This window comes from Ahaetulla prasina, chromosome 1 (assembly GCF_028640845.1).
Source record: "Ahaetulla prasina isolate Xishuangbanna chromosome 1, ASM2864084v1, whole genome shotgun sequence".
Taxonomy (NCBI): domain Eukaryota; kingdom Metazoa; phylum Chordata; class Lepidosauria; order Squamata; family Colubridae; genus Ahaetulla; species Ahaetulla prasina.
In genome coordinates this window covers 73,372,056-73,476,073 of record NC_080539.1, presented here as the reverse complement: position 1 = coordinate 73,476,073, position 104,018 = coordinate 73,372,056, and the positions used below count along the sequence as shown (strand labels likewise).

Here is a 104,018-nt window from a genome sequence, read left to right as displayed (position 1 = left end):
GGAAAAGAATAATCAAGCAGAAGACTGGCCCCAGAATACAAAAAGATAAAAAAAATACCCCAAACTAATGCCTAACACAATCAGAATCACCAGATTTTTAATGATTTGTTAAAAATTAAGATGGAAGTGGTATGGATCTCTGAGGAACTCTCCTTTTAGATAACTGGAGCCACTGTTTCTGAATCTCACAAGATGACATTGCTTAATAGATAGGGTTATGAATCTATCCAAACATATTTACTCATTCAATTTCTAATAATTTTATCAAGCTTCTTTGTCACTGCCAGAGGAAAGGCCTCATTCTTCTTGTGCTAAACTAGCATTGTTACTTTGAAGGAAATAGATTTTTGACATTTTCTACTCTATTCCTTTTAAAACTTTGCTGTTGTTCTTGTCAACCAGAGATCAAAGGCCAATAAGATTGTTTTTTTCTATAGTATCTTGCCATTTGTGCAGATTTCCAAACCTCTGCCATTATGAGATTGACCACATTAACTTTTGGCTACCTACATACCTGATTTTTCCTAATTTCAACAAAAAGCAAAAAATATTGAGGAATCAAGGATCACGCTGAGAATATTTGAATGCCAATGGACGACAGAAAACATGATTACCTCACGAACCCTCACACATGCAACTGATATAAGAATTGCCACATTAAGCTAAATAGAATAATGAATTTCCCATTAGTAGCTCTTTAAGTGGTCTGCATTCATGCACACAAAATAATTAAGTCAAAGAATTGCTTCAGATGTTTGATTTCCTTGCCTAAAGCAACATTCTCCAAATACATTACAAAATCCATATTTTGAATCCATACCTATATTTTCTAGTTATGGTACTATAGTCATATTGATTGGATGTTACAGTCCCCAAACATTTGAAAGCTGCCAAGTTGGATGAGTGCATTTTACTTCTGAAGTCTCAGCTCTTATCCTGGCAATCTGCTTCTAGTGAAGTCCTAGATCTTTGTGTAACTCTTGCTCCATTTCCAGATTTTCTCGCAGGCAGGATCTTAGACATTTAGAATTATGTGGTTTAATATAACCTTTCACCGATTGGTTAAAAATCTGAAAAATGAAGCAAGCAGGGTTCACCCACCTTTAGCTGTGCAAAAAGGGTTTCTTACTTCAAAGATAAACCGTTCTTTCCCAACAAAATTCCAGATGTTAAACTGGTATAACTGCTTTTGGCAGAAGAGTAAAAGGAGCCATTAATTGTTTCCACATTTTGAAAACCGTTATTCTGGTGTTTGCAAATACAAGTTGCTGCAGAACACCCAGGTCAAGCAGAAATGACTGTTGAATTTTTCCTGGACTGTTTTGAAAGGTAAATGAATCACTTGTATTATGCTGGTAAATACCTAACACCCACCACCTTCTTAAAATAAAGTTTGTTGTCATCAGTGCACTTCCTATGCAATATTAAAGTAGGTATGCTGTGGTTTTATAATTACATTTATACAGGTGTGTTCTACCACATGATTTCAGGGTAGGCGAACACAATTGTTCAATGGAAAACTGTTTGAAAGGAATTACTATCTTAACTACTTAATTGGATGGACACATTCTGCCCCCCTAATTCCGCTGCAGTATCACATGAGGTTTATATTTGCATGACATGCTATGTTAAAAAGTTAACAAACATGAGCTTCCATTTCGTCTTCTGTTGTTTGCTGCATTTTAACCAAGGTTTGAGACTTGCTGAACTGTAGAGTTTTCCTTTTAGAACAATGTTTCTCAACTTTGGCAATTTTAAGAAGTGTGGACTTCAACTCCCAGGGGCATTTGGGGTGATGTTGGCTGGCAGCCGAAACCCACCCATCTTAAAATTGCTGAGTTGGGAAATGCTGGTCTAGAAGGCATGTCTTTTCATGCTGCACCAGATTTCAAATAAAATGACAAATAGGGTCATTTATTCAACTACCCAATATATATGAGCTGGTATACCAAATAATTTACAAGGTCCTGCTTTCTTAGGGATTGTGGGAATTAAAGTTCAAGTCACATCTTAAAAGTTCCCAGTTAGGGAAAAGTAATCTCACTATGTCAATACATGAGCCAAATTTTAGCAAAAGCAATATGCACCAATCTTTATTGATTGAAGCATTTATAACAAATTTCTTGGGTTCCTTTTGGCCAGAAAAAAAAAGCAAATATTTTCTCAGCTCAGAAGGAGGTAAAAAGTACTAATGTTCTGCCTCGGGGAAAATGCAGCATAGTCTGTTTCTGGTAACATATTACAGTTTCAGCCTGATGGCTCAGAAATAAAAGGGAAGTAAAGATGCAAGTTAAAGCACTTCAGTTTCCGAACAGGGTGACTTAAAAGCAGATACTCCACTGGCACTCTTTAAAATCAAAACAGATGGGTGATCCTTCTTTTATTAACAGCAGCCTCTGGGCCAAAAGCAAAACAAAATCCTGTAGAGAGCAGGCATTAAAAAAGAATATTAGCAAAAATTATTTCTCAACACAATATAAAACACAACAGGGGAGCCTATTACTTCATCTATAATGTATTTCCCAAGAGACACAAACTCTGTGTTCTGCTGTAGCTTAACAAGGATATAAATCCATTAGTTGCTCAAAAATTTTTTTAGACTTTAACGCTCTTGTGTGTTCTGCATTATAAGCTAATTGACAGGATTGCTCATGTAACCTGAATTAAATGTATATGTCTCCAACCCCCTAACTTGCGTTACATTTGGTGATATTTGTTTGATTAAAGAAACTAGAAGATAAATTGATGATAGTGGTGGTTTAGGGTATATGTAGTGACAATGCAACATTCAGATCTCTGCTTAACCTTAGAAGTTTCAGGAATTATTGGTAAGATGCTTATTCTCAATCAAGCCTACTTTTGCAGGTTTTTATGTTTATCTCTACTTCATAGCAAGAACAAACAAAAGTACTCAAACTAGAGTGGGAATGTAAATTGAGTTTTTTTTCTGTTTCAAATAGATGTTGGCTACTGTAAATGGTGGAACGGACAATAATTTTAAAGAAGGTAAAGAGCTGAAAGAGATAGTAACCTAAGAAGAGCTTAATTTTTAGCTGCTCTAATTACCTAGTGGTCGCATGTCTTAGCGATGTTTTCCCTAGATGTTTGACTCCTACAGGGTTTTCTTTCATCCAAAAATTATATCCAGGCTTGGCTAAGTAACATAGAATTTTAAGGGTATGAGGTAGATGGTTATAGCCACTAATATGAATAGGACAATCAGTGCTATTCATGGAAAGGCAGATTAAAAAACTGGAACAATATGCAGAAAATACAAGGTTTTCGGGGCAAAACATTTTTTGAAAGTATTTGTTACAAGAGAAAAAATTCAGCATAAAAACAACATACAGTATCTTAGAGGTAAACGTATGAATATTTGGTAAAAAAAAATTGCCTCTGTGTGTATGTGTGTGTCCTGTTATAGGTATCAACATTCGACTAATGCAACTAATGCGTGCCCCTATTCCAGGGGTGAAATGTAAAATTTGTTACTACCGGTTCTGTTGGCATGGCTTGCTGGGGGGATAATGTGACTGGGTGGGCATGACCAACTTTTTTTTTTAACTTTTAAAAGCATTTAAAAGCCTCTGATGATCAGGCAACTCAGCTAGGATTGCCAGAGGAGCCTTTTAAAAGCATTTTTTTACAACCTCTTTCGGTCGAAGAGGTTGTAGATAAAATGCTTTTAAAAGGTTCTGACGATCCCAGCTGAGCCGCATGATCATCAGAGGCTTTTTAAAAAACTTTTAAAAGCATTTTTTTGGCCGAAGAAAAAATGCTTTTAAAAGTAAAAAAAAAAACCTCTGATGATTGCGTGGCTCAGCTGGGCATGGGGTGGGGGGCAGGGATTTTTGCTACCGGTTCTCCGAACCCCCCGCCGCCATTGCTACCGGATCAGGCGATCCGGTCTGAACCGGGAGCATTTCACCCCTGCACTATTCCCTCAAACTGTAGTAGCAATTTTTTTAAAAAAATTTCATGCCTAACCACTGTCAACAAGTGTGTTTGTATGAAATACTAAGCATCTCAGATTGACTGAAAGAAGCATATATGCTAATACACAATAAGGAGGATTTATTACTTACCATAATTTTTTTTCTTTTTTCTTTTTCTTTTATGTACACTGAGAGCATATGTACCAAAACAAATTCCTTGTGTGTCCAGTCACACTTGTCCAATAAAATTCTATTCTATTCTATTCTATTCTATTCTATTCTATTCTATTCTATTCTATTCTATTCTATTCTATTCTATTCTATTCTATTCTATTCTATTCTTTCTATTCTATTCTATAATCTTGCACCATCCATAGTTCCGTTTCCAGTTAAAACTACTGGAATAATATAAAATATTAATACAATGCAATACAATACAATAGTACTTTAAGTCTTTAAGGATACAAATATAAAATGTAACCTTAAGACTTTGCTTAAAAGACCATATGGTAGGCTAACTGATCTTGTTAACTTTATAAATGGCTATCTTCCACCTAGATAGATCAAGCAAAGTGAGCAAAATATGCTGCTAACCTTGGATTCAGCTGTGTAGTACTTTTAACGCTGACTGGAATGGCTGTCAAGATTCTTCTTCTTAGGTATGCCCACGGTCATCCAAACGTCATCTTGGGTCATTCCTAGTTGCTCCCATTTGAATCTGGGGAGTGTGCCACCAAAGAAACAGCTTTGGTGGCAAAATCAGCTGTTTGTGGGCAGGAGAAAAAGATCAATGTGCCATTCAGCACCTCATTTTCGGAGGACTCCTCCCATTGTTTTGATTAGTAGCAGAGAAATATTGCATTTACAGGCATTCCAAATACCATCTTCCAAATCACTTAGAAGTATGCCTGTCCTATATTTAATACTTTATAAATCATGGGCAGCATTATGTAAGTATTGGTTGGTGTGAAGCAACCAGTATTTTGTGAAGCCTTCTTAGCCAAAAATTTAAGCTTCCCAAATACATCCTGTTAGTGATTCTGTTTTGTATTCATGGAAATGAATATAAGTTCCGGAAATAGTTCTAGGAATAATATTGCTCACACTAAACATTTAAATTTTTTATTCCACCTTTATTGCTTTATAAGTAATTTAAGGTGGTGAAATGCTATGCATTTTAAATGCATAGCATCATTGTTATGTTTCCTTTACTTCTAAATATGCCAGTAGATAATGAAAAGACAAAATATAAGGTTTCAGCCACGTGTTTCCAACAGCCTTGTGTACAGATGTCAGAGTCCCTCCCAAATATACCTCTAATTTATAATTCTTATTGAGATTAAAGGGAAGAATCCAATAAATGAAATCAAATATTGTTTGTGTCCTTATTCTGCCTTTCTTGTATGAGTTCCTGAAAGGCACAACTATTAAGTCTGCCAAATTCATATTCATGTCAAACTGCCCTGATATGGTAACAACAGACTAATTTGTCACATTTGGTGGCACATTTAGAAACCTCCACAAACCTTCATGCAACATAAATGGCCATAAAATAATATGTCGAATAAATTTAACTTTTGTTTTTGACAGCTAAAACATAATGTATGGGAATCTATAAGGCTTCAATATTATGTCCGGAAAAATAAACTTTTATAACTGCAACTGTACCGTTTAAATGGAAGGAGAATTGCATAGTTCACCAACAAAGACACAAGTCTTGCTACCTAGTAATTATGCTATAGTCATCATCTGGCAAGTTTATTCCAATATCACAATCCCACCACCTACTTGTATTTATAACATTGTAGTCAAGGTCCTCCAACTGTTGCCTTTTAGCTAGGTTTTATTAACCTTTTCAATGATTTATGATCACTGCCTAGACTTATTTGTAAAATAATAAAGGTAGGATACAAATACTTTTTCTACAGCATATCAACTTACTAGCATTTCTGGAGAGCACTGTGGGAATTAAATTGGTAGCATAATTGTTTAGTGGAAAGCAACTTATGTAAGAACAAATTTGTTCAAGTTCTCCCAAGTTTGGAGATTCAAAGTTATGTAATATAGAAAAAGATTCTTATTTAGGTTGCATTTCTATTTTTAGGAGGAAATAGCAAGGGCTTTCTTCCTTGCAGGGCCTCTCCCTTGGCCAATAAAATCTGGTTATGCATGCACATTTCCCCATAAGTGTGCCTGTGTCCAGAGTTTCTTCATATGGGTTATTCGGGAAGCAGATTTCAAATTGTGCGTGACACTCCATTGGAAAGATGACATTTTTACGTTTTCCCAAAAACAATTCAAACCAGGCAAACATCATGATTTTCATCCCTTTTAAAACCGCTATAATAAGGTAAAATGAATTAAGAGCCCCAAGCTTTCTGGAACTGGAGGAAGGAAAAAGTTGCATCAATTCCTATAGCAAACTATACCAGGGGTCTCCAACCTTGGTCCCTTTAAGACTTGTGGACTTCAACTCCCAGAGTCCCTCAGCCAGCAAAGCTGGCTGAGGAACTCTGGGAGTTGAAGTCCACAAGTCTTAAAGGGACCAAGGTTGGAGACCCCTGAACTATACGCACGAAGCCTCCTCTTGGCGGGGAATTCAAAGACCCGCCGAATAGGGCAAGAAAAAGGCTCGAACCCATCCCAGAACGCGGGCAGGAATTTTTGGAAGGGCTCAGATCTCGCGATAATCGGGAGAAACGCGGCACCCGGGAGACCGTTGCTCGGCAACGAGACGCTCGTCACCGCGGCTTGTCAATAGTCTCAGGCCCGGCAGCTATGGATGCTGAGACGCTTCCTTACGCGCTGGATCTCGTGGCCAGCAGCGGGATCTGCCTGAGCCCGGAAAAGCGAGCCGCCTTGAGGAACTCCCTGCTGCTGGTGCGCAGGGACTACCGTTTCGAGCAGGTCCGCCTCTGGGGCCGCATCCAAGGCGTCCGAGGAGCCTACTATATCGCCGAGGGCTTGGGACCAGACAGGGCTGGGCTCAGAAGCCGCCTCTACAGGTGGGCGGGCGCGGCTGGGAGACCCCTATGCACGTCCATCTCGAGGGTGATCCTACAGCAGGGGATCTGGTGGAGATCTAGTGGGTTGGCCCCAGACCAGTGGTGAAATCCAATTTTTTTAAACTACCGGTTCTGTAGGCGTAGCAGGGGAAGGATACTGCAAAATCCCCATTCTCATCTCACACCTGGGAAAAGGATATTGCAAAATCTCCATTCCCACCCCAGACCTTGGGGAAGGATATTGCAAAATCCCCATTCCCTCCCCACTCCTGGGGGAAGGATATTGCAAAATCTCCATTCCCACCCCAGACCTTGGGGAAGGATATTGCAAAATCTCCATTCCCTCCCCACTCCTGGGAGAAGGATATTGCAAAATCTCCATTCCCTCCCCACTCCTGGAGGAAGGATACTGCAAAATCCCCATTCCCTCCCCACTCCTGGGGGAAGGATATTGCAAAATCTCCATTCCCACCCCAGACCTTGGGGAAGGATATTGCAAAATCTCCATTCCCTCCCCACTCCTGGGAGAAGGATATTGCAAAATCTCCATTCTCTCCCCACTCCTGGAGGAAGGATACTGCAAAATCCCCATTCCCTCCCCACTCCTGGGGGAAGGATATTGCAAAATCTCCATTCTCTCCCCACTCCTGGAGGAAGGATACTGCAAAATCTCCATTCCCTCCCCACTCCTGGGGGAAGGATATTGCAAAATCTCCATTCCCATCCCACTCTGGGGCCAGTCAGAGGTGGTATTTGCCAGTTTTCCAAACTGCTCAAAATTTCTGCTACCGGTTCTCCAGAACCTGTCAGAACCTGCTGGATTTCACCCCTGCCCTAATTGCCTGTGCCTGAACACTATACGGGTAATCCTCGACTTACAACTCCAATTCAGTGTTCTTCTTTGAGCGTGCTTGTTTTTTTGTAGACATTTCATTACCCTAACTTGGTAACATCATCAGTGCTAGTAAGGAGTTGAGGAATGAAGTTTGATTCTTGATTAAGGTAGTCAAATTGACTTGGTATTGCTTACTCGATTGTTGGTGTGAAGTTAACCAATAATCAAGTTAGCAATACCCTAATCAGGAACTGTCAAAAAGCCATCAGTAAACAGTCTACCCAAAAAATCACTTAAGACTGCCCCCACCCACACTGACAGGCAAGATGCCAGAATATAAACTGACAGCGAACAGCACTCCTTACTAGCACTGATGATGTTACCCAGTTAGGGTAATGAAACGTCTGCACGAAAACAAGCAAGTTCAGAGAACACCAAGGACCCCTCATTGCAACCATGAGCTGCAAATATTCTCCTTTATTAGGACCACAATTGAGTCCAAAATGTAAGTTGCTGAGTGAAACATTTGTTAAGTGGGGTTTGCCCCATTTTATGACCTTTCTTGCCACATGTATTAAGTGAACCACTGCAGTTGTTAAATTAGTAACTGGCAGGGCGCCAGGCCCGGGGGAGGCTGGAGCCACAACACTAACACTATTGTTAAGTGAATCTGGCATCCGCGTTGTCTTTGCCTGGCAGAAATATAATATACAAATGGATAATATACAAATGGATGAAGACTATTGCTTAACATAGTGTAAGCCGCCCTGAGTCTTCGGAAAAGGGCGGGATATAAATGCAAAAAAAAAAAAAAAAGAAAGTTGCAGAAGGTGATCACATGGCTCCGAGACACTGCAACCGTCATAAATGTAAATCAGTTGTCAAGCATCCAAATGTAAATCATGTGGCTGTAGGAATGCTGCAACAGTCATAAGTGTGAAAAATGGTCATAAGTCACTTTTTCCAGTGCTGTTGTAACTTTGAACAGTCACTAAATGAAGTCTAGGACTACTTGTACTGGGATTCCAAGAGGCTGATTCCTTGATAGGAGAAGCAGAACCTGTTGAATTTCTTACGTTCTGGTTATCCAACAGGCAGAGGAGCCTTGTCAGGTAGAGAGAATATTGCCAAGTACAGGTAATCCTTGGCTTACAACAGTTCACTTAGTGACTGTTCGAAGTTACAACAGCACTGAAAAAAGTGACATGTGACCATTTTTCACACTCATGACTGTTGCAGCGTTCCCATGGTCATGTGATCAAAATTCAGATGCTTGGCAACTGAGTCATATTTATGACAGTGCAGTGTCCCAGGGTCATGTGAGCACCTTTTGCGGCCTTCTGGCAAGGAAAATCAGCGGGGAAACCAGATTTGCTTAACAAGTGTGTCATTAACCTAACAACTGAAGTGATTCACCTAACAACTGTGGCAAGAAAGTTTGTAAAATGGGACAAATTTCACTTAAAAATAGTCTCACTTAGCAACAGAAATTTTGGGTTCAATTGTGGTCATAAGTCAAGGACTACCTTTAGCTGAGGGGAACAATAGCAATCAGTGTGCTTCTGGAGCTCCTGCTCTCCTAAAGAGCTGAAACCAGTGGACAAAAAAATAAAACAAAATTAAATAAAAAATGATTTAAAAAAGGAACTATTTAGCTTTAATAATGTAGCTTTTAAAACTTTCATAACTTAGCTGTAAAAATTTAGCTTTTACAGTTGCAATGTATGGCTGTGAAAGTTGGACCATAAGAAAGGCTGAGCGCCAAAGAATTGAGGCCTTTGAATTCTGGTGCTGGAGAAGACTCCTGACAGTCCCTTGGACTGCAAGGTGATCAAATGGGTCAGTCCTAGAGGAGATCAACCCTGACTGCTCTTTAGAAGGCCAGATCCTGAAGATGAAACTCAAATACTTTGGCTACCTAATGAGAAAGAAGGACTCACTGGAGAAGAGCCTAATGCTGGAAAAGATTGAGGGCAAAAGAAGAATGGGACGATAGAGAATGAGGCGGCTGGATTGAGTCACTGAAGCCCTAGGCATGAGCTTGAATGGACTCCAGGGGATGGTAGAGGACAGGAAGGCCTGGAGGAACGTTGTCCATAGGGTCGCGATGAGTCAGACATGACTTTGCAACTAACAACAACAAACTTAGCTCTCTTTCTTTCTTTCTTTCTTTCTTTCTTTCTTTCTTTCTTTCTTTCTTTCTTTCTTTCTTTCTTTCTTTCTTTCTTTCTTTCTTGTTTCAATTTCTATACCGCCCTTCTCCCAAAGGACTCAGGGCGGTTTACAGCCACAGTAAAGACAGTTAGTACAATTTTTAGGACCAGTTTAAAAGGGAAATTTAGAGTTGGTTGAAGAGCTTAAAACCAATAAAACCCCTTATTAAAACCCCACTAGGCCAGTCTTGCACGGTGAAACAAAAATGTTTTCAGCTCGCGTCGAAAGGTCCGAAGATCAGGATGATGCCTATATGCAAAACTCATCTTCTCCTCAGGGACAGAATTTTCATTTGCAGTTTTTATTGATCCTGGAAGAATCAGGACCATTTTACAAATAATCAAACTATTTAAAAGTCTGTTAATGTGGGCTCAGCAGAGCAATAACAATTCACTCTGCAATGTGAAATGACAATACAGGTTTCTCAGCCCAGGAATTGGATTCTGCCAATTTCTTATTAAAAAAAATATAAAATCCATGATCAGGAATGATTTATTTATTAAGACCAGCCAAATATGAACAAAATTGTGGCAGTCGTAATTTATCAACACTTCATCTTTTAAGCAGGCAAAATATAAGCGTTCTGCAAATCCGCCCAGAATGGGGTTTTGCGATGGATAGGAATGCATACAAAGAAGCACTCTGTATCTTTCTTCCAGGGTTAAATGGATGCTTTGTAAGTTACCACGTGTTCATGCTTGCATAATAATTTCATTTTACTTTTTTCTTTCAAATAATTTAGTCACGTCTAAAAGGTACTATAAAAAAGAAAGTTTTTTTAAAGCGGCAGAAGATGGGGAGAGAGAGGCTTACATAATGTTGCAGTCTTAAGGTCTGCACAATATTGGAACAGAAGAAAAGCTATTGAACTAACCAAATTAACAGGAAATGACTGATTTTTTGTGATTTCCCCATATTTAAACATTCACTACTGTATTCCTGTGGAAGAACCTTTGTGGATTATAAAAAGAGAACAAGAATAATTAGCAATGTTGGTTTTAGTAAAATAAGATTGATTTTGTTAATGTGTTATATAAATAAAGGCAAATAAAAGCTTCATTGAATTGGTAGAGATATAGAACTAAATACTTGAATGTTTAACTTAAAATTAATGTTTCAATACAAAGCTCTAATGTTCTTTTCAGTGTTACGGTTTTGATCTTATTTGATTTTATGTGATTATTGAATATGATTGAGACATACATAAATCATGTTAATAAAATAAATATTTATACAGGACATACCATATTTTTCGGAGTATAACACGCACTGGAGTATAAGACACACCTTAGTTTTTGGGGAGGAAAATAAGAAAAAAAGTTGATTGGCAGGTGGATCCTGGAATACCGCCAATCAGCTGTTCCCAGAGGTGAATTTTAGCAACAGGTTGCTTGGTTGAGCTCTGTGCCTTGCTTTTTTTTGGCTTTTTTTTCTGCCTCTGAAACTTCTAAAACTCCATTTCAGAAAAAAAAAATTGTGTCTCTGAAAGCCTCTGAAACAGCTTCAGAAAAAAAGCCTCTGAAACAGCTTCAGAAAAAAAGCCTCTGAAGCTCTGTTTGAGGGCTTTTTTTCTGAAGCTCTGTTTGGGGGCTTTTTTTCTGAAGCTTCGTTTCTGATGCTTTTTTCAGGCTCTGAAACCTCAGTTTAAGCTGGGTGGGGCTACATTCGGAGTATAAAACGCACCCAGATTTTCACCCTCTTTTTTGGGGGAAAAAGGTGTGTCTTATATTCTGAAAAGTATGGTAACTTATTCTAAGAAGTTGTAATCATTACCACTACCATATGGTCTAATACAGTATTAGCATAATGTACTCCTTATGGCAAATGATGAAGAGTGGGGCATGTAAGAATGTGTATCTACTTGGTTCATGGCAGAATTGCAGTTGAAATTGGGATTGCTGGCTTAAAATTCAATCTATTCATGCTATTCCAAGTCTTTTCTGATGTCCTATTCCGTACTGCAATTCTGCTTATCAGTTGTTCCTTTGACAATTTTAATCGGATTTTTGATAGACCCCATAAATTTCTATAAAGAAAAGGTTCTGATTTTTAAAAAAAACTTGTTTAGTAACACTAAACCTACTTGATTTTTTTTGGTGGGTTGGATAGTTTGAACGGTGTGGATTGGAGTCTTCTGCCACCCGCCTCAGAGGAAATTATTGCAATGACTACAGGATTAAAGGGACGTTTTCAAGGGGACCCGTCTTATGAGTATGAATCCCCTGAGAAAAAAGAAGAAGGTGAAAGACCATATGAAGAAGAAATTGGAGTAAGTCAATGAATGATGGTTTGACCTTTGTACATAAGGATTTATGAATATTCTTTATCATTTGTTTGTATGTTTTCTTAAAAAATATTTGTTATGATTTTTTTTTCACCATGATTATTTACCTTTGGTGGATTTCTAACTCATCCTTTTGTCTAACCTGGTTAGAGAATGTGGATTCCCATTGACTTTTCAGATATTTGTCACTCTTTGCTGCAATGAACTACAGTACTTAAGTCTATGTTTTACATTTATTTTGTTATAGATTAAATGTTATTTTTGAATTTGGTTTCAGTGAACTGGAGACAGGAATCAACATCCTGTAAATTAGCCGACAAATTTAATTTTTCACCCATTCTTTTCTCTCACAGTGACTTTAAGGGAGGGGTGCAGAGAGGTCCAAGGGCCACCTTAAAGCTTGAGGTGACCCCAGAGTTTCTTTTTAAAAAATGGGAGGAGAAAAAGTAAAAAAAAATATATAGAAGAGCATAGGGAAATCGGGATAAACTATATATAGCCTTAATAATCTTTTGCCTATCTTCCTTACCATTTCCAATGTTTAAATTTTTGTTTAATTTAAAAAATAGACATTCTTTATGATTCTTTCTTCAAATCCCAAAGGAAGAAAACTATCTTTAAATTATAAGTTCTGTCTGCTAGCCTTTTGCTTCCTTCCCTCCAATCTCAAAAACCAATACATGTACAAAGAAAATTTAAAAACTGCAAATGCATTAATCGGGAGTGGGAATTTCAAGATACATCTTCCATAGTTGAATGCTTGGGTGCTGCTGGCTTTAAAAGAGCTGATTAGAATGAAAACCTACCTGAGTTTTATTTTTTATTTTTATTTATTTATTTTTGTCACAACATCATATAAAAAGGATTATATAGTATATAAACATATATATGAGTAAATATTAGGAGGTATAAGCGTCAATATATATATATATAGGAAGAAGAAAAGAAAAACAACAACAACAACAACAAAAACAACAACAACAATAGGACAGGAACGGTAGGCACGTTTGTGCGCTTATGCATGCCCTTTATGGTCCTCTTAGGAATGGGGTGAGGTCAATAGTAGAAAGTTTTTGGTTGAAGCTTTTAGGATTATGGGAAGAGACCACAGAGTCAGGTAAAGTATTCCAAGCACTGATGATTCTGTTACAGAAGTCATATTTTCTGCAATCTAGATTAAAGCGGTTAACATTAAGTTTAAATCTGTTGGTTGCTCTTGTATTGTTGCAATTAAAGCTGAAGTAGTCTTTAACAGGAAGGACATTACAATAGATGATTCTATGAGTTAGACTTAGGTCTTGTCGAAGGCGACGGAGTTCCAAGTTTTCTAAGCCTAGGATTTCGAGTCTGGTGGGATAAGGTATTTTGTTGTTTTCAGAGGAATTGAGAACTCTTCTTGTAAAATATTTCTGGACTCGCTCAATTGTATTGATGTCAGAGATGTGGTGAGGGTTCCAAACAGGCGAGCTGTATTCTAGAATTGGTCTAGCAAATGTTTTATATGCTCTGGTTAGTAATGTAGTGTTTTTGGAAAAGAAGCTACGCAGGATTAGGTTTACAACTCTTAGGGCCTTTTTTGCTATGTAGTTACAGTGGGCTTTGACACTTAGATCATTTGACATGAAAACTCCAAGGTCTTTAACGGGATGGGGGTCATCTGTAAGGTAATTTCCATCAAATATGTACTTAGTGTTTGGGTTCTTTTTTCCAATACGTAAGACTGAGCATTTGCTAGTTGAGATCTGGAGTTCCAAGTGTTAGACCAAGTGGTTAGATGATCAAGGTCTTTTTGGATGATAGATGCATTGTCTGTGGTGTTAAATAGTTTGACATCGTCAGCAAAGAGAACACAATTACTTGTTATATGGTCACAAAGATCATTAATGTATAGTATAAAGAGTGTTGGTCCAAGGACGCTGCCTTGAGGAACGCCACTCTTGACAGGAACAGGATTTGATAGAGCATTGCCAATTTTGACCACTTGTTGTCTGTTGGACAGAAATGCAGATATCCATTTGTGAAGGGGTCCTGAAATGCCATAGGATTTTAGTTTTAGAAGAAGTTTATCGTGTACATACTGAGTCAAAAGCTTTGCAGAAGTCTATGTAGATTGCATCTATTGTTTTGCCTTGATCGAGATTTGTAGTCCATATGTTTTTACAGTGAAGAAGTTGTAAGTTGCATGATAATTTTTTCCTGAAACCAAATTGTTTATTGGAGAGTAGTTCTGTCTGCTGTTTTCTCTTTATTTTTCTCAGCTGATGATTTACCCAGTTACAGATGGAAGACATTAAGAGCAGGCATTGGTAGACACTCAGAATTTGGGTATTTTAGACTCCCACCCACACATTTGCCAGAAGTAATTTTGCAGAATAATATAACAACCAACCAACCAACCAACCAACCAACCAACCAACCAACCAACCAACCGTGTTTTAAATGATGTGTTGTTTTTGGAGGAAGAAAAAGATTATAGGCAGAACATGACCCCCCTTTTCCCAAAATGAGAAAAAATCCTTTATTTGTATGATTTCTAAATTGCTAAAGATTTATTATAATAATAGTTGGTTTACTAGCATAGTTGGCATATAGTCAATCAGATGTTTAGACTGGATTTTCTTTTTGTCTTACCGACAATCGTTAAATCTGAGGTTGTTTTTAATACAGTATTCTTCAGATGGTTCATATGTATTGTGAATTTCATAGTGATGAAACCACAAATAGCAGTCTGCTTTTTTGGCTAATTATTTAGGATAAAATTGCACAAAAAGACGATTAATAAAATAATGGGAAGTATATTTGTTCTTGTTTTTTTCCATTGTTAGCAATTTCATGTTGATGTTTACTCCAGAATGACTAATACTAGGCACAAATGGGTGTTGTCCACAAGACTTGAGAATTAAGTTTCTGACTGGATGAATAGCTATTCTTTACAAATAGAAGGGATGGAGTTCAAAATATGCAATTATTTTGTTCTGGACTGGGGAATCTCTGCCCATGTTATGTTTTCCACATGGAAATTCTACAATTCACTACTGTAGATTCTTTTTTTCTCGAGGTACAGGTTTTTCACCTCAGATCAGCAGCAGAGACAATATTTTCTTCAAAGTGCTCAGAAAGAGAGGGACCTTTTGAGTGCTGAGCAGGGAAAATGAGACTTGTATTTTTGCAGCAGTAATGAAAGAATAATTCCTTATTGATTTTCTTTGCATAGGGAAAGGAGTCCTGAATACGGTTGTTTTAAGAGATGGGAGACTACAAAAGGTTTTAAACTCCAGCCATCACATCATTTGGCAGGGTAGAATTTCTTCCCCACCCTGAGTTACTCTTAATAGCCACTAAGATACTAATCAGATATGGGAAAACATGTTGAAAGGAGTGAATGTGAATGGAAACTAGATACTTTCAATACAAATACATGTTCAAGCTGACTTTAGCTCATAGATTTTTTCCCCCTAAGGCTTAAAACTTACTGATGAATACTGGATAACTAAGTAAAAATCCTAAAATTCTTGTTCACTGAATTTACAGTTTGCATAATATGGATAGACAAGCATTGAAGAAAAATACAGACTATGAGGTATATAATGTACTACCTTTAGTCTGAATATTAATTTCTTAGTACTTTCCTAGGATTGTCATAAACACAACACATTACAGTTACCCATGCTATAATTAAGATACACATCATTCAGGCCAAATCAACATTATATTTAATTGGGATAATGGAAAAAAGTATTTTAATGGCTGTGTCTTGGCTCTGGAATTCCCCTTAAAATAAAGCTCCTTTCATCCTCCCCTAAAGTACTCAGAAATGAGTAAAGTTAGGAAAAAATTTAACCTGCAATCTTAATTTGATTTGTCTTTCTTTAAAATATTTAAAATATTTTGATTAGTATTGTATTCTACATTTGTATTTGATATAAAAGGAAAATAATTTTTAAATGTAAAATGATTGAAATTTTATATTTGCTTTAGAACTCCTTAATGCAAAATCTAAATGCAGGGTATATATATTTTTTACATCAATCAGTATCAGAAATTCCTGTGACCCTGTGTATATTAATTTATTTACTTCATTTTTTGTCTATTTTTCTATTAAAATAGTACAACCGTGTTTCCTCGAAAATAAGACCCTGTCTTATATTTTTTTGAACCCTGAAATAAGCGCTTGGCCTTATTGCCATGCACTCAAAAGCCTGATTGGGCTTATTATCAGGCGATGTCTTATTTTGGGGGAAACAGGGTAACAATAACTCAACACAAACTAAATTTTTAGAAGTAGATAATCATAATTAATATAAAATCAAGTATAAACAAAGTATATTGAGAAATGAGTCACATTCATCAGATTAAACCAAGACCAACAGAGTTAACCAGGCCTTTGAATCTCCTATTCCTGCGACGTTTGCTTCTGTTGTTCCCTATTTTTTCTATATTTTAAAAAACCTAGTCAGGCTCCTATAGGAAATTGATCTTTATAGCTGATGCTAAGCCTCCAGGACTTTATAGGTAGTCCTCGATTTATGATCACAATTGAGCCCCAAATTACTGTTGCTAAGTGAAACAGTTGTTAAGTTAATTTTGTCTCATTTTACAACCTTTCTTGCCATATCTGTTAAGTGAATCAGTGCAGTTGTTAAGGTGTTAAGTGAATCTGGCTTCTCTATGGACTTTGCTAATAGTAAGCACTGTTTGTAATCTCATAGAATACTTTTCTCCATAATTCTCCATAATTGTATTTTCCTTTCTATTTTTATTAGAACCAAGATATTTAAGTAGGAACAAAACTATTTCCTCTCCATTCATTGTTTTTGCAATGAAAACATACAGTGAATATATCTGAAAATATTTACTTCTAAGTCAGGGGTGTGTTCTAATTTTTTTACTACTGGTTCTGTGGGCGTGGCTTATTTTGTGGGCGTGGCTTGATGGTCATGTGGCAGTGGGTGTGGCTTGATGGTCATATGACTGGGTAGGCGTGGCCAACTCAATGTCTCTCATATCAAGGGCTACCTTGCCTGGCCCCTCCCCTCCCAGCCATTCCTTGTCACACCCAGCCTCCACGTATCTATAGTTCTGCAAAAATGTTGTTCACCTTTTTTCAACTTTATTATCTACATACTATAGATCAGGGGTCTCCAAACTTGGCCACTTTAAGACTTGTGGACCAACTCCCAGAATTCCTCAGCCAGCTTTGCTGTCTTAAAGTCTTAAAGTGGCCAAGGTCAGAGACCTCTGCTATAGATGCACTTTCATGGACCACTGAAAGGAGAAAATGGCTCACATGCTTTACCCAAGAGTGTGATAGGCAACAATCTTTTAAGGGGCTGCTAGAAAGAAGGGGGGGAAAATATCTTCCAAAGCACCAGAAGGCAAAACAAGAAGCAATGGGTGAAAACTCAACAAAGAGAGAAGCAACCTAAAACTAAGGACAAACTTCCTGACAGTGTGAACCTATATAGGTTTCAGTCATAATTTCACATAAAAATAGCCATTCATGTAATACAACCTGCATATTGTTCAAAACAATCATTAGCATTATGGCATAATCCCCATTCCCTCCCCACTCCAGGGGAAGGTTACTTCAAAATTCCTATTCCCTCCCCACCCCACTAATCTGTTCTGGGAAGGAATCAAACTTCCCCCTCTTCATTTCCCAAATAAAATATCCCAGATAATTAAGAAATAATTAAGCTGTTAGGAAGGAACCTGCCTGGAATTCCACATTCCTGCCAGCTGCATAAAGGAAACTTTGTAAGCAGAAAACAGCTACCGGTGCTTAGAGATCATAGAAAGTGGAAGCCGGAAGTTCGGCTCTATTTACAAGCAAGCAGAAAACTCATTCAAGACAGGATACTTCACAATGGAAATCGCCCAAACCTTTTTAGAAACACAAAGCCCATGTTGCACAAACCCCAAAACTTCAAAACATTTAACCATATAAGAATTCCTCCTCTTATCCAATTTGTTGTTCAGCTGACCCAGAAAGGAGCTTCTAGCCGCTCTGTCAATTTAAAGCGACAGCGTTTGTTTTTCCCCTCCCTTCTTCTTTGCCAAGCGATCTCCTGGCTGAGAAGCGAGCCGATCAGTTGGGAGGCTTCTTGGCTTCTCAATTTAAAGAGATGGTGTCTTGTTTTTTTTTCCTCTTCTTCGACAAGTGAATCTTGATTTTTTCCTTCTAGCTGATCAGCTGGGAGTTGGGAGGCAGCAATAGATTGGGGGCGGGGCCAGGCAGAATTTTTACAACCGGTTGTCCGAACTACTCAAAATGTTTACTACCGGTTCTTGCGAACTGGGGAGAACCAGTAGCAACCCACTACTGTTCTAAGTTCATCAGGAGGGAAATATAGTAATTTTATAAAGGAATTGATATGATTATTCTAATTAATTTTTTTCATTAATAATGTAGGAATAGAATAGAACAGAACAGAACAGAGCAGAGTAGAATAGAATTTTTATTGGCCAAATGTGATTGGACACAGAAGGAATTTGTCTTTGGTGCATATGCTCTCTGTGTACATAAAAAGACAAGATGCATTCGTCAAGAATTGTAAGGTACAATGATAGTCATAGGGTACAAATAAGCAATCAGGAAAAATCAATATCAATATAAATCGTAAGGATACAAACAACAAAGTTACAGTCATGCAGTCATAAGTGGGAGTAGATGGGTGATAGGAATGATGAGAAGATTAATAGTAATAGTAATGGAGTCTTAGTGAATAGTTTGACAGTGTTGAGGGAATTAGTTGTTTAGCAGAGTGATGGCATTCGGGAAAAAACTGTTCATCTAATTGTCTTGGTGTGCATTGCTCTATAGCATCGTTTTGAGGGTAGGAGTTGAAACAGTTTATGTCCAGGATATGAGGGGTCTGTAAATATTTTCAAAGTCCTCTTTTTGATTTGTGCAGTATACAGGTCCTCAATGGAAGGTAGGCTTGTAGCAATTGTTTTTTCTGCAGTTCTAATTATCCTCTGAAGTCTGTGTCTATCTTTTTGGGTTGCAGAACCAAACCAGACAGTTAAAGAGGTGCAGATTACAGACTCAATAATTGTTTGAGCTTCCTGAGTTGGCGCAGAAAGAACATTCTTTGTTATGCTTTTTTGATGTTAGGTGTCCATTTTAGGTCTTCAGATATGCTGTTGTTAGTTGCGAAGTCATATCCGACCCATCGTGACCCCATGGACAACATTCCTCCAGGCCTTCCTGTCCTCTACCATCTTGTAGAGTCCATTTAAGCTCACACTGACTGCTTCAGTGATTCCATCCAGCCACCTTGTTCTCTGTCGTCCCCTTTTTCTTTTGGCTTCAATCTTTCCCAGCATTAGGCTCTTCTCCATTGAGTCCAGTGAGATATGATAGAACCTAGAAATTTGAAGGTCTCTACTGTTGATACTGTGTTGTCTAGTATTGTAAGAGGTGATAGTATGGGAGGATTTCTCCTAAAATCTACCACCATTTCTATGATTTTGAGTGTGTTCAGTTCCAGATTGTTCCGGTCGCACCACGAGGCTAGTTGTTCAACTTCCCATCTGTATGCGGATTCATTATTGCCTTGAATGAGACCAATCACTGTTGTATCATCTGCAAACTTAAGTAGTTTGACAGATGGATTGTTTGAGATGCAGTCATTGGTATATATAGAGAAAAGAAGTGGAGAGAGCACACAGCTCTGGGTGGTTCCTGTGCTAATTGTACAGGTATTTGATGTGATTTTGCCTAGCTTCACCTGCTGCTTCCTGTCTGTTAGGATGCTCGTGATCCACTTACAAGTGTGTTCAGGTACTGCTAGCTGATTTAGTTTAGTTAGAATAATGTCCGGTATGATGGTATTGAATGCTGAACTAAAGTCTACAAAGAGGACCCTTGCATAGGTCTTGGAGATTCAAGATGTTATAGGATGTAGTGCAGAGCCATATTAACAGCATCATCTGTTGATCTGTTTGCTCGGTGTGCAAATTGTAGGGGGTCTAACAGCGGATCCGTGATGGTTTTCAGGAGGGACATTACTACCTTTCAAAGGTTTTCATAACTACAGATGTTAGAGCAACTGGTCTGTAGTCATTCAGTTCCTTGATGGTGGGCTTCTTCAGCACTGGGATGATGGTAGAGCATTTGAAGCAAGAAGGAACATGGCATATCTCTAGTGATTTATTGAAGATTTGGGTGAAGATAAATATTATATTAATTTTAATAATTAAATACATATTAACAATTTATTACATTTTTATGCTACCTGACTTCCAGTGACTCTAGGCAGTTTTCATACTTACTGTATTAGATTGAAGGAATAATATTCTCTCCCAAGTCTTATTCATAGGAAATGAATTTTAATGCTTGCTTTTTCTTACAGCCCTTGGTTAAAGAGGAGATCCGTCTGGTAGCCACAATACATCAGATAGATCAAGAAGTGGGTATTGTTCCACGGGGCGCATATGTAAAATCTCCACTTGGACCTGTGCATGTGAACAGGAGCTTTGAAGGTAAATTTGTGTGAGGACAGTTCTGTTGTCTTTGAACTCTAAAATAACCATTGGTTTGCAATATTGTTCAACAGTCAATCACAACTCATATATGAAAGACATACCTGTGCACATGGCAGATACACAAGTTATGTGTTGTGCATATAAGGAAGCAGGATGTGTGTAAAGCACACATAAACATTTCAGAATAGGAGAGAGTAAGTTATTGCTTCTGCTCAATTTTTTGCTGTACGTGCTACAACTGACCCCATTTCATTGGGTTCACAACCCCTAGTGATCACAGAAAAGGAAGTGCAGGACCTATTTCACAGACAAAAGCCAGGAAAAGCTCCAGGCCCAGACAAGATAACTCCTTCTTGCTTAAAAGTCTGTGCTGACCAATTGGCCCCCATCTTCACCCATATTTTCAATAAATCACTAGAGATGTGCTATGTTCCTTCTTGCTTCAAACGCTCTACCATCATCCCAGTGCCGAAGAAGCCCACCATCAAGGAACTGAATGACTACAGACCAGTTGCTCTAACATCTGTAGTCATGAAAACCTTTGAAAGGCTAGTGCTTTCCTACCTGAAAACCATCACGAATCCGCTCTTAGACCCCTTGCAATTTGCATACCGAGCAAATAGATCAACAGATGATGCTGTTAATATGGCTCTGCACTACATCCTACAACATCTTGAGTCTCCAAAGACCTATGCAAGGGTCCTTTTGTAGACTTTAGTTCAGCATTCAATACCATCATTCCAAACATTCTTCTAACTAAGCTAAACCAGCTACAGGTACCAGAACAGACTTGTAAGTGGATCACAAGCTTCCTAACAAACAGGAAGCAGCAGGTGAAGCTAAGCAAGATCGCATCAAATACCTGTACAATTAGCACAGGTTTCAGCCAAGGCTGTATGCTCTCCCAACTTCTCTTCTCTCTGTAAACCAATGACTGCATCTCCAATGATCCATCTGTTAAGCTACTGAAGTTCGCAGATGACACAACAGTGATTGGTCTCATTCGAGACAATGACGAATCCGCATATAGACGAGAGGTCGAACGACTAGCCTTGTGGTGCAACCAAAACAATCTGGAACTGAACACACTCAAAACCGTAGAAATGGTGGTAGACTTTAGGAAAAACCCTTCCATACTTCCACCTCTCACAATACTTGACAACACAGTATCAACAGTAGAAACCTTCAAATTTCTGGGTTCTATCATATCGCAAGATCTCAAATGGACAGCTAACATCAAAAACATCATTAAAAAGGACAACAAAGAATGTTCTTTCTGCGCCAACTCAGTAAGCTCAAACTGCCCAAGGAGCTGCTGATCCAATTCTACAGAGGAATTATTGAGTCTGTCATTTGCACCTCTATAACTGTCTGGTTCGGTTCTGCAACCCAACAAGAAAAACACAGACTTCAGAGGATAATTAGAACTGCAGAAAAAATAATTGCTACCAACTTGCCTTCCATTGAGGACCTGTATACTGCACGAATCAAGAAGAGGGCCGTGAAAATATTTGCAGATCCCTCGCATCCTGGACATAAACTGTTTCAACTCCTACCCTCAAAACGACGCTATAGAGCACTGCACACCAGAACAACTAGACACAAGAACAGTTTTTTCCCAAAGGCCATCACTCTGCTAAACAAATAATTCCCTCAACACTGTCAGACTATTTACTGAATCTGCACTACTATTAATCGTTTCATAGTTCCCATCACCAATCTCTTTCCACTTATGACTGTATGACTATAACTTGTTGCTGGCAATCCTTATGATTTATATTGATATATTGATCATCAATTGTGTTGTAAATGTTGTACCTTGATGAACGTATCTTTTCTTTTATGTACACTGAGAGCATATGCACCAAGACAAATTCCTTGTGTGTCCAATCACACTTGGCCAATAAAAATTCTATTCTATTCTATAAAAAAAAATAAAAATCTATTCTATTCTATGATGGAAATAGAAATATTAGCTTTTAGAGTTGCTCCACATAGTTCTTCACTTTTAGTGCACCAGAGCAAAGTGGAAAGATGTGAATATCAAGCCATGCAGTTAGTTTCCAACTTCAGCTTCATGATTTATAAGTTCATGTCTAGCATGTTTATTGGTTCGAAATCTTGGTGGCTGTTGTTGTATGAACCCTCATAGGGAAAGGGCACTTTCTTTTTTAAGCGACATTGACCCTTCTCATTGAACAGTTTGAAGGCATGCAGTACTCTTTTTCTTTGTTCTTGCAAAATGCACACGCACGCAGACACGCGCACACACACACACACACACACACACACAGGCTTTTTCACCATCTCAGTTGCAGAGTCTGTGTATTGTGCAAATAAACAAAAAAAAATTAAAAAATAAAAAATGAAGAGATCTAGATGGAAGCTCCTCTTTCACCCCAGTGTTGTAAGTGCTGCTGTGAGGAAAAGAGTGGAGGAAAAAAAGGACATGCTGTTTGAACTCCTAGTTTATTATCTGGCAACAGTAATCATAAAATAAGGGGGAAAAGGCACCCTTCTCCAAGTTCACATTTTTGCTCAAGACATTCTAGCTATTCTAAGAAGGGCTGTTACCATGCTGACTAGGTTACAATAGTGCGCAGGGAAACTCTGAATTCTCTTGTATACAAGAGTGTAAAGCAGGGGTATGTAAGCAGCGCTTTTAGATATTTTGTGCTATATCGCTCCAGCTGATGAGAAGAACCATGGAATTTGTCCCAAACATCTGGAGGGCAGTAAGCTCCCTCTCTTTGCAGAATATAGTCTTATGTGTCATAAGTTATCCTATGCTGATGAGTACTCTTTTCCATCTAGCAACATATGGGCTTAGCTGGATGTTCACATTTGCTGTACTGACATAAACTTAGCACAGGAACATGTGTCTTCTCCCCTCAGCTCTTTTATGACATGGGTTAGCAGGGCCTCTTCTTAATTTTTACGAATGGGGATTAGGGATGCAGAGTAATATCATTAGTAGGTCTTTTTAGCAGAAGAGTTTGGGAATTTCTTTATTTTTACTGATTATATTCTTATTTTACAGTTAATATAGTTTTCATATTTTGCCATGTCAAAATGGTGGGAAACTGTCCATGTTGAGTTTTTACAGCCAGAGAGATCTCTGAGGCTTAGAAATGTCCTCTGAGTTTAGGTATTGCAACACTTTGTGTTAATATGCGTCAGAATTCTATTGGACTTTTCCACTGAAATATCTTTTTTGATCAACTCCTGGTTTCAAATTGTTAGTGTGAATAAAATTACTTAATTACTTAATTATTTAATTACTTAAAATTGCTTAACTCTCTACACTGAGAGCATATGCATCAAGACAAATTCCTTGGGTGTCCAATCACACTTGGCCAATAAAAAATTCTATTCTATTCTATTCTATTCTATTCTATTCTATTCTATTCTATTCTATTCTACTCCTTCTCACTATCCATTTCTAATGTATTTGTCCATTTACCTACCTAGTATCATCAGTGCCTCGGAGTATTGTGGAAAAAATAAGAGGTAGAAGCCTTATGTATACTTCCTTCAGTTGTACAAGTAAAAGTGGGATATCAATCAATCAATTAATCAGTCAAATAAAATGCCTAAATATTGCATAGGTCAATTAAGAAAGTGAACTATCATTAATTGAAGAATGGCAATATACTAAGCAGTGCTGATTTCCTTTTTTCACTTTCATCAACAGGTTTGTCCCTGACAGAAGCAAAAAAGTTAAGCTCCTATTTCCATTTTACTGAGCCTGTAAAATTGAAGAATAAAACTCTGCTGGAAAAAGCTGACTTGGATCCAGCCTTAGACTTTTTGGATTCTCTTGAACATGATATCCCTAAAGGTAGGAAAAAGTACTATCCCTCATGCAAAAAGAAAAAGGCAGTGGGTGGCACTTGGGGCCTAGTAAAAAGGAGGTATTTGCCTTTTGTTGTGTAAAAGAAACAATTATTAATTTCATATGTTTCACTCAGCATGTTTTAGCCATTCAGCTTTTGGATTAACCTTCATTTCTCTTATCCTTAAACTGAAATTGGGGAGGAACACATAAGATAATACAGGTGCATATAAATAAATTAATTCTTTGACTCAGGCTGAATTGAGTGAAAATTTGTATATAATGTTCCCATTTTTAAAATTTATTCCTTCTCTGAATATATGAATTTACTTCGAAGAGGCATAACTCTCTTTCATTACAGCAATTCTCAAAATAGAAAACAAAATCCAATAATATATTTTACGCTGTACAAAACCTTGTAGAAGAGCCTGCATGCTCTGTGAAAGACTCTCTTTGAATTGTTAAAGCAGCTTGAGAAGATTCACTAGTTGTCTTAATATTCATCTGTATGCACAGGCAACACTTTTATACTGGCAAAGTTTCTGAAATAGCTGAGCTTTTCACAGGATGTGTCTGTTTTAAGCACTTTGAGGAAAGGTGCTATATAGTGCTAGTATGTTTGTGAAATACCCCTTTCAAATGCTTTCTGCAGTCCTAAGATAAATGCATGCGGCCATTCGGCTCTGGCATACATTTTTACCAAATAAAACAACTAAGCAATAACTAGTAAATCAGATGCCACAGACAAAAGCATGTAACACATGCAAAGCTAAAACGCTGCACCAGTGTTCATTTAAGGATATAAAAAAACCATCACATTTTTTTAAAAATGAAAAGAAATGATTTGAGGAAATGAAAACCATCAGGACATGGATGGGCTTATACAGGTAGTCCTTGATTTAACAGTTCGCTTGTGACCATTCGAAGTTACAACAGCAGTGAAAAAAGTTACTTATAGCCATTTTTCACACTTATGACTGTTGCAGCCTCCCCATGGTGACATGATTTACATTCAGATGTTTGACAACTGATTCACATTTATGACGGTTGCAGTAGCCTGCAGTCATGTGATCATCTTCTGCAACTTTCTGACAAGCAAAATCAATGGGGAAGCCAGATTCACTTAACAACCATGTTACCAATTTAACAACTGCAGTGATTCACTTAACCAATGTGGCAAGAAAAGTCATAAAATGGGGCAAGACTCACTTAACACATTTCTCATTTTGCAACATAAATTTTGGGATCAATTGTGGCCGTAGGTCAAGGACCTAGGTCAAGGAATTATTTCAAAATTATTTTGGAAATAATTTGTAACTTGAAAGCTGGGTCCAAAAAGTACAGGTAGCCCTCACAATTGTATCACAATGGAGCTCAAAATTTATGTTGCTAAGTGAGATGTTTGTTAAGTGAGCTTTGTTCCATTTTACGACCTTTTTTGCTGCAGTTGTTAAATGAATCACTGCAGTTGTTAAATTAATAATACAGTTAAGTGAATCTGGCTTCCCCATTGACTTTGCTTGTCAGAAGATCGCAAAAGAGGATCTCATGATCCCAGAACGTCAGAGGGTCATAAGTATGAATTAGTTGCCGAGCGTCTGAATTTTGATTATGTGTCCATGGGGGTGCTTCAATGGTTGTAAGTTTGAAAAACCGTCACAGTTCCCTTTTTTCAGTGCTGTTGTAAGTTTGAACCCATGGTGAAATCCAAATTTTTTTACTACGGGTTCAGTGTGGGTGGCTTGGTGGGCGTGGCTTGGTGGGCATGGCAGGGGAAGGATATTGCAAAATCTCCATTCCCACCCCACTGTGGGGCCAGCCAGAGGTGGTATTTGCCAGTTCTCCGAACTACTCAAAATTTCCGCTACCGGTTCTCCAGAACCTGTCAGAACCTGCTGGATTTCATCCCAGGTTTGAACAGTCACTAAATGTACTGTTGTAAGTCAAGGACTGCCTGTGTACGTTATGGGTAGTAGCGTGCAAAACTATGCATGTTGAAAAATCATATATAATCTTAGGACAATTAGCTACCGTACCAATTTTATAGAAAACTGGAGAGAATCTACTTAAGAATCGAATTTAAATGGAACTGCCACATTCCTTTTTTATATAATAACAAAATAAATTTTCGGTGCTGTGCGTTTTTATACAAGAGCATACAAAGCCTGTCACATCTTTTCAGTGGGCAGTTTTGTCTGCTTTACGTGTCAGCACCCTGAGCTGTTTAAACTCTTCTGTTTCCTCCTAATTAGGAAGGGTTTGTAGCAGCCGGTGTCCTGCTGTGAGAGATAAGACTCCCAGTGATAGAAAAGCTTTTATGAGCATTTTACATGCCTCTTCCATCCAGTATTGCTTTGTCTTATCTAAATGTGGCCTTGTTAACTCTAACCTTCTATCTTGGGGAGGTTTGGTTCAATCTTTTCTTTGATGAACTATTGCACTTAAGCTACATAGTTGGTAATCTGCAGCAGTCTGAGCAGTGGAGAACTGTGACCATACACTTGCTATGTTATGCAAAAATTGTTGCTCCTAAGGCAATGAAAATTCATGGTTATTTAACCAGTGCCATTCCTTCTGCTTCCTTGACTTGTATTTAATAAGATGTTAAAGCAAGATGCTCACAGAGTGGAATTATGAAAGCTAGGTTTAAGGTAGGAACTGATTTGTAGCAAAGATTTTGCCTTGTATCTGAATTTTTGTTTCATTCTTTTTACTTGGCAACCTCATTAGATTTAGCACACGTATGCCATCTCAAAGTATGTTGGAAACCCTTGTTTTTATTTCAGGTTGTTTGTTTATGAGTTGAAATGGATAAATTGGAATTAGGGACAATTTTAAATTTTAAAATGTAGTAAGGGATAGATTTTTTCATTTAGATATTATGCAAAAAAGCAGAAAGAGAAATAAAAGTTACTATTTTAATGAATCATTTCTCTTTTAAAATATTTAGACCGTCCCCTACCTTTCTTGATCATTGTGATTTTTCACCCCACCATTCTTTTTTTAATCACAGACTTGTCTGCCTCATGAAGAGGGATTAGTATAATGAATGATATAATGTAATGCAATATACTATGCTGCAAAATATGATATGATATAGGATAGACAGTACTACCAGCAGATGGATTTGCAGTTGGGTGACCAACCGCAGCATATGATCCTCAATGGAACTGCATCTACACAGAAGGAATCATGTAGTGGAATATCTCACTGGATCTTGGATCCAATGCTCTTCAACATCTTCATAAAGGACCTAGATGAGGGGATTGAAGGGGCATTCCTAAAATTTGCAGATGACACCAAGCTAGGGGGAATTGCTAAAACCCTTTGGAAAACAGACTCAAGATTCAGAAGGATCTTGACAGACTTGAGCGTTGGGCCTTATCCAATAAGAAGTAGTTCATTGATGAGGGAAAAAAATGTTACTTTTCTCACCATTGAACTGCACCTTTGGAAGACAGGCTTAAGATTCGGAATGATTTTGACAGACTTGAGCATTGGACTGTATCCAACAAGTTGCAGTTCAGTGGTGAAAAAATCAGTTTGTGCACTTCGGCAGAAAAAACCAAATGCTCAGAATAGGCAGCACTGGCCCAACAATAATAACTGTAAGAGGGATGTAGGTATCCTAGTGCGCCACCACTTAAGTATGAGCCAGCAGTGTGCTGCAGCTGCCAGAAAACTCAATGCAGTCCTAGGCTGCATCAGAGAGAGAGAGAGAGCAGGACCATGAGAATAGAACCACTCTATACTGCATTAGTAAGGCCACACTTGGAATACTGCATCCAGTTCTGGTCACCATAATACAAAGATGCTGAGACCCCAGAAAGAGTGCAGAGAAGAGCAACAAAGATGATTAGGGGACTGGAGGCTAAAACATGAAGAACGGTTGCAGGAACTCGGTATGTCTAGTTTAATGAAAAGAAGGACTAGAGGAGACATGATAGCTGTGTTCCAATATCTCAGGGGTTGCCACAAAGAAGAGGGAGTCGTGCTGTTCTCCAAAGCACCTGAGGGTAGAACAAGAAGCAATGGGTGGAAACTGATCAAAGAAAGAAGCAACTTAGAACTAAGGAGAAATTTCCTGACAGTTAGAATAAATAATCAGTGGAACAACTTGCCTGCAGAAGTTGTAAATGCTCCTACACTGGAAATTTTAAAGAAAATGTTGGATAACCATTTGTCTGAAATGGTATAGGGTTTCCTGCCTGGGCAGGGGATTGGAGTAGAAGACCTCCAAGGTCCCTTCCAACTCTGTTACTACTACTACTACTACTACTACTACTAGAATAGAATAGAATAGAATAGAATAGAATAGAATAGAATAGAATAGAATAGAATTTTATTGGCCAAGTGTGATTGGACACACAAGGAATTTGTTTTGGTGCATATGCTCTCAGTGTACATAAAAGAAAAGATACGTTCATCAAGGTACAACATTTACAACACAATTGATGATCAATATATCAATATAAATCATAAGGATTGCCAGCAACAAGTTATAGTCATACAGTCATAAGTGGAAAGAGATTGGTGATGGGAACTATGAAACGATTAATAGTAGTGCAGATTCAGTAAATAGTCTGACAGTGTTGAGGGAATTATTTGTTTAGCAGAGTGATGGCCTTCGGGAAAAAACTGTTCTTGTGGTGTGCAGTGCTCTATAGCGTCGTTTTGAGGGAACTTATCTGGGAACTAACTTCCTGACAGTGAGAACAATTAGTTAATGGAACAGCGTAACTTCTGGAGTTGTGGATGCTCCATCACCTGTGGTTTCAAGAAAAGGTTGGATAACAATTTGACTGGGATAGAATAAAGATTCCTACCTTAGGGCAGGGGGCTGAACTAGAAGACCTCTGAAGTACCTGCCAGTCCTATGAATCTACAAAAAACTAATCCAATCCAATTCAATTCAATCTATTCCAATCCAATATAATCCAAGGCTTCTGTCCAGTATAAAGCTCATTATGTTACACCATAACATAGTTTATTTGCTTGTGCATATCTTATTACATAACAGAGGAATTGTGTTTTACATGACCCAGTCATTATTTAGTTGATGATGAACTATACGGAGTTTGGAAGCAAAATGCTGGAATGAGAAAGGAAAATATTTCCACAGCAATATATATGGCTTGAAGCAAGGCTTCCATCATTCATACTGCTCTGTATAAATGATGTTATTAAATAGCCTGGGGTTTGTAAAATTATATAAGGTAAATCACGGTCAACATTCATTCATGTTATCATAAATACATAACCAAAGATATATTCAGATTGATGGGGAAAGAACCATATATATATATATATTTAAAAAATGGCAAATTGTGTGAAAGCAAATTTTTCTTCTCTTTATTTTCCTCAAAGAAAGCCTTTGCAGGAAGATACAGGAAAAAAATTGCACAGGAATGATCATGGAATGATGACTCCTGTGTCTGGGAGAATGTAAACATGTCTCACTACAGAGCTGTGAAATCTGAAATATGAGAAGCAGATTCAGCAAATGTAGGCTTCCTATGGATGTTTTGTTTTTCAAATGTAGCAGATTTGAGAATTGCTTCTCGATGCTAAACATATGGTGTAATTTTGTATTGTACAAATTGCTGACCTGGGTTTTGTCTACGGTTATTGACAATCGTTTAGAGTTAGTCTCAGGATATGGATCTTCCTAACATACATGTGGCAGAAGTTCAATACAGTACTATATTTTAATAATAGTCGTTTTGAACTATATGTGACTTGTGCATATATATTTTTTAAATTTACATTTATATCCCGCCCTTCTCCGAAGACTCAGGGCGGCTTACAGTGTGTAAAGCAATAGTCTCATTCTATTTGTATATTTACAAAGTCAACTTATTGCCCTCCCAACAATCTGGGTCCTCATTTTACCTACCTTATAAAGGATGGAAGGCTGAGTCAACCTTGGGCCTGGTGGGATTCGAACCTGCAGTAATTGCAGGCTGCAGTGTTTTAATAACAGGCTATCTTACAGCCTGAGCCACCATGGCCCTTGTGCCAGCTTTTCCCAAACTAGAGAAATATGATGGACATACTCATTACTAGAACTGAATTCTGGCTTTAGATTGGCATTAATCTTTTTTTCCAGACCTCTGAGAATTTGCTGAATTGTATAATATTGAACTACGGACAGGAGGGGCCAAGTGTTATCTGGTAGGGGCTCAGGAAGAGGGTCTTTCTGCCATAGTGCCTGCCCTTTGGAACATCATTTCCCCCCAGAAATTAGAATGGCCCTGACCCCATTGGCTTTTAGTAAGGCCTGTAAAGGCATGGTTTCATCACTGGGCCTGAGGATCTGAATGTGTGGCAAAGCCTGTGCAGTGGCTGTGTTGGTTTATCATTAGTAATTTTGGTTTTTTACCTGTAATTTTTTTGGCTGCTGATTACATGTCTGTTCTTGTTTTTATTATTTAACTTTTTTTTTTCATGCTGATAGCTACCCAAAATAATAAATTTGAGGTAGGTGGCTATAGAAATTGAGATAATAATAAACAAATAAAAAGATAAATTAATTTACATTCATGTATCTAGCAATGTTGGTGGAATTTCTCCAAATATTTGCAAAGTCTTTGTGATTCTGTTTTTCCGGATCTTGCAAAAGCCACAAATACTGAGAGGACTGAGGCTGAGAAACATGAACCTGCTTTATCTCTAAGCATTAGCACAGCTAATTAATTCCCCTTCAAAGCCCCCCTCCTAAAGTGATTAATCCCCTATCAAGCTCTGTCTCCAGCCATTCAAGAGGCCTAAGTCTGCCAAGGTATTTACGGCCCCCTAGCCAGCAAGCAGACGGCAAGGCAGCTTGTTATCGGGATAGGATGGAAGTGGTTCCAAGACAAATGGCCGCCTATCTCCCAAGTGGCCTTGCAAAACCCAACAAAGTGCTGTGCCGTGCTGGCCACCTACTTTCCTCGTCCTCCTCTCTCTCCTAACGTTTCACAGATGTGACCCGAGCCTTCCCCCTTCATAGTTTAACACTAAGCAGCACCTCCACAGTCCTGTGAAAGATGGGAGCCAAAGCACTTCACTTTTGAGCCTGCCAAAAGCCACACGGGGACAAGACCCTTTCAAGCTGTTTTATGAAACTAAAAGGCCTGTTAATAGATGAGGGTGAAATAATGGTGTTGGGGAAATAATAGGACCGGGAAGGGGATGAATCTGGAAAGATGGAGTGGAACAGGATCAGAGGAAAAGTGAGTCTGGTGCATTTGTCAATTGAGAAGGGCATCATTCAGAATCTGTACTTCCAAAACTTGGAAATGGTACAACACTCAACAAAAAAGAAAAATCCATGAAGCAAAGCCAGGATCCACGAATATGAGTTGCTGAAGTAGCAAACTCATTTGACGGTTTAGAAAATAAATTATTCCCCAGACTGGAGGAATATAATAATCTGGCTGCTAGCCAAGATAGCAGGTAAATGGACTTTGTCTTTCCTTTTTCCTCTGCCTTCAAACTGTTTAAACTTTGGGCTGCTATGCCAACCAACTCCGGTAGGGGGCACTGTGGTGCCAGGCTTAATAGCACTGCCTAACAAACCCTAATGAAGTAATATGAGAAAGTTTTGGACTCTTTTAGTGAGGTGAAGACAGAGGAACCAGACTGTGTGTGGTATATATTGACCTCTTGAACTATGGATATGGAGAGGAGACTGTCAGCTCCGCTGGAGCTCACACAATTTTCAAAAAGGCATATTGGCCTTTTCAGTAGATTTCTTTAGTACCAACATTTTACATGTTCAGATCAGGATCTCCCATGATTTTTCTTATCAAAGGCCGCACACTCAGCCTCTTCATGCCAAGAATTTTATCTGTACTGACATATTCCTACACTGATCATTAGGGTGTTCCCTGGAAGTATTTTTTTTTCCTGGAATCAATCCTTATGGAACATAGTAATATGAACAGAACCAGTCAGAATTACTGCTTTTCATTTTTTTAACCACCCATATTTTTCCTGCACTACTGAATATTTGAGGACACAGACAGTATTATTTTAACATTTCAAGAATATAGCTGAAGATTATTTTTCATATTTTAACTAAAGGGATTTAACCAACCCTCTGTGGGTTATATACTATGATTTCTGAGTCACCTTTTCTTTTAGTGATGTTATACAATTGAAGTATCTCTTCAAAGATTAAATAAATCTAACATTTGCCGTTGTTTCTGATTCAGATTGATGTTGTAAGCAGATGTGCTGAAAAATGACTCCATCATCATTCAACATTGGTTTGCTATTTGGAGATGATGGACAAAACAGTTCAGTAACATTTGGAGGACACAGGTTGATTACCTCTGTATAAAGGAATGTAGTGTGATGTTAGCTTGATTATTTAAAATATATATCAGTTATGTTTGTTAGCTGATTTCTGTGTGATCTTTTAATTTTTTTTAAAGTAGTTTATAATTTATTATTATACCATCTAATAGAGATGATAATTAACATTGAAAAACAGAGATGGAGATGTAATACAAAGGAAAGATAATATGATTCAGTGGATTATTTTTATATGGAAGGCATTCCAAGACCAATTTCATCCATATGTTTTGTAGAGCATGACAAACAAAAATAGGATTCACTCATTGTTCTAAATCAGAATTTTTAAAACCACATCACGACTTAATTCAATGAATGGTCGTAGTTATTGAATGGTCTTGCTTTTAGTCTTGGCAGTATATTCACAAAATTTCAAGAATAGCCATAACAGGATTGCTGTGAAAATAAATCTTATGGGAGTAAGTCATATCTGAAACTCATTTTTATAATTTATTACATATTCTGATATGATGTAATAGAAATGAAAGAATTAATATTTTATCGGCTCAGATTTAGAAATTCTTTAAAAGAGAAATGCTACCACAATGTTTGGTGTAATAAAAGAGATTAAGATCAAGTTTATATACATGATACAGTGGCTCAGGGGCTCGGGCTAGGACGTTGAGCTTGTCGATTGAAAGGTCGGCAGCTCAGCGGTTCGAATCCCTAGTGCTGCCGTGAGCTCCCATTACTTGTCCCAGCTTCTGCCAACCTAGCAGTTTCGAAAGCACGTAAAAATGCAAGTAGAAAAAATAGGGATCACCTTTGATGGGAAGGTAACAGCGTTTCGTGCACCTTTAGTGTTGAGTCATGCCGGACACATGACCCCGGAGACGTCTTCGGACAGCGCTGGCTCTTCGGCTTTGAAACGGAGATGAACACCGCCCCTTAGAGTCGGCAACGACTAGCACGTATGTGCGAGGGGAACCTTTACCTTTACCTATATACATGATATAGAGAGGTATAATGAAATTCCCATTAAATATCCAAACAACAGGCTGTCATAAAATGGACACTGTCTAAACTGATAATTTGCAGATTTTTTCCTTAGGAGTACATCATTTAATCCTAGTATTTCTGGGAATCTATACCTAATTTAAGTAGATTAATTCTTTTTTTTTAGATGACATAAGGAGCTGTGATTTATTTAAAATAGGAAGGAAAAAAATCCATTATTTTATGGCTGAAAGTAATATAGCAAAGCCTATTTATTACTGTATATTCATGTTTTGAGAAAAAAGCAGATAAGGGATGAAAAGAATAAGAATTTCAGAAGCTTTACATCAGGGGTCAGCAACCTATGGCCCAAAGGCTGGATCTGTATTGCTACCCTAAATCAGGGGTGTCAAACTTACATCTTCACTTGGCTATCGGAACTTCCCCCCCCCCTTCGCTAAACTGGTCATGGGCGTGGCCAGTGCCTGAGGCATCTGGCCCGTGGGCTGGGAGTTTGACAGCCCTGCTCTAAATCAACTGGCTCATAGTTCCAAAAAGAAATAGCATATCTACCTGATCTGTAATGTATTACTGTAAGTTTTGGCGGGAGTTTTAGGCGGGAAATATCTCGTTTCTGATTGGATGCAGCCTCAGGCTGAAGTGTATATAAGGAGAGGTTTTTCTCCAGAGTTTTGCTGGGTCACACTATATTAAAGAGCTGTTGTCACTAACCTGGTCTCCTGCCTCGTCAATACCCAAACTTAACATTGGCGACGAAGGTGGGATATTGAGGCAGAGCACCAGAACAGAGCTGAACTCACTACGAGAATCAAACCCAGCAAGGTGACGGCGAATGCAGCGATGACCGGCTACACGCCACCCACTCCGTTTGACCCTGCCCAGGAGACATGGGGAATATATATGACCCGTTCCGAAAGTTTCCTGGAGGCAAACGAGTTACAGGGAGTCTCCGACAACCGCAAACGGGCTTACTTCATAAGCCACTGTGGGTCAGCAGTCATCGCCGTCGCAGAAGCCCTAGCGGAGCCAACACCGCTACACTCCGTATCGTGGCAGACCCTTCAGACCCTCCTGAAGAATCACTACGCACCAGCCCGTCCAAATACGCTCGACGGTACGAGTTTGGGGGCGCAGGCAACAAGAAGGCGAGTCTATCAGCGACTACATGGCAGCCCTGAGACAAGCCTCCAAGCATTGCAGTACCGCGATCTGGACGAAGAGCTGCTGGAACAACTTATACGGGGTCAGAGACATCCGTTTGAGGAGGCGGTTGCTAGCCAAGAGCAACCTGACATTGGCAAACGCCTGGACGAAGCCAGAGCCCATGAGATGTCCAACCATGCAGCAGACACCTTACAAAGCGACTCACGCCGATGGCGGGCGCAAAGCCGAGCACAGTCCACCACGAAGAAACCTATCGTGAGTCAACCAGCGAAGAGGAGGAAGAAGTCCACTACACCGGAAAATCGACAAGGAAGACCCGGAGGAATGCGGAAGTTGCGGGCGACATCAGCGCCAAAGATGTAAGTTCAGGGCGCCATTTGCGGCGGTGTGAAAGGAAGGGCACCTGGCTCAAGTCTGCCGAGCACCCCAACCTTCCCGAAAATTCAAATCGGCCAATCAGAGCGGCTCTGAGTCAGAGATGCAAACCCCACATTCCGAAATTTCAAACCAGCCAATCAGAGCGCGAGATCGGCGAGGCGACCCGATTGGCCAGGAAAGAAAGAGCGCGAAGTCAAACCGAATGACTGTTACCATAGACCACGCAGCTACCCGCATCGAAGAAAAGATCTTCACAAACCCGACAATTGAAGGCGTACCGTGCCGACTGGAAGTAGACACAGGATCAGCTATCACAATCATGTCCTGGGACACTTTTGTGAAAGCCTTGCCGCACATCGCAAAGCGCAAGCTACAGAAACAACGGCTCCGGGTGCAGGATTACCAGGGCAACCGCATCCCTGTTCGAGGACAACGACCGTCGAGGTCAAGTACGGGACATACGAAAGACCCTGCCCATCACGTTAGTCGAGGAACCTTGCCAAGCTTGCTGGGGCTAGACTGGTTCAGGCGTTGGGAATGGGGTGACTGGCGTCCACGGAGCGGATGCAACCTGCAAAACGCCCTAATGGAGGAATTCGCAGACGATTCGAGGACCGTTTAGGCAAGTACAAGGGACCCCTATCTCCTTCAATTTAGACCCCAAATAGCTCCCATTAGGTTAAAGGCAAGGAGGGTTCCTTTTGCACTCAAACCTAAAATCGACAAAGAGTTAGATAAATTAGTCAGCCAGGGATACTAGTGCCAGTTGACCATGCCAAATGGGAGGCGCCAATCGTCACCCTATAAAACCAGACGGGTCCATAAGAATTTGCGCTGATTACAAGGCTACCTTGAACAAAGCATTGCAAAAGCGCCTACCCAGTTCCAGTAGTGCAACACTTATTGCACTCACTAGGCACGGACAAGTTTTCGCCAAATTAGACTTGGCACAAGCGTACCAACAGCTACCCGTAGATGCTAGCACAGCTGAGGCCCAGACCATTGTAACGCACCGGGTGCCTTTAAGTGCACCCGGTTACAGTTCGGGTGAGTGTGGCCCCGGGCTATTCCAAAATTTGATGGGCGGCTCCTACAAGGGTTACCGAGTCGTACCCTATTTCGATGATGTGTTGGTATCAGGGAAGATTTAAGAGAACTGGGGAAGCGATTAAGGAAAGTTTTGGCCATTTTAGGTCGGCAGGATTAAAAGTCAAAGCAAGCAAGTGTCAGATAGGGGTCGAATCTGTTGAATTTTGGGCTATAGAATAGACAAAAGGGATTCACCCACTGAGAGCAAAGTCAAGGCGATAAAGAGAGCCCCAGCACCCAAAAACAAGACAGAACTCCAGGCTTTCCTGGGTCTGGTAAACTTTACGCCGTGTTTTTAAAAGACAAGGCAACCGTTGCTGAACCGCTGCATAAATTGCTTGGAAAAACACTGCTTGGTCGTGGGGAAGTCAGAGAATAGGGCATTTGAGGCAGTAAAAGTTTGCTATCAAGCGATAGCCTGTTAATACAATACAACAACAGACTGCCGTTAGTATTGGTTTGTGATGCGTCCCCTATGGAGTAGGAGCTGTACTTAGCCACAGACTCCCAAACGGCACTGAAGCCCCTATAGCGTTCTATTCACGAGCGATGTCCCCGGCTGAGAGGAATTACAGCCAGCTAGATAGGAGGCTCTCGCAATAGTGTCAGGGGTGAAAAATTTCACGAATACGTTTTGGGAGATTTGAAATTGTCACTGATCACAGACCGCTATTGGGGTTACTGGCTGGCGACCGCCCAACGCCAGTAGCACTCTCACCTAGACTGACCAGATGGACTATTTTTTGACCGCATACTCCTACAAGCTGCAGCATCGGCCTGGAAAGGAGCTGGGGCATGCGGACGCATTGAGCAGATGCCCATTGCCAGGAAATCGAGGACCCCACCCGGGCACACCCGTTCTACTAATTGACTCTTTGGACTCTGGCCAGTCACATCGCAGGAAGTGGCTCGGGCCTCCTACCGGGACGTTGTTTTAAGAACTGTAATCAGTTGGGTTCAAAGGGATGGCCCGCTGCGGGCGACGTTTCAAGGAATTTGTAAAGAAAAAGGGAATTGTCTGTGCAAGGGGTGCCTGCTCTGGGGGATAGGGTGGTAGTTCCAGAGAAGCTGAGAAAAGTTCTGGAACTCCTGCATGAGGGTCACCCAGGAATTGTGAGGATGAAGGGTTTGGCTAGGAGCTATGTCTGGTGGCCCCTAATGGACAGGAAATCAGTGACAGGGTTGGCGATGCCAAGTATGTCAGGAATCAGACCACTACCACCTCGGCCCCAGTGTTGGAGTGGGAGAAACCCCAAGGCCCTTGGTCCCGCATACACATTGATTTTGCGGCCCTTCCACGGCCAAACATTTCTAATTGTGGTGGATGCATTCTCCAAATGGCTGGAGATCATCCTAATGAAATCCACAACCGCTGGAGCTGTCATCTCAGCACTAAAACACCTTTTCGCCACGCACGGGCTACCGGACACCCTCGTGTCCGATAACGCCCACAGTTCACCGCAGCATTATTTGAAGGGTACCTGGCTGAAGAGGGCATCCGACATGCCCTCTCAGCGCCGTTCCACCCTCGTCGAGCGGCCTTGCTGAACGTTTTGTCCGGAGTGCAAAGAAGCGCTATCACGAAGCGGCCCGGCGATTGGCAGGCACAAATCGACGCATTCCTAACCGTCCAACACAGGACCCCTGTGTGGCCACCGCCGCAGCCCAGCCGAGCTATTAATGGGGCGGAAGCTACGGTGCCCGCTAGACCGGCTACACCGAACTACGTACAGGACGGGTTCAAAACAAAACCAGATAGAATCCGAGAGTTAAACATAGGAGACTCAGTGTGGGCACATAATTACAGCGACGGCCCTAACTGGAAGAGGGGATAGTCATAGACAAAGCGGGCCCCAAATCTTATCTAGTGGAACTAGGCGATGGCAGAATCTGGGCGCCACATAGATCAATTAAGAAACAGATTGAGCGATAAGGCAGAATTAGGCGAGAACAGCCCTGACTATGATTTAATTAACCCCACAGCTGACTGGGCCGAGAACAAACAGAAAGCGTAAGAACCAAACAGAGACTTATCCAGAGAAGCTGAGAGGGAGGTAGATGGTTTCTGACAGATGGTCCATCAAAAGGCAGTGGTTGGTTGAGCAAAAAAACATTCCAAGCAATGTCTTGTTTGGAAAATTGTAGGCACCTCCCTAGCATTCCCACCCATATTTGGCAGGGTGAAGACTGTAGCCTGCTCCAGAGGGGAATCGAAGTTCACAGTCTTCATCCAAAGGATAATTTTCCCAGGCCCTTTCCTCCCACCTCTTTCCCTTTTTGGAGCTCAGTCAGGCCAATTTTTTTTTAAAAAATTGAGACAACATTAGGTTTGGGTATCTCTGCCAAGTGCAGTTTGAAAAGCAAATTTTCTTTATTTTAAAAATAATATATTTGGACTTGAATGGAAGAATTAATAGACTAGAATCTGTACTATTTTATTAGCACATTCTGCTCCAAGACTAAAAATCTTACATCTTTTAATGTTGTTATGTTTTCCCCCATGAATTAGATAAATAGTCACAAAATTGTAACTCAAGAGTTCATAGTTATAAAGTCATGAAACATAAAAAGGTTGCAAAATATGCACAACTAGACTGTATTCATTATCTAAAAATTTACATGATAGGATGAGATAAGGTTCAGAGTTAAGCTCCAAATTGGATATGCTTTAGCAAGAAATATTGGGAGATATACTACCTTTGCTATACAGTAGTTACTACTGTCATATAAATGGGGGAAATATGGTTTTAGACAGCTGTCCATCTTGACAATGAAAGCATACAGTGCTTTTTGGGCTCCTTTCCTAGGATAACCAAGAAGAAAGGTTCCATGTAATTTAAGGGCCCTCAGAACTTATGACTAAAATCTTAGTGATTGCTTGGAAAACTTTTTGTTCTGAATACCTTTTAAAAATAATATATTTGGACTTGAATGGAAGAATTAATAGACTAGAATCTGTACTATTTTATTAGCACATTCTGCTCCAAGACTAAAATCTTAGTGATTGCTTGGAAAACTTTTGTTCTGAATACCTTTTAAAAATAATATATTTGGACTTGAATGGAAGAATTAATAGACTAGAATCTGTACTATTTTATTAGCACATTCTGCTCCAAGACTAAAATCTTAGTGATTGCTTGGAAAACTTTTTGTTCTGAATACCTTTTAAAAATAATATATTTGGACTTGAATGGAAGAATTAATAGACTAGAATCTGTACTATTTTATTAGCACATTCTGCTCCAAGACTAAAAATCTTACATCTTTTAATGTTGTTATGTTTTCCCCCCTGAATTAGATAAATAGTCACAAAATTGTAACTCAGAGTTCATAGTTATAAAGTCATGAAACATAAAAAGGTTGCAAAATATGCACAACTAGACTGTATTCATTATCTAAAAATTTACATGATAGGATGAGATAAGGTTCAGAGTTAAGCTCCAAATTGGATATGCTTTAGCAAGAAATATTGGGAGATATACTACCTTTGCTATACAGTAGTTACTACTGTCATATAAATGGGGGAAATATGGTTTTAGACAGCTGTCCATCTTGACAATGAAAGCATACAGTGCTTTTTGGGCTCCTTTCCTAGGATAACCAAGAAGAAAGGTTCCATGTAATTTAAGGGCCCTCAGAACTTATGACTAAAATCTTAGTGATTGCTTGGAAAACTTTTTGTTCTGAATACCTTTTAAAAATAATATATTTGGACTTGAATGGAAGAATTAATAGACTAGAATCTGTACTATTTTATTAGCACATTCTGCTCCAAGACTAAAAATCTTACATCTTTTAATGTTGTTATGTTTTCCCCCATGAATTAGATAAATAGTCACAAAATTGTAACTCAAGAGTTCATAGTTATAAAGTCATGAAACATAAAAAGGTTGCAAAATATGCACAACTAGACTGTATTCATTATCTAAAAATTTACATGATAGGATGAGATAAGGTTCAGAGTTAAGCTCCAAATTGGATATGCTTTAGCAAGAAATATTGGGAGATATACTACCTTTGCTATACAGTAGTTACTACTGTCATATAAATGGGGGAAATATGGTTTTAGACAGCTGTCCATCTTGACAATGAAAGCATACAGTGCTTTTTGGGCTCCTTTCTCTTTTCTGATATTAACACTAGAAGCTGGAGATGGATATTTTGCTAGCTGGTGAAGTTCAGTACCATCAAGTCCCTTCTCTGTAAGTGTTATATCTCAGGACTGCATTTTCAGTCCTGCTACAGTTCATGCTGTGATTTATCACTTCTCAAGGACAAGCACAATTTGTCCTTTGGGAATAATTTAGAGAAAAGTTCACAGTAGATCTTCATAGATTAAAAAAGTTATTAGATGAATGCTTTCCAATCATGGCAGTTAGGAGGCTAAAATATTTATCCAAGAACTTCTCTCGGAAGCATTTTTATAAACTGGTGCTAGTTTATTTAGTGGTCCATGGTGATATGCACAATGAACATAAAATAGATTTAGGTAGCCTGCTTTAGCAAGAAATATCATAGACAGTGAGGTTTTTGCTGTTATAAGTGAGGTCCAGCGACACCCTCCGGTCCCTCTAGAGGACAGCAGGTCCGAGCCGGCGAATAATCCAGGGCGGATGGCGGGAGGAGGAGCTCAGAGGCGAAAAGTCCCTCCGGCAAGCTCGACTCAACTCCAGAAAGTGAACTGCGCAGGTCCGGGAGAGTCAGGAGACGCCCCACGTACCTGCAGGACTACGTAGAGAAGTAATATGCAAATATTGGCAAAGTGCCTTCTGGGAGGGAAGGAGTGTAATGTATTACTGTAAGTTTTGGCGGGAGTTTTAGGCGGGAAATATCTCGTTTCTGATTGGATGCAGCCTCAGGCTGAAGTGTATATAAGGAGAGGTTTTTCTCCAGAGTTTTGCTGGGTCACACTATATTAAAGAGCTGTTGTCACTAACCTGGTCTCCTGCCTCGTCAATACCCAAACTTAACATGATCCATGGTAGTCCTAAAAAAGAATTCAAGTTTGTAATTCTGTCTCAGGCCTGATATGGATATATGTATTATTTTAATAAATTGTAATGATTTGGATCATACACTGTAAATGTATGTATGTATGTTATAATATACCTTTGATTATTCAGATCTCTTCCTCCTCCCTTGTGGTTGGGAAAGATGCATTTCTGTTGTGGATCATGTCCTCATTTTCCTGTTTAGTCACACCTCCTTTTTTTCCTCTAAGAAGAATCTCAATGGTTTCTCCCCCAAAGTCCTTCCAAATGCCAGTGTATTCACTTGAGAGAGAGAGAGAGAGATGGGCCCATCATCTACTCACAGACATGGCCTCTAGCCCAGTGGTGGGATTCATATAATTTAACAACCAGTTCTCTGCCCTAATGATTTCTTCAACAACTAGTTCAGCAAACTGCTCGGAAAGTTAACAACCGGTTCCCCCAAAGTGGTGCGAACTGGTGAAGTTCAGTACCATCAAGTCCCTTCTCTGTAAGTGTTATATCTCAGGACTGCATTTTCAGTCCTGCTACAGTTCATGCTGTGATTTATCACTTCTCAAGGACAAGCACAATTTGTCCTTTGGGAATAATTTAGAGAAAAGTTCACAGTAGATCTTCATAGATTAAAAAAGTTATTAGATGAATGCTTTCCAATCATGGCAGTTAGGAGGCTAAAATATTTATCCAAGAACTTCTCTCGGAAGCATTTTTATAAACTGGTGCTAGTTTATTTAGTGGTCCATGGTGATATGCACAATGAACATAAAATAGATTTAGGTAGCCTGCTTTTAGCAAAGAAATATCATAGACAGTGAGGTTTTTGCTGTTATACGAAATGACTTTTAAGAATGTGATTATTAAATTAAGCTTTTCATTTCACTACTGGTAATCAAATGTCAAAATAAATTCAGATATGTTTGAAAGGCATAAATAATTTTAATTATGTGATATTATTTATCAGACTTATATACCCATCTCACAAATGTGACTCTGAGTGGCATATGATAAGACAGTCAATTAAAACAAAGCAAGTCATTGTTTCTTTGATCATCTGATTAATCTTCTAATGAAGGGTACAAATTTGAAAAAATTACCTCAGTTTGGAAACAAACAGTAATATTTAAAAGAGGCTCACTTTCATTTGATACAATGAATGAGACAAATTACTATTTCCATTTTATTCTGCTTGATCAATAGGTTTGAAGAACTGTGAAGATGATATAGTAATCCAAGGGCTTTTCAGGTAGATGCTACGTAATGCCTAGCATGTTCCAAAGTTGTTTCTATAGCAACTGCCATTGCTGACTCTATTAAAATTCTGCAGAAGCATATAACCAAGAACCATGTTTTCAGGGATTTTCTAAATGCCAATAGGTCAGGGCTAATACCTTCTGTGGGAGAATGATGTTAATAATGCATCATATTAAACACCATTAAAATGGATAGTATGGATTGCCCTTCCAGTTAAATCTGTACAAAGTGCATAAGCTTTGGGAAAACTATACTATACAACTGTATAATATTGATACTATATTTGATACTATATTTGATACTATATTTGATACTATATTTGATACTATATTTGATACTATATTTGATACTATATTTGATACTATATTTGATACTATATTTGATACTATAATGATATATATATAGAGCTGTGGTGGTGTAGTGGTTAGAATGCAGAACTGCCAACAGTTCGATCCTGACTGCCTTAAGGTTGATTCAGCCTTACATCCTTCTGAGGTCGGTAAACTGCTTAGAGAAGGTTGTAAAGCACTATGAAACTGTATGTAACTCTAAGTGCTTTTGCTATGCTAAATATATAGGGAAAGATACAAGCATTATAAAATCTAAATGGAACTTTACAAATGAACTCTACAGAAATAAACTAATGTAGTTCTGTTGAGATTCTAACATCTGGGAAGTGATGACCAATAAAAGACACAAATGTCTGTGAACTTAGCCAAATTTATACGCATCATAAATGTGTGTTAGTATAATTCTGCTACTCTCTTAATTGTAATAACTTCTGAATCAGGTGTTCTTCTTTTTATTATCCTGATACTACCTTTGCTATACAGTAGTTACTACTGTCATATAAATGGGGGAAATATGGTTTTAGACAGCTGTCCATCTTGACAATGAAAGCATACAGTGCTTTTTGGGCTCCTTTCTCTTTTCTGATATTAACACTAGAAGCTGGAGATGGATATTTTGCTAGCTGGTGAAGTTCAGTATTTATCCATCAAGTCCCTTCTCTGTAAGTGCTATATCTCAGGACTGCATTTTCAGTCCTGCTACAGTTCATGCTGTGAGTACAAGGATAGGTACTGACTATGATTTATCACTTCTCAAGGACAAGCACAATTTGTCCTTTGGGAATAATTTAGAGAAAAGTTCACAGTAGATCTTCATAGATTAAAAAAGTTATTAGATGAATGCTTTCCAATCATGGCAGTTAGGAGGCTAAAATATTTATCCAAGAACTTCTCTCGGAAGCATTTTTATAAACTGGTGCTAGTTTATTTAGTGGTCCATGGTGATATGCACAATGAACATAAAATAGATTTAGGTAGCCTGCTTTTAGCAAAGAAATATCATAGACAGTGAGGTTTTTGCTGTTATACGAAGTGACTTTTAAGAATGTGATTATTAAATTAAGCTTTTCATTAATTAAATGAAATCAAATGTCAAAATAAATTCAGATACGTTTGAAAGGCATAAATAATTTTAATTATGTGATATTATTAATCAGACTTATATACCCATCTCACAAATGTGACTCTGAGTGGCATATGATAAGACAGTCAATTAAAACAAAGCAGTTAAGCATAAATATAAATAAGAGTAAGTGAAATGGGGAACATCCTACATCCAATGTTAACAATCTAGTGGGCTCCCCTTTTCCTAGGATAACCAAGAACCATGTTTTCAGGGATTTTCTAAATGCCAATAGGTCAGGGCTAATACCTTCTGTGGGAGAATGATGTTAATAATGCATCATATTAAACACCATTAAAATGGATAGTATGGATTGCCCTTCCAGTTAAATCTGTACAAAGTGCATAAGCTTTGGGAAAACTATACTATACAACTGTATAATATTGATACTATATTTGATACTATAATGATATATATATAGAGCTGTGGTGGTGTAGTGGTTAGAATGCAGAACTGCCAACAGTTCGATCCTGACTGCCTTAAGGTTGATTCAGCCTTACATCCTTCTGAGGTCGGTAAACTGCTTAGAGAAGGTTGTAAAGCACTATGAAACTGTATGTAACTCTAAGTGCTTTTGCTATGCTAAATATATAGGGAAAGATACAAGCATTATAAAATCTAAATGGAACTTTACAAATGAACTCTACAGAAATAAACTAATGTAGTTCTGTTGAGATTCTAACATCTGGGAAGTGATGACCAATAAAAGACACAAATGTCTGTGAACTTAGCCAAATTTATACGCATCATAAATGTGTGTTAGTATAATTCTGCTACTCTCTTAATTGTAATAACTTCTGAATCAGGTGTTCTTCTTTTTATTATCCTGATACTACCTTTTGGGACCATCAAATTTTACTAAATGATGACTTATTTGCTTTCCTGCCAGGCACCACACCAGAACATAAACTCTGAAATACATTCAAAGCAGCAGTGTTCTGGAAGAGTGGATTTGATCAGCTCTCTGTTGTTTCAAGCGCTCCCCATTTTAACATTAGTTTTTTAAATAATCCCCATAACTAACTTACAGTAGATATTTCAGGCCGGAGACCAGGCAGACATGAGGGTGAAATACGAATTTGGTGACAGACTAGACAAAAAGCAGAAGCTGAGAGGGAGGTAGATGGTTTCTGACAGATGGTCCATCAAAAAGGCAGTGGTTGGTGAGCAAAAAAACATTCCAAGCAATGTCTTGTTTGGAAAATTGTAGGCACCTCCCTAGCATTCCCACCCATATTTGGCAGGGTGAAGACTGTAGCCTGTTCCAGAGGGGGAATCGGAAGTTCACAGTCTTCATCCAAAGGATAATTTTCCCAGGCCCTTTCCTCCCACACCTCTTTCCCTTTTTGGAGCTCAGTCAGGCCAATTTTTTTTTTTTAAAAAAAATTGAGACAACATTAGGTTTGGGTATCTCTGCCAAGTGCAGTTTGAAAAGCAAATTTTCTTTATTTTAAAAATATTTAAGAAGTAACACTGCAAAGCCTCTTTCATGAATATATTATACTCTTGATCTTCAACATAGCTGACATAATGCAGCTGGGGTGTCCCATCATCAATTCGAAGATTTGTCTACTTACTACTGCTTCCCTCTATCCACTGAAGATAAACACTTCAGTACTGAGGTAGGAAGTACCTGTTTTACTTATAAACATATCAGACTTGTCCAATTAACTAAGCTACTATTTAAAAGAGGTTAACAGGCATTAACATTTGCCACAGTACAAGGAAAGCAAGTTTGTTGTAGTGGTTAAGGCATCAGGCTAGAAACTGAGAGACTGTGAATTCTAGTCTCATCTTACGCACAAAGCTAGCTGGGTGATCTTGAGCCAGTCACTTTCTCTCATCCCTATCAGTTCTAGTGGGATGGACAGATATGCTTAGGAAAAGGCAGCCCTGCAAATAACCAGGTCCTTTAAAGGTGATAACCAGCACCCTAAATTGCATCCAGAAGAGAACTGGCAGCCAGTTCAGCTTTTGCAAATAGAGGTGTAACATGGATGAACCAATGGAAACCTAATACTATGTGTACTGCTGCATTCTGACCAGTTACAATTTCTGAGTGGTCTTCAAGGACAGCCCATACAAAATACATTGCAATAATCCAATTGGGAGGTGACTAAGGCATGAGTGACCATGAACGGGGCCTCCCAGTCCAGGAAAAGACACAGTTGGCACAGAAGACTTGCAGATTAGTGGTTCTGTGCAACCCCACCCAGAGTCAAAGATGACAAGTCAGCAGCCCTTGGGGGACCAAAACCCTAGACCCGTTCCATCTTGCCAGGATTTTTTTTTTTTTTGTTTACATTTATACCCCGCCCTTCTCCGAAGACTCAGGGCGGCTTACAATGTATAAGGCAATAGTCTCATTCTATTTGTATATTTTTTTTACAAAGTCAACTTATTGCCCCTCCAACAATCTGAGTCCTCATTTTACCTACCTTATAAAGGGTGGAAGGCTGAGTCAACCTTGGGCCGGGCTCGAACCTGCAGTAATTGCAGGCTTGAGCCAAAGACCATTTATCAGTGGCTTCATGTTAAGAGGAGAGGGGAGAGACCCAAGCTCTGAGGCACCCTGTACTGCAGGGGCCTATGGCTTGATCTCCCCTTCCCCACTAACATCCCCTGGAATCAGTCACAAAGAAAGGAGGATGATCACCTCAAAATAGTACCGCCCATTCCCAAACCCGCAGAGCTGATGCAGAAGGTTATTGTTTTTGGTATGAAAAACGGCTGAAAGATCACACAAAGTAATCATGCTCATAATTCAACACATTTTAAAGGATTTTCTCTCCCTCTGAGAATTTCTGAGTATTGAAGAAACTACAAAATGAATAGTATAATTCTTTATTCTGCATGTGATAAATTTGACATTTGGATGGCTTACATATCATATATTGAAACAAAACAGTTGGATAAAAGAGCAGCAACAATAACAGCCGTTTACACTAGAGTATTCTATGTGGCAAAAACCGGGTTGGAATTTAGCAAGATTTACAGCCTTCATAGATCTCTCAGCATTTGTTTTATTTTCAGCCATGATTTATCAATGTTCTGAAGAAGTTTTTCCTCCTTTAATGCTGCTTGTCATTTGTTTCCTGATGATGGTTAGATGCTGGCAACAATTAACTAGAAAGCACCATGGCAGCCATCTTTAAAAATACCTATGAAAATTACCTTTCTTTTTAGACAATTTATATTTAAATTGAATGTCTGATCTTTTAAAGGAAACTTTAAAGAAATTGCATCTCCTTACTTGGTAAAATATAATTAAAATTTTATTGAATTCCACCTTGAACTTGATTATGGGAATTGTTTGTGTTGATTGTTAACAAAAAAGGTAATGCTCAGTCTTGGGTTAGGTGAGGCTTTGATTTTGCTGCTTCAAGTTTAATAAAGGAGAAACAGTGGATCTGACATTTGTTTGGCAGGAACCGGGTAAAAAAAGTTGTGCTTGTTATGTAGTTTTCTTCTTATAAAGGAAGCAGCTGCTCTATTCACCAGCTGTAATTTGTGAATGGCCTTTAGTGGTAGTCCCAAAGAGGATATCCCAAGGAGAGTATGTGGTGGAAATTAAATGGGGGGGGGGGGAAGACACAGATCATCATTGTAGGTTGAATGGAGGGACTGCTCAACTTTCAGAAAATAATAGTGTGTGTCACTGAAGTATTCAAAAGATTGAGTAAATTATTATCTTAACACCACAATTACAGTATAGTGATCAGTATTGTGGTATCTAATACAGATTCTTGAACACTCATTTTGATATGGAATTCAGAAAGCACAAAGAATTTGCCACAAGAATAACATTGTATTAAGATATCTATAGTTCTTTTTCTAGGAACTACCTGAACATTTCCATCTGTGAATATTTCTGTTTAATATTTATTGGACTTATTCTCCGATTTTGTAAAGTTTCTTTGGATGAAGCATATCTACTGTAATACTCCTTTTTTCACTCCCATAGTTATCTGGTTATTAGTTCAGAACCCATTGATCAAACTAGGTTTGAATTATACTTTAATATTCTTGGCATCACCAAAGTTTAAATTAACATTGAAACTACGGTAATCCTTTTACTACCTTAATACTCCTTTTCTTCAAAGTTGGAACCACATAAGACACCAAGGAAAATGAATTGTTCTGTAAACTAATGGCGGCTTTGTGACTCTCTCTCTGCTGTTTCTTTTTCTTAAGTTTTGCTTTTCAGGAACTAAAGCACTAATTTTACCCTTAGAATAATAATACCTAATCACAATTCAAAACACAGTAGCATGATATTCAATACATATGAATTCTTGCTTTAGGGGGAAAGAACACTTCTCTCTTCCTTGCACCTTGCTATAAATTTAAGAACGGATTGCCATTATTAGAAAAGGAGAAGAGAACTAATTTTGCATAATGAAACAAGTGCAAAATATCCACAAAGAGGCAAATTATTACTTTTGGAGTAGGGGAGACCTTTGTAGATATTACTAGATTTATTTTAGGAGCTAGATGAACATTACTGTTCATGGTATAGTTTGTATATACATAATAGATATTTTTAAAGCCTTAAATCTGATAGGAAGAACTGCATGAGGATTAAGATGACGAATAGAAATATTGTACTTTTTTCATTTCCAATATGTGAACAACACATAGGAATGATGGTGAGATGTTTTATTTTATACAGGAAGGATTACTGCAGTTTCCCAAGAAATTACTGTACATAGATTGTGTGGAACAAAGTATATGTGTTTGCGGCTCCTAATTCCTCTATTGCTGTTTTTCTATTAAAGTATCTGTGATCTCACTGTATATGGTGATATTTGTAAACATTTGTTTTTTCTATAGGGTCCTGGAGCATCCAAGTAGAGAGAGGAAGCAGAGTAGTAGTGCTGCGAAGTCTACTCTGGCCTGGACTCACATTCTACCATGTTCCTAATACTAAGCAGCATGGTTATATCTATTTTGGCCATGGAGAGAAGAACATAGACTTGCCCTTCATGTTGTGAAAATCACTAACGCAAGAAAATTAAGGAAGTTATGTCCTAATGTTGCAATTATTTTGTACTTATAATGTCTATATTTTTGGTTTAATAAATCAGTGTGAAATCAGGCTACTTCTTTATGATCCATATTTTAAAAACATGTTCAGTTTCTGAGAGTAGTTGAGTCGTTTCACACCCACTTGCACTATTCAGCTGATCTTGAGGGCACAGATAAACCTCCAGGTGGCTTCAATGATTCTCAGAAAGAGTGCCAATGACCAGACAACTGCAAGGAATATAAATCCTTCCATCCTCCACCACCATTCAGTCGGAGCTGAAGAAGCTTCTTGGATGAGAAGTGAAATGTCTTCAAGGAAAAACAAAGTCCAGTTGCTTTTTGAAAAAGCACCTTTGGGACAACCATGACCTGGATAACTGAGAATCTCTATAGACTTTTACAATAGTGCATGCACACACAACAAATCAAAGATCTGAACTTAAGAGTGGGGGGTGGAAAAGCATACGGAGCAGGAGTATATGCAAAAAGAATCTGGGAATCCTGCAAAATAGTTACAAAAAACCCCCCAAATGCAATCCTTAACTGCATCCACAAAAGCATAGAGAGTCAAAATAGATTTGTCAGACCACACTGAGGATATTGCACCCAATTTCTGATGTGTATTTTAGGAATGACAAAGTAGCGTGTGTCCAGAGGACAGTAATTAGATAATAAAGGGTCTGTAAGGAAGGAAAATCTTAGATAAGATGAAAAACAATTACTTAAATTACAAGGAAGCAGATTGTGATTGGACAGGAAAATGTAATGTTATGCTATTCAACAATAGACTACTTGAGATAGTGGACATTTTCTGGAGATACTTTAGCACTGGTGATTCTTGTACTGGGCTGTATGATTCTTGTACTGGACTGTATGATTTTTTAAAAAGAACTCTTCCAAATCTTACATTATATGATTGTATTCTTCAGCAATTCGTTTAGGGTAGTATAGGATGCAAATTGTACAGGCTATTGAAATAACTGAAAAAAGGTCATGACAAAAAAATTATCTCAAGAGTTTAATTGGAATATACACAAAGATGAGATATGCCTCAGTAGAGGTGACAATTTGGTTGTTCAACTAGCCTTCCCAGGCTCCAGCAAAACAACATCACCAACTGCAACCATTTTGTTTTTTCCAGACTCTACAAAACATCTATGATGCACACAGGATGGTTTGAATGATCGTCATCTACTGTCAAATCAAGCTGCACACTCCTTCAGTGGTTAAAACGAAGGGGCTTTGATCCATAGGTAATATTATCTTTAAGTACTGGATGAGATATAGGCATAGGAACTTTGCACCATTTTCTCCCCTTCTTGTAAATGGGTTTCACAGAGTCGATAGGATATCTGGTATGGTACCTGTGAAGAGAAGCAGAAAACCATGCCATGAATAAAACTGGCAACCACAAAACATGTTTAAAATGCAAAGTTGTTGTTAGTTGCGAAGTCATGTCCGACCCATTGCGACCCCATGGACAACGTTCCTCCAGGCCTTCCTATCCTCTACCATCCTCTGGAATCCATTTAAGCTCACACCTACTGCTTCAGTGACTCCATCCAGCCACATCATTCTCACCTCATTCATATTTATTGCATAAAATGCCATAAATACTTACAAATGGCATCCTCCTTTTATTTTTTTATCAGCAGAGAAATGGCAGCTAGGGACCCATGTGCCTCTGAAATGATCTAAGCATCTTAACTGTGGGCTGTACGTCTTCAATTACAACAGGAGTCATTGCCTTGTGCTGCTTTAGATTTGTAGAAATCAGGCAAGAAATAAGAAACTCTGTTCTGTTTTAATTCCTATTAGGTATTGTTCTGAAATTCAGTCAATGGCCATTAACTTCTCATTCATTCTTTCCACCATTTCATTGTTTCAAAATAAAATCAGGCACGTACTGGTCCTTCAGCAAGGTCCAATTCTGACTGGCTACATCTGGGTATCAGGTTATTGCAATGCACTGGCCAACTTCAATCTTATTATTTCTATTTCATCCTTTTGAAACAATATCAAGTTATCTGGTGAATCTTTGCTGTGTTCACAGGACAGGCACAAGGCAGCTCTACTAAGTTGAGGATTTGAATTGCCAAAGGGATTAACATCTATTTTGTTAAAAAACTTTGTTAAGTTTTCTTAATACAGGAGAATAAGAATTGGCAGGACCATTCTTTTTCACACATTCTGATAAGAAAGTGCAGTGAAGTTCTTTTTTAAAATGATTTTTATTGCTTATAATATACAAATATATATAGAAAGAAAAAAAATAAAACATAATAGAAACTAAATAAATGAGAGAAAAGAAAAAAAAGGAATGATTTAAGTTGCTTGTCAAATAGGATTCAAAAATGTTTTTCCTATGAGAACTCCTAACATAAACCAAGGAGCTAAGGGAAGTGGATTGGTTATACTGTATCCCCTAGCTTCAGATTAACCAGAAATATTTAGAATCATCAGAGCATTTTGCTCTCAAGGGGTTTCCTCTCCCTCCTGCAGAATTTTCCATTCAGTTTAACAAAACTCTCTTGATAAATGCAACAGTGCAGACAAGGAAGTGATCAATAAAGTTGCACATATGCCTCTCTGGTGAGGAATAATACACCTACATGAAATGTTAAGTGATTTTGATGGAGCTGTGTAAAACTGATTTGCGTCTTTGCCCATTTAGGATGTGCAAAATAGTAATAAAATCCCAGTAGCCTCAAGCAGTTTTGAACATATAAAAATGTTCCCATTGCTCCAACACTTTTCAAAATGAAAGATTCCAAAGAAGGTTTTGCTCTCTGGTTGCTGTCAAATAAAGAAATAAAGCTGTCAAGTAAATAATAGCTTAAGTTGTAAGCACATCGCAATAGCTACAAGGTTCAGAAATGTAAAAAACAGACATCAAGGAATTGAAGAAATAATATTTTTTATGTTGAAAATATTACTAAAGTTTGATTTTTTTACTTCGCATAATACATTTCGCATGAATGAACTCACGTTTCATTCTAGATATAAAAAAAGAGAAACCTGTTGAGAATCATTTGGAAAAAACAGTTGGATACTTAATGGCTCAGTAGATTTTATTAGGGAGCCAGCCTGGAAGAGCAGTCAAGGCATCAGGCTAGGAACCAGAAGACTCTGAGTTCTAGACTTGTCTTAGGCCCAAAATCAATGGATGACCTTGGGCCTGTCAATCCTCTCAGCCCTAGGAAGAAAACAATGGCAAACTACTTCTGAAATCTTGCCAAGAAAATTGCAGGGACTGGTCCAGGCAGCCATCAGAAACTAACCCAAAGATATCCCCCCACTAAAATATTTCATTACAGGGAAAAACCAAAGGCTAATTTTTTTTTTCTAATTTAAACTTCATGGAGAAGCTACAGAAAGAGTAGAAAAAAGGCTTCACTGAAATACATCATAATCTGCCAAACTAATTTTATAGATATTTAATATGGCAGTGTGAAAAATGGAATATATGCCAATTCCAGGAGCCTTTCTAAATTGTATTGTGTAGACTGTAGTTATAACTTTGGTTTGTCTCTCTGTCTGCTTTACTAAAGATTAGAACCGAAATCCCCCTCCCCCTTCAAAAGCTGATCTACTATCTTGCAGAAAGTGAGCTGAACCAAGCCTGCTTATGAAAATGGGCAAAATTTCAGAACAGCAGTCAAGTCTGGACTGAAATCTGAAGAGCAGATAAGAATATAGATGAACATGCTGGATGCTACCTTAGGCTTAATAAAGCAAAAAGCAATAGATAAAATGCAAAGTATTAAAGCATGTAAATTAAGTCCAGATCTCCTCCTTACTGTCTTATTTATACTGGCGGTTAATGTCTTAAAAACCTCTATGAGGAACAATTCACCTAGTATTGTTTAGATTCCAATGTAATATTCAATAGCCATATTATCGTCTTTGTTGTAAAAATAAAGACATATTAAATCTTTCATTATCTTCAGGTGAAGTATTCTCTATATAAGCTTTCCTTATTCTATTTTCATATAAGACCATGAATTTGTAATGCATAGCATCAGATTAGCTTCCCTATTACAGCATATACCCACGTTACAATATTATTTTTATGATGTAATTTACCAGGTGCTGATCTTCTCTATATAGTCTAGACATAATTTTACTGCAGCTTTGGGAAACAGATGTTGGAGATGATATGACATATAATAAAATCTAAAAATTATACAACTGGGATAACAATGGATTACAATTACTTTTAAAGAAAAATTATGATGGCACGGAAAAACTCCTGTACAGTAAATATGGGACACTGGCAGAGTGAAATAGGGCTGGCTGGAAAAACTACAGGCAGAAGAACGTTGAACCTGGGATGAATGCTGTGCTGCTTTGATGCACAATCCTTTTCTCTTTGTATATCCTATAATGTTCAGCTGGAGTCCAGGGTTTTCTTGGACTGGATTAGGCTTTCAATGAGCATCTATGTTGTGATTTGATGAAGGACAGTATTTTATTTATTTATTAAATTTATATGCTACCATCTCACTATCAAGCAACTCTGGGTGGCTTCCAAACATCATAAAAAACTAAGGTACAAAACATTAAATATTAAATGAAACTAAGTTAACACTCCCTCCCTGAATTCTATGGGCGGAGATAGGATTTTCTTCATAACAATTCTAATATGTGTTGTGGTCTATCAGCAGCCTACAGATCTGGCAACGGAGTAGGACAGCGATGAGGCTGAGGTGAGGCCAGGGCCATCGGGAAGTGAGGTGCGGACTCAAGAGCTTCCAGAGACTGATAGTAGTGAGGCAGAGGAACAGGAGGAGCCTGTTCCTAAAGCACGCATGAGAAGAGCTACCAGAAGGCAAGAGCAGCTCAAGCAGAGAGGACAACTTGGGAATAGGGCCAAGAGATGATTGGCCCCTCCCATAAGGCTTTGTCTTTGCCGGAAAACAACGTTGTAGCTTTGTCTTTTGCTTCATCTTCTGCTTCGTCTTTGTTTTTGTGGCTTCTGGACATTTGCCAGGAATGGTCTTTGGCAGTTTGCCTAATTGGACAAAGATTTCCGAGAGAACTGAGGAATCTGTGTTAGGAGGCATTTGTTTTACTTTGAGTTGAATGAAGTAATTCCCATCTGTTTGAATAAAGTTTGTTTTTTTCACGGACTGAGTTTATTACTACCTACTTGGGCCTGGGTCACAATAACATGGAATACCCCATTGGGGCCCAAGGCCAATCAGCAGAACCAGGTAGTAGAAATATTTTACATCAGGATGGGCTCCTCATAGTCTTTCAAGGGTTGAAGGAGATGAAAAGGTGTTTTCTTTTAGTGATAATGGATGAAAATTGGAGGACGACGTTCATGGGAGGCAAACTAATCCTGTTCCCACCCTAAACCCATTTTTGGGGCTGTTTTTTCATGTTATTTTGTGGAGCCATTAAAGATTACAACAGATTTATCTACCATTCCCATACAAGTAGCCCTCATATAACGGCCACTTGTTCAGCAACTGATCAAAGTAGTGACAGCGTGAATGAATAGTAGTTATGATGGGTTACTGTTGTGGCTGTTGCAGACTCTCTGTGGTCACATGATTGCAATATGGAGGTTGCAAATGGCAATCATGTGACCATGTGACATTGCAGGGATGCTGCAACTCCATGGGATCTACTTAACAGTGGCAACCGGAATTGCTAGAACCTCTGTTGTAAGTCAGTGTTGTCAGGTGATATGCCTTACAACTGTGACCGAGTTCCTCTTCCCAATTCCTATTGTTGATTAGTAATTATTGGGGGTGCAACAGCTTAGCAGTTAAAGATGCCGAGTTTGTAAATTGGAAACCTGACAGCCCGGGTTTGAGACCCGAGCACCACACGATGGGGTGAGCTCCTGTTATATGCCTCCAGCTCCTGCCCCCACCTAGCAGCTCAAAATCATGCAAAGTAAATAAATAGGTATTACTTAGGTGGGAAGGTAATAAGAGTTTTGTGCACCTTGGCATATAGTCATGCTGGCTACATGAACACAGAAGTGTCTTTGGACAACACTGTCTCCCTTGGCTAAGAAACAGAGATGAGCAACACCTCCTAGACTTGACCACGACTCTTCAGGGGAAACCTTTACTTTTACCTTTAATTAGTAATTACCAATTACTACCTGCACTGAGTTCCTCTAAATCTTGGAAAGCAGTCCCCAATTGTGCAAACCCCCCCCCACATGGCAATTTCAAGCCCTTGGATGATAGTTGATATATTTAATCTTTTTCAAATATTACCCCTCTCCCCCCAAATCCAGAAAAGATATTAAAAATATTAAAATCCCTGCTAAAATCTGAAATTTAGCCAATTTGCTGTCAAAGTTCAGTGGTGTGATTTTTCAGATTCTGGGGGTCAAGGGGTTTTGAGACAAGGTTTCATGCTGTCATCATCTCATCTGCTACCAGCGGAGAGAGCCAGAACTCTACACCTTCATCAAGGCAGGGCACCGAGCCAAGATATTCAAAGGGTTACTTGTCTCTTTGCTCATGGGAATAATGAGAAGAATTTCTAGGGGAAATGAGCACAGAGAACGGCCTTCAGGTTGAGGCAAAGATTTAATTATTACACGTAAAGCAAAATTTCCCATGAAGTCACGCACTCTGTATGCTTGACCTGTCCTTCAATTCGGGGAAAGTTTCAGAACAAAATTCTTGTTTTCATCCTATTCAGGGGAGGGCAACATTCAACACTTTTGAAAGCTTGTGGTGAGAGAAAATAGCCAGTATGGCACCGGGTTTTGTGTTCAGCTATTACTGTTGAGAACTGGATTAAAATCTTTACTTGGCCATGAGTCTGTCCGGGTGACCCTGTCTAGTTGCCAACTCTCTATCCTTCCTACATGGGGGAAGGACTCTGTCCAGCCATCTTGCAGAACAGCTGGGAAATCAAAACTGGCACTGTAATAACAACAATAACAACCATATTCTGTAATATTTTTAGACCACTAATTCCTGCAACCATTACTAGTATTTCAGATTAGCAATGCTTTTGTCACTTAAAAAAAGAGAAGAAATGGAAGAAGAAATATATACTGGGAATAATTTATTCCTTGTCCACAACATGCTTCCTAAACATAATTAAAGAAAAGGACATCTTGCCATTCTTTTTAAATGAGAGGTCATGAAATATTAGCGCTCTGATTCACACAGTTTTACCATGTCAAGAACCCAATTACCTTAAAGGTATATTGTGCATGAGGAAGCAGACAGCACAAAGATAGATACTTAAAAAAAATCATAACGAAGTTGGAAACAAATTTCCAAACAGGGGTCCTGTGCCTTGAAGACCATTGCTTCTTCTGAGGCTGTTCTGAATACAGAAAGTAGCAGTTTGAGTAGAGGGTTACATCTTAACCCATCAGAGTTATGAAATGTTTAAGAAGCATCCACTTTTTCTGCATTGCTGACTGTTCCAGAAATCAATGTGGGAGGCACAGGTGGGGGGTAGGCACCTAGCCAAATCCACAACCTTCTTGTCCTGGTTGAGATATGGCAATCGTCCAAAAATGAAACATTTTCTCTCTGCAGTCAACAGAGACAAAATCCCAATGAGTTGGAGAAGCGTTCCTAAAAATGCCTCAGCAAAGGCAGCTCTGGCCTACTAGTTCTACTTACTGTTCCAAAAACTTTGCATTTCATTAATGCTCTGTCACTTTTAAATACAATGCCTTGTTTTGTCCCCTGTTACCAAATTTATTCCAGCCTGGCTTCCGTTCCCACCCTCCAGGTCTGCAAACTCTAGACTGGGAAAGCAAAGAAAAGATAGACATAAGAGCTACGAAAATTAAATCTCTCTTTGGGAACTATACAGCAGTTTGTTAAATTGTTTGGCTTAAATTCTATGTCTGTTCCATGGGGAAAGAAATGGAATCGATCACTGCTGCCTTCATTTAGTAGGCTGAATTCAGACCAGTGGAGTTAATGCTAGAGTTAATAAATCATCATACGACAGTCCAGAAACAATTTGATAAAAGCAATTCTAGGGTGTAGTAGGTATCTTGTTCCTTTTTTACTTTTAAAACAGGGTCTATACATATACAAATATTGTCTACACACATAAAACATGTTCCTAAAAATACCGTATTTTTTGCACTGTAAGACACACAAGACCATACGACGCACATTAGCTTTAGAGGAAGAAAACAAGAAAAAAAAAATGCCTCTGCCTCCCAGCATCCATCCGGTATTCATCTGGCTAGCGTCCTTGCAGCAAACAGCATGGTCAGTTTCATCACGTTATTGCAGCCCCAGCACATGTCTTATCAGGGCTCCGCACTACTGCGCCCACCACTGGTAAACTGAGCTGAGCTGCTGCCTCTGCTGGGGAACGCTGGAGCCTTCGCTGCCAAGCAGCTGATCGTTGGTTAGATCGGCCTCCCAGAATACCGTGCCAATCAGCTGTTCTAGGCGGTGATGGTGGTATTCTGGGAGGCTGATCCCACTGCCAATCAGCTGCTTGGCACCAAAGGCTCCAGCTTTCCCCAGTGGCGGTGAACGGTGACAGCAGAGACAGGTGGCAGCGACCTCTGCCGCACCAACCCCCCACCGCCGCAATATTTGCTCTGTAAGACATACAGAAATTTCCACCCACTATTTTTCCATCCACTATAGTACAAAAAAATATGATATATCCTTGTAAAAATGTAAAGACTGCCCAGAAAATAAAAATAACAAAAGCACTTCTAAAATTTATTCAGAATACAATCAACAGAAAAGAGATTGAGCTATGACCACATCCCTGGAAAAGGACAAGGAAGCAACCTCAAAGTTTCCGATTTTTCCTAAAGAACAGTGACTGGCATTTGGTAACCCCATGGCTTGCAAATACTGTCTTCATAAAGTGCTTTGACATCTCCATGGCAACAAAAATCAAGGTCATAAACAAGGGATTAGTTCCTCTGAACACAGCAAAGCAAAACAAAAAAACCACACATAAAAAAAACCCCAACAACAACAGGAGGCTTAAGTTTCCCCATTAAGGAACTAGGTGTGAAAGCAGGATGGAGAGGAGAAAAAAAGACTGGAAGAGGTTTAGGTAGGTAAACTACAAAGTGCAGGAAAAGAGAAAAAAACTAAAATAAAAGGGGGAGACAGAATAAGTGCCACCTTCCTGTTCTTTTTGCCACCCATTGATGCTAATAAACTAACTTATCTATTATGTAGCTCACAATTACCAAATGATTAAAAGTGGACAATAGATAACAGAAAATTAAAGAGGGGTGTGTGTGTGTGGAAAAAAATGAAAGCATGATTAAAAAAGAACCAGATGGTTTGTATGATACATGGCTCTTTTTACAAAAACTACTAAGATTAATTATATGTAGGAGAATTTATCAACTAAGCACAGTTTATCAACTAAAAGTTCAGTGGGTTCTTATACTCGTATATCAGAGAGGCTTCTACTCCAATTAGAGGATGGGTGTCAAACTTGCAATGTCACGTCGTCATCATGTGACGTATCATGACTTTTCCCTCTTCGCTAGCATGGGGGTGGGCGTGGCCAGCACATGATGCATCCGGCCGCAAGTTTAACACCCCTGAATTAGAGGGATGTATATCCCACAAACTGGATCATGGATCTATTTGTTGTCTTCACCCCTTTAGGCTCAAGTACTTAGCATCTCTATTGGAAAGAACAGCCCACTGGGATCTGAATCACAAATTGCGCTCCAATGTACATACTGTAAAAGCAGAATTGCTAAGTTTATAATTAACGCAGTTGTAGTAAGATCCTGATACATTGAATAAACTGGTGTTCCTTGTAAAGGTGATGCATTTATTTGATTGCTGACTCTTTAAGTGTTAAATTTGTACTCTATGACTATCATTAAGTGTTGTAAGTATTGCATCTTGATGAAGGTATCTTTTCTTTTAGGTACGCTGAGAGCATATGCACCAAGACAAATTCTTTGGGTGTCCAATCACACTTGGCCAATAAAATTCAATTCAATTCAATTCTATTCTTGTATTACCACATATGCATTTTATAATTGTATTTTCTTTTACCTTTTTAATCCCAGAACCAGGTCATGTATTTTTGTTTTCTTTTATTGATATGATCATGATTAATCAGTTAATAAACTAAACTATACAAGTAGTCCTCAACTTACAACCATTTATTTAGCAACTATTTGAAGTTACAAGGGCACTGAAAAAAGTGACTTATGACTGGGTTTCACACTTACGACCATGGCAGTATCCCCATGGTCACGTGATCAAATTTTATACGCTTGCAGCATATTTATGACACTTGCACTGTCCCGGTGTGTGTGTGTGTGTGTGTGTGTGTGTGTGTGATGTGACCACCACTTACAATCTTCCCCTGGCTTCCGACAAGTAAAGTCAATGGGAGAAGCCGGATTTGTTTAATGACTGAATGATCCACTCAACAACTGCAGTGATTCATTTAACAGCTGTGGCAAGAAAGGTTGTAGAATGGGGCAAATCTCATTTAAAAACTGTCTTGCTTAGTAATGGAAATTTTGGGCTCCATTGTGATCATAGGCTGAGGACTACCTGAACTGTTGTTTTCGGTCCACTTCTAAGGATTCTAAAAATTCCCCCTCCCTCACCCACTTAGTAGTCAAAGAGCACCTAACCTGTTGAGGATTAGTTTAGGTTTGCGAACATCATCTTCAGGAAGTTTAGATTCATGATCTGGCAGCAAACCTAAAAATGGGGGTGGTAGGGTGGAGAGAGAAAGGAAAAAAATTAAGCAATTTCCTAAATACGCATCCAATTCTAGTATTAAGTTATGTTACGAACTCAAATACAGTTACACATTCATCTCCAATAAATGGAAATTTTGTTATCTTCTTTATTTTCGAAGCATAAAAATCAGCTGCAAATGATTATTTAAAGTGTCTAAAATCATACGGGATAGTAGGTTGATCACATTGTAGCACTTTGATTTTACACAGAATCTTGGTGTATATGCTACAGGTCCATCAGATTTGTAGCTTCCATTTATTACCAAAATGTTGCTGGCTTTTAGTTCCATGCTTTTATTCCTAAAATCTTGCTGGCCTTTAGTCCCTAACTTTTTGCCTCCTTATATCTTGCACAATGGAATAAGACAAAGAGATCAGAGCAGGAACTGCTCTGCCTCAGTTTGCTTTATAAGAGTGGAGCTAACAGGATTAATAGGATCTTTTGCACAGAGTCTATATTGTTAATCCATTTGCTGATGTAGCTTGCTATAGATTGCTAAATTGTATCATACAGCAGAATGACTACAAAGTTCTATCACAGGTTTAAGGTTTATTTAACCTTAAACAGTAGAACTGAAGCTCAGCTGTAGGGGTTGTTTGCAACCAGTGAAAACAGGGTTAGTAAATATAACATAACATAACATAACATAACATAACATAACATAACATAACATAACATAACATAACATAACATAACATAACATCAGAGTTGGAAGGGACCTTGGAGGCCTTCTAGTCCAACCCCCTGCCCAGGCAGGAAACCCTATACCATCTCAGTCAGATGGTTATCCAACATTTTCTTAAAAATTTCCAGTGTTGGAGCATTCACAACTTCTGAAGGCAAGTCGTTCCACTTATTAATTGTTCTAACTGTCAGGAAATTTCTCCTTAGTTCTAAGTTGCTTCTTTCTTTGACCAGTTTCCACCCATTGCTTCTTGTTCTACCCTCAGGTGCTTTGGTGAACAGCCTGACTCCTTCTTCTTTGTGGCAGCCCCTAAGATAATGGAACACAGCTATCATGTCTCCCCTAGTCCTTCTTTTGTTAAACTAGACATACCCAGTTCCTGCAACCGTTCTTCATATGTTTTATCCTCCAGTCCCCTAATCATCTTTGTTGCTCTTCTCTGCACTCTTTCTAGAGTCTCAACATCTTTTTTACATCGTGGCGACCAAAACTGGATGCAATATTCCAAGTGTGGCCTTACCAAGGCATTATAAAGTGGCACTAACACTTCACGTGATCTTGATTCTATCCCTCTGTTTATGCAGCCCAGAACTGTGTTGGCTTTTTTAACAGCTGCTGCACACTGCTGGCTCATATCTAAATGGTTATCCACTAGGACTCCAAGATCCCTCTCACAGGTACTACTATTGAGCAAGGTACCACATATACGGTACTGGTGCATTTTGTTTTTTTGGCCTAAATGTAGAACCTTACTTTTTTCACTGTTGAATTTCAAATATCATTGAGAACCATGTTTTAGAGCAACTAAGATTCATTTTTTTCCAGCTGATTCTTATTTGCACAAAAGAGAAACAAGGAAACTGAAAGTAGTTACCTGCTCGGAGAGCCATTTGCACGCACACTGTAATCTTTTTGTGCTCTTCGTCACAAAGGCCTGTGATCTCACGAGGTATCATCCTTCCGTTAGAGTTTATGAACTGGCTTAGCAGTAAGACGTCCTAAAGAAGCAAAAAATAAAAAAAATAAAAAACAAAAAAACAAATCCAGAAGTACCATTATCAGTTGAGCTCACAAGTGATGGGGATGCAAAAGCTTCCGAAAAGCATTATGAAATTAGCCATCTGAATGTTTCTGCATAAACCGTATGTGCATACTGCCAGATATTTTGCTTTGCTCCCTATGCTAAAATTATTCCCCAAAGGTGCTTTAAAATGCAAAGGATAATACATGAAGCTGCGAACAGCCAAAAGTGTGAGGGCTTTGTTATGAGCAAGATCTTCTGTTTTCATTGTATTATTTCTGTATTAATAACATTCTCCTGAATAACATGCCAAGTGCATAGAATTTGTCAACTGCATATGGATTCTCCATGCCCTTATTACAGCTAAAAAGACTGATACTGCAACATTAGAAAAATAAACACAGTATACTGCCAATTTATTCAATGGATTGAAGAGCTACTTACACTTATTCTTTATGAGTGGATTGCCTACATATGTACTTTGTATGGATAAATATAATAAAATATGACTCATTTATACAAAATGCAGCAGATAAAAAAGCATGTTCATTATCTAAGTGCATTAGAAATGAATACATTTGCCTATTTACATTAGATAATTATATGTAGACTTATAATTGCTTACTATTGTAAAGACATATTATACTCTATATTTTATTTTTTTCTGATGTATTTTTTCATTAACTTTTTAAGCACTTATTATAACAGTATAACAGAGTTGGGAGGGACCTTGGAGGTCTTCTAGTCCAACCCCCTGCTTGGCAGTAAACCCTATACCATTTTAGACAAATGGTTGTCCATCTCTTCTTAAAAACTTCCAGTGTTGGAGCATTTACAACTTCTGGAGGCTAGTTGTTCCACTGATTAATTGTTCCACCAGGAAATTTCTCCTTTGTTCTAGGTTGCTTCTCTCCTTGATTAGTTTCCATCCATTGTTTCTTGTCCTATCTTTGGGTGCTTTGAAGAACAGCTGCATTCCCTCTTCTTTGTGGCAACCCCTGAGATATTGGAACACTGCTATCATGTCACCCGATCCTTCTTTTCGTTAAACTTGGCATACCCAATTCCAGCAAACATTTTTTATACGTTTTAGCCTCCAGTCTCCTAATCATATTTGCTGCTCTTTTCTATACTCTTTCTTGAGTCTCAACATGTTTTTTACATCGTGGTGACCAAAATTGGATGCAGTATTCCAACTGTGGTCTTAACATGGCATTATAAAGTGGTATTAACACTTCACATGATCTTGATTCTATCCCTCTGTTAACACCTTTAGTTTTGCTCTTTTTTTTGATGGCGTACATATTTGTTTTTGTATTTTGTTTCTTTTTCTGTTTTATCTTTACAGAAATAAAATTGATTACAAAAAGAACTTGACAATGCTCTAATTTTCTAGATACTTTTAATTTTTTCCAACTAATAAAAATATAAAAATAAAAATCCAGGGTTTTTCTTCAGAAAGAGAAAAAATGCAGCACTGCAACCTATCTTGGAATGCATTCCAGGGCATTCAACTAGTGTTCTCAGGAAATGATTATAAGGCAAACCAAGCCACAAGGAGCATTTCTAGATGTTCTTGGGTGAAAGTATAACTAGAATATTTAAAGTTACTAAATTACAAAGTCATAGTTAAGACAAAACAACAAGTCATGGAGTAATCTAATACTAAAGTTAAAAAAAAACACATTAGTAAAAGCACGAAAACGTCGCTCTATTCTGTTCTAAGATACACTTAGATACACTGTATCTAAGAAATATAAAATTCAAAGATAGCAGATACCTGCTTGGAAATGTTATCTATTACCTACTTATTTGTCAAGATTACTGAGTTTGGAATCAAGCAGCCAGAATTTGGACGACTTACAAGCAGAATTATTAATAATGTGAACTATTCACAGGCCAAATTAATTTACTCAGCTGAAAATAACCTTTGAGCAATGCTAAATTTCCCTTTTCTGCCTCAGATGAACTAATATTTGAAATTCCAGAATTATAATACACATGGATCACATTAGGAGAACGCCCAGATTGCGTACCAGGTCTGTCTGGGGTAATGCAAAGCCCATCCAGAACTAAGGATGATAAACATACAAATCCTGAGGCTCCTTAAACTCACAGCCATTTCATCTTACCAGGGTTCAGCTGAAGCCTCAAGACTTTTGTACATGATAACTGCAGCAAGATTATTATATGCAAAAGATGGAAAGATTAGACACTACCCACAGTGGAGGAATGAATGAATGATGAGGATGATGGAATTTGCTGAGATGGTCAAACTGACCCATTTGATCAGAGAAAAGTCATATTTATTCATTGCTGCCTGGAAACACTTATAGACTTTGTGCGTGAAACATAAACAAGTGAATTTATGATTTATGATTTCGATGGTTAGAAAAACCAGTTTACAGAAAAAAGATGGCTATGCTGCACCCATAGAGTACGAATAAGTAAAATACACATCTATACTTAGAACGACTGTAAAGAAAATCAGAAGCTGCTTTTTTATGCTTCTTTCTTTTGCACTTCTTACTTTGTCTTTCTTTTCTTTTTCCTTTCTTATCTTTACTCTATATTAGTTTGTTAGTTTTTATCTTTTTAATTCTTCTAATACACAAACAGACTCCAAGTCCAACAATGTAATATTGCTCATTCAGAGTTCATCTATGCTACAAGGCAGTCCAAAGATACAGTGTTTTAGGGTAACGGAGAAACAAGTGCAAAAGGGTTAAAAGAAAAAAACAATATTCTGGCAGAGATTAGCACTGCTGTCATGTTCCATGAAATTAACACTGTGTGCTAATGGGCAGCCAAGACTGCAACTACAGCTTTGCTTTAATCACTGGGCAGCTCCTGGGAGAGGCTGAACCCAGATTCCCACCCCTGTAATCTGTAGGATCTGATGAAAACAACTTGGATTGAATTAATTTGGAACTCAGAAGCAAAGCCTGGAGTCTGGCCTCTATTCTCCACTGCCAAAGTGAGATGACATTTACTCATGGTCAGACTAATTGTGTTCCAAACAAGAGAAGAGGAAATAAAAGTTTTGCCTTCATCTGGACAGAGTATTTGATTTCTCCTGCTAGGTAAACAAAATCCATCATGAACAATGTATTCTCTGGAAGCAGAAATCTGGCTGCAACTGTGGGCAGGGCCAATACCCAAGGCCACCTGGATTCCTGACAAGTGCTAATAATTTGACTAAACGACCTTCGGGATTTGTTTATACAACCAGCGCACTCTTCTCATCCCATGTTATTATTTTGGGTTGCACAAGAGCTGCTGCTTATTGTAGCGCTCTTTTGGCAATTCTAACCACCTCTGTTTCAAACAAAGCCATATTTTTTTAAAAAAACTGCTAAACATAATTAGGATATTATTAAACTTAAAAAACTGTAATAAAAACAAAGTTCCCTTTATCTTCAAAAGTTAATGGACTCCTTTTAATTCTTTCAGCGCCACAAACTTTTCAAATCATCTGAAGTCTCCTGGTGTGCTGTTGCGTGGAAAAAAACAACACCAAGATGAATTGGTGAGTTTTTAATTGCAGGACCAAGCAGAGAAGGAGTTGAGGGCCAGGTTCTGAATGGAAAAAAATCACTTGGTCTTGCTTTCAGAAGCTCTGTTTCAAGGACCCTATGGGCAGGGTCTCACTCACATTCCCCAAAGGGGGAAGGGGGAAGCAGCTGGAGTAGAGGCATGCTGGGAAAGTCACTGATACCCTGTTTTCCCCCCAAAATAAGTCATCCCCTGGTAATAAGTCCAATCGGGCTTTTGAGCACATGGCAATGCCGCCAAGTGCTTATTTCAGGGTTCAAAAAAATATAAGAAGGGGTCTTATTTTCGGGGAAACATGGTGGTATCAGAGAGGGATTCCAGGGAAGCTGTTCTCCTTGTGCGTGTGCAGGCTAGATTAAGCCAGAAAATTGTATGTTCCTTGTCCTTGCATTAAAGCACTTTCATAAGAATTTCCAATGATGCAACAACTATTACGGGTCCTTCTTCTCTAAAGGAGGAGATAGGTGTTCCGTTAAAAAGCTGACCCACATGGCTATGGAATATTTATTTCAAAGTATTCAAATCTCCAATGCTAGGCGAACAGTGTGCCAGAGAAAGAGTGTCTTGTGAGAAATATTTTCTGCCCATAACTGTTCAAAAATTCAGGATTTCAAAGCTGGTCTGTATATGTGACCATTTATAATGTTTCAAAGTCAGGTTTTATTTTGCAGTCTGATGTTTTATCCCAGTTGCCTAGTTTGCTATTTTTTTTAAGTGCAATAAACCTTGGGAGGGGGACAAATGTTGCAGATTTGGTTGCAGTAGCCCAACAATTTATTATAAATATGAAGGATTTCTGATATAACATTTATGTGGAGTTAAAAGCATAGCTCCTCCTATTTCATAGGCATAATCTAGCCTCTTTTGGAATAAGATTTGATGTTAGGACAGCTTGATGCTTGGCTGCTCAGAAACTATGCTTCTCCATGCACTGTAAAGAGTTGCATTGCCAAAATATCCAGTTATCTTTTTTGTGATACTGAGGTTGCAGAATCATGGGATGGATTATAAACTAAATAAGTGACCCTGCATATTTGAAAAAATCAGATTTATATTCAGCCTTCCTTAAACAATGCTGCTAAAACTATTTAGTAACTTTTCTTGAACTGCCTTTTAACCAGCCAGGGACGCAGCTGTCTAGTTTGGATTAAGTGTCAATTTCTTTTTCTTCATCCAGTCCATGATTAATATGGGTCCTCAACAGTTTATGGTATTTTACTCTTGAGAATTTTAACTACAGCTGGAAAGAGACTGTCTAGATCCAAGACTTACTCACTAGAAAATAGAAGGGTAGACCTATAACACTATTTTCTTTTTATTTATCTTGAAAACCTTATTGCCCACTCACCAGAAATTGCTAGAAATAGTAGACCTCCAATCTTAATTAGGACTTTGTTTTCTTAAATGTGCAATCAGTCACAAAATCAATAATTTCATGAAATAAGTTATAATTCCAAGAATGCTTGTTCAGTATGAAATCCAAAACATGCACAAGTCATATTACATTTAACAACATGGCTGGTTAGCAATGTGAAAATAAACGGAGCTCTAACAATCTACAGATTCTAATTCTGCTATGTACATTATTGTTCACCAATGTTCCAAGAAGAAATAAAATAGCTATTATTCCTTGGTCTTTCTAGGTAAGATTGGGTAGGTTTCAGTTTTAAGATGCTGGAAGTCAGTTAATGTAAATAACTTTATAAATTTCCTAGATTCCCATCCTAGAAGATGAAAACCTTTTCTTGTCATTTTATCAGATTTATGAAAGAGATCATTTTGCCAGCAAACTTCAGTAGAGAGTTTAACTTACACGTGCTTATGTGTGCACAGTACAGTTAGAGGTATATTAATGTTGTGCATATACATATTATGAACAAATCCTTTACTGCAATTATCTCCCTCTGAAAAATTTCTGCCAACTGCCATGATTGTAAAAGAATTGGCATTTTTGCTTGCTAATTTTGTTTTTCTTCTATTTTCTTTTCCTTTTGTGTGATGCCTCTAAGAATGTAAATTATTATTTTTAACTAAAAACAATGTTCTAGGCATTAGGTTTTGCTGGTATGTAATTTAGCAGTAACAAAGTCTACACATGTAATTTTGCTTCTCAGGAATCCTGACATTTTGTGCAAAGAAGAGTTGACCTCTAAGACAGTTAATTATTTCATTAGACAATACCAGGCATACAATTATGAGAATGAACCAGAAATAACTGGATTAACTATACTTTATCCTCAGCAGGAGGATGTCAGCATGGCTATATTTTAGCAACTATTAAAATAAAAACTCACCATATAATCGTACTTGTGTTTCAAGTTCCAGCGACAAATAGGACAGTTACCAGAAGGATTTGGAGGGCTTGGGATTTCCACATCGTCTATAATTTTGCCTTCGATCTAAGATATTTAAGAGCAAACTGATGAGGGAAATTTTGAGTCGAAGTTTCAAAAACTGCTGTTTGATTTCCTACATTAATTTATTCAGCATGTACAACATCAATACATCAAACTGCAGAAAAGGATAATTAGACTGAGCTGCTACCAACTTACATTTCAGAGAATGAACTTGAAAAAAGGAAAAAAATATTTTGAATTTTAAGTAGCAGTTTGCAAGTACCACTGTGTTCTGAAATACTAGAAACAGATACTAGATAGGATCCTATTAGGAGGATCCTGTCTTAGAAAGGGGACACATTCTGTCTATCTAGCTAATAAGTTAGTCCAGAATGCGGCTGCGCGGGTGATAGAGGGAGCCCCTCGTGGCTCCCGTGTGACACCTATCCTGCGCAGACTGCACTGGCTACCTGTGGCCTTCCGGGTGCGCTTCAAGGTGTTGGTGACAATCTTTAAAGCGCTCCATGGCATAGGGCCGGGCTATTTACGGGACCACCTACTGCTACCAAATACCTCTCACCGACCCGTGCGCTCTCACAGAGAGGGACTCCTCAGGGTGCCGTCAGCTAGGCAGTGCCGTCTGGCGACATCCAGGGGAAGAGCCTTCTCTGTGGGGGCTCCCACACTCTGGAACGAACTCCCTCCAGGACTTCGTCAACTTCCGGACCTCCGAACCTTTCGTCGCAAGCTTAAAACACACTTATTCATCTGCGCGGGACTGGATTAGATTTTAAAGTTATTGGTTTTAAGGGTTTTTTACTATTTATATTGTTTTTAATAATTTGGCAATAGAATAAGTTTTTTAATCGTCGTTTTTAATCTGTATTTATATATATTTTAATTGCCTGTGAACCGCCCTGAGTCCTTAGGGAGATAGGGCGGTATATAAATATGAAAAATAAAATAAATAAAATAAATAACTCCTCCTCAAAGCAATAGAGCCCACAGTCCCACTAATCATGCTCAAAGGTGTAACTTATCTCATAATTGCTTCTTGAATTACTAGAATGTTGCTCATTTCCCAAAGCTGCTCCGCTAACTTTAAAGTGTCTAAAGTTATGGGAATTCATAACATGTTCTTTGAGGAAGTATTTTAACAAAAAAGCTTAATTGACAAAAGGCATTTTCTGTCAACTAGGTACCTATTCGTATTCTAAAAGAAGGTCTGAGGACATCTTTGCAAATGTGGCAAATTATCATGGACATAATCATGAACTATTTGACTTGGAAATCTGTTTGCTGCAAAAGATATTTAATCATTTTCTGGGGAAGATTTAAAGGCAGAAGCTGGGTTTAAGATCCAAATGCTAAAGCAAATATCTTCAGTCCAATAGGGTATCTCTATAAATAAAACTCGTCTTTTGAAAGTGCTTTGAATTTTGTTCTTGACCTTTTTTGTTGCCAGCAAACCAGTCTTGAACACTATTTAGTACTGCTAAAAAAATAACCACTATTAGGGATAGAGTTGTACAACTAGTAATCCACACTTACCTAGACAAGGCTGTCACCTTGAAATGTCTTATTTATAAAGTGGGTAAATAAAAGAACTGATTTTTTCAGATGCTAAAACTTGACCCTTTATGTAAAATGAGTTATTGGTTTAAGCCTCAGATTGATTTAATGTGGTTATTAGTACACAAGAACTATATTCAAATGAACCAATCAATCAGAACAGAGCTGGAAGGAATTTTCTAGTCCAGCCCCCTGCTTAAGCAGGAGACCCTATAACATTTCAGACAAGTGACTATTCAGTCGCTTCTTAAAAACTTCCAGTGATGAATGTTAGTGTCACCTGGTTCAAAAAAATTGTATAGCAATTTAGACAGTAAAAGCCTTCATTACACAACTCCATATGAAGCATAGATTACTTTGGAAAGGTCCTGAAAATTAAAGTGTGTGACTATGACTTCACCACAAGTGTTTTCCCAAAACGATGCTAAGTGCTGGATGGGAAGACAATGCACTTTTCTCACAAAAGAGTTCTCTCTTTGTCTTTGTTTTTCAACTTGACATTTATGATACCAAGAAAAGAAGCAAACTATCCAGGAAAACATTTTTCAGATTACACTAATAAACCAGGAGAGAAATAAAAATTTGCAAAGCACATTTAAATTTATCTGTATTACGTTCTTAACATCTCAGAGCATTCTTTTTCTTGTGAGTATATTCAATCAACAGCAATTCCATACTGTTTCAGTAGTTTTAAAGAGGGCCCTGGAAGTCCATAGTGTTTATTCAGACCTGCAGACATCCCTATCCTGTAAGAAGCAGTGGTTTTTACTGAAGTAACAAGGGATTGTAATAGCAAATTCTGAGAACATATTCAGAAGGTTAATATAAGGAGTTAGGTAAGCTTTGTTCATAACCATACCAAGATTTAAATGCATATTGATTATTCACTGAAAGTTACTGTTCCATTTTTCAGCTGAAAGTTGATGGTTTATAAAAGTTAATTATTTGCAATTCAGAAAATACAGCACACTTACCGTTGTGGTGTTCCCTTCAGTAGTTTCTATAACTGCAAACACAAAAATGTGAAGAAAATGTTAGATATATTTAAATCCAGTAAAGAAACTGGGGTCATGAAGAGCATTTTACAATTGCTGTGACCTAGTAATAAATATAGTATTAGAATGGAAATGATATTTGAGGAAGTTAATATGAAATTCAGCATTCGTCCAAATATTTTCTCTAATATTACTCCATAAAAGAGTAATATTCTCCCTCTCCATAAAAGAGAGGGAGAAAGGGCAATTAAAGCAAATTCAGTTTATATGAAAGGGAAAAAAACCTGTCTATTTTCCAGATTACTGAAACATTATACATACAGTAATCATCAGCAATAATTATGTGAGAATAACCTGAACTGATTAGCCTACCAAGCATTTTCAGGCTGAAAATAATAGGTAGCATGTGATCTTCTAAATGTCTTGCCATTCTGGAGAACGTGGAGATGATCGTCTACTAAGTGGAGCAACTTGATATTTTGGGGAACAAGCTGAAAAGTGACTATGACACAAGTGATGGAAGAGTCATCACAATGCGCAGTCTCTTGTCAAAGCTTCTTATCACTATGACTATGCGGGTCAGCAAAAAAAACTATCCTCTTTTTCGACATCTCAGAGAATACTTCCCAATAGTTCAGCACTTTTCATACTATAAATGATTCTTCTTTTATGATACATATTCACAGATAGCGAAAATACAATCATTAATAGCCACATAATTCGGAAATGGCTATTTAATCACCTACAAAAGTGGGAAGTTATGTATTTTTTCCCAGTCAATGAATGAATTTCAAATCCTGAAGGATACATGAAAAAGCTGTGTGGTGGTTAAATATAATCCGTTTTATGTGTGCTTTATTTTGCTCTTGTCTAATAGTTTCAAGTACCCAGAGTGTGTATTCCTGTCTCATTTAGAAAAGGTAACAGCTCAATTTCAGGAATGTTTCTTTGGAAAATCTTGTTCTCTGCCCCAACTGCTGGTGGTCACCTCTTTGTCTGTTTCATGGTTAAAAAGAATTAAAGCCATTCATTCTGCAGTAAAAGGGAACAGTGAACCTTCTTCTGTTATCCAGTGTTTTCCTTATCTGCTGATGGCAGGGATTTCTTCTTGCCCTTGTTTTCAGCTAGGATGGGGTCAATCATTTCCCCTAACAGATTCTTTTCTCTATACGTTTCGTCCACAGGCTAAGGACTGAGGGTCTCTGATGCTCCCTGAACTTGATTGTTTTCTTGCAGACATTTCATTATCCAAGCTAGTGTAGGTTTTATTATGAACGCAGCAATTACACTTTGTGATGTGAGTAGTGTCAGCTAGAGTTTGTGAACAAGAAGATGTAGCAGAAAGTTTACTAAAGAGCAGGTGTGTGGGGGGGAGAGATGGAATAATTTCAAGATGTGAAAATGCTGTTGTAAAGTAGCACTGTTAAAAGATATGAAAATGTCTGCCTATAAGAGTGAATTCCTTGCCCACTTGGTTATACAAAATTGAGAGGCTGGTATGTTAGAGAAACACACATTTTGACTCTAGGGAGAATAGAATGCTTAAGAGACGGTATGATAAACAACAGATTGGGTAGAAAATGAATGGATACTGCAATAAGTCCATTAAGATGGTTTTGATCATATAAACAGCATGAATGAGAATTTAATGGTAAAACAAAGAATTAAATGGGTTGAGAAGAAGTAGGTCACAAGGTAAATTATTGTTAATTAGACTTGATGAGATCCTCAATCAAAACAAAACAACACAATAAAAAATGGGAGAAAGAGCCGAAGAGAATATATGAAACGTTTGGATATGAAGAAGCAAAGATAGCTCAGTTAAATATAAAGATATGGATAAGCACAGAGAATAGGGTTGTGTGATCTTGGTTTCTTTCTTTCTTTTTCTGATTTTGTCAACCCAAAGGAACTTTAGAAACAGACTAATAGAAAGAGGCCTAAGGTTCTTACTATTAGCAGGGGAACTCTCTGTAATCAAAGTGGAATGAATCAATGTGATATGGGAGAAGCTGCCATGAAAAAGATTTGAAAATGAAACAAATCCCATTAGCTATGGAACAAAATAAATAAAATCTCACATGAGATATGCAACTTAAAAAAACCCCAGCCTTTAGAGCAGATCTGGGCATTTTATGGTCTGCAAGTCACATCGAGCATTTTGGCTCTCCCTGCACAACCCACACTGTCGGTGTCATTGGCATGGGGGGGGGGCATAGATGGTAGGGCATCGGTAGAGAGTGAGGCCGCATCAGTGACTCCCCACAGTTACCTCAATTTCACATGTGGCCTCTTGGAAAAATTAATTGGCCACTCTTGCTCTACAGGAGTCAGTATCAGGATTCCTGCACAGATTACACATTACAGACCTACTGCATTTTTAATTAATGCAGACCTACTGCATTCTTACTCAGAAAAACTAAAGTTGTACAGTGCAACATCATTATATTGAAAGAAAAAACACACAAAGAACACTAGTATTTCTCCCTAATGCTTAATAGAAACAAATAAAACATATTAAATCAATGGAAAATATATGGGACAAGAAAATGGGAAGAGCGCATCTTTATGCTGAGTTAGACCATGAACCCCAGCACATCTCTCAACGGTAGCAGTTTTCTTGGTTCCAATAAATGTTTTTTTTTCAGCCTTAACTTGGAGAAGCAGAGATTAACTCTGTGTGTGTGTGCATGTGTGTGCGTGTGCGTGCGTGCATGCACACACTCAAACAAACAAAACAAGCATATGGTCTACTATTAAACAACCTCCCCTCCCTTAAGAAAATCCTTAACAAAAATTGGGAAACCTAAAGATCTATCAGGATTTTAACTGAACATCTAGAGAAGGCTTCTTGACCTTTTTCTTTCAGAACCCCTTCCAACTTTTAAAATTTATAGAGGATCCCAAAAAAATCTTTGTTTATAGGGGTTATATTTATTGAGATTTACCATATTAAAAATTAACATTGATGCATACGCTGCCAATAACTCTCCTCACATTATTTGATGGGGTTTTAATATTGTATTATTTTTCAACATGGTCTGACAAATAATTTTGATTTCTTAGACCCCTGAAAGGCTCTTGGATCCTTTCAATGGACCCAATGAATTCTAGCACCACATCTGAATTAATGCTGATCTAGACATTTGATACTATTTTAAGACTACTAATTCCACATTCTTACTATGGCATCTTTCCCCAGCTTAGATGTGCTGGTTCCCCGCCCCCTACAATCCGCATCCATGAGGGCCAATCCAATGCACTGTCTCTATTATTTGCATCTATGTTTACACCTGAACTTTGCAATACAGGAAGTCCTCGATTTACGACCACAGTTGAGGCCAAAATTTCTGTTGCTAAGTGAAACATTTGTTAAGTGAGTTTTGCCTCATTTTATGACTTTTCTTGCCACAGTTGTTAAATAAGTAAGACGGGTTGTCAAGCAAATCCGTTTCCCCATTGACTCTGTTTGTCAGAGCCAATGACATGATCCTGGAACACTGCAATTGTCATAAATATGAGTCAATTGCCAAGCATCTGAATTTTGATCGGCTGCCCACAACAGGATACTGCAACGGTTTTCAAGTGTGAACCAATGGCAGTAAGTCACTTTTTTTGTTGTAATGTTGAACGGTCATTAAACGAACTGTTGTAAGTCGAGGACTACCTGTACTTCCAAGTGCATTTGCTACAACAGATTGAATTCTCCGACCATACAGAATCGGGAGGAGGAGGAGAAAGAAAAGAGATGGTGAAGATAAGAGCACCAGCATGCCTACCATCCCTGTCCTAATGTTCCCTTTAGTGGTATTCATTTTACGTATCAATTCATGCTTATAATTATATATATTATTTAATATGTATTTGACAAAATAAAATAAATAAAATAAAGATACCCCATAGCTGTACAGGCATAGGAATTTTACAGATTATGTGCACTTGGTAGGGTGGCCTTGCCTTTCTAATTTGCATCCCCTGGGATTACGAGTCCGTGCACCGACCCATCCATCCTCGGGCTCTAAGACCGTAAAAACTGCACAGAAACGGCACTTTCGTTTCAGCGGCTGCCAGGAATCTTCACCGTGGAGGAAGGCGCCCGGCTGCTCAACCACTCCGTCCTCGGCCAGCGCTGGACCCCGGACGTTTGTAGTTTGAAGTATTACGCGTGGAAAGGAAACATCGGCACTCACCCTGCCGGAGTCCGCGAAAGGGAGGCCGGCTCCAGCCGCTCCCCGAGAAGCGAGGCAGAAGCGCGGCAAACCGAGAAAAAAGCCCCACGGGAGCCGCCATCTTTAAAGTGCTGAGGCGCTTCCTCTTCCGCTTTCAGGATCTGCCCCCCGATTGGAGCAAAGCGGTATCCGACTCCGCCCCCCCGGAACTCTCCCGGGTAGAAAAGCGCTGCCGGTGTTTGCCTTACACCCGGCGAGAAGCTTTAAAGGTTCCCTTCGTCCCCCGAGGCAACTAGGCTTTCTTGTTTTTCTTTTAAGCTGTTTCGCTTCTCATCCAAAAAGCTTCTTCAACTCTTCTTCAGCTTCTTGGATGAGAAGCGAAACATCTTAAAAGAAAAACAAAGAAAGTCCAGTTACCTCTGACATCAATATCAGTTACCTCTGACATCAATTATCAGTTATCTCTGAAATCAATACAATTGAACGTGTCCAGAAATATTTTACAAGAAGAGTTCTCCACTCCTCTGAAAGCAACAAAATATCTTATCCCACCAGACTTGAAATCCTAGGCTTAGAAAACTTGGAACTCCGTCGCCTTCGACAAGACCTAAGTTTAACTCATAGAATCATCTATTGTAATGTCCTTCCTGTTAAAGATTACTTCAGCTTTAATTGCAATAATACTAGAGCAACTAATAGATTTAAACTTAATGTCAACTTTAAGCTAGATTGCAGAAAATATGACTTCTGTAACAGAATCATCAGTGCTTGGAATACTTTACCTGACTCTGTGGTCTCTTCCCATAATCCTAAAAGCTTTATCCAAAAACTTTCTACTATTGACCTCACCCCATTCCTAAGAGGACCATAAGGGGTGTGCATAAACGCACAAACATGCCTACCGTTCCTGTCCTATTGTTTCTCTTTTTTCTTCTTATACATATATATATATATGCTTATATATTTCCTCATATATATGTTTATATACTATATAATCTTTTTTTTTTTAATTCAAAAAGTTTTACAGAAAATTTTCCCTTTCCCCACCTCCCTCCCCTCCCTTCACAACCCCCGACTTCCCGGAACGAGCACAAGGTATAGTTAAAATAAAACAAACATATGCTAAAAATTTTCGTCCCAACTTAATTATACCCTACAATCATCAATTCCTAACTTCCCCAAAACAATCAAAATAATACATCATAATCATTCAAAAACAGTCTGATAACTCTTAGTCTGATATCTACTTTGAATATAGTCAATCCATTTTTCCATTCCTTTAAGTATCTTTCTTGCGTATTGTCTTTCAAAAAGGCTGATATCTTCGCCATCTCAGCCAAATTGGCAACTTTCAATATCCATTCTTCTATTATAGGTACTTCTTTTTTCTTCCAGTATTGTCCTATTAGTAATCTTGCTGCTGTTATTAGATTTCAAATCAATTTAGTCTCAATTACTGTACAGTCCGTAATAATTCCCAACAAAAAAATTGCGGCAGGAACTTTATCTTCTTTTTCAAAACATTTTGTAAAATCCACCAAATTTTTATCCAAAAGGCCTTTATATCCTTACAAGTCCACCAAATATGAAAATATGTAGCGTCATCACAATTACATCTCCAACATTTTGCTTGCATATCTGGATACATACACGATAATTTCTTAGGATCTAAATGCCATCTATAAAACATTTTATAAAAATTTTCCCTCAGATTCTGTGCCTGCGTGAATTTAACATTTCTAACCCAAATTTTTTCCCAAGTTTCCAATAATATTGGCTCCTGAAAATTTTGTGCCCACTTTATCATACAGTCTTTTACCAAGTCCCTCTTGAAAAGAGCACCTCTGGGACAACCATGACTTGGATCCAGGGGGTCTCCAACCTTGGCAACTTTAAGCCTGGTGGACTTCAACTTGTTTCAGCTTTGCTGGCTGAGGGACTCTGGGAGTTGAAGTCTACAAGTCTTAAAGGGACCAAGGTTGGAGACCCCTGCTTTAGATAAGTATATTCAGCCTCAGCATCTTTAAGCTGTATGAATTCAGCTCCCAGAATTCCCTAGGCAGCATACTGAACTCCTCAAAATTTAAAGTTGCTGAGATTAAGAAGTGCTGCTGTAGATTGCAAGACATCAATAATCTTAGCTAATATTCCAGTTCCCTTTGTGATGACTGGCTAGCTGACAGTGCCCTCCTTCTTAACAATTCTAAAAAAAAGTTATCTAAGTTAACTAACAGTTGAATCAGTAAAATTGTGGATGATGTGCACTTTGCTTTCCCACTTTGTTCTCCATTTAATTTTCTTATATAACTTAGGAAATGGTCATCTGGATTTTTGCAATTCTGATAGCATAAAGATTTAGATAAAAAGTTGAATACCTGGTCATCTATGCCTACTTGCTTTTTGAAAACCACCTTTTGTCATGTTTTAAAAATATATTTATCAGAAACAATTAGGACAATTTGTAAATGTATATATACAGAGGATGGATCTTACTCCATCTATCTACAATTCTTTAACAATGATTTTAACTCTTGGCCTTAGTTTTCCAACTGTATACTAAAGTCAGGATAGATGCATCTTTAACCTAGTAAGAAATGTAATTTCTGAAGATTCCCGTTTAGAGTTTGAACCAAAGGAATATCTTCATATAAACAGCTTAAAATTTTATCTGCCCAAATGACAAAGTCAGTGTTCTAGGAATTGAGATCAAAATATAACTCTTTTCCTAGTAAATTGGAATAGATGGAGTTTTGGGAAACAAGCACACTATTAGATTTCTATATGGGAGAATTTCTATATGCTGTACCTAATTATAAATATTCAAATTGAGCAAACAGTTTAGTTTCATGTGTAATTCAGTAAAGAAGGGAGAGATAATTCTTATTAGAGTAATGGAAAGAGAAAAGAAAAACATGTCACACAGACAATCATAAAATGGCAGGTGTTAACTGAAATATTGCTGGCTTTGCTTATGAGCAGCTCTTACCATCACCAATAGAACAGCAGTGATGATACTGTTTTTTTTTTATTTATTTGCATTTATATCCCGCCCTTCTCCAAAGACTCAGGGCGGCTTACACTATATCAAGCAATAGTCTTCATCCATTTGTATATTATATACAAAGTCAATTTATTGCCCCCAACAATCTGGGTCCTCATTTTACCTACCTTATGAAGGATGGACGGCTGAGTCAACCTTGGGCTTAGTGGGGCTTGAACCTGCAGTAATTGCAAGCAGCTGCTGTTAATAACAGACTGTCTTACCAGTCTGAGCCACAGAGGCCCCCTTTTTGGATTAATTGGATAATGAAGCAAGATGTGCCCATTATTTGAATCAAGATGGGGAATAGTAAGGAAGCAACTCTTGGAGAGCAGGGTTAGTATGTTGTGTTTTCAGTAAATCTAGTTTTCCTGCAGACCTCTAGGTGAAGCATAGTCTCATGCTCCATTACTCAGCTATTAACATTGCTCCATGTTGGATACCTCAAATTGCCTTCATACTTTCAAGAGTCCACAATTCTACCCTTCCTCTTATCAATCTAGGGCAGGGGTCTCCAACCTTGGTCCCTTTAAACTTGTGGACTTCAACTCCCAGAGTCCCTCAGCCAGCAAAGCTGGCTGAGGAACTCTGAGAGTTGAAGTCCACAAGTCTTAAAGGGACCAAGGCTGGAGACCCCTGATCTAGGGGATTAACAGGTTTGTTTCAATATGTCTCTTGTTCATTTCTGCAGGTAAGTGCATCGGCCTGCCTTTTCTCATTTTAGCTGAGGTAAAAGATGTTGTTCTTCAAGTGTTCAGCACGTTCTGCTCAGCGTAGTTGAATGGTCCATTTGAAATTTTTCCTTAGGTCCATCCTTTTTCTTTATACTTTAGAAAGTTTGTTTTCTCTTATGTAAAATCACAGTTGCTTGAGGTCACAAGTATCATCTTGCAGTTGACTCATGGCACAGATTAGCTTGTATTGCAGTATGACAGCAATTCATTTTCACCACTGTTGACAAGGCAAGTAGCTACTTACGAGCCTAGTTTAATACATTTTCCATGGTTGTTGTTACATTTTCCTCTTAATAGTGATATAATTAAGAGCGATTGTGCATAGAATGTCACTTAATTGAATGCAAATTAACTGTTCTTGTAGCAAATTGGAACCAGGAGAGAGCCTGAAACTTTATTTACTTTTCCTTATCTGATTGGAGTGGATTTTCTGTCGTGATTGTTAAGTATAAGTAATTTAGTCCTCAGGGTAAAAAAAATCTATGCCAACTTGAGCAGAAAGCCCTTTAAAATGTAAGCTTATCGTATTCAGATCCCACTCTCCCAGTTTTGAATTTGAAAAGATTATATCTTTAATCTTCCCCTGAAGAAGAAAAGAAAGAGAATCTTTGAGCTATTCCTTGTACATTGGAAGGAAGAAAAAAGGTGTGCAGTTTTCTACAGTTATCTCCATCAATCGTGACTTGAGGGTATTGAGCCAATAAAACTCTTGTTTTTTAATAGGAACCTTAAAATGAATCCTGGAGAAATTCCATGACTCAACATTTTGGAAACAGGGAATACAGAACATGCCATATCCTAATATTTTTTTCAAAGCTTTCCAGGAGAGTTCACTTTTATCTAATCTTGTTTTGCTGAGAGAGAAAAATGTTTTTGTAATATGAATCTTCAGGAAACCAGTTTTTATTTTTGTTAAGGAGCTTTGGAATGGGAGCAATGACTATTAAAATTATAGTCAGCTATAGTTTGAAGCTTTATTTTTTTTGTAGAAAAAAAGTGATACATTAACTAGGTTTGATGGAAATCCAATAAGATCACAGATTCCCTTATTCTGAGCTAAATTTTGGAAATCTATTGGTATTTAACAAGAGAAATAAAAATAAAATCAATTAATTATTAAATATATGAAAAGCTATCATAGAAAAACAGGGTAGAATTATTTTAGTTGGATACCAGAGAAAAACAAGTCCTAATGATAAAAAATGTCCAACAATTGAAAACTAATGGGAAATAGTGGAGCCTCTTTTACCAGAGGTGTTTAAACTAAAACTGGATGACTATCTGTTGGGTAGGCTATGTGAGGGATCCTTTTATTAGGCATAGGTTTGGACTAGATTATTATTTTTATTTTATTAATCAAATTATTCGCTGCCCATCTCACTATCTAAATGACTAATAAGATATGATTTCTGAAGTTGCTTTACATATTTGCATTCTGTATTTTTTGATTCTATGAAAATATCTGCTTTATGTTTTTATGAGATTTCATAACTTTGCCAGGCATCAACTCAGAATCTTCTTGTCCCTGCAACCATCAATATTATGAATTGCATTATTGGGTTTATCTCTTTTAAATCGTTTAATACATGTTATAAACTACACAATGATTTTGAACCAACTGAGATAAAAACACAATACTCTGTTTCCCTTTTCAAAATTCTTGTTAGCCATTGTCTATGAAGATTCTTAGTTATCTAGGCCATAGCTGTATCAAAAATGGTTTTTATTTTGAAAAGGAAACTGGACTGATTTTGAGGAAAAATAAAATGTTTGGGTTTTCCTTAAAATCAGCCCGGTTGCTTTTTCAAATAAACACTACTTTTGTTACATCTTGTTAGCTATGATAAATGCAGAAAATGAACCTATAATTAATGTGGATATCAGAAATCTCACAAAAATGTACTTTTTGGATTAGGAAAGATAGAAGCTCAAAGGATGAGCAGCTTCTGTATAAAATTTGTATGCTGTTTGCAGTGAAAAAAAACCATATACTGTAAGTTTTCTGTAAGAGCTTCTATAGGCTAATTTAGTTAAGCATTGTAGTTTAAAAACTATTTTGGTGATAGATATCCCATAGTCAAGTCACTTCAACACTGCTCTGTAACTTATTCAACTTGAAGAATCATGTGACTTAACAGTTAAACCAAACTAGCTAAACTTTTAAAATATCCCACTTTTTAGTCTAAGGCAGGGGTGTCAAACTCGGTTTCATTGAGGGTTGCATCAGGGTTGAGTTTGAACTCGGGGGTTGGGGGTTGGTGGGGGATAGAATGGCAGGGCCAGAGTTAGCGTGGCCAGACATCACTTGTCAAGTCTCTGTTTTCGGTCGTGACAGCCTCCTGCAGTCCTCTACCAGAGAAAACGGAGCTCCCCAAGCTCCATGAAAATGGAGCCTGGAGAGTTGCACGTGGCCCTCTCAAGCTCCATTTTTGCTGGCAAAGGCACCATGGGCCGCTCCTTTGCTGTTTTAAGGATGGCCCCGCAGGCTAGATTTAAGCACCCCTAAGCCTTAAGTATAACACCTCTGGTCTAAGGCATCAAATTTCTAATTCAAATCCAGAAATTTCTAATTGAAATAATACACCCAAGGTTTTTATCTTATCTTTCTAAACTCTTGTATATTATGGGAAAGAGCTTTTGTAATAAACTATTAAGTTTGACTTTTTTTCCTATTCCTGAGTCTGCCACACCAGCAAATATTCCTGCTTAGAGGCAGAGGAGAATCCTTGTTTTCTCTGTTTCCTTGATTTTAGATCCTTAATAAATATAATGAAAAGTACCACATGTCAGGCCTGGAAGCCATCTTTGCATTGGAACTTCAGACCTGCCACATTTTGTGCTGTGGGAAACTGGGAGGGAGGATTGTATGGAGCAGGGGAGATATATAGTCATAATAACATTCTTTTCTCTGAGAGTCAAGGACATCCTGCCCTGCACCTGGAGTGGTGTGACTGGGAAACATGTCCAATTGGGACAGTGCATTGATTGGGGCATGTGATGGACATGTGGGTGCTTGGCAGGGCTTGGACTTCTCTGTGGGTGGGGAAAACCTGGAAGCTTTCAGATTCAGGTTTTCCCAGATATGCTAATATAACATCTCTAATAAAATGGAACTTCGAGGAACTTCTAGCTTTGGAGTCTTGCTTGGTTGAGGGTGTTACTTGGAACCTTGACATTCACCCGAATCTCCTTTAAAACTTCAACCAACTCCCTGAACTCCCAGGTCTTGTCCGGGGTCCTGAGCCCCGAATTTCGACCCGACACCGAGTGGTGTGAAGACTCAGGGAAGATAAACCAATAATTTAGTTAAAGAAAGCGATTCCCCCCCCCCCCGTTTAGCAATTTAGCAATAAAGTTTAAGGAAAAATAAAGCATAACATGAGAGAGACTTAAGGATCTACAGTTAGCTCATAACCATTACAGCTGGAAATTTACCCCTTCTGGTACTGTATAGTATAGCACATATATTTATTTACTGGATTTATAAGGCTGCCCAATTCAAACAGTGTGACTCTTCTAGAGAAAGGAAAAGAGTGACAAGAACAAATGGGATGGAAATTGAAGTTAAGATGTGGCAAGAAAGTGCAGGAGATGAGTTTGAAAATCAGAAAGGAGAGAAAGTGTCTGGAATATAGTGAAGGCACCAACAGAAAGAAAGGAGAACAAAACATTCCTCCTTTGATCTTTGGTTATGGAAATAAAAGATGGACACATAAAGATGCTTGTGCTCATCCTGTTCCTGCTGGACAAAAAGGCTTCTTGGCTTTTGACAGCACAGGGCATGCTAGTAGGAAAAGAAATCCCTTTGACAGAACCAATGAACTCCCCAAAGTCCTAGAACTCCAGTAATTGTGAGTGCAAATTGCAGCACATTGGTTGGTATGTTACAAAAATTCAAGAACAATGACTGCAAAGACTCCATGGCTTGAATCAGAAACTCATGTCTAAGAAGTTGGCAATGTGCTATTCCGTTATTTCTCCCCAGCCCTTGGAACTCCAAGAGGGTGCTAATTAAGGAATGCACTGCACAAAAGACAGGGGTACCTTGAAATTCTCCTTCTAGATATTATGTCCTCCTTTCTCGGCTAAGAAAAGGAAAGGGCCAGGCAGCGTTTTCAGACTGATTTAGTGTGCATAGTTTCGCACAGAAAGAATGTTAGAACAGTGACCCTGATTATATATTTAGAATGTGTAACAGAAAATGTTTGCTGCCAGTTTGATTTAGAAGAGTAACTAAAGAGCACACAATGAATATTAATAGTGGAAAAATACAAATAACAGTGAATGATGATATACTGGATAAAGAAACAGGAGAATAGGTTCCAGGATGACAAAATGGAGAAGATACACTTGAAAACATGTTTATATTTTCAGGGTTCCCTGCTTTTCCCACTGGATTTGTTCATTTTTCATAGTAAATTAGTTATCCTAATTTTATTAGAGTTCTTCTTTCAGAATAAACAAGTCAGCTTCCGTGGGAAAAATAATTCAAGTTTGCAATCAAGTTTGAGTTTGAAATGATCGATTTCTGCTCAAGTATACTTTCAGAAAGGAAAAAAAAGGTTAGTGCAGATTTAAAGCCTGATAATCATGCAATTTCCTTTTTCTTCACCGAATCCTAATTGTAACAGGAGAGACAGGAAGCGACACTAATTGTGATCAGTGATTTTTGCTTTTGTTTTTTTAAAATCAACCTCTGAAAGTGCAATGATGACACAGCGATGTAAATTGGAAGGGGCAGAACCAAACATTTTGTTGCATAATCTGATTTTTTGTGTGTGGACACAATGTACCATTTGTTTCTTATTGGATGTGCATGCAGGGGTGGGGAGACTGCCAGCATTTAATAAAATATTCTAGGCGCTCCAGTAGCCATAAAAAAAGATTTGGGAATGAAGTATGCTCAGTGGGCTATGAGCTGCCACATGAAAAGCAAGAGGTCTAAGTTAAATTTATTTTTATCACATGAAGTGTCAGTACCGCTTTATAATGCCTTGGTAAGACCATACTTGGAAAATTGCATCCGGTTTTGGTCACCAAGATGCAAAAAAAGAAGTTGAGATTCTAGAAAAAGTGCAGAGAAGAGCAACAAAGAAGATTAGGAAACTGGAGGATAAGGCATACAATGAATGGTTGCAGGAACTTGATTTATCTAGTCTAATGAAGAGAAGGTCTGTGTGTGACTTGATAGCAGTCTGTCAATATTTGAGGGGCTCCTATTGCGAGGAGAGGTTGAACTATTCTCCAAAACACCTGAGGGCTAGACAAGAAGTAATGATTGGAAACTTATCAAAGAGAGATCCAATCTAGAAACTAAGGAGAAATTTCCTGATAGAACAATTGATCAATTGAATGGTTTGCCTTCAGAAGTTGTGAATGCTCCATCACTGGGGGTTTTTAAGAAGACATTGGACAGGTATTTGTCCAGAAAGGTATATGATCTTCTGCATCAGCAGGAAGTTGGACTAGTAGGCCTCCAAATCCCTTCCAATTACAGTTTTATATATACATGTCTCTTTATAATATATATATTGTAAGTTGTCCAGAGACTCTTCATTTATTAGCTAGTTGTTGTTTGATCATTTGGGGATATTTGGTATTTTCCATTTTGTGACTAGGGATACACATTTCACCTGGGCATTGCAAGTTCAGAAGGTATTCTGTAGTGCTAGAATCATTGTCTGCATTTTGGACTCAGGGCAAATTTGCCCTGCAGCCTAAACTGCTTGTTTAGGCTGCAGGACAGGCTGCTCAGGCTGTTTCTTAAGCCAAACTTGGAAATCTCAGTTTATGTTGCAGTGGATAGCAAGGGAACTAGGCTTGGGGTAACTCCAGGCTCTACCTAAAACTAGATCTGGTTGGTAATTCCATTGCTTCTTGCCCTTCCTGTCCATGTAGTAGAAAAGACACGCCTGTGCAGTGGCCTACTACTACGGTCTTTATCTTTTAGGGATTGTTGCCTCCTCACTAATCTCCATGTATTTCTTTTGTTTTCCCAAAACAAAAAGAACGTTTGTAAGCATGGATGCCTTCAGCCTACTGACCCCGCTTTCTACGTTATCTTCTTTGATATTAACACAAAACTTTCTTTTTTCCTCTTTTGGTATCGTTGGTAGCTCCAGTGCTGCAGTAGTTTAAAGCAATAAAAGAACAGGATCTATAGAGCAGAATTCCACAAGCTTTGCAGACTAGTGGGGGGTGGGGGGGGCAAGAGGGGCGGGAGGGGGGTGGGAAGGGGGAGAGGGGATGGTTCCGCATGAGTGGCCAGCAAGCACATGTACATGCGTGCAGCTTCATTCACGTGAATTGTCGTGTCCCACTCCTCCGCTGATGGCTGGGTCCGGGAAATCCGAATCAGGCTTGCCTCTGCAGCTCTGCCCAAAGTCCTAGCAAAGTCCTCAGAGCAGGCAGGAGACCAGTAAGTGACTTCAGCAAGATAAGTTTGACTTTTGCCTGACTCAGAGACTGCCAGAAAGTAGCTCCTTTATATAGGCCATGGGGTGTGGCTCCATGACTCAGCACTCATTAAGGCCTGCCCCTCCCTTCCCTCTGTTGCCTCCGCCTCTCCAATCTTCTGATGCGAGGGTCACTCCAATCAGCTGTTCTTGGGAGTAAACCCTCCTCAGGCTCACCTGCTGTGGATGAGGGGGAGGGGTCTAGCTGCTCCGTTTGCCTGGGCATGGAGTCAGGGCTGGGGCAGGGAGATGCTCCTTCTTCTGCAGTTTGTGGGGGCATGGAGCCAGGACTTGGGCCGGAAGGCATACATTCCTCAGTGTTGGGGAGCAGGTAAGAAGGCCCCGGCTGCTCTGAGGGCGGGCAAGACACAACATGAATGGAAGGCATACGTGTGCATGCTTGCAGCCCCATTCGTGCGAGCAAAGGCACACATGCCCGCCACTCACGCATATGCACATCCTTGCCCACCCGCCCCTTCCATGGCTCTATTTTGAATAGCTCACAGCCCAGTAGTGGGCTGCGGTCTGATGGGTCGGGCACCCCTGCTATAGAGAACCAAGGTTTTCTGATTTGGCCTACCTTAAAGGGCAGACACAGTTGCAGACAGGGTGGCTACTAGGATGTGCTGTAGAAGTTTTTGAATTGACCCTAGAAGAGTGGATATGAAATGCATTTCCAATGGGCTGGGAGTGAGAGGAGGCAATGTCATATGTTTCTGCAACTGGCAAGGAGGAATAGTGATAGCCAAGCAGAAAGTGCAGATCTATCCTCAGTTTCAGAATCTAAGTAATATTTGAAATGAGTTTCAGGCAGGGGTGAAATGCTCGCAGTTGAGACCGGATCGTACGATCCGGTAGTGATCTTGGCAGGTAGTTCGGAAAACTGGCAGCAATCGCAGTGCGAGGCTCCGCCCACCTGCCCGGCTGTTGTTACTTCCTGGTTTTAACCAGAAAGTAATGTGTTTGGTACCCTCTGCGCATGTGCAGAAAGGTTTTGTGAATGCACAGAGGGTGTGCATGCACATGTGATGCATGTGGGCGGTGCATGTACTTCCCAACTGGTAAGGAAGGTAAGTAGATTTTACTCCTGGTTTCAGGATATGCATATGAAGTACAGAATAAATTTCGGGTTTTTTTCTTATATATTTTTTGATATATTTTGCAGTTATTGGGGATTTCGTCAGATAGATAAAACTCTATAGAGAAAATGCTCTGTTCTTGCTCGTCCTTTCATTTACTTCCAGCGCCAGTGTGAGAAACTCAACACATATTCTAACAGCAAAGGACCAAAATATGGATTTTCTGCAGGGCTGTCCTATAACATTTCTAGCCAGATGGTTTTAATCTTCAGTTAGGCCTTTGTGCTGTGTAGGAGGTCTTTGTTCATCTCCAGTACAGCCAATTTTTCCCCTCTTTTTTCCTTTTCCCATTCTGAATAGATGTGTGACTTAATTACCCATTTTTTTAATCTGTAGGAGGAAAAATGTTTTCAGTCTGTTTCGAAAGATCCATTTTTTATTTGCCATGTTTAATAACGGGGCCAGCACTTTTCAGGCAAACAAGTTGGTGCCATAAAAAGTCATGTTAGCAGTTAATGCTGGACCATTTAGTCTTTTTCTTTCAATTTTCTGAAATCATTGAACATTATGAGTTGCATTAATAATTGCTGCCTTTCCTGATTTTGTGTTATCCTCCAAGTTTCCTCTTTGTCAGCTCTAAAAAGTTCGATTTCAGGTTCCCAGCCTGACTTGTAAGCTTGGAAGAGATCCAGTGTTAATTCCTCAATATCTTTTGGATTCTTGCAAATTGGACAGAGCAGGTGACTTTTTGGTGACCTCTCAGAGGGTAAAGCACTGAGTAAAAAGAAAATTGGAAAGGAAATGATGTTTTTGATCTTACAAAATCTTAATGGGTGGATGTGAGATTTCAATAAAGATTCAAGCTGGTTGAGTTAGAAATTTTAGGTGAAGGTTCATGTTGACAGTTATATCATCCAGGCCAGTTTACCTCATTTGTAATCAATGTGTGTACCCTTTACTTTGAATTACTTATTTCTCAACAAATGTTTGTTGATACTGAGAGTTATTTCCACATCTCAGAAAACTTTGGTTAAAAGGTGAAATCTGCTGTGATCTATAGAACCCCTTGATTTTCTACTATTTGAGAGAGTACAGGCCTTTTCATCAGGTGGATTTAATTTCTCCCAAAAGTACCATGAGAAGATATTTGAGATATTGTTGGTGCAACAAGAGAAGAAAAGGCACATGATTGGTTAGACCTAGTCATTCTCAGGAGGTTATTCCACCCCAATTTATTTAACTGTCTATCTGCTTAATTCTCATTTCTATTTTCCTTTCTAGCTCTGGCATTTGATATTTGGTTTACGTAAATGCTCTGAATCAGCATCTGACACTTATTAGGCTGAATTTTAATCTACATTGGATAGAGGTGGAACTGCTGGTGTGGAAAGATGAAACCAGTCTGTCTTAGTTGGACAGAACTCAGAGACTCAGCGTCATAATCTAGAGGTATCCTTGATCTGCCTTTGCTACCGTTGGGTGTTATATAACTTTAGCCATTAAGTTCCTTTGCCCTTCTTAACTTGGTACAACAACATATCATTTCAGGAAGTTCTCTGATCCCCTGTGACCAAAATAGGTAATAGCTGCGTGAAACAGTATTGCTGATGGGCAGTGCTTAGAACAGCTGCTCAGTATCTTTCTCTCCTCTCTCTTTTAATATATAATTCAAAGCATGACATCATAGCACATTGTGCAATTCCCCCACCCTGACATCTTAGATCACTTATGGTTTCAATCTGAGTCTCTTATCTAAGCTGGCCTTTTATTAGCACAACAGTATCCAGAGGAGGAAGCTTCATCCAGAGTATTCCAGAACAAAAATCTCAGCAGATCCTGCAAATAAAATGCTTAATTGGGGAGCTTTCAAAACTTGAGTGAAGCTAGCCATCCAGTGGTCCTTTGGGATTGGGGTGGGTTATACATGTTGTTAAATAAATGACTGAATAAGCAGTAATAACAAACAAGTCATTTTCATGGCTGCCTATTATCACAACGACAGTGTGTAGACGTATAAAGCACTAGTAGATCTATAAGCATCTGATGTGGCATTGCTGTAAGCCAGTGAAGAGTGTTCGTGCTACTTTCTTACATGCAGTAATCTGAAAATTGTTCCTTTGTTGTTTTACCCCTAAGCTCACTGATCGTAGCAAAGACGAAAATGCTTGAGAAAGTTTTCTTTTAAAAGGGCAGATTAGAACAACAATATCGGTGCTGATCTGTAGCATGACATTGATGCTTACGTAGCTGGGCCGATTCATTGCAATTGTAGTTCATTAGTAGTTTGAGCTTGGGTTGTGTCTGTACAACTTGAGAAGTTGGAGCAGGAAAGTGTGTCCAAAACTTAGACTCTTGTCCACTCAGGAAGTTGGGCTTTTTTTTTTTGGTGTGGGTCTCTTGTATTCATTTTAGTGAAAATCTAAACAAAGCCAAAATTAAAGTGGTTGCAGAGAATGCTGGATGAGTTTAAAAGTGGTGCCTAATGGGCATTTCTCCAAAGTATAGGACAATCTTGAGTTTCCCTCTAGTGTCTGTATTATTAACAGCATCCATCTTAATAAAGAATGTTATTTTTAAGGGTTTTTTTACGTATTCCTATAGATCTCAGAATCATTCTTTCTGTCTTACCTCTTTGTTTATAATAAAAAGAATTATAACCTGTTTTGCAGCTACACAGAAAAATAAATGTCTGAATGCTTACTACGTTAAATGTATGCTATATGCTTAATATTTTAGATTGTTTATATATTTATTAATACAATTTATGATGTTCTTCATTAGAGAAGAATCAATCTCTTCTAAATTATAGACTTTCCTAACTGAAATACTTTTAAAAAAAAAAACAATATTAGAAAATTTAGAATTACTTTTGTTATGGAGGTTCAGTCTTAGATGCAGGAAAAGTTTTTAGCTGATTTACAGCTGGTTTCTGCTGCTTTTAATCCAATCTTGTCCATTAATTATTTATATAATAATAACATTGTTCTTGATTAACAACCTGGAAGCAATTTCTGATGAAATAAACATTTGATAATGTTATATTTTATTTTATTGAAGTTGAAATGATGATTTAATTCAAGCAAAGAAACAGTAGAAAAATTAATAGCTTATAATATTATTTGTTTACTTCCAATGAACTATAGTTGTCATAAGATTATATATTTGTGTATTGGATACATAAATAATTGTTTTACAAACTTTTTAAAAAAGATTTTAAATAAAAGCAATTTATTTGTGTCCAATTTAATGAAGTTTGTTCTAGAAAAAGGTTTTGGTGCAAGGCCACTGAAACATGCATATTTTAAAATCTTCAACCAGCATTTGAGGATTCAGATTCATTTCACTTAAGTATGAAAGTTTCCTGAAGCCTAACCAATCATAATCAAGTAATTGACTTGTTTCTTTATTATATTTATAAGGCAGCCTGACTCTGTTGCAACTCTGAGTGACATACAGGTAGTCTGTTCTGACCCAGGTTGTCTAGGCGGATGCAGATACCAATAAATCACTCATCTCTGCCCACTTATGACTGTAACCTTGTTGCTGGTATCCTTACGATTTATACTGACTGTTTCCTAATATGATTTGATTTTTTATTTGTTCCCTAGGACTATCATTAAGTGTTGTACCTTATGATTCTTGACAAATGTAACTTTTCTTTTATGTACACTGAGAGCATATCCATCAAGACAAATCCCTTGTTTGTCCAATCATACTTGGCCAATAAAGAATTCTATTCTAAAGACTTTTATTGCACTGCTTTCAAAGCATTTGGAATAGAATAACAGAGTTGGAAGGGACCTTGGAGATCTTCTAGTCCAATCCCCTGCTCGGGCAAGAAACCCTATACCATTTCAGACAAATGGCTGTCCAGTCTCTTCTTAAAAACTTCCAGTGTTGGAGCATTCCACTGATTAATTGTTCTTCTCAGGAAATTTCTTCTTAGTGCTAAATTGCTTCTCTCCTTGATTAGTTTCCATCCATTACTTCTTGAAACTTCCTGAAACTAATCAGGTGCTTTGGAGAATTGCTTGACTCCCTCCTTTTCGTTGATATTGGAACACTGCTATCACGTCACCCTAATCCTTCTTTTCATTAAACTAGACATATTCAATTCCAGCAATTGTTCTTTATATGTTTTAGTCTCCAGTCCTGTCATGCTAAACCACGACAGACTGACCTCCAGGGGTGTTGGTAAACTTCCATTCCACTCCCCCCCACCACCACAGTCAATATAACACAGTCCCACCAGTTGAGCCTAATAGTCACCAGAACCAAGCCCCCAAACAGGAAGAAAGACAAAGTCCACAAACTTGGTGGTGCAGCAGTTGCAAAACAAGGTCCATTAGCCACAATCCAGATCCAGAATCCACAAAGCAAGGTATGCAAATCCAAAGGCTGAAACGAGTTGAAGCCCACGGGTTAAGGTTTCCAAAAGTCAGGGGAGTGAGTTCTGAGACACACAGTTGTTCCCAACGAAGGATAGTGGGCAATGAATCCAGACAGAGCTGAAGAAGCTTCTTGGATGAGAAATGAAATGTCTTGAAAGAAAAAACAAAGGCCATTTGCCTCTTGAAAAAGCACATTTGGGACAACCATGACCTGTATGACTGAGAATCTCCATAGACATTTAGAAGAATGACTTCCTCAAGATCAGTTTTTGATTCTTAATGGGTATCCACTGGATTTGACAGAGGCCCAAATCTGAAAGGAAGTTACTCTAAACCACAAAAGGGACGGAGCGATTTTGGGATAGAGAGGCAGCTTTAGTTTTGTTACTTACTTCATTTCTGTTTAACTAATTTGTCATCTTCAGCAGTTGTGTTAAGGTGTTTTGTGACTTATTTAAATAGTACATCTAGTTCAGATTTTAACTTTTATACAACCAGTAATGATCAGTGAATTAATTGCCTATACTTCCACCTGTTATTCAGCTCCACAGTATTTCAGAAGGAGAGCCTCATGCTTCCCAGATGTGTTTGTAACATAATTTTTCCTCAATTATCTCTCTTAGCTGTGATATGGCTGGGTCTGTGATATGTGAGTTCCTTACTTTATTTACTATTACCATTGAAAAAAATATTACAGTGTGTTCCAAAACAACAAAATTACAGGAAGGTTCTTTTAGACAGCTTTCACAAATTGTAAGAAGTGTGTCGTCTTCATTTCCAGTTTTGTTTTTTTTAAAATGTTTTCTGTCACTACTGTCAGTGGCTGTTGCCTTGCATGCATAGCAATCTCAGATTTTTTTTTTAAAGTCAGCATCTTATTTGAAACTAGACAAGCTTCCAAATATTCTTGGCTAAGAATAAAAGCAGTATGTTGCTATGAACTTGCTGCTAGAACTTTAGAAAGTGGGAATGAAAAGAGATAAATATCCCATTAAGTATCCTAACAAAGATAGCTTTAATTCTGTCCTGTGCTCTAGTGTTACTTGAGTTGGTGTACATGGAAGGAAATTAATCCTCGTCTGTAGAATTTAGAGAACTTTGCATAGACACACACACACACACAAACACAATATGTATTGTGTTAGTATGGAATAGCTATCTTTATTTATTTATTCATTCATTCAATTTATACGGCCTCCCATCTCAACTAGTGAATCTGGATAGTGAAAACAAAATAATAATAATAATAATAATAATAATAATAATAATAATAATAATAATAATAATAATAATAATAATAATTTTAAAAAACAATAATTTAAAAATTAGACTATACAGCATCCAAAAATACATCAGACACCATGATCACTAATCTAACTAAGCAACAGGGCTCTGTGCTACCTGGGGCCCCAGGAATGACCACAGACCACTTTAACCACTTACGAAAAGCCAGCAGAGTTAAGGCCGTTCTGATTTCGGGAGGGAGAATGTTCTATAAGGTGGGTGCTATTATGACAGAAAAGGCATATCTTCTAGGCTCCACCCAGCCAGTATTCCTTAGTCAATGGGGCCTGAAGTTTGCCTGCACTGCCTGACTGGATTAGATAGACTGAAATAACTGACTTAGCTCTCTGTGGAGAGAAAATGCACTTTACCAAAGTGGATAAACACAACTGTTTCCTTTGTATTTTAAATTATACCCTGCACTCCCATTTTCCATGAAGCAAATATAATGTCAGTCTGTTTTAGTTACATAGATATTTAGATTTCTGCATTTTGAGTAGAGAGCCAGTTTGGTTAGTAGTTAAGGAACCAGGCTAGAGATCATGAATTCTAGTCCTTCCTTAGGCATGAAGTCAGATGGTGACCTTGGGCCAGTTAGCCTGAGGAAGTAGGTAGTGGCAATCCCAACTATCTTTCCAAGGAAACTGCAGGGATTAGTCCTGGGAGTCACCAGAAGTCAACACTAATTTGAAGACTCTCTCTGTGTCTCTCTGAGCGAGAGGGAGAGAGAGGGAGGGAGAGAGAGAGAGAGAGAGAGAGAGAGAGATTGAGATTCGTGGAAAGCTAGGAATGATAAAGTTTTGTCAAACTCAAAATGAGGCAAAGGATCTAGAAGAGTTACATTTGGCTCCAGCTTCCTTACAGTATAATTGCTGATTAATACAGATTTTAAGTACTTCTTAACTGCCTATTGACTTAGGATAGGTGGTAGCCAGGGTATCAATCAAAAGAAGGGAGAGGGAGGAGGACTGCCTTGTGCAGGGCTAATAGCCAAGATGAAGTCTGACAGGTCCACACAAGCGTGTTGCTCTTCCAGTTGGGAGTTTACCAGGTCTTGCCTGATGTGGTCACTTCTACTTACTGGCAGAAATGAAAACCAGATACAGCCTTCCCAGCAGCAGCTGCCACTGCCAAAGCTTTGCATAACTCTTGCTCCCTTGTCCCTCCCTAGGGAGCTCTGTAAAATAAACAGATTCATTACATACGGATTTCCTCTTTCTCCCCTCTGGTTATGCAAAGATCCTGTTAGAAACAGAAACAAACACATAGACTCAACGGGGTACTACATTCACAGGCAAAAGAAGTGACATGTAGGTAACTATGGAGCCATGAAAATATTCATAATGATGTAGGAATGCAGATAGGTATGAAAATGTTGAAGATTATCATTCTGGGCACATTGCGATATGCTTGTCTTTAAAGAAAAAGTGGTTATAACTTCATTCCAGATGTGCTGCCAGAGTGCATTTGGCTCAGAGTCTTTCAGTAACTGAAAAGTTTGTCTTTCTCTTCTTCTGACCACTGAGCTTTATGGTTAGTGGATTCCCATCCTCTCTCTCTTTATTGTTACTCAACACAGAGCTTGATTGATGACACTAGAAAGAGCAAAGCCCATCACACATCTGTCTGTTTGCTAGATTGTAAATAATCACAGAGCCCATAGAAACCTGCTCACGACGGAGGACAAAATGGCAGGAGGGCAGCATCTTGGTTTGCCTGGCTCAGAGCAATGTCAGGATCACAGAGATGAAAAAAGAAGTTACTAGTTGAACACTGGATTCCTTAAAAAAAAAAAGCAGAGGAACAATATGACTGTGACGATGTGTATCGTGTGGGTCTTAAAACAAATTGACATTGCTGCTTGGAATTCAGAGTTCACTCAGTGCTTTTGACACATTCTGGTTAACCAGGAACCCTAATTAGTTCCTGCCAGTTTTGTCCCTGTGAGCTTGCCTCATGGTGAAGAGATGGTTTGGCCCCACTAGACCTCCTGGAAGAGGATGAGGTTGCAAGATCTTCCTGGGAAAAATGTGGAGCCGACTATGTTTGGTTGTCTACAAGATCCAGATTTTTCTTTCCCTCAACTGTTCTCTCCAATCTGTGGATGTTGAGTATCAGTTTTGATATTGATTCTCCATATCCAAAAACCTTTCAATTTTCATCTAGAAGACAGCAGTATTACTGGATACGGAATGATGATTGTGCTGCTTGTTTGATAAGATCAGATTAATTAGGGCCTCTGGTGGCTCAGACTGCTAAGACAGTCTGTTATTAACACAGCTGCTTGCAATTACTGCAGGTTCAAGTCCCACCAGGCCCAAGGTTGACTCAGCCTTCCATCCTTTTTTTAAATTATTTATTTATTTACATTTATATCCCGCCCCTCTCCGAAGACTCAGGGCGGCTTACATTGTGTAAGGCAATAGTCTCATCCTATTTGTATATTTATATACAAAGTCAACTTATTGCCCCCCCCCAATAATCTGGGTCCTCATTTTACCTACCTTATAAAGGATGGAAGGCTGAGTCAACCTTGGGCCTGGTGGGACTTGAGCCTGCAGTAATTGCAAGCAGCTGTGTTTAATAACAGGCTGTCTTACAGCCTGAGCCACCCACGGCTTGTAAGGTACCTTATAAGGTAGGTAAAATGAGGACCCAGATTGTTGGGGGCAATAAATTGACTTTGTATAAAATATACAAATGGATGAAGACTATTGCTTAACATAGTGTAAGCCGCCCTGAGTCTTCAGAGAAGGGCGGGATATAAATGCAAATAAAAAAAAATTGATTACATCTGTAGAGAAAATGGTGGTTGAAATTCTTCACTATCTTAACAAGTGGAAAGCAGAGACACCTTTCATTATATTTAACTCTCATTTGATTATTCTTAAAATGGGTAAAAACAATTACCATGTTTTCTATAGCTAGCCATATTTAATATCCATCCATAAAATGAAAGAGGAGCATGGTGGCTCAACAGTTAGACACTGAGTTTGTCAGCTGGAAAGCTGCCAGCCTGGGTTTGAGACACAAATGCCACTTGATGGGGTGAGCTCGCGTTATTTGTCCCAGCTCCTGTCCACCTAGCAGTTCGAAAGTATGACAATACAAGTAGATAAATAGGCATCACTTTGGTGGGAAGATAACAGCGTTCTGTGCGCCTCAACATATAGTAATGCTCCATTATTAAACATTCACAAAAATACAATATGGGAATAAATATTAATGTTCATCTCAAGGTGTATTCTGAATAATGTGAGTTAGCCCTGGTGGTGCAGTGGTTAAAAAGCAGTATTGCAGGCAAACTCTGCCCACAGCCTGGAGTTCGATCCTGACAGGAGATCGAGATTGACTCAGTTTCCTATCCTTCTGAGATTGGTAAAATGAGGACCCAGATTGTTGGAGGCAATATGCAAACAATACTTCTACATTGTAAACCACCCATAGAGTGCTGTAAAGCACTATGGTGCATTATATAAGTCTAAATGCTATTGCTATGATGGACAAATGGAATTTTTTTCACACAAACCTATTTTTGAAGAAAATATTACCTCTAATAAAGAATGATTTTCAATATTCAGCCTTCTAAGGGTCTAAAAACCATCAGTATATTTTAAAAGACTAGCTTACAGATTTGTGAGATAGTTCTGACAAGAAACACATCCAGATGTACTAGCTCTACATTTATTGTAATGATACATTAACAGAATCTTGCTACTCTGAAAGTACATCTTTTCCCTGTCATCTTTACAGCCCAAGAAACTACAGAGGTTCCCTTCTGAGATATTTGCCATGTGCTGATTCGTTCTGTGGGCTCAACTCCTCTCCCTGTATCTTACCATTGCCTAGTCTGTGGCTGTTCTTCTTGTCTCCAGTCTCACCTACCATTAAAGGTAAAGGTAAAGGTTCCCCTCGCACATACGTGCTAGTCGTTGCCAACTCTAGGGGGCGGTGCTCATCTCCGTTTCAAAGCCGAAGAGCCAGCGCTGTCCGAAGACGTCTCCGTGGTCATGTGGCCGGCATGACTAGACACCAAAGGCGCACGGAACGCTGTTACCTTCCCACCAAAGATGGTCCCTATTTTTTCTACTTGCATTTTTACGTGCTTTCGAAACTGCTAGGTTGGCAGAAGCTGGGACAAGTAACAGGAGCTCACCCCGTTACACAGCAGCACTAGGGATTCGAACCGCTGAGCTGCCGACCTTTCGATCAACAAGCTCAACGTCCTAGCCCCTGAGCCACCAGTCCCTCACCTACCATTAGGTGAGGCCTAATGGTCTGAGGCATTAGGTGAGACCATTAATGGTCTGAGGCAGGGGTCTCCAACCTTGGTCCCTTTAAGACTTGTGGACTTTAACTCCCAGAGTTCCTCAGCCAGCTTTGCTGGTTTGAGGAGTATTTGATTATTTCATTAGCAAATTCACTGGTTCTGCGTTATCATTTTATCAATGATGCGACAGACTATCCACTTTTTCTTGTGTTGATTCTCAACCTTGCCTCTTTTCTGCTACTGTGCTATTTCATAATACCAGAACTTAGGGTCATGCAGTAAAGTTAAACAATGGGCATATAAACCAAGGTCTCTCCACTTCTGTTTCTCTGCTGAGGAATTTTCTACTGGTCCTACTGCATGAGTTCTCCAGAACTTGTATTCAAGGAGGCTGCAGAGAAGGAGAAATAAGCACGAAGAGCGTTTGTTAATCTCCTTCTTTTACTAATTTCCCCATATCCTAACTACTCCAAATGCCCATCAATTAATACATAATGTTTTTTTTAAAATAGAATTTTTATTGGCCAAGTGTGATTGGACACACAAGCAATTTGTCTTAGTGCATATGCTTCAGTGTACATAAAAGAAAAGATACCTTCATCAAGGTACAACACTTACAACAACTTAATGTTGTGGCCCCTCTTCCAAATTCGTGTGTGTGTGTGTGTGTCAAGGTTCCAGAAATACCTCTTCTGCGTAAAAGAGACTTGGAGGCATCTTTTCTTTTTCTCAAAGTCCTTTACTAGCATGAGGAGACTGGCACACGATGAGTGCAATTCCCAAAACTGAAGTTCCGGATTCGTTTCCCCAGTTATACAAACCCCAATAGTCCCACCCCCCTGACCCCTCTGACGATCACACGGTCCCACGTTCTTCCAGTTCATTCGAGTAACTTCTTGCCACTCTTCCTGCAGACGTGAACACCATCCGACCTTGACCGCTGGAAGAATGTTACCATACCCCTCAACCCCCCCTCCTCCCCTCAAGATAAAAATGTGGCAGCGTCTGGAAACCTAAAGTTTAATATGGTTTCCAGGCCTGACAGTGTGTGTGTGTGTGTGTGTGTGTGTGTGTACTTTATCTCACTAAGTTATCTCCCATCAAATCTTACTTGAGTTTGGTCAATCAAAGTAGGGTCATTCCGTTCCGGATCACCGATCAATAATTGAAAATCTACCGTAGTTTGTATCCATGGACTCTGTTCTTACCTTCCTTCAACTTTCAGATCTCTTGATTTGATACTAAAATGCAACTTTAAATCTTTGCAGAAAATTCTGATAATTGTCCAGTAAGGGATCATTGCCTTCAGTGAGAGGTACAACTTCTTTGGCTGTCCTTCGGTCAGCAGGCTCAGAACAATATATCACTTTGAAGCAATCTGGAGAAAATCCTGCTGGCCGACTTGCCATAAAGAATTTGCACTGAGTTGTGAAAGTCAGAGATTGACCCTGTGCTCTTCTGAACTTCTCTGATGAGCTTTTATGAGCGTGCAGAAATATAGGTTGGGCTTATTGGTTGCTGTACAAGGCAAACCTTGTCCCAGTGGTGTGTGAATTTTACCACGGCATTGTTATTTGTATATCTTTTTGCTCTTTGGAGATTCACCGGGTTGTTCTGAGGATGGTGGAGTCCCTTGTAGATTCGATGCAATCTCTGCATTCAAAGGCAAGGTTCAATGCCTATTTGTGTAGCAAATAATTAGGCTTTCAAAATTGAGCTCAGAGAGGCAGGCCATATCAGTAAACAGAAACCACAAGAATGACTAGAATTCTACTTATTGTTAGAGGATGATAAAAGAATTTTGAAAGCCTGATGGAGATTCCGTCTCCCTTCTCTTACGCTAAAGAGATTCAAGGCAGAGAAGTCTTGAGTTTCTTTCTCACTCCAGCGTCTCTTTCCAGGCCAAGCTGATGTTTATATAAAACCTTCACTACTATTAATCGTTTCATAATTCCCATCACCAATCTCTTTCCACTTATGACTGTATGACTATAACTTGTTGCTGGCAATCCTTATGATTTATATTGATATATTGATCATCAATTGTGTTGTAAATGTCGTACCTTGATGAACGTATCTTTTCTTTTATGTATACTGAGAGCATATGCACCAAGACAAATTCCTTGTGTGTCCAATCACACTTGGCCAATAAATTCTATTCTAATTCTAATTCTAATTCTAATTCTAATTCTGAATACTTATTTTATTTATTTATTTTGTCACACAGTATATATAAACATAAGCATGAAATAATTATACAATATATAAGCATATATATGAGTATAAGTATGTAATAACTATATTAATTGGATATAACCAGTGATAGGATTCAAGTAATTTAACAACCGGTTCTCTGCCCTAATAATTTCTTCCAACAACCACTTTGCCAAACTGCTCAGTAAGTTAACAACCGGTTCTCCTGAAGTGATGCGAACTGGTTGAATCCCACCACTGGATATAACGAAAGGATACAATAGGACAGGAACGGTAGGCATGTTAGTGCTCTTATGCATGCCCCTTACAGACCGCTTAGGAATGGGGTGAGGTCAATGGTAGATAGTTTTTGGTTGAAGCTTTGGGGATTTTGGGAAGAGACCACAGAGTCAGGTAGTTTATTCCAAGCATTAACAACTCTATTACTGAAGTCATATTTTCTGCAATCAAGATTGGAGCGGTTAACATTAAGCTTAAATCTATTTTTTTTTTTTTGCAAAATTTTTTTATTTTTCCATAATAATTCCCACAATTTGACCAGTGTACAATACAATCACTTATCCAACAATCAGTCCTATACTCAAATTATACTCAGTCAGGGCTGCTCGACTGCCACTCCCCCCTTTAATCCTTTCTTCCCTTCTCATCCTTCTTAAACTTCCCCCACCACCTTCTCCTCGCTTTCCTACTTCCCCTCCTCTTTCCCACTTCTCACTACCATCCTTTCTAACCCTCTATCTTCTCCTTCTTCTCCTCCTCCTATCCTTTCTTCTCCTCCTTCTTTCCTCCCTACCCACCTACCTACCTACTTTCTTCCTTCTTTACTCCTCTTTCCTTACCCTTTCCTTCGGGAGTGTTTGCCGAGCAGTCCCGACATTACACCATTCCAACTTGTTTAATTCTACCATTATTCCTGTACAATGGCAACCAATCAATTTATAGTCTTCCCTTCCCGCCTCCTTCCCCGAGACTTCCCAGAACAGAATACAGAGTATTGTAACTAACAAACATAATCTAAAATATAACATAAAACATATTCCATTTCACACCATCACACTATCAATTCCCTTCTTTCTTAAACTAATACATAATAATTCCTAACTTCACTCAAAAACTAATTGATATTTTTTAATCTGATACTTATTTTGAATATAATCAATCCACTTCCTCCATTCCAATATATATTTTCTTGTGTACAGTCTTTCAAGTAGGCAGAAATTTTTGCCATTTCTGCTAAATTTGATACTTTACTAATCCATTCTCCAATTGTAGGTAAGTCTTCTTTCTTCCAATATTGTGCAATCAATAATCTTGCAGCAGTTATTAAATTCAGAATCAGTTTTGTCTCTATAACAGTGCAATCTGAGATTATTCCTAATAAAAAGAACTGTGGAACAAACTTGATCTTCTTTTTCAAAATGTTCTGCATAATCCACCATATTTTAATCCAAAAGGCTTTAACTTTTTTGCAAGTCCACCATATATGATAATAGGTAGCATCCTCACAATCACATCTCCAACATTTTGCTTTCACATTTGGATACATACATGACAGTTTTTTAGGATCTAAATGCCATCTATAAAACATTTTATAAAATTTTCTCTTAAATTTTGTGCTTGCATGAATTTAACATTCCTCACCCAAATTTTTCCCATGTTTCTAACATTATAGGTTGTTGAAAATTTTGTGCCCATTTTACCATACAATCTTTAACCAACTCCATTTCTGAATCAATTTCAACCAATACATTATATAATCTCTTTATATGCTGTTGACCTTGATCTTTTATTTGTTTTACCAGATTATCATCACTTTGCCTTATACCAATTTTCTGATCTATTTTCCATCTAGATTGCAATTGTCCATACTGGAACCATGTATAATTTCTTCCTTCATCCTCAATTTCTCCCTAGATTTCAACTGTAATTCCCCTTTTTCCATAGTCAAAAGCTCTTTGTAAGTGATAACTTCCATTTTTTGTAATATATTTATATTCTCTATCATATGTCTGGGGATGGTCCATATTGGTATCTTTCCATCTAACTTATATTGATATTTTTTCCAAATCCTCAACAACGCACTTCAGACCATATTATTCTTAAATGTCTTATCAATTTTCTTGTCATATATTACATATGCGCCATCCATATAACAAACCATAACCTTCTATATTCAAAATCCTTTCCTCTGTTAAATTAATCCAATCAGAAATTAAAGTTAAAACAACTGCATCATAGTACAATTTCAAATTAGGCATTTTAAACCCCTCTTTCCCTAACGTCTTGCATTATTTTTAACTTTATCCTCGGTTTTTACCCTTCCATACAAATTTATTAATCCTTTTGCCATTCTTGTAAATTTGCATCTTTCTTCAAAATTGGAATCATTTGAAACAAAAATAAAAATCTAGGCAAAACATTCATTTTATAGCTGCCACTCTTCCCAACAATGATAATTGTAACTTCTTCCATTTCTCCATTTCTTTAATTACTTTTCCCCACAATACCTCATAATTGTTTTATATAATTTTACATTCGATGCTGTAATGTATACTCCTAAGTATTTAACCTTTTAACTACTTCATATCCAGTTATTCTTTCTAATTCTTCCTCTGATGTGTATTCATATTTTTAATTATCATTTTGTCTTCTGTTGATTCACTTTAAACCCAGATACCTTACTATACTGATCAATTGTCTCCATCAAATATACAGCTGAATGTATTGGTTGAGATAAAGAAACAACCAAATCATCTGCAAACGCTCTTAATTTATAATCTTGATTTTTAATTCTAATTCCTTTTATTCGATCTAAACCACGTATCTTACTCAATAATATTTCCAAAGTTAGAATGAATAATAATGGTGACAAGGGACATCCTTGTCTAGTCCCTTTCTCAATCTTGAAAGATTCTGTTAATCCACCATTTACTATTATTTGAGCTGTTTGCTTTTGATATATAGCCTTAATTGCTTGAATAAAATAATCCCCAAATTGCATTTTTTCTATTACTTTAAACAAAAACTGCCAATCCAATCTATCAAAAGCTTTTTCGGCATCCAAAAAGAGGAATGCTGCTGAAACCTGGCTGTTTCCTTCCAAATATTCAAGTAAATTTACAATTTGTCTCATATTATATCTCATCTGTCTCCCCTTAATAAATCCTGATTGGTCATTATGAATTAATTGATTCATCAGTGGCATCAATCTATTCGCTAGTATCTTAGCAAATATCTTATAATCAGTATTTAAAAGCGATATTGGCCTATAATTCTCTGGTTTAACACCATCTCGATCTTCTTTAGGTATTAATGAAATAAAAGCTGTCCTCCATGAAGGAGGAGCTTCTCCTCCCCTTTGTATTCTGTTAAATAACTCCTTAAGTGGTACAATCATCTCATTTTGTAAATTTTTATAATAAGTAGTTGTCAAGCCATCTGTACCTGGTGCTTTATTCGCTTTAAGCTGCTTAATTGCAAACACTATTTCCTCTGAAGAAATTAATTGATTCAACTCTTCCTTTGATCTACTGTAATTTCTAAAATACCGTGGTCCTGTAAATATCTATCTATATCTTTATCACTAATCACATCTCTAGAATATAACTTAGTATAATATTCTAAAAAAGCTTTTTTAATCAAATTTTGCTGATATACTTCCTTACCTCTATATTCTATTTTATCAATTATACGTCGTTTCTGTTTCTTTCTTAATAAATATGCTAACCACCTTCCAGGTTTATTAGAATTATTAAACAAATTATGTCTTACATATTGTAAATTAGTTGCCACCTGATCTGCCATTAACATATTAAATTGACCTCTTAATATATTTATTGACTCTTTTGTTTTACTATCTCCTGGATTGCCTACCAATAACTGCTCCTTCCTTTTAATTTCCTCTTCTAGTTCTTTTCGCCTTTTGTGCAGTCTATTTCTATATTTATTATTCATCTCTAATAAAATTCCCCTCATATAAGCTTTACTGGTGTCCCAAACTATCTCTATAGGTGTCCCTTTATCCATGTTCAAAGAAAAAAATTCCTTCATTAGAGTTTTACATTCATTTACATTTTGTTCATATTTAAACAAGTTCTCATTCATCCTCCACGACCTCCTGGCCTCTTTTTCCCGATCTAACTCAATCCATACCGGGCTATGATCAGACAAGGTTCTAGAACAAATTTTTGTCTTCTTCACTCTGAAAAACAAATCATTAGTAATTAAAATGAAATCAATCCTAGAAAAAGATTGATGTCTGTCAGAAAAAAATGTAAAATCTCTCTCTTTTTCATTGCGTTCTCGCCATACATCTCTCAATTCTAAATCTTCCATCAAATCAAAGAATGCCTTTGGCAGTTTTACACGATTGGAAATATTTCTAAGACTTCTTTTATCTTTCTGGGTATCCATCACTCCATTCCAATCACCCATTAATATATAAGTTTTATAATCCCAAGATGTTATTCTTTTATGTAAAAACTTATAAAATTTTTCTTGATTTGGTGCATAAACTCCTATTAAAAGTATTTTTCTCCCTTCCAATAAGCTTAAATCTATTGTGTGCACGTGTATTGTTGCAATTGAAGCTGCAGTAGTCTTCGACAGGAAGGACATTGTAATAGATGATTCTATGAGTTAAACTTAGGTCATGTCGAAGGCGGCGGAGTTCTAAATTTTCTAAACCCAGGATTTCAAGTCTGATGGCATAAGGTATTTTGTTGTATTCAGAGGAGTGGAGAACTCTTCTTGTAAAATATTTCTGGACACGTTCAACTGTATTGATGTCAGAAATGTGGTATGGGTTCCAAACAGTCGAGCTATATTCAAGAATTGCAAATGTTTTATATGCTCTGGTTAGTAGTGTAGTGTTTTTGGAGAAGAAGCTACGCAAGATTAGGTTTACAACTCTTGAAGCCTTTTTTGCGATGTAGTTACAGTGGGCTTTGGCACTTAGATCATTTGGTATGAAAACTCCAAGATCTTCAGTATTTTTGAAGGTATTCAAAATACCTTCTTCAGTGCCATCTTCGTAGTCCTCTGCTGTATGTGCCAAACATATCTTGCTAGAAAAGGCTGAGAGCTGGGAGTCTATCACTAATGTCCTTTGCTGAGAATATGATTAGCTGACTTTTCTATGTTTGCTTTGGATTATGAGCTTCCCAGAGGCATTTACTCATTTCCTGGGAGAAAAAGAGTACTGGAACAGACAGGCTTTTGATCTGCTCCAGCAGTGTTTTTCTGATGGTCTGAGGCCTGATGCCAGAGTTGTATTGCTTTTCTTCTCCATCTGTATTTATAGGTTTTTGTATACATACTACTAAAGCGAAAGTGCAACAATGTGGTTTGTGGGTGGACTATATCAAGGGTCTCCAACCTTGGCAACTTTAAGCCTGGCGGACTTTAACTCCCATAATCCCCCAGCCAGCAAAGCTGGCTGGGGAATTCTGGGAGTTGAAGTCCTCCAGGCTTAAAGTTGCCAAGGTTGGAGACCCCTGGACTATATTATGAATTTGTCTGATAACGGATGACCTACTCTTGTATATCCTTGTCATTAATTACAGTATCTCACAGCTTTTAAGGGATAAGAAAAGTTGAAAGCTAGTCACAAGTCAGTTTAGCTAAATTAATAGTTAGTTAATTCTCAAGAAATTATTTCAGTATGTTGAAGAATTGTGTTGGTAAGTTTGTCTGACAATCCAGGGCTTCAGTAATGTTACATTACTTAGACATATTTACTAGTGACCACTACACTTTTAAAGTGGATCACATGATAGTTTTTGGTTTAGATTGTGTGCATAATTGGTTGTAAAATATTAATTATAGTGTTACAATAATTTGTTACTTTTTTTAAAAAAAAATGGTTAATTCTATTATTTTTGTAAACAAAATATTTTCTCTTTTTTAAATCCATCCCAGCTTGACACATAACAAAAACAGATGTGTTAGTTTAGCATTGTGTCTGTAATGAGCTTGTGGAAAATGAAGAAATAATTTTACACTCACAAGACACTCATGGAGCAAGGAAACCATCCATCAGTTGGAGGACTGTGACAGGAATGAGGAAGATCTGACTTAGGGACTCTGTCTGGCTTCTTTAAGCTTTCTCCTCTCAAGCCCATTTGACATCTCCCAAGTTTAAAATAATATAAAATACAAGAGTCATATGGAGGAGGTTATAAGACAGAAATAGCACAGAGAGGAGGGAGGGAGACCTTTTCATGGCTCTACAAT

At 38.3% G+C, this 104,018-nt stretch overlaps 2 protein-coding genes across 2 annotated transcripts; one reads left to right on the top strand and one right to left on the bottom strand.

Moving 5' to 3' along the window:
* Positions 1 to 6,691: 6,691 nt before the first annotated feature.
* On the top strand, positions 6,692 to 49,339 carry RSPH9 (radial spoke head component 9). The gene is made up of 5 exons (XM_058162828.1): positions 6,692 to 6,940; positions 12,099 to 12,258; positions 20,631 to 20,760; positions 24,458 to 24,604; positions 49,075 to 49,339. The coding sequence occupies exons 1-5, from the start codon at positions 6,714 to 6,716 to the stop codon at positions 49,233 to 49,235; spliced, it is 825 nt and encodes a 274-aa protein (XP_058018811.1). The 5' UTR covers positions 6,692 to 6,713; the 3' UTR covers positions 49,236 to 49,339.
* A 935-nt stretch (positions 49,340 to 50,274) lies between these two features.
* MRPS18A (mitochondrial ribosomal protein S18A) lies at positions 50,275 to 74,455 on the bottom strand. Its single transcript, XM_058162841.1, has 6 exons — positions 74,339 to 74,455; positions 70,128 to 70,159; positions 67,540 to 67,644; positions 61,544 to 61,667; positions 59,873 to 59,942; positions 50,275 to 50,633 (listed from the first exon to the last, which is right to left on the bottom strand). The coding sequence occupies exons 1-6, from the start codon at positions 74,436 to 74,438 to the stop codon at positions 50,489 to 50,491; spliced, it is 576 nt and encodes a 191-aa protein (XP_058018824.1). The 5' UTR covers positions 74,439 to 74,455; the 3' UTR covers positions 50,275 to 50,488.
* Positions 74,456 to 104,018: the final 29,563 nt, after the last annotated feature.

Coding starts and splice junctions, on each gene's coding strand:
- RSPH9 (XM_058162828.1), top strand. CDS start 6,714: ATGGATGCTGAGACGCTTCCTTACGCGCTGGATCTCGTGGCCAGCAGC. Junction 6,941..12,098: donor CTCAGAAGCCGCCTCTACAG/GTGGGCGGGCGC, acceptor TGGGTTGGATAG/TTTGAACGGTGTGGATTGGA. Junction 24,605..49,074: donor TGAACATGATATCCCTAAAG/GTAGGAAAAAGT, acceptor TTTTTTCTATAG/GGTCCTGGAGCATCCAAGTA.
- MRPS18A (XM_058162841.1), bottom strand. CDS start 74,438: ATGGCGGCTCCCGTGGGGCTTTTTTCTCGGTTTGCCGCGCTTCTGCCT. Junction 70,160..74,338: donor CTTTCGCGGACTCCGGCAGG/GTGAGTGCCGAT, acceptor TTGTGTTTGCAG/TTATAGAAACTACTGAAGGG. Junction 61,668..67,539: donor AACACAAGTACGATTATATG/GTGAGTTTTTAT, acceptor TTGCTTCTTTAG/GACGTCTTACTGCTAAGCCA.